General features: G+C 41.6%; 1 protein-coding gene across 1 annotated transcript; it reads left to right on the top strand.

Annotated features, from left to right (window-relative positions):
- The first annotated feature begins 67,903 nt into the window (after positions 1-67,903).
- Positions 67,904-131,715, top strand: LOC106603305 (transmembrane protein FAM155B). The gene is made up of 3 exons (XM_014196819.2): positions 67,904-69,092; positions 119,969-120,140; positions 128,596-131,715. The coding sequence occupies exons 1-3, from the start codon at positions 68,367-68,369 to the stop codon at positions 128,904-128,906; spliced, it is 1,209 nt and encodes a 402-aa protein (XP_014052294.1). The 5' UTR covers positions 67,904-68,366; the 3' UTR covers positions 128,907-131,715.
- Positions 131,716-144,179: the final 12,464 nt, after the last annotated feature.

Genomic DNA, 144,179 nt, shown 5'->3' with positions numbered 1-144,179 from the left:
AGCAGGACTCTAACCCGGAACCTTATGAGAAATCCCGCTTAGCCCTCCGACGAACCATCGAACAGGCAAAGCTTCAACACATGACTAAGAGTGAATCGTAATACACCAGCTCCGACGCTTGTCGGATGTGGCAGGGCTTGCAAACTATTACAGACTACAAAGTGAAGCACAGCCGAGACCTACCCAGTAACTCGAGTCTACCAGACGAGCTAAATAATTTATATGCTCGAGGCAAGTTACACTGAAACATGCATGAGAGCATCAGCTGTTCCGGACGACTGTGTGATCACACTCTCCGCAACCGATGTGAGTAAGACCTTTAAACAGGTCAACATTCACAAGGCCGCAGGGCCAGACGGATTACCAGGACGTGTACTCAGAGCATGTGCTGACCAACTGGTGAGTGTCTACACTGACATTTTCAACCTCACCCTGTCTGAGTCTGTAATACCAACATGTTTCAAGCAGACCACCACAGTCCCTGTGCCCAAGAACACTAAGGTAACCTGATCACGTCTGTAGCCATGAAATGATTTGAAAGGCTGGTCATAGCTCACATCAACACCATTATCCCAGAAACCCTAGACCCACTCCAATTCACATACTGCCCCAACAGATCCACAGATGATGCAATCTCTATTGCACTCCACACTGCCCTTTCACACCTGGACAAAAGGAAAACCTATGTGAGAATGATATTCCTTGACTACAGCTCAGCGTTCAACACCATAGTGCCCTCAAAGCTCACCACTAAGCTAAGGACCCTGGGACTAAACACCTCCCTCTGCAACTGGATCCTGGACTTCCTGACGGGCCGCTCCCTGGTGGTAAGGGTAGGTAACAACACATCTGCCACGCTGATCCTCAACACAGGGGCCCCTCAGGGGTGCTTGCTCAGTCCCCTCCTGTACTCCCTGTTCACTCATGACTGCATGGCCAGCCACAACTCCAACACCATCATTCAATTTGCTGATGACACAACAGTGGTAGGCCTGATCACTGACAACGATGAGAAAGCCTATAGGGATGAGGTCAGAGACTTGACCGTGTGGTACAAGGACAACAACCTCTCCCTCAACGTGATCAAGACAAAGGAGAAGATTGTGGACTACAGGAAAAGGAGGACGGAGCACGCCCCCATTCTCATCGATGGGGCTGTAGTGTAGCAGGTTGAAAGCTTCAAATTACTTGGCGTCCACATCACCAACAAACTAACATGGTCCAAGCACACCAAGACAGTCGTGAAGACGGAACGACAAAACCCCTCAGGAGACTGAACAGATTTGGCATGGGTCCTGAGATCCTCAAAAGGTTTTACAGCTGCACCATCGAGAGCATCCTGATGGGTTGCATCACTGCCGGGTATGGCAACTGCTCGGCCTCCGACCGCAAGGCACTACAGAGGGTAGTGCATACGGCCCAGTACATCACTGCAGCCAAGCTTCCTGCCATCCAGGACCTCTATACCAGGTGGTGTCAGAGGAAGGCCCTAAAAATTGACTGTTCTCTATGCTACCACACGGCAAACGATACTGGAGCGCCAAGTCTAGGTCCACGAGGCTTCTAAATAGCTTCTAATCCCAAGCCATTAGACTCCTGAACAGCTAATCAAATGGCTACCCAGACTATTTGCATTGCCCCCCCCCCCCCCCACCCTCTTCTACGCTGCTGCCACACTCTGTTATTATCTATGCATAGTCACTTTAATAGCTCTACCTACATGTACATGTTACCTCAATTACCTTGACACCGGTGCCCCCGCACATTGACTCTGTACCGGTACCCCCTGCATATACAGGTGAAGTCGGAAGTTTACATACACCTTAGCCAAATACATTTAAACTCAGTTTTTCACAATTCCTGATATTTAATCCTAGTAAAAATGTCCTGTTTTAGGTCAGTTAGGATCACCACTTTATTTTAAGAATGTGAAATGTCAGAATAATATTTGATGTCCTAACCGACTTGCCAAAACTATAGTTTGTTAGCAAGAAATTTGTGGAGTGGTTGAAAAACGAGTTTTAATGACTCCAACCTAAGTGTATGTAAACTTCCAACTTCAACTGTAGCCCCGCTATTGTTATTTACTGCTGTTATTTAATTATTTGTTATTCTTATCTCTTACTTTTTTTGTATTTTATTTAAACTGCATTGTTGGTTAGGGGCTTGTAAGTAAGCATTTCACTGTAAGATCTACACCTGTTGTATTCAGCACATGTGACAAATACGATTTGATTTGATTTGAAGTTGAGCCAATGGTTGAGCTAATGGCAAGTTGAGCAAATGTAAGTGTTTTCTTCTGATGTGTAATGCAAGGCATTATCGCTGGGATGTGAGGTAACAACGGGGCCTTGCCTATGTTAAAAGGGTTTTAAAAAGTACAAAGTGTTTGTTAGGTGTTAAAACTGTGTTAAAAGATGCTTTAAATGATTAAAAGACAGAAAAAGCAATTTTGATTGTGTTTAATTGTGTTTGGGAAATTACGATGGAAATTCAGTACAGAAATTTGTAGAAGGTTTAACTTACTCTGTCCCGTGGCTCTACTTACCCCATACCCCGGGTAAGTTGTGTCTGAAGACCACTTTTTCTGGACAAGCTATGTTTTCAAAATTGTAATGTTTACATGAATTCTGATTATTTCTAGGGATACACAACATCCTGAAATATATGTAGATATCTTTGTTAGAAAGAATACTATATTTCCCTTGACGTAGTAATGCTAAATGTAAAAAATGTCTCAACTTACCCTACTCTCCCCTAATGTGTGCTTCATTCTATATCTAGAAGACTCCTGATATCTCCAGGAGTGATGAGTATAATTTTTGTTTTCTAATACTGTCTATTTGCTAGCTAGGGTGATCTACTTTAAGACCTGCCTGTCTTACCCACATGGTCATGCGCCATCGCAATCTTTGCTCTCCCTCTCCCACTACTCTCTCTTCTATCCCATCGTCTCTCCATTCTGCTAAATCCCTCCTGTCTCCTGATTCTGCCTCTTCAACCCTACTCTCCTCCCTTTCCGCTTCCTATGACCCGCACTGTCCCCTTTCCTCCTGGCCAGCTCGACCCTCCCCTCCTGCTCCATGGCTGGTTGACTCATTGCGATCTTACAGAACAGGGCTGCGGGCAGCTGAGTGAAAATGTAGGAAAACTATACTTCCAGAGGACCTATCATCCTTCCACCCCCTCCTCTCTATCTTCTCTTCCTCTGTATTTGCCACATTCTATCACTCCTCATTCACTCACACAGAACTACCCTACATCTTGACCTCTTTCTCCACTTTCTCCAGATTAAATCCTGTGACTAGTGAGGTCTGGCCGCCCGACAACATGCCCGCTCGACCCCATCCACTCCTCCCTTCTCCAGACCATCTCTGGAGACCTTTTTCCATTCCTCACTTCCTTCATCAACTCATCCCTGACGACTGGGACCCTCTGGCTTCAAAATGGCCCGAGTCGCTCCTCTCCTCAAGAAAAACAACACTTGACTCCTCTGACGACAAAAACTACAGACCGGTATCCCTTCTTTCTTTTCTTTCCAAAACACTTGAGTGTGCTGTCTCTGACCAACTCTCGCTATCTTTCAACCAATCAAAGAACCTTGACTTGACCCTGGACAACACCCTGTCGTTCTCTGCAAACATCAAAGAAGTGACTCGCTCCTGCAGGTTCATGCTCTACAACATCCGTAGAACATTATCCTACCTGACACAGGAAGCTACGCAGGTCCTAATCGAGGCACTTGTCATCTTCCGTCTGGACTACTGTAACTCGCTATTGGCTGGGCTCCATGCTTTTGCCATCAAACTCCTGCAACTAATCCCGAACGCTGCAGCCCACCTGGTGTTCAACCTTCCCAAGTTCTCCCATGTTACTCGGCTCCTCCGAACACTCCATTGGCTTCCAGTCGAAGCTCACATCCACTACAAGAACATGGTATTTGCCTACTGAGCAGCAAGAGAAACTGCCCCTCCCTACCTTCAGGCTACGCTCAAACCCTACATCCTAACCCGAGCACTTCGTTCTGCCACCTCTAGCCTCTTGGCCCTCCCACCCCTATGGAAGGGCAGCTCGCGCTCAGCCCAGTCCAAGCTTTTCTCTGCCCTGGCACCCCAACTGTGGAACCAGCTTCCCCTTGAAGCTAGGACAGCAGAATCCCTGCCCATCTTCCGAAAACATCTGAAACCCAACCTCTTCAAAGAGTATCTTAAATAATCCCACAGCACCCCTCCTCGCACCCCCTTCTCAACCGATCTGACCCACCCCAACCCCCCCCAAAAAAAAGAAAAAGAGAGAAAAGAATTCCTTTCATGAATTAACACTCGCACTTTACCCCTTGTTTTTTTTTATTGTTTTACTTTTTACCCCTTATTTCATGATATCCAATTGGTATTACAGTCTTGTCCCATTGCTGCAACTCCCGTACGGACTAAGGAGAGGCGAAGGACAAGAGCCGTGCGTCCCCAGAAACACAACCCAGCCAAGCCGCACTGCTTTTTGACACAATGCCCACTTAACCCAGAAGCCAGCCGCACCAATGTGTCGGAGGAAACATTATACACCGGGCAATTGTGTCAGCGTCCATTGTGCCGCGCCCACAACAAGAGTCACTAGAGCGCGATGGGACACGAACATACCTGCCGGCCAAACCCTCCACTAAGCCGGACGACACTGGGCCAATTGTGCGCCGCCCCATGGCTGCAACAGAGCCTGGACTCGAACCAGGATCTCTAGGGGCACAGCTAGCAATGCGGTGCAGTGCCTTAGACCACTGTGCCACTCAGGAGGCGAATAGATTGTTTTTTAAGGTCGAAATGTGAAATGAATATGGTTGATTTTTAAGGTTGGGGAAAAGTGCAGTGAATACTGCCACTTTATAGGATGTCAAAATAAATGAATGTACTTATGGTTGTTTGTAATTTTGTCTTGCCTTTTAGTCATTATATGTGTTATTTGTTTTTACCATCAAGGACCACTTTGGAAACAAGCATTTTAATGAGTCATTTTAAGTGATATCCTCTGGGTCCACATTGTACATTTTGATGTATATGTCTGTTACCTAAAGATAAATTAAATTAAAGTATGTGAACCCTTTAGAATTACCTGGATTTCTGCATAAATCATAAAAGTCACAACAATAGACAAACACAGTATGCTTAAACTAATAATACACAAACACATGTAATTGTTCATGTCTTTATTGAACACTGTGTAAACATTCACAGTGCAGATTGGAAAAAGTATGTGAACCCTTGGATTTAATAACAGGTTGACCCACCTTTGGCAGAAATAACCTCAATCAAATGTTTTCTGTAGTTGCGGATCAGACCTGCACAACGATCAGGAGGAATTTTTGATCATTCCTCTTTACAAAACTGTTTCAGTTCCGCAATATTCTTGGGATGTCTGGTGTGAACCGCTCTCTTGAGGTCATGCCACATCATCTCAATCGGGTTGAGGTTAGGACTGACTGGGCCACTCCAGAAGGCATATTTTCTTCTGTTCAAGCCATTCTGTTGTTGATTTACCTCAGTCTTTTGGGTTGTTGTCGTGCTGCATCACCTAAATTCTGTTGAGCTTCAATTGTCAGACATATAGCCTTACATTCTCCTGCAAAATGTCTTGATAAAGTTTGGAATAAGTTTTCCAGCGATCATAGCAAGCTGTCCAGGCCCTGAGGCAGCAAAGCAGCCTCCACCATAGTTTACAGTCGGGATTAGGTTTTGATGTTGGTGTGCTGTGCCTCTTTTTCTCCACACATAGTGTTGTGTGTTCCTTCCAAACAACACAACTTTAGTTTAATTTGTCCACAGAATATTTTGCCAGTACTGCTATGGAACATCCAGGTGCTTTTGCGAACTTCAGACGTGCAGCAATGTTTTTTTTGTTGGATAGCAGTGATTTCTTCCATGGTGTCTTCCCATGAACACAATTCTTGTTTAGTGTTTTACGTACTGTAGACTCGTCAACAGAGATGTTAGCATCTTCCAGAGATTTCTGTAAGTCTTTAGCTGACACTCTAGGATTCTTCTTAACCTCACTGAGCATTCTGCGCTGTGCTCTTGCAGTCATCTTTGCAGGATGGCCACTCCTAGGGAGAGTAGCAACAGTGGTGAATTTTCTCCATTTATAGACAATTTGTCTTATCGTGGACTGACTTTTAGAGATACTTTTGTAACCCTTTCCAGCTTTATGCAAGGCAACAATTATTAAGAGATCTCTATTGTTCGAGGCATGGTTCACATCAGGCAATGCTTCTTGTGAATAGCAAACTCACATTTTGTGAGTGTATTTTATGGGGCAGGCAGCTCTAACCAAAATCTCCAAACTTGTCTCATTGATTCGACTCCGGGTTAGTCGACTCCCGACACCAATTAGCTTTTGGAGAAGTCATTAGCCTTGGCGTTCACATACTCTTTCCAACCTACACTGTGAATTTTTACATGATGTATTCAATATAAACCAGAAAAATACAATACTTTGTGTGTTAGTTTAAGCACACTGTGTTTGTGTATTGTTGGGACTTAGATCAGATCAAATTTTATGTCAAATTTATGCAGAAATCTAGTTAATTCAAAAGGATTCACATACTTTTTCTTGCCACTGTAGGTTGTAATATGGCTTTTTTTCTTGCTTCCTCAGTGATTTTATCCATGCACCGCTACTGTTAATGAAATGTTAGAGAAAGACCCCACTGAACAATTCAGAACATGAATAATCATATTGAATAATGTACTTTCTAACATACGGAAGTTACATTTAATCACTCTGGGCAGTGTGGGTGGGCACCCTACATACTAGAGCGAATGAACGTGACAAGACTGACAGCTTCTCTGAGCCAGGCAAATACATTTATCAGGAACATTAATGGCAATAGACACAAAGGTAAAACAAATAAAAATGCACATAGTTTGCTGTCATTTCAACTCCTTGGTAACCTTTTTTGCTTAGAACTTTGGATAGCAGCCATGCCAATAGAATGGACGACCAGCTCGTTTGGCTAGCAACTTCAGAATCTCAGAATTAACAACAGGCATTTGCCCGGATTATATCGTGAGGGGGAAGGATGAAATAAAATGAATTTACTCATTTAAACAGCCCTTAGTTGGGAGTTATCATACGATAATCCCCAGGTTCTAATGCCTTATTGCTAGCCTAGCCCTGTTTCACTGTAGAGTTTTTATGACTCAAAATATTTCACTCTCACCATTGTGACAGCATAGCTATCACATTGCGCTTTGTTATTTTGTACTTAATGTAATGTTATTTATATCATCTCCGATGCTGCACTCTGCTTTTCATATGAAGGCCAGATTGAATGCATTCATTGTCCTCTGGCAGTACTCTTTTTTCTCCTGTGACAAATCACAAAATATAGTTAAGCTTGAGGAATTTAAATACATTGATTATGTTGCATTAATCGGGGGAAGTCTCGTTCTTTACCATCAGTGAGGGGAGCAACAGTATCCCCTTCTCCTGCCAGCGTTGTTTACTGAGATATAATGGTGCATGCTATGTGCCCGCCCGTACCTGGCTGCTGATGACAGCCTCCTTCCTATACCACCTGGAGCCAGACCATATTTCACAAGTCGGACAGAACCACAATCAATCAGAAACCATCCCCCACTGAGCCTCAGCGCCCTGGAAATATTCCCTAAAAGCTGCAGAAAATTCCTCTTTACTGAACCCCCAATCCCGCTTTGGGCACACATGTTTTCCACTATTGAGAATCTCTCTCCCAATATTCCAGGCTAAACGTAACCCTTGGTAAGGTAACCAAGCCTCTGCTCTGCCTGACAGGAATGCTAAAAGAGATGTGCTTTTCCACGACTAAGATTCCTCCCTCCTGCCACTGCTTTCCCTCGGTACACATATGACTGATCCTTAAATCTTTAAACTGAGACCATCTGTCAAAAGCTGTAAGACTCAATATTCCTGTGCCAGCCAGAATAGCACCATGACGCTCAAAGGCTGGAAAATCCCCTCGAAGGAGCCCCTCGAGTAACAGACAAAGTCTTACCTTTGTGACTAAAAGCCCATACAAGCTAATACCACAACTTTACGGTGTCTCTAAAATCTAAAATCTGTTATTTAAAATCTAACTTGTGGTCGTCTCAGTGACTTTAGCGAATGTATATTTTTCATTTCACTTTTATTTTTCAGTCAAGTTAATTTGGCGGTGATATTTAAAACCAATCACCTTGATTAACATATGGCCCTGGCCTCCACATAATATTACTTAAATTAGATATGCTTTAGGTTGCCTGCCTCCCAGGTGGGTCCATAGAAAGGCAGAGATATTCTCTACTCCTTTTCCAAATACCGGAAATTGTTGTATGCCTAGTGTTGCAGACCAAGTGGTGTTTGCTAATTAGCCGAGCCATTAGTGAATGAAAATAATCATTCCTCAAAGATGTTGGTCAAATTAGACGACATGCTTATGGTCATCTTAAAATCTCTTGCTCAGAGAAACCACACAGAGGGATACAATAAAATGGCTGAGCTGAAATGTCCTGGGGCCTGGAGCCGAAAGCATCTCTGGTGGCAGCCTCGTAAAGCTGGGCATGATTCATCCCTGCCTCAATGCTTCTTTTTTATACAGTACAGTGACACCATGCCAGACAGTGATGCTTATGAAAGCCATGCCGTAGCTAATATGATCATATTGCAGTGTTTTAGTTTCACTGTACAATCTTAAATTTTAAAACATGACAAGCAAGTGTTAAGAGCGTTGTACTTAAAGGTCCTATATTTCTGGGGAAATTAATTCAAGGTCAACCAACGTTTTACTTCACTCCTTTTGTAGTAGGCTTTACTAGTAGGTACAAAGCAATTGACCTCAAACCTTTATAATTGTGTTGTATACAGTAGCTACCATCTATACAGACAGCTCCAACAACCAGAGTGACATAGGCTATTAACCAATTTAGCCAAGATACACAAGCCATAGGCTCCGATGGAGGCATACATCATATCATCTGACAAAATGACATGCTGCTCAGCTCAGCTCAGCCATAGACTGATGTAGCATTCACAGTTAAAACCAACAGGTGGCACTAAAATAACAATATACGGACACCAGTGGCGGTTGGTGACGTTTAAGATGAGGGAGGGTAATCATTATTTTTATGAGCATTGCCTTATTTATATTACAGCATATTGGTTGACTGCCATTCATATTCTATTCACCCAGCTCAATGTATCATCGATAGGTTTAGGGTAATACATACTCAAATTTTCCCTATACCCATCATGAGTTTGCTACAACCTAACTTATGAATAAAAGTTTACAATGTAGGTGCACAGGTCGAGAGAAACATTTGAGTAATCAAGGTTACAGACAGTGACACATTCAATACCGCCTTGCACACACTTGCCTGTATCTAGCTGATCTAGGGTGTAATCATTAGTCCAACAGTTGCAAACGAGAGTTTCTATTGGACAAATTCATGTTTATCCCCGTTTCGTTCAGAGTCGGTGGAATGACTACACCCCTGATCACACACAAACACAGTTCACTTTCATAGCAGCCCCATACAAACGGCATGATCATTTTGCTCATTGTATAATTCCTTCTCGCATCTATGCGCTTTCCTCCTCTCACCTTTTCCCTTTGCATGTGGACTTCAGTGCACAACACATCAGCTCTCTGTGACCAGACAAAAAAACCTTTCCAAGCCATACCTTCATAGCATAATCGCTAACCACTACACACAACCTACATCATAGTCAACATAGCTACTAAACTCAGCAAAAAAATAATCGTCCCTTTTTCAGGACCCTGTCTTTCAAAGATACTTCATAAATATCCAAATAACTTCACAGATCTTCATTGTAAAGTGTTTAAACACTGTTTTCCATGCTGGTTCAATAAACCATAAACAATTTTTATTTATTTTTTATTTCACCTTTATTTAACCAGGAAGGCAACTTGAGAACAAGTTCTCATTTACAATTGTGACCTGGCCAAGATAAAGCAAAGCAGTTCAACACATACAACAACACAGAGTTACACATGGAGTAAAATAAACATACAGTCAATAATACAGTACAAAAATAAGTCTATATACAATGTGAGCAAATGAGGTGAGATGAGGGAGATAAAGGCAAAAAAGGCCATGGTGGCAAAGTAAATACAATATAGCACTGGAATGGTAGATTTGTAGTGGAAGAAAGTGCAAAGTAGAAATAGAAATAATGGGGTGCAAAGGAGCAAAATAAATAAATACAGTAGGGGAAGCGGTAGTTGTTTAGGCTAAATTATAGATGGGCTATGTACAGGTGCAGTGATCTGTAAGCTGCTCTGACAGCTGGTGCTTATAAACACACCCACACAGACATGCACACACACACGCATCGCTTCTAGTTCTTAGGAAATTTTTCCGTATTTAGTTTTTTTATGTATTATTTCATACATTGTTAGCCCAGAAAATGTTATGTGTTATTACATACAGCCGGGAAGAACTATTGGATATCAGAGCGGCGGTACCTCACCAGCACTACCAGCATTACGAACAGGAATAAGACTTTCCCAGGGCAATTGAACTGATTCCAGAGGCCGACCCAAAACAACGCCAGTGAAAAAGGAGCACTCGGAGCGGTCTTCTGGTACGACTTAGGAGGCGCGCACACCACCCACTGCTTCCAAGTATATTACTCGCTAATGTTCAGTCCCTGGATAACAAAGTTGACAAGATCAGGGCAATGATTTCTTTCCAGAGAGACATCAGGGATTGAAACATACTCTGTTTCATGGAAAGCTCTCTTGGGGTATATTGTTGGAGTTGGTCCAGCCATCTGGATTCTCATTTCATCGCGCCAACAGGAATAAACATCTCTCCGGGAAGAAGAAGGGCTGGGTGTATGTTTCATGATTAAACATCATGAGTAATAGTGATAACATACAGGAACTCTGGCCTCCTCCCTGTAGGCTTTCTCGTAATTGCTGTTAATCGGGCCTACTACTGTTGGGTTGTCTGCAAACTTGATGATTGAGTTGGAGGCGTGCGAGGCCACCCGGTCATGGGTGAACAGGGAGTACAGGAGCGGGGCTGAGCACGCACCCTTGTGGGGCCCCAGTGTTGAGGATCAGCGAAGTGGAGGTGTTGTTTCCTACCTTCACCACCTGTGGGTGTCCTGTCAGGAAGTCCAGGACCGAGTTGCACAGGGCGGGGTTCAGACCCAGGGCCCCAAGCTTAATGATAAGCTTGGAGGGTACTATGGGGTTGAAGGCTGAGCTATAGTCAATTAAAATCATTCTTATATAGGTATTCCTCTTGTCCAGATGGGATAGGGAAGTGTGCAGTGCGATAGCGATCGTCTGTGGATCGATTGGGAAGGTAAGCACATTGAAGTGGGTCTAGGGTGTCAGGTAAGATGGAGGTGATATGATCCTTGATTAGTCTCTTAAAGCACTTCATGATGACAGAAGTGAGTGCTATCGGTCGATTGTCATTTAGTTCAGTTAGCTTTCCTTTCTTGGGCACAGGAACAATGGTGGACATCTTGAAGCATATGGGGACAGCAGAGATTGAATATGTCTGTAAACACTCCAGCGAGCAGGTCTGCACATGCTCTGAGGATGTGGCTAGGTATGCCGTCTGGGCCGGCAGCCTTGCGAGGGTTAACACGCTTAAATGTCTTGCTCACGTCGGTCACTGAGAACGAGAGCCCATAGTCCTTGGGAGTGGGCAGCGTCGGTGGCACTGTGTTATCCTCAAAGTGTGCGAAGGAGGTGTTTAGCTTGTCCAGGAGTAAGACGTCGGTGTCCAGGACGTGGCTGGTTTTCCCCTTGTGATCCGTGATTCTGTAGACCCTGCCACAAACATCTGAGCCTTTGAATTGCGACTCCACTTTGCGTTTGTACTGACGTTTTGCTTGTTTGATTGCCTTATGGAGGGAATAACTACACTGTTTGTATTCTGCCATATTCCCAGTCATCTTGCCATAGTTAAATGCGGTTGTTCGCGCTTTCAGTTTTGCGTGAATGCTGCCATCTATCCACAGTTTCTGGTTTGGGTAGGTTTTAATAGTCACCGTGGGAACAACATCCCCTATACACTTCCTGATGAACTCAGTCACCGTGTCCGTGTATACATCAATGTTATTCTCAGGGGCTACCCGGAACATATCCCTGTCAACATTCTTGAAGCATGGATTCTGATTGGACATACCAGCGTTGAATTGATCTTAGCACGGTTACTTCCTGTTTGAGTTTCTGCCTATAGGAAGGGAGGAGAAAAATGGAGTCGTGATCTGATATGCCGAAGGGAGGGCATGGGAGGGCCTTGTAGGCATCTTGAAAGGCAGTGGTCTAGTGTTTTTCCAGAGCGAGTACTACAGTCAATGATGTGTTGATAGAACTTCGGTAGTGTTCTCCTCAAATTTGATTTGTTAAAATCCCCAGCTACAATAAATGCAGCCTCAGGATATGTGGTTTCCAGTTTGCATCGGCTTGAAGGGGAATATACACGGCTGTGACTATAACCGAAGAGAATTCTCTTGGGAGGTAATACAGCCGGCATTTGATTGTGAGGTATTCTAGGTTGGGTGAACAAAAGGACTTGAGTTTCTATATGTTATCACAATCACACCATGAGTAGTTAATCATAAAACATACACCACCGCCTTTCTTCTTCTGCGTGATGAACTGAGAACAAAGCTGGGTGTATGGATGGGGACAGTATATCCTGAGAGAGCCATGATTCTGTGAAACAGAGTATGTTACAGTCCCTGATGTCTCTCTGGAAGGAGATCCTCGCCCTGAGCTTGTCTACTTTATTGTCCAGAGACTGAACATTAGCGAGTAATATACTTGGAAGTGGTGAATGGTGTGCACACCTCCTGAGTCGGACTAGAAGTCCACCCCAAATACCTCTTCTCCGCCGGGGGCGTCTTGGAGCTGCCTCTGGGATAAGTTCAATTGCCCTGGGGGTGCGAACAAAGGATCCAATTCGGGAAAGTCATATTCCTGGTCGTAATGCTGGTGAGTTACTGCCACTCTGATATCCAAAAGTTTTTGTCCGGCTGTATTTAATAACACAAAAAACATTCTGGGATAATAATGTAAGAAATAACACACAAAAAAAGAAATACTGCAAAGTTGCTTAGGAGCTAGAAGCAGAGCTGCTATGCCTGTCAGCGCCATTTTATGACTGTGCCATCCTATGACTGGAGTCAGGAATGGCTGCGCGTGTCAACGATTTGAATGGAAAGGAAGAAATGTTTTATGAAGACACTCTTGAAGTACAGCACAGCACTCATCCAGAGTGTCGGTCTGAGAGGACTGCAATTCCACTCCACGGCTCAGATTTAACAAATTGTCTTTTAACCTACCACTTACTGCAAAGGAGGTTTAGCAGTTTAGGGGCAAGAAGATAAAAATGATGATCATACACCACTATCATAATTTCAAATTTTTTCAATAGCACAGAATTTTGTTTGTATGTTTTATTTATACTTCTCTGAGTGTGCGTGCCAAGAGTCGTTCTACATTTCAGTTCGTTCATAACACCCAATTCTTCATGAAGCATACAGTTTTTCCCTTTAAAAACTAAGTAAACCAATGAGAAGGCAACATTAGGGTTCTGGGTAGGTACAATATGGGGTTTGTTATAAATGATTAAAAGCATGTCACCTGATTATTTATGTGAAGCTAGCACCAACGCAAGTACCAATGCATCAGCATCATATTTACAGTATATCGTGTCTACATTACTTATGACATTCAATTGCAGTTAATGTCCCTTTGTAACATTAGCCCTATCTCTACAAGTGACTATAGATATAGCTAGGAATGTCTGGCCATAGAAAAAGCATACAGTAAGAATTTATGTCAAGGCAAACCTACGTATCTCTTCCTTAGCACAGTCAAACCCCAAAAAAGAAGATACAATTTTTCCCTATTCTTGAAAGGTAATTCTGCTTGCAACTGGTGCTCAATATTTTTGTCAGTCCATTACTCTACCACTGTATTCATTGCTTTCATCAAACTAAAGGATACAAAAGGAGGATGCATTCATCAAGGCTATTGTGGAATTACATTATTGCATCTCTTTCAGTTTGATAGAGTCTGAACCCCTCTCTAAAAGATGATGGGCCTTTTAAAAAGTGTCCTCTTACTCAGAGCAAAATCTTTAAAAACGGTTGTTGTTTGCATGTCAGCTGATGACTGATTCAGTCTGAAAGACAGGAAGGCTTTGCGTGCCCTGTGGCACAAACAAAGCATGCTGTAATGTAAACTTGTACTATCGGATTTCCCAGACTGTACCCGTGGGGCTGTTTTTACCCTCAGCTCGCTTTCCTTGGCTGTGCAGTGGTACGTCAAGAGCACAGGCTAATAATACACTGAGCCATTTCTGTGTGGCAACCCACATGAAAGTGTTTTATAGTTTACTATAGAACACTACAGTACTTACTGTAGTATACTGTATAATACTATTCTACACACTGTAGTATCCCTCAATCATGTGTAGTACTTACTATAAAATGTTGTAGTATTCTGTAGAATACTACATAATACTACAGTATTATCCCCAAACAGAAACATTCCCCTCCTCCATATCACAATTTGCGCCACCCATAAGTGAAAAACCTACATGACTATAGACTATATTGTGTTCCTTACAGTGTATAGAAGAGCAGAAGCATTAACTATCCAGTCAGACTTCAGTCCTACCAACCTCATGGAGAGGTCATTGAGAATTTGCTCTTTTAGTATTTCTCCAGTAGGTTTCCTGAGGGAGATAGCATCCACTTCCATGTCAAAGATAATAAAACAAAAACCCTATAGTTAATACTACAGTAATGTCTCCATAACCACTACAGTAAATAATACAGTATACTACAATCCACAAAAACACTACATTAATTACTCTAGTATACCCTTAATACTACAATTATTTTACTACCGTATTTATACTACAGTTAACTGTAAATACTACAATAGACTACAGTAAATATTACAGTATAGTCCGCAAAAACACTACAGTGAACGTTAAATTAAAGTCAGCAAAAGCATTGCAGAGAATACTGTAGTATTTGTGCCATAGTATACTATGACCCACTGCACACATTTAGCTCCAACACGGAGATCATTCAGGGCAGAACACTGCAGCTGTACTTTGAATTAGATCATGGGTTACTTGTCTTTCCTCTACATTTCCCACTTCCTACAGGGGAGGGCAGTTAGACGTGACAGCTCAGGTCACACTGGTTTCTAAACGTAATGTAATTTGGTCAAGTAATGAGCGTACCACAGGAAGTTGGTGGCACCTTAATTGGGGAGGACGGGTTCATGGTAATGGCTGGAGCGGAAGGAGTGGAATGGTATTAAATACATCAAACACATGGTTTCCATGTGTTTGATGCCATTCCATTTGCTCCGCTCAAGACATTATTATGAGCCGTCCTCCTCTCAGCAGCCTCCACTGGAGAGAACCCACATAAAAAACTACTAGTTTACTATAGAATACTACAGTACTTACTATAGAATTCTGTGGGTAAACTGTAGTATACTGTAGAATATTATACTACACACTGTAGTATCCCTCAATCATGTGTAGTACTTGGTATAGAATTTTGTGGTATACCGTAGAATATTATAGTACATAATTCAGTATTATCCACAATAAAGAAATCATGTTTTTGCAGGTTATTTTTCTACAGTAAATACTACAGTATTTTATTTTCATATACCCTGCTACCCCAACCCCGGCCAACAGCTCCGCACCCCCTGCAACTACTTGCCCAAGCCTCTCCAGCTTCTCCTTCACCTAAATCCAGATAGCAGATGTTCTGAAAGAGCTGCAAAACCTGGACCCGTACAAATCAGCTGGGCTAGACAATCTGGCACCCTCTCTTTCTAAACTTATCCGCCGCCATTGTTGCAACCCCTATTACCAGTCTGTTCAACCTCTCTTTCATATCGTCCGAGATCCCTAAAGATTGGAAAGCTGCCACGGTCATCCCCCTCTTGAAAAGGGGGTGACACTCTAGACCCAAACTGTTATAGACAGTCTATAACTATAACAAAAATACTAACCTTGGTCTATAACAAAACCAAGGTTAGCATTTTTGAGGCTGACTGTAAATCAATGATCCATCCTGCCCTGCCTTTCTAAAGTCTTCGAATGCCAAGTTAACAAACAGATGACTGACCATTTCGAATCCCACTGTACCTTCACCGCTGTGCAATCCGGTTTCTGAGCTGGTCACGGGTGCACCTCAGCCACGCTCAAGGTACTAAACGATATCATAACCGCCGTAAATTAAAGACAGTACTGTGCAGCCGTCTTCATTGACCTGGCCAAGGCTTTCAACTCTGTCAATCACCATATTCTTATCGGCAGACTCATCACCAACTACTTCTCAGATAGAGTTCAGTGTGTGAAATCAGAGGGCCTGTTGTCCGGACCTCTGGCAGTGTCTATGGGGGTACCACAGGGTTCAATTCTTGGGCCGACTCTTTTCTCTGTATATATCAATGATGTCGCTCTTGCTGCGGGTGATTCCTTGATACACCTTTACGCAGACGACACCATTCTGTATACATCTGGTCCTTCTTTGGACACTGTGTTAACAAACCTCCAAACAAGCTTCAATGCCATACAGCACTCCTTCCGTGGCCTCCAACTGCTCTTAAACGCTAAACGTAAACGTAAAACCAAATGCTTTTCAACCGATCGCTGCCCGCACCCGCCCGCCCGACTAGCATCACTGCTCTAGACGGTTCTGACTTAGAATATGTGGACAGCTACAAATACCTAGGTGTCTGGCTAGACTGTAAACTCTCCTTCCAGACTCATATTAAACATCTCCAATCCAAAATTCAATCTAGAATCGGCTTCCTATTTCGCAACAAAGCCTCCTTCACTCACTCTGCCAAACATACCCTCGTAAAACTGACTATCCTACCGATCCTCGACTTCGGCGATGTCATTTACAAAATAGCCTCCAACACTCTACTCAGCAAACTGGATGCAGTCTATCACAGTGCCATCCGTTTTGTCACCAAAGCCCCATATACCACCCACCACTGCAACCTGTATTCTCTCGTCGGCTGGCCCTCGCTACATATTCATCGCCAGACCCACTGGCTCCAGGTCATCTATAAGTCCTTGCTAGGTAAAACTCCGCCTTATCGCAGCTCACTGGTCACCATAACAACACCCACCCGTAGCATGCGTTCCAGCAGGTATAACTCACTGGTCATCCCCAAAGCCAACACCACCTTTGGCCGCCTTTCCTTCCAGTTCTCTGCTGCCAATGACTGGAACGAATTGCAAAAATCGCTGAAGTTGGAGATTTATATCTCCCTCACTAACTTCAAGCATCAGCTATCTGAGCAGCTTACCGATCGCTGCAGCTGTACACAGCCCATCTGTAAATCGCCCATTCAATCTACCTACCTCATCCCCATATTGTTTTTATTTACTTTTTTGCTCTTTTGAACACCAGTATTTCTACTTGCACATCATCATCTGCACATCTATCACTCCAGTGTTAATTTGCTAAATTGTAATTACTTCAGTACTATGGCCTATTAATTGCCTTACCTCCTCACGCCATTTGCACACACTGTATATAGACTTTTTCTATTGTGTTATTGACTGTACGTTTGTTTATTCCATGTGTAACTCTGTTGTTGTTTGTGTCGCACTGCTTTGCTTTATCTTGGCCAGGTCGCAGTTGTAAATGAGAACTTGTTCTCAACTGGCCTACCTGGTTAAATAAAGGTGAAATAATAAATAAATAAAAAATCCCCAAAAAAATCCCCTCCCCCATATCCCAATTTGTGCCACCCGTAAGTGAGAAAACAACATGCCAAGTATAGACCATATATTGTGTTCCCTACAGGTTATAGAAATGAGCAGAAGCGCTGAACTCGCCATTCAGAACCCAGTCATACCTACAGGTTATGACAAATTTGCTTATTGAGTATTTCTCCAGTAGGTTTTATCAAGAAGAAATCCCCTCCCCCCACTTCTGTCAAAGCTAATAAAACAAAAACACTTTAGTAAATGCTACTGTATACTACACTACAGTAATTACTATAATATATATACAATTTTTTTTTACAACAATATTTATACTTTAATAAACTGTAAATACTACTTCAGTAAAGTCCTCAAAATCACTACAGTATTCACTATAGTATTTCTTCATGTGGGTAGGGTTGAATTTTTCAAATTCCTTTTCCAAATTGATTACCTCAGAGCAATCAGAGTGGCGCTCCTGATTCTGATAACTTTGATTTGCAGTACAGAAGCTGTTTTCTCAATCATAATCTGGGGGAATTTATTTTTGGGCAATGCAAATATAAATAAGTTTTAGAACGACACGGGTGTTCAAACCCTTCCCCAACACTTATTTTGATTGGAGTTACTGCATCCCTCATGGCCAGCCATCAAAACAAGATCCTACATATCTGCATATTTAGATATTCATATTCTAACAATTTCAATATTCATGTGGAATTACTTTCATAACTGTTCTCGATGCCAGACTGACAACTCACAAAAGCATTATTTTGGCTACAAATCTGCTATATGAGAACACACGGAATGAAAAGGTTGGAGGATGTCGAGTCAATCGAGAAACTAGCTAAATTATTAATGAATCAAAGCGCCAAACTTCTTTGTTTCCTGAGAGGAGACCCTCCAACAGCCAGACAAAGCCCCTGCTTATGAATGAGCAGTGAGGACTGCCCTATTTTTCCTGGAATGCTGGGGATGGATTTATTGACTTGCTCCCTAAACTGTGAATCACTTCATTAAACTAGACCTTTGGGACTCTGAGGGGGTTCACTTATAAGTCTATTAAGAGAACAGTTCTAATACATATAACTAACAGCATTGACATCTTTATTCTAGCTTTTCGTACTGTATGTGGTGTGTTCCCCTTTTTTTACAGTATGTTTCAGCTGTTTTCATTAAGAAATAGCTATGTATATCCCTGGACACTCAGAATAGCTGTTATGAAGAGCAGAATAAGTACAACACTGCATGGCCTCTCCATCGGAAATGCAACTTCCTTAAACACCCCATAAAATACCCATTCCCCTCCCTTTCTAGCCATGTGTGTGAAACTAACAGACATTTATACAATGATTAAGTAAAGCTCTCTGTCTGCTTAATTAAAAAAAGACATGTTAATAAATATATGTGTGTGGAGAGAATAGAAGCATTATGCATCAAATATCTTTCGTCAAAAGATTCCTCATATATATTCTTTACAAGTAATTGAAGCAGAATGTTTTCCCCTGAGTATACCATTGCAAAACAAACAATTATTGTTATTTGATTCTGCAACATGTTTGAGCCATACATATACTCTACTTTTGAGCCAGAGCCATACATGTACTGTAGTAAGTATTAAGTGTACTGTAGGAAGATATCTTAATTTCACAGTGGGATGTCATGTCGCTATTGACATTTTGCCTTCAATACAGCTTCAATTATATGTTAGAGCAAGTCATTGAGGGGGAACCGTGTTAGATACGTACGTCACTTGAAAAGTAGATAAGTTATGGCATTTTTATTGCAAGGAGAGTGTAAGGGCTGACGTGAGAGAGAGTGGACCAAAACGCAGCAGAGTTAGTGTTCATCATATTTAATTCTTAAACGGAACACTATACAATTACAAAACAAGAAACTGACAGCAAAACAGTCCTGTCAGGTGAAACACAATGACAGAAACAATTACCCACAAAACCCCAACGGAAAAACATGCACTTATGTGTGACTCCCAATCAACAACAACGAACTTCAGCTGTGCCTGATTGGGAGCCACACACGGCCCAAAACAAAGAAATACAAAAACATAGAAAAAGAACATAGAACGCCCACCCAATGTAACACCCTGGCCTAACCAAAATAAAGAACAAAAAACCCCTCTCTAAGGCCAGGGCATTACAGAGAGTGAGTGAGTGAGTGAGTGAGTGAGTGAGTGAGTGAGTGAGTGAGTGAGTGAGTGAGTGAGTGAGTGAGTGAGTGAGTGAGTGAGTGAGTGAGTGAGTGAGTGAGTGAGTGAGTGAGTGAGTGAGTGAGTGAGCCAGTGCATGTAGTGATCTTTCTATTTTAACCACAATCTTATCAGAACTCTGGGTGGGAGAGATATGACGGGGTAAATCCCAGGTGCCAGCATTTCTAGAACAATAGATGATTTGAATGGGAAATGATAACACACTGTGTTGTTTTCTGTTTTAGCCTAAATATGTGCCAACGGGGATTTCCAGAGGCTAGTGATTCAGCATCTAATGCCTTCAGCTGGCACACTGTTTTGCCTACTGTATTGTAAATAACAATGTCACCACATGCATGTGTCACTATCTCTTACACGCACATCAACTACACATAGCACACACACAGAGCCACACAGTTTTGGTATGAAATACCAATCTTGTTTGAATTCATAATACTCGAGGCATTGCTGTGTTGAAATGAAATGTATGATACATCTTTCTTATCCCTTCACATTACTCCAACACGTGTGATGTTAGCATACAAAAGCAAAGAGGGAGCTCAGCCTGTATCCACAACTCCAGGTCTCGTTAAAGCCCCTGCGATAACTCTCCTGCCCTCCACAACGACATAAATCTCTGCTTATCTCAGCCCCTGAACAGCAGGCTTTCTCTAAATATCTGCTTTATATTAAGTCACAGCCTTTAAAAAGGAGAACAAAGACTTGTTCAGGTTATAAATAATGCCCAGGGTGAAGCCTTGAGCAGATTTACACTGCTAGACTGGGGGAAGGGATTACCTCTGCCACTCCTCAGCTAGGCTCTAGCCCAGCACTGACCGGCTCTCTCTGTCCAGTTAGACGGATGTCCTAGGGCCACGTAGGGCCAGGCCTGGATCTGGAATGTCTGAGTTCACAGGGTCATTACAGAACCTTCACCCCACATAATCAGGGTCCAGTGATTAACTTCCATCACTCCCCTTTCCCAACAGACACAGCTCAAAACGTAAAGAAAATATTTTGAGCACAGATTATGGCTGTGCTCTATTAAGATTGAAGCATAGTAGGCCTAGTTATCCATTTGTTTGTTTGAACCAAATATTTTTGTTGATTATCACAACTATTTATAGCAGCAGGCATCTTTAAGGAATGTCTTGGGAATTATGATCAATACCCAGCGTTCAAGCAAAACTAAATATTAAATATTTTGTTTCGTTTTCTACTCAGTTTAAACTTCACATGAAATTCCAACCTAAGCATAAAGATAATAACCAACAGTTAAAAAATTGGTTGCGTTTCACAGTCATCAATTTGTAATTACATGTTTAAAATGTCCAATGCTTTCAGATATTTCTTACAGAATAGTATTGCAATAGCTCATTTAGAAAGAAAACAACCTGTGAATGTTTTTCTTAATTTGGTGGTTTCTTCCAGGGCAGTATTACTTTCATCATTAAGGCCTCAAACATTTGACCGCAGTCTGTATTATTCGGCATAAGTAACCCGTGTGCATAGTTTTTTTATTACACATGCCTATGCAGCATAGGGAGATTGTCATTAACCTATTCCCTCTCATCTTTATGGATCGTGAGAAGGAACCCAACAGCAGTCTTAGTGTAAACATTTGTGATGGTCATCTGAACCTGCACAGCACCTTCTGTTACAGTTGGAGATCAGATTACCGTACATTCAATAACGATTTTGCTCAATAATTCTGCTAGTACAGACTTGTGAAATTTGAGTCAGATGACCTCAGCAGTTTGCAATATTCTGTAAAGAAATGAATAATGATATCCAATTTGTATAAATTAACTACTACATTTAAGGACTTTGGTATTGTCCTTAAACAACCTTAGAGGGTAGGGTGTGTTTTTTTGTGTGTCTACGGTCAGTATTTCCTGTTAACATTTCTATCACACTATATACTTATAACAATCCTAGACCAATGATTGTTTTATATTGAGATCTTGGCTTGTGTTAATATATGTATGTTTTATTAAAAGACAGCAGACTTGGTCTGAAAACATCTGTTTCTAGTATGCGTTACCAAAACCTGTCCCTCCAGGTTAAACATTTGATCTTTCTATCTGGGCTGTTAGTCAAGCCTCTCCTGGGACTAGGGTTAGGGTGAGATTAAAGTAGGTTATAGTTTCTCCACAGCGCTTAGTTTACTGAGTCCATACACTGAGTTAATAATCTGCGTTGGAGAGGAGAGGTCCTCGGTGAATTAATATAGTGGACAGTAACAATATAATCTCAAATCAACACTGAACAAAAATATAAACGCAACATGCAACAATGTCAAAGATTTTACTGAGTTACAGTTCATATAAAGAAAATAAATGAATTAATTCGGCCCTAATCTATGGATTTCTCATGACTGGGTATACAGATAGGCATCAGTTGGTCACAAATATCTTAAAAAATAAGTATGGGAGTGGATCAGAAAACCAGTCAGTATCTGGTATGACCACCATTTGCCTCATGCAGTGCGACACATCTCCTTCGAATAGTTGATCAAGGTGTTGATTGTGTCCTGTCCTCTTAAATGGGTCTGCAAAGTTTCTGGATATTGGCAGGAACTGGAATACGCTGTCGAGTACGTGGATCCAGAGCATCCCATACGTGCTCGATGCGTGACATGTCTGGTGAGTAGGCCACAGAAGAACTGGGACATTTTCAGCTTCCAGGAATTGAGTACAGATCCTTGCAACATGTGCATTATCATGCTGAAATATGAGGTGATGGTGGCAGATGAATGGCATGACAATGGGCCTCACAATGTCGTTACGGTATCTCTGTGCATTGAAATTTTCATCGATAAAATGTAATTATGTTCATTGTCCATAGCTTATACCTGCCTTTACCATAACCCCACCGCCACCATGGGGCACTCTGTTCACAACGTTGACACACACCATCTGTCATCTGCCTGGTACAGTTGAAGCCGGGATTCATCCGTGAAGAGCACACTTCTCCAGCAGGCCAGTGCCCATCGAAGGTGAGTATTTGCCCACTGAAGTCGGTTACGACGCCGAACTGCAGTCAGGTCAAAACCCTGGTGGGGACGACAAGCACACAGATGAGCTTCCCTAAGAAGGTTTCTGACAGTTTGTGCAGAAATTCTTTAGTTGTGTTTCATCAGCTGTCCGGCTGGGTGGCTGGTCTTAGATGATCCCGCAGGTGAATAAGCTGGATGTGGAGGTCCTGGGCTGGTGTGGTTGCACGTGGTCTGCGGATGGGAGGCCGGTTGGACATACTGCCAAATTCTCTAAAACAACATTGGAGTCAGCTTATGGTAGAGAAATTAACATTCAATTCTCTGGCAACAGCTCTGGTGGACATTCCTGCAGTCAACATACCAATTGCATGCTCCCTCAAAACTTGAGACATCTGTCTCATTGTGTTGTGTTACAAAACTGCACCTTTAAAATCTTAATGTTATTTGTCACATGCGCAGAATACAACAAGTTACCGTAAAATGCTTACTTACAAGCCCTAAAGCAACAATGCAGTTCAAGAAATAGAGTTAAGAAAATATTTACTAAATAAACTAAAGTAAAAAAATCTAATCAAAAAGTAACACAAGAAAATTCCATAACAATAACAACCTCTCCCTGACCTAACCATGTAGGTCAGGGAGAGGTTGAAAATGTCAGTGAAGACACTTGCCAGTTGGTCCGTGCAAGCTTTGAGAACACGTCTTGGTAATCCGTCTGGCCGCACGGCGTTGTGAATGTTGACCTGATTAAAGGTCTTATTCACATCAGCTATGGAGAGCTGATCACACAGTCGTCCGGAACAGCTTGTGCTCTCATGCATGCTTCAGTGTTGCTTGCCTCGAAATGAGCATAAAAGGGATCAAAAGCATAAAAGGCATCAAAAGTAACTGTCAGTATCTGGTGTGGCCACCATCTGCATTAAGTACTGCAGTGCATCTCCTCCTCATGGACTGCACCAGATTTGCCAGTTCTTGCTGTGAGATGTTACCACACTCTTCCACCAAGGCACCTGCAAGTTCCCGGACATTTCTGGGGGGAATGGCCCTAGCCCTCACCCTCCGATCCAACAGGTCCCAGACATGCTCAATGGGATAGAGATCCGGGCTCTTCGCTGGCCATGGCAGAACACTGACATTCCTGTCTTGCAGGAAATCTGACCCTCCACCTTCAGATCGATCCCGCTCCAGAGCACAGGCCTCGATGTAACGCTCATTCCTTCAACGATAAATGTGAATCCGACCATCACCCCTGGTGAGACAAAACCGCGACTTGTCAGGGAAGAGCACTTTTTGCCAGTCCTGTCTGTTCCAGCAATAGTGGGTCTGTGCCCATAAGCGACATTGTTGCCGGTGATGTCTGGTGAGGACCTGCCTTACAACAGGCCTACAAGCCCTCAGTCCAGCCTCTCTCAGCCTATTGCGGACAGTCTGAGCACTGATGGGGGGATTGTGCATTCCTGGTGTAACTCGGGCAGTTGTTGTTGCCATACTGTACCTGTCCCACAGGTGTGATGTTCGGATGTACCGATCCTGTGCAGGTGTTGTTACACGTGGTCTGCCACTGCGAGGACGGTCAGCTGTATTTCCTGTCTCCTTGTAGCACTGTCTTAGGCTTCTCACTGTACGGACATTGCAATTTATTGCCCTGGCCACATCTGCAGTCCTCATGCCTCCTTGCAGCATGCCTAAGGCACCTTCACGCAGATGAGCAGGGACCCTGGGCATCTTTCTTTGGTGTTTTTCAGAGTCAGTAGAAAGGCCTCTTTAGTGTCCTAAGTTTTCATAACTGTGACCTTAATTGCCTACCGTCTATAAGCTGTTAGTGTCTTAACGACTGTTCCACAGGTGCATGTTCATTCATTGTTTATGGTTCATTGAACAAGCATGGGAAATAGTGTTTAAACCCTTTACAATGAAGATCTGTGAAGTTATTTGGATTTTTACGAAGTATCATTGAAAGACAGGGTCCTGAAAAAGGGATGTTTTTTCTTTTGCTGAGTTTATGAAATAACACAAATGGAATCATGTAGTATCCAAGAAAATGTTAAATAAACCAAAATATATTTTATATTTGAGATTCTTTAAATAGCCACCCTTTGCCTTGATGACAGCTTTGCACACTGTTTGGCATTCCCTCAACCAAATTCACCTGGAATGCTTTTCCAACAGTCTTGAAGGAGTTCCCACATGTGTTGGGCCATTGTCCTGTTGAAAACAAATGATAGTCCCACTAAGCCCAAACCACATGGGATGGCGTATCGCTGCAAAATGCTGTGGTAGCCGTGCTGTGGTAGCCGTGCCTTGAATTCTAAATAAATCACAGAGTGTCACCAGCAAAGCACCCCCACACCATAACACCTCCTCCTCCATGCTTTACAGGGGAAATACACATGCGGAGATTATCCGTGAGCATTTTCTTGTTTGCTTATGGCATTATACAGCTTGTTGACTATGGTCTTAGTGCCAGCATCGGTTTGTGGTGGTAAATAGACGGCTACAAATAATATAGATGAGAACTCTCTTGGTAGATAATGTGGTCTACTGCTTATATATTATCTGTGTCATCATTTAGCCAGGTCTCAGTGAAACATAAGATTTTACTTTTTTTAATGTCCCATTGGTAGGATAGTCTTAATCATAGATCGACCAGTTTTGTTTTCCAACGAGTGCACGTTGGCCAATAATACGAAGGGTAGGGGTGGTTAACCTACTCGTCTGCAAATTCTTACAAGGCACCCTGCCCTCCCCCCTTTTTTTCTGTTTTTTCTTCATGCAGATGACGGGATTTGGGCCTTGTCTCGACAAAGCAGTATATCCTTCGTGTCGGACTCATTAAAGAAAACATCTTTGTCCAGTTCAAGGTGAGTAATCGCTGTTCTTAAGTCCAAAAGCTCTTTTTGATCATAAGAGACAGTAGCAGCAACATTATGTACACAATGAGTTACAAACAATGCGGGAAAAAAAATAGGACAGTTGGTTAGGAGCCCGTAAATCGGCAGCCATCCTCTCCGGCGTCATTATTAGAGCGACCTTTCATTGTCCCCAACACAAGGTGCACCTGTGTAATGATAATGCTGTTTAATCAGCTTCCTTTTATGCCACATGTCAGGCGGATGGATTATTTTAGCAAAGGAGAGATGCTCACTAACAGGGATCAGACAGAAATAAGCTTTTTGTGCATATGGAACATTTCTGGGATCTTTTATTTCACCTCATGAAACATGGGACCAATACTTTACATGTTGCATTTATACTTTTGTTCAGTATATGTATTTGTAAAATGCATATTTACTCTGTTCCATCTGACTGTGCAATCCACTGTCTCATCAGCCCAGCCAAGCAATTTATAAACTATAAAAAGCATCTAGACATTATCTCACATTTCTTTTAGACTAACATTTAGTTTTCAACAGTGGAGATTTGTAGAAACCTTTCTGTCTGTGTCTCCGGCATTTGTAACATTGTATTAATATTCAAATTCGATCTCCAGCTGTCCCATAGTAATGAACGTGTCGGGAGTCAGGACGAGACAGACAGGCAGGCAGTATTTCTCAGCCAGTCGTATTCATCAATCATTTTTATGGATATATACAAAGAAATGTCAATTGAAAAAAAGTTAAACGAAACAAAAGAGCAGCTAGTTTGCAGTCTTTCCAGCTTATTTTTGAAGTGATTGTGTTAGCTGTGTTGTTGGCTAGCTCCTCTGAACAACAGTCCTGACGAGTGAGCAAATTTTCTATGCCAGGCAAAATCGCGTCTCATTAGCTCATTGTTATGGATGTATCTAAATAAATGTCAGTGGAAAACAAATATAGCAAATGCAAATGCAGCTACTTTGCTGGTATTCTGGCTGCACTTTTTGATGTGACTAAGTTAGCAGTAGTTGGCTAGCTAGCAAGCAAGGGATAAGAACGTTGCCAGGCAGTATGGCAATGGAACATTTAGAATGAACGACAAGGTTGCGTCCATAGATACAGAACAAAAAGACTGAAAGACTAGGTTGCATCTTTAGCAACCGAACCGATAGAACGAACGATCAACCGGCTTGGGTAGCAACCCTAGATGTGTGACGGGACTATATCTTGTGGAAGGATGAAATAGTATGAATAAATACATCAGACATTTTAGATTCTGTATGAGAGGTGGATATATAGTACACTGTCATGGGAATATGGTCAGTAGCTGCCTGTCCAACATGCTGACTCAGATAACGTTCATGTAAAGCATGGCACAGTTCCCTCTAGGGGTGGAACAGAACAGGTTATAACAGGCCAGGACACAGCGCAGGGTAGCAAAGGATTCTCGTATAAACAGCTTTTTGTTTAGACTTATCAGGGATGTGGTGCAAATGTCCTGCAGACATACCACGGGCGTTTCCTGTGTTTCTTCACTGTCAAACTAGCAAGGTCAAATAAGAACCCTAGCGTCTCAGACCGTGTCTCGAGGATAAAGAGGAGGAGAGGCCCATCGTTGCCTCTCTCATGTCAGACTAGTAAATAAAGTAACGTAAACACAAGTTAACCTATGGGAGTGGAGAACTTAAGAGCTCCCACTGTGTGTCCATCCTGGCCTATGGTGCCTAGTGATGAGTGATGGGTGGTTGGGAGGCCTTTTAAAAATATACAGTCCCTTTAGCCAGTTCTGTTGTTCCCTTTACTATCTAAAGATAAACCATAGCCAGCTGCAGACAGGCCAGTCCTGGTCCTAGGGTGCTCTAAGATATTAGACATCAGCTGTGCTAACAACCACACCTCAGAGTGCCGGATGTAATATCCCAGATATCATGTAGAGTTATTTTTAATGGCCAAAGAATACATTTAGGAGGAAATTATGTCCTCACTGAAGGAATGAGAAGGGTTCAGGGATACAGTACAATAGACTCATTTACACTGTGGTAGGAAAACTGAGGGATAAAAACACTCCAACTGTTTTCTTTGTCCCAGTCTCCCTTTAATTCCTGGGGCAGCATATAAAAAGAACACAAAAAACAAATTCACATATGTTTCACACATTCAGTATCAAAGTAGCTGTTATTTTAGTACAGACAATGATAGCAATACAGTGCCTTCAGAAAATATTCAGACCCCTTGACTTTTTCCACTGTTACGTTAGCCTTATTCTAAAATGGATTTAAAAAAAAAATGCGATACACACACAACCCCATAATGACAAAGTGAAAGCAGGTTTAGACATTTTTGCAAATGTATTAAAAATTAAATAACAGATCGCGTATTCAAACCCTTTGCTGTGAGACTTGAAAATGAGCTCAGGTGCAGACTGTCTCCATTAATAATCCTTGAGCTGTTTCTTCAACTTGGAGTCCCCCTGTGGTAAATTCCATTGATTGGACATGATTTGGAAATGTGTACACACACACACACACACACACACACGTCTCACAGTTGACAGTGCATGTCAGAGCAAAAACCAAGCCATGAGGTTGAAAGAATTGTCCGTAGAGCTCCCAGACAGGATTGTGTTGGCACAGATCTAAAGGGTAACAAAAAAAATATAGATATATTCTGCAGCATTGAAGGTCCAAGAACACAGTTGCATCCATCATTCTGAAATGGAAGAAGTTGTAAACACCAATCGAGGGAGAAGGGCCTTGGTCAGGGAAGTGACCAAGAACCAGATGGACACTCTGACAGAGCTCTAGAGTTCCTCTGTAGAGATGGGAGAACCTTCCAAAAGGACAACCATCTCTGCAGCACTCCACCAATCAGGCCTTTATGATAGAGCGGCCAGATGGAAGCAACTTCACAGTAAAAGGCACATGACAGCCCGCCTGGAGTTTGCCAAAAGGCACCTAAAGGACTCAGACCATGAGAAACAAGATTCTCTGGTCTGATGAAACCAAGATGTAACTCTTTGGCCTGAATGCGTCACGTTTAGAGGAAACCTGTCACCCTCCCTACAGTGAACAATGGTGATGGCAGCATCATACTGTGAGGATGTTTTTCAGCAGCAGGGACTGGGAGACTAATCAGGATTGAGGCAAAGATGAACGGAGCAAAGTACAGAGAGTGATCCTTGATGAATACCTGTTCCAGAGTGCTCAGGACCTCAGACTGGGGCAAAGGTTCACCTTCCAACAGGACAACGACCTTAAGCACACAGCCAAGACAAAGCAGGAGTTGCTTCGGGACAAGTCTCTGAATGTCCTTGAGGGGCCTAGCCAGAGCCTGGACTTGGACCTGATCGAATATCTCTGGAGACCTGAAAATAGCTGTGCAGCAGTGCTCCCCATTCCACATAAGAGCTTGAGAGGATCTGCAGAGAGTTATGGGAGTAACTCACCAAATACAGCTTGTAGCGTCATACCCAAGAAGACGAGGCTGTAATCGCTGCCAAAAGGTGCTTCAACAAAGTACTGAGTAAAGGGTCTGAATAGGGTCTGGTAGTTTTCCTTTTTGTACATATGTTTCGTCCCCATCTGAACAAATACTAATCTGCTTGGACTGGACGACCAAGAGGTCAAGAGAGAAAAAGCTGGCCCTGTACCAAGGTAAGGTTGCTGTCTCCCTGCGCACATGTGCATTCAACACGGTCCTGATTTCTAATATAAATGCACACATTCAAGTTATAGACCATGTAAGTAGTTCTAGGACCCCTGTGCAAAGCGAGTGCAACAGTATCCGTAGGGTGGATTGGGGAGTAACTGATTACAAAAAAAAAACGAACTTATCCGTTACCAGCAAAAATATTGTAATCAGATTACAGATACTTTTGAAAAACTAGAAGATTACTTCAAGTATTAATTTTGAATTCAGAAAGGATGTTTACGAAAAGAAATAGGGCATGTGCTGTGGGATTATTTAAAATAGTCTTTGAAGAGGTAGGGTTTCAGATGTTTTCGGAAGATGGGCAGGGACTCTGCTGTCCGAGCTTCAGGGGGAAGCTGGTTCCACCATTTTGGTGCCAGGACATTTAAAAGCTTTGACTGGTCTGAGCGGGAGCTGCCCTGCTGTAGGGGTGGGAGAGCCAAGAGGTGACAGAACTGAGTACTCGGGTTGGGGTGTTAGCATAGCCTGAAGGTAGGGAGGGGCAGTTCCTCTTGCTGCTCTGTAGGCAAGTACCATGGTCTTGTAGTGTATGAGAGCTTTGACTGGAAGCCAGTGGAGTGTGCGGAGGAGTGGGGTGACATAGGACAACTTGCGAAGGTTGAACACCTGACAGGCTGCTGCGTTCTGGATAGGTTGCAAGGGTTTTATGGCACACACTGTGACTCCAGCGAGTTGCAGTAGTCCAGATGGGAGATCACAAGTGCCTGGTGTAGGACCGGCAACACTTCCTGTGTGATGAAGGGTTGTACTCTACGGATGTTGTAGAGCATGAACCTGCAGGACTGAGTCACTGGTTTGATGTTTGCAGAGAACAGGGTGTTGTCCAGGGTCAAGTCAAGGTTCTTTGCACTCTGGGAGTGGGACACCATGGAGTTGTCAACTGTGATGGAGGTTTTGGAGCGGGCAGGTCTTCCTCGGGAGGAAGAGCAGCCCCGCCTTGAGCTTAAGGTGGTGTGCCGACATCCAAGTTGAGATATCTGCCAGGCAAGCAAATATATGTGTTGTCACCTTGATGTCAGAATGGGGAAGGAGAAAAGTAGTTGAGTGTCATCCACATAGCAATGACAGGAGAGACCATGTGATGATATGATGGAGCCAAGTAACTTAGATGTATATTGAGAAGAGGGCCTAGAACCGAGCCCAGAGGACACCAATAGTGAGTGTATGTGGTTTAGAGAGATCCTCACCACGTCACTTGGTAGGAGTGGCCTGCCAGGTAGGAGTGGCCTGCCAGGTAGGATGCAATTCAAGAGTGTGCAGAGCCTAGAACGCCCAGGCCTGAGAGGAGGATCTGATGGTTCACGGTGTCAAAGGCAGAGGATAGATCTAGGAGGATGAGAAGAGGAGAGACAGTCCACTTTGTCAGTGCGGAGAGCCTCGGTGACACAGGACAGCAGTCTTGATTGAGCAACAGTCTTGAAGCCTGACTAGTTAGGGTCAAGAAGATTGTTCTGAGAGAGATAGTGAGAGTTGGTCAGAGACAGCACACTCAAGTGTTTTGGAAAGAAAATAAAGGGACACCAGACTAGTTTTTGACATCAGTGTTAATTTCTTAGGGAGGGGAGCGACTCTGGCCATTTTGAAGTCAGAGGGGATGTGTTGAGGAATGGAAGAAGGTCTCCAGCGATGGTCTGGAAAAGGTAGGAACGGATGAGGTCTAGCGGGCATGTTGTCAGGCGGTAGTTGCAGGATTTTATCTGAAGAGAGGGGAGAAAGGGGTCAAGGTTTAGGGTAGTTCTGAGAGTGGAACCAGAGCTCAATAGGCTGAGTGATTGACAGTCGTCCGCAGAGACGAATGAGGGGTGGAGGATTAAGGAGGGAGAAGGTGAAAAATAATTTCCTTGGGTTAGAGGCAGAAGCTTGAAATTTAGAGTGATTGAAAGAGGCTTTCGCAGCGGATACTGAAGAGAAAGTTAGCGAGGAGGGAGTGAATGGATGATAGGTCCTCCTGAAGTTTAGTTTTCCTCCATTTTCACTCAGCAGCCCACAGCTCTGTTCCGTAAGCTCGCAATGAGTCACTCAGCCACAGAGCAGGGATGAACTGGCTGGGAGGAAAGGGAACAGTGCAAGTCATAGGATGCGGAAAGGGAGGAGAGTAGGGTCGAAGAGGCAGAATCAGGAGACAGGAGGGAGAAGGATTCAGCAGAGTGAAGTGATGATAGAAGAGGAGAGAGTAGTGAGAGAGCACATGACCATCTGGGTAGGGGCTGAGTGGGGAGAGAGAGGGAGAGAGAGAGAGAGAGAAAAGGAAACAAAGTAGTGATCAGAGACCTGGATGGGGGTTGCAATGAGATTAGTAGGTGAACATCCTCTAGTAAAGATGAGGTCAAGCATATTGCCTGCCTTGTGAGTGGGAGGGGTCTGGGAAAGAAAGAAATTAAAATCAAAGGCATTGGGAGGTTGAAGTTGCCCAGTACGTTGAGCAGTGAGCCCTCGTCAGGAAATTAACTTATCAAGGCGTCAAGCTCATTGGGGAACTCTAAGGGCAGCTGGTGGGTGATAGACGACAACAATGTTAAGCTTGAGTGGCCAAGTGACAGGAGTAGCAGTGTTCTCTGGGGTGATCCATGTCTCCGTCAGGGCTGAAAGGTCTAGGGACTGGAGGGCAGCATAAACTAAGATGAACTCGACATTCTTGACCGCAGATCGGCAGTTAGAGATGGTGCTGGAGATCAGGAATTCCACATGGGTTGTGTGCGCAAGGTACACTAAATTAGGAGGGTTGCAGCCAAGGTGTGGGAAGTATCTGTAAAGCCTACAGGGATAGGAGCAAACAGGTATAGAAAACAAATACATTGTTGACATAGCTACAAAAGAGCAAAATGAGATCTGAAAATAACTAGATAAAATAGTCATACGAAAGAGTGGTGTTGCGCTTTCCTCTCTTTCCTTTTCGAACAACTCTGCAGCACAACAGTCTACATTTCTGTGAGGAGACCATCACTTGCACCTGTCACTGAGAATGCAGTACAGGGGGAAACGGAAGTACTAACACTAATTGCTAATTGCCTAGCAGCAGTGAAGAGCACACCTCCCGGTACTAATTGCTGATTGAATAGGAGAGGAGAAACCACTCCCCCTCTAATAAAGCTAATGATTATCAAAACAACAGCAGACAGAAATTGCCCTGCCCCTTAATCCTGGTTGATGTGTAAACAATCCACTGCAAGTTTTGACCAGTCAGCAGTTCACACACCAAGTAAGCTACTGGGAAGACAGACAGTGCTTAAATTAGATTGCCTTAGCTAGCAAAAATACAGTCCTGGACAACAATCAAGACAAAAAAGTATACCTATCCCTCCTGTTTATATCAGCAGTCCTCTAGCTATAGATTAAAGAATGACCAACTTGAATAAATGACCGGAGGTAAGGACAACAGCAGTGGTGCAGCTTACAGACAATACGGATATCACTTAGGCCTATTATTGATACTGTATCTACATAGCATTTACACTATATATAAAATAGTATGTGGACACCCCTTCAAATTAGTGGATTTGGCTATTTCAGCTACACCCGTTGCTGACAGGTGTATAAAATGGAGCACATAGCCATGCAATCTCCATAGACAAACATTGGCAGTAGAATGGCCTTACTGAAGAGCTCAGTGACTTTCAACATGGCACCGTCATAGGATGCCACCTTTCCAACAAGTCAGTTAGTAAAATGTATGCCCTGCTAGAGCTGCCTCGGTCAACTGAAGTGCTGTTATTGTGAAGTGGAAACGTCTAGGAGCAAAAACAGCTCAGCCACGAAGTGATACGCCACACAAACTCACAGAACTGGACCACCGAGTGCTGAAAAAAAATGTATGTCCTCGGTTGCAACACTCACTACCGAGTTCCAAACGGCCTCTGGAAGCAACGTCACTCAGCACAAGAACTGTTCAACGGGAGCTTCATGAAATGGGTTTCCATGGCCGAGCAGCCGCACACACGCCTAAGATCACCATGCGTAATGCCAAGCGACGGCTGGAGTGGTGTAAAGCTCACCGCGATTGGAATCATTCTCTGGAGTGATGAATCAAGCTTCACCATCTGGCAGTCCGACAGACAAATCTAGGTTTGGCGGATGCCAGGAGACCACTACCTGCCCCAATGCATAATGCCAACTAAAGTTTAGTGGAGGAGGAATAATGGTCTGGAGCTGTTTTTCATGGTTCGTGCTAGGCCCCTCAGTTCCAGTGAAGGGAAATCTTACCGCTACAGCATACAATGACATTCTAGACGATTCTGTGCTTTCAACCTTTTGGCAAAAATTTGAGAAAGGCCCATTCCTGTTTCAGCATGGTGATGCCCCCATGCACAAAGTGAAGTCCATACAGAAATGGTTTGTCGAGATTGCCCGACCTCACTAATGCTCTTGTGGCTTAATGGAAGCAAGTCTAGTGGAAAGCCTTCCCAGAAGAGTGGAGGCTGTTATAGCAGCAAAGGGGGGGACCAACTCCATATTAATGCCCATGATTTTTGGGATGAGATGTTCGACGAGCAGGTTGTCCACATAATTTTGATCATGTAGTGTATGTGAATCACACAGCTGCTCTCAATTATTCAAGCCTTAAGGATTGTGGTGGTTGTGGATGGCTATTCACAAATGTATAGGTGTATTTGAACCCAATAATGTTTGAATTAAAGAAGTGTAGGCTAAGCTGCCTATCAATCATGGTTTTTGCAACACGTGGACAGCCAGTTAAAATTGTGCTCTTGCAACAGCTGCATAGGGGGGGATCTCAGCCTATAGAATACAAGTTTGAGGGAGTTCCGTGATGTTGTGCTCCATACGTACTGTCAACTCATTTAATTTAAGAAGACCACAAAGTAGGGCTTTTTGCTAAATCTAATTTGTGCTGATTCACAAAAAATCTAAATGCCTAATGGACAAAATCGTACACTTTTGATAGACAAATGATCAAGATATCATGGTGTCACCCATAGAGATCCCCAAAAATGTATTCATTATTCCAATTCCTTATTCTATGGTGTCATAAACAAAAACTTAAACAATGGGCCTAAATGCAGCATAGGGCATTCATTTTTCACGTTTTGCAAATAGCACTTTTCGGTAATGCTCAAAGCATGCCATTCCATGAGAGCAGAATATTTTTCCAATTATGTTTTCAAGCAATGAGCCCGATCAATCCTCCATGACAACAAAAACATAAACAACAGAGTAGACTAATAAGTTCTTTGTTTTTGAGTTTGTTCAGGTAAAACAATTTGACTAATTTACAGTATATTTCCAGAGTATTTAATTACTTGGAATGACTGGAAATCTGACAGACTTTGGTTTTAATGTAAATATATATATTCATTGTTTTATTATCTAGATGTCGTTCAATTGGTAATATTAATTTTTGTCTTCTTCTAATGACTCTTAATGAGAAAGTAATCTAAAGGTAACTGAGAGAAATCAGATTACGTTACTGAGTTTGGGTAATCCAAAAGTTACGTTACTGAATACAATTTGGGACAGGTACAGTGCCTTGCAAAAGTATTCATCCCCTTGGTGTTTTTCCTATTTTGTTGCATTACAACCTGTAATTTAAATTGATTTTTATTTGGATTTCATGTAACAGACATACACAAAATAGTAAAAATTGGTGAAGTGAAATGAAAAAAATTACTTGTTTCAAAAAATAAAAAAAATAAGTGGTGAGCGCATATGTATTCACCCACTTTGCTATGAAGCCCCTAAATAAGATCTGGTGCAACCAATTACCTTCAGTCACATAATTAGTTAAATAAAGTCCACCTGTGTGCAATCTAAGTGTCACATGATCTGTCACATGATCTCAGTATATGTACACATGTTCTGAAAGGCCCCAGGGTCTGCAACACCACTAAGCAAGGGGCACCACCAAGCAAGCGGCACCATGAAGACCAACGAGCTCTCCAGATAGGTCAGGGGAAAAGTTGTGGAGAAGTGCAGATCACAGTTGGGTTATAAAAAAAATCATAAACATTGAACATCCCACAGAGCACCATTAAATTCATTATTAAAATATGGAAAGAATATGGCACCACAACAAACCTGCCAAGAGAGGGCAGCCCACCAAAACTCACGGACCATGCAAGGAAGGCATTAAACAGAGAGGCAACAAAGATTACCATGAAGGAGACGCAAAGCTCCACAGCGGAGATTGGAGTATCTGTCCATAGGACCACTTTAAGCCATACACTGCACAGAGCTGGGCTTTACGGAAGAGTGGACAGAAAAAAATAAGCAAACACGTTTTGTGTTTGCCAAAAGGCATGTGGGAGACTCCCCAAACATATGGAAGGAGGTACTCTGGTCAGATGAGACTAAAATGTAGCTTTTTGGCCATCAAGGAAAACGCTATGTCTGGCGCCAACCCAACACCTCCCATCACCCCGAGAACAACATCCCACAGTGAAGCATGGGGGTGGCAGCATCATGCTGTGGGGATGTTTTCATCGGGAGGGACTGGGAAACTGGTCAGAATTGAAGGAATGATGGATGGCGCTAAATACAAGGAAATTCTTGAGGGAAACCTGTTTCAGTCTTCCAGAGATTTGAGACTGGAACGGAGGTTCACCTTCCAGTAGGACAATGGCCCTAAGCATACTGCTAAAGCAACACTTGAGTGGTTTAAGGGGGAACATTTAAATGTCTTGGAATGGCCTAGTCAAAGCCCAGACCTCAATCCAATTGAGAATCTGTGTTATGACTTAAAGATTGCTGTACACCAGCGGAACCCATCCATTTTGAAGGAGCTGGAGCAGTTTGCCTTGAAGAATGGGCAATAATCCCAGTGTCTAGATGTGCCAAGCTTATAGACATACCCCAAGAGACTTGCAGCTGTAATTGCTGAAAAGGTGGCACTACAAAGTATTGACTTTGGGGGGCTGAATAGTTATCAAATCAAATCAAATGTATTTATATAGCCCTTCGTACATCAGCTGATATCTCAAAGTGCTGTACAGAAACCCAGCCTAAAACCCCAAACAGCAAGCAATGCATGTGAAAGAAGCACGGTGGCTAGGAAAAACTCCCTAGGAAAAACTCCCTAGAAAGGCCAAAAACCTAGGAAGAAACCTAGAGAGGAACCAGGCTATGAGGGGTGGCCAGTCCTCTTCTGGCTGTGCCGGGTGGATATTATAACAGAACATGGTCAAGATGTTAAAATGTTCATAAATGACCAGCATGGTCAAATAATAAAAATCATAGTAGTTGTCGAGGGTGCAACAAGCACTTCCGGTGAACAGGTCAGGGTTCCATAGCCGCAGGCAGAACAGTTGAAACTGTAGCAGCAGCACGGCCAGGTGGACTGGGGACAGCAAGGAGTCATCATGCCAGGTAGTCCTGAGGCATGGTCCTAGGGCTCAGGTCCTCCGAGAGAAAGAAAGAAAGAGAGAATGAGAATTAGAGAGAGCATAAATACTGGAGGCTGAGACAGGAGGGATCAGGAGACACTGTGGCCCCATCCGATGAAACCCCCGGACAGGGCCAAACAGGCAGGATATAACCCCACCCACTTTGCCAAAGCACAGCCCCCACACCACTAGAGGGATGTCTCCAACCACCAACTTACCGTCCTAAGACAAGGCCGAGTATAGCCCACAAAGATCTCCGCCACGGCACAACCCAAGGGGGGGGCGCCAACCCAGACAGGAAGACCACGTCAGTGACTCAGCCCACTCAAGTGACGCACCCCTCCCATGGACGGCATGGAAGAACACCAGTACGCCAGTGACTCAGCCCCTGTAATAGGGTTAGAGGCAGAGAATCCCAGTGGAGAGAGGGGAACCGGCAAGGCAGAGACAGCAAGGGCGGTTCGTTGCTCCAGCCTTTCCGTTCATCTTCACACTCCTGGGCCAGACTATACTTAATCATAGGACCTACTGAAGAGATAAGTCTTCAGTAAAGACTTAAAGGTTGAGACTGAGTCTTCGTCTCTCACATGGGTAGGCAGACCATTCCATAAAAATGGAGCTCTATAGGAGAAAGCCCTACCTCCAGCCGTTTGCTTAGAAATTCTAGGGACAATTAGGAGGCCTGCGTCTTGTGACCGTAGCGTACGTGTAGGTATGTACGGCAGGACCAAATTGGAAAGATAGGTAGGAGCAAGCCCATGTAATGCTTTGTAGATTAGCAGTAAAACCTTGAAATCAGCCCTTGCCTTAACAGGAAGCCAGTGTAGGGAGGCTAGCACTGGAGTAATATGATCAATTTTTTTGGTTCTAGTCATGGTTCTAGTTATGCACGTTCAAGTTCTGTTTTTTGTCTTATTTCTTGTTTGTTTCACAATAAAAAATATTTAGCATTTTAAAGTGGTAGGCAGTTGTGTAAATCAACTGATACAAATCCTCCAAAAATCTATTTTATTTCCAGGTTGTAAGGCAACAACATAGGATAAATGCCAAGGGGGTGAATACTTTATCAAGCAACTGTAATTAGAAACAGATTACGTAGCCCTCGCTACATATTCGTCGACAAACCCACTGGCTCCAGGTCATCTATAAGTCTTTGCTAGGTAAAGCCCCACCTCATCTCAGCTCACTGGTCTCATTGCAACACCCACCTGTAGCACGCGCTCCAGCAGGTTTATTTCACTGGTCATCCCCAAAGCCAACACCTCCTTTTGGCCTCCTTTCCTTCCAGTTCTCTGCAGCCAATGACTGGAACGAATTGCAAAAATCACTGAAGCTGGAGACTTATATCTCCCTCACTAACTTTAAGCATCAGCTGTCAGAGCAGCTTACCGATCACTGTACCTGTACACAGCCCATCTGTAAATAGCACACCCAACTACCTCATCCCCATATAGTTTTTTTGTTTTTTTTGCTCTTTTGCACCCCAGTATCTCTACTTGCACATCATAATCTGCACATCCATCACTCCAGTGTTAATGCTAAATTGTAATTATTTTGCCACTATGGCCTATTTATTTCCTTATCTCCGTTTGGGTTTTTGAGTGTACGTTTGTTTATCCCATGTGTAACTCTGTGTTGTTGTTTTTGTCGCTTTGCTTTGCTTTATCTTGGCTAGGTCACAGTTGTTCTCAACTGGCCTACCTGGTTAAATAAAGGTGAAATAAAATAACAAAATATATTAAAAAAAAACATTTAGAAAGTAACCTAACCAACACTGTCTGTAGGCTAGTTTTTGGTTTCATAACATCATTATACATTATGTTTATGGATTACTCTACCCTGTTGGTCAAAAACAAAAACAAAGCATGTGTCTATATAACCCCAATTTTCTTTCCCTACCCATGGCAACCAATGTGTCCTATGCAGACTAGAATTGGCAGTGTTAAAAGAGTAGACTGTTTTGGTCATGGAATACGGTGGCAGGGTTGGATTCAAGTTCAGAGATTTCTTTAGGCTGGTTTGTTGTTGTGCCGACATAGTGAGTGTTGATTGCTGTCCTGAAGCATTTTATTTGGTTGAAAGATTGTTGGAAGCTAGGGGGAAAACTTGGAAGATGTGCTTTTTGCTCAGTGGATTAAAAAACAACTTCCTCCACAACATCTGTTGCAGTGCAGAAACACAGGGGTGCTTAGTGCTGGGTGACCGTGCACAACTCCTACCCATAATGATGTCTTTGTATCATTAGAAAGTGCCTTTGGCTTTCTGTCCAAAACTCTGCTAGGACCATTTCAATGCACACACTTCTCCCCAAGCCGAAAGAGAGTATCATTGTGCAAGAGTATGGCAAGAATTGTAGCCCGGGTTAAAATAAACAACTCTATCCCCAAGCTATTAAACAAACACTTGTGAGTCATGACAACATCAAGTTGCTTGTGAGGTTCAGACCAAGTCTCAAACCCCCCCCCCCAATGTTGTTCCTTCTCTAGATATGCGTATAAGGTCTCAAGATTCCCCCAGCCAAAAGTCCAAAGACTAAGGGCCCAAGTGTTGTGCTAGAAATCTAACAGGCAGAAGCAGACCTTTTCTAATTACCCTCCGGTTCCTGACTGCTTACATTACACAAAGTTATTAGTTTGGCCTTAGCAATCAAAGCAAATAAAGAGTCCACACTCTGAAAGACAATCTGTGTTTATTGGCCTTGGTGATGCCGGCATTCCAGCTGGTGGCTCCATCCCGAATCCTGATCCTGCTCCACTGACTTTTAATGACCTCAGCAATGTCATGAGGGCCAACGGTGGAGCCAACGGGCACGCAGACCACTGCAAATGATCCATGAACTAGCCTTATATTCTGGACTAATGTTTCATCAAGCTAAGACACCTCTTTCTACTTTCAAATCAATAAGTCTCATACTGTATATGGGCAGAAAGATGAATAAACAATTAATTGCTGGTGTTTTCACACTCAACATCTGTAAAAACAAAAGGTGTTAAAATATTTTTTTTGGGGGGGTGGCAGTTGCTATGAATCACTCATCGTAGTTGGACCAAATGAAAAATTATACTGGCTTTCATGAGCACCTATTCCCTAGGACTACTCTTTTACATGCGCTAACAGGCCCTGTTGAAGTGAAATGCACTTAAAGTGAACATGTTGGCTAGTGTTACACGTCTCCAAGGTACAGTGGTTTCACAGTGAAGTTGGTTGCGGTGGCCTGGTCATGTTCAGGATTTGGTCTTGGCAAGAAACGAGGCTCCTGGTTTTTAAAGTGCTGGATATCTTACGTGAGAGCATGAGGAGTCGGGTTCAAGAAACCTGCCACAGGGAAAAATCGAACCTGGCAAACGAGGACAAATTATTAAAGGCTCTTTATAAACCAAGCCATGGCCACACACACTCTGACAGCCCAGAAGGAATAGTCCTCTTCTCCTTACAAAGGGCCTGATGTTTAGGTGAGGTCCAACAGGGAAAGGAGAGACATTGAGCATCCGCTCAGCTATGGACACTGAACATGACTCATCCAAATGAAAAAAAACAATGTTCAAGTGTGTCTGCGTGCGCATGTCCGTCCATGGGTGTGTGTGTGGCCGCGCATGCGTGTGAACATATGTGTAGGCAGAGGAGAGAGGAGAGGACACAATGACTTTCAGAGACAGCACCATTGCATGATCCTTCTCTGCCAACGGCCACCCATCATTGGCTGTGACAGGTCCTGACTGTGATGTTGCTGCAGGTGTCTCCTCAGCAGTGCAGCGTCTGGGAGAGGAGCAGGAGGCCTGTCTCCCACAGCCACATCTACAGCATGGAGCTGAGCAGGCCACAGCCTGACTGACTCCGTGCCAGCCAGCACCCCTCCTGTCTGACCTGCCTCCATTACATACAGATGTAGGATCTTAATTTGTTCACCCTATTGCAGGAGAACTGAGGCTTAAAAAGGCTTCTGAAGTTTGTAATTCCCACCGTTAATTATAATCCACATAATAATTCACATTTCCTGTTGCTGCAAGATTATTTTCCTGCTATAGCAAACTGGCTCAAATTAAGATGCTATGTCTATACTGGTAGCAGGCGTTTCCTTCTATGGCAAAACTAAACAGCAGATATGAGAACGTGGACATCCTGAAGGTTGTGAGCTGAGTAATGGAGCCTGGACCAATAGGAGACTGGGAGTGGTTTTAAATTCATGATATGACTGACATGACTAAGATTTACATTGACAACATGACATATAAGTCAAATCTAGTTATGGACTTTGATTTCAGGAAGACTTTGTCACTGTCTGCAAGAGCCTATGGGTGTCCAACTTTACCCTCTCTGAGGCAATATACATATCCACAAACACAAACACCCAGTGCATAGAGAGGGCTGACCTCACCCTAACAAGAAATGCATGCCTCTGGTCTAGTTCTCTTTAAACAGGATGCACGTGGAAACAACGTTTTTTTGCCATTGAGTTTAAATGTCATTGCAAAATGTCCTTAAGCTCAGCTTTCATATTCTTTGGCATTTGCTCTGATACATATGAATAAAGGTATTCCCCACCTGCGGAAATAGTTTGCCTTTTGTTAGTAATATCATTGCACTAAACATCAACAAGAAGCAGTAGTGTCCAATGTGGAAGTAAGCAATTATGAGGCCATAATTAAATGTAAGCACAGTATAATGAGGCCTAGTGTTTGTTTGGTTGCTGTAATCACAAAGACAACCCTCCAGTTCTGCCTACTGGCTCAAAATCCCATGGAGACCAGCCCACTGGCCCTCCCGTTTGTAAGGCTCAAATCAAATAGGCCTGAAATCACCAGTGTCACCACAGAGCCCTCCCTGGAGACTCCAACAGCTCTGAGATCAGTGATAATATCAAACAGAAAAGTGTTCCATTTGGAAAAGGATCTAGGGGAATTCTGCAGTTGCAGGCAGCAGTTTTCTGGGTTCCCTGTATTTTCTAACAAAGCAGTTAACTATCCGAGGTAGTTTTTATTTTTGTTTGTACCTGAACCAGTGGTTGTAAATCTCAATTAACTTACATGCCTGTGCACATGGAGGATAGCAGAAGCAATAATACTACCAACTTGTAATGAAAGTGAGGGTTGGTTTAATCATTTAGCATTTATTCTTACTTAAACAGTTCAATGTACGCATGTGGAGTAACACCTGGGAAAGCATAACGAATAATACAAGGCTTTTTAGAGCATCTCTATACCCATGGATCCTTGCCTGCTAATGAGCAGCTCAGCCCTGAAGCAAGAAGAGTACTAAAAATAGTTTAATGATAGTTTTACTGAAAGATGCTGATTTTACTTTTTACAATATTTATATTGGTTTTGCTTTGTGCAAGTTTAATAGATGAATCGGGCTTTTTCTTCTCAATTATTTTCAAGTTTTGAATGATCCACACTCTTATTGCTGAAAATATTTATCATATTCCACAAGTCTCATGTCTTAAAGGCTCACATTTTACCACGTCCTTATTTGACGAATCAAGTTTGTCACAGGGATGTAATCTGTTTCATCACTAATAAGCTCCATACTCAGATGAAGGCATGAAAGAGGAATGTGTGCTTCTGAGAGAGCCTCATCAAACACAATAGAAGGAAGCCATGCCAGAGAGAGTCTCTCGCGATGTGTGTGTGTCTGTCGCATGTCCCTGGCCAGTCTTGTGTGCGCAGCTCATTAGCATTTCCCATACACTTCCTGGCCCTCAGCTTGGAGAGGCTGCCTGACACATGTAACTGCTGAGGAAGCCACGTTGAGCCCACCCACATGAAAAAATACTACAGTTTACTATAGAATAGTACAGTACTTACTATATAATTCTGTAGTAAACTGTAGTATACTGTAGAATACTATACTACACACTGTAGTATCCCTCAATCATTTGTAGTACTTACTATAGAACAGGGGTCTCTAACAGGTCGATCGCGAGGTACCAGTGGCTTGCAGCACACCTATGACTAGGTCGCCAAACAATTCTGAAAGTACATTCCATTTTCAAGTGTTGCACCGAAAACTGTCATAAACAAATCTCACAAGTATCAAGACACCACAAGCTCCCAGCTACTATCTAATCAACACATTGGGTGTTTCTCAAAATGCATACTACTGGGCTCCAAGCATGCAAATTGGAGCACGGGAGGGTCGGAGTATGAGTCCAAATTAAAGTATGCGAAACGGAGTACGTACGTTTTCAAATGCGTACTCCATTTGTACATATTTTGAAGCATGTATCGATGCAAGCTTCAACGGAAAGTATGCTAAGAAATTTGACACAACCACGTAAAAAATGTCTTGATATCAATGGCGGCCATTATTTGAGCTGAAGCGAGAGAATATACACTTCGACTTAAGAATTAAATTTTGCCCATTCACATCTCATTTGTTGCCTGACTACAATAATTTATCTTGATACATTAATAAATACATGCTGTGTTAATTTTGGCATGGTTACCTGCCTACAATACCCACTGTAGTGTGCATAGGTCGTAAGTCAATAGAGCTAACTGGCTAGCTACTACTGTTAACTAGCCAGATAGCCACAAATAATTTTTAGCTAGCTACCCACGAAGAATTGACATCTACCTTGGATAACATTGGATTTAGGTCATTTTTGCCTGTTATACTATCTGGTTAGCTACATTATTAAGATTCACATATAGTAAGCTGATAGTTATGAAGTAAAACGTTTAGTTTGTGTATATCTTGTTTAGTTTCTATTGTTGCCATTGTCCTGACTGGAAGAAGGTTCAGTGAATGGGAGATGCAGCATAAGGTAATACAGTACGGGGAGTGCAAGTGCTTCTCAAATGAAATGTGTTATGCGTTTTCCACACTCTCATACTCAGAAGAACGTACTCAAGAGAACGTCCTCGGAAAATGCATTTGGAGCATGAGAGTGTGGAGCACGGTAATATGCATATTCGGAAATACCCAATATCTTCAAGTTAATTTCCAGCAATATTGACTTTGTCTGTCTGTGTGGTGTGCGCATTTGTCAATCACACCGTGTGTAACCGTGTGTGATAGCCATCTTATGGGTTGACAGAAATACTTTTCCCAAAACCTTCTCAATTAAATGTTAACTGCCAAGTAGGCTTACCTGGCAGAAGAATATCATGAGTAAGAATATCATTTGTATCTATTATTTCTTATTTGCAAACTTTTCCATGAAATGAGTAGCAGCAGTACAGAACAATCGCTAGACCGGCACATTAGACAGCACATTCCGCACTTGCTAGATGGGCCAGATGCGCAGTTAAAAGGGAATTACACTTACAAATGCAAATTTCTTAGTTTTCTTTCAGACCTAAATATTTTTTCTTCTGATGTGATTTAAGCATTGACATTAACATGGACCAGGAACAATTGACATTTTGAGAGTGAATAACTAAAAACATCTAAAACCAGGAAAATTTCAACTCAGAAACCATCATTTGGGAAAATGTCACTGATTTGGGAAAGAAAATCACAGATTTTAAAGGGGCCCCCTTAGAGTTTTTTTATGAACTATTATTTTACCAGGTATATTGATAGAAAACACAGTGCACTACTTTCTCTTGTACACTAAAGACCCAGGGAAGTGTGGCAGAGGAGAAGAGTAGAATGTGCCTATTTGAAAGACATAAAAAAAATGGAACATGTCGCAAGCTACTAATTTTTTTAAGTAGCTCTCAAGCTAGTAAAGGTTGGAAACCCCTGCTATAGAATGTTGTAGTATATTGTAGAATACTATAGGGAAAAAACACTAGTAAAATTACAGTAAGGTCCGCAAAAACACTACAGTCCCCCAAAACACTACACTTTAACAATAGTAAATAATATAAAGTATTTAATTTGCATATACCCTTCCCACTCCCCTTCCCCATATCGCAATTTGTGCCACCCATACAGTGTATTCGGAAAGTATTCAGACATTATTCCTTATTCCACATTTTCTTTCGTTACAGCCTTATTCTAAAATGTATTACATAACATGTTTTCCTCATCAATCTACACAAAATAACCCATAATGACATAGTGAAAAGTTGTTTTTAGAAACAGTCCACCTGTGGTAAATTAAATTGATTGGACATGATTTGGAAAGGCACACACCGGTCTATATAAGGTCCCACATATGACAATGCATGTCAGAGCAAAAACCAAGCCATGAAGTCCATGGAATTGTCCGTAGACCTCAGAGACCGACCAGATTGTGTTGAGGCACAGATCTGGGGAAGGGTACCAAAAAATGTCTGCAGCATTGAAGGTTCCCAAGAACACAGTGGCATCCATCTTTCTTAAATGGAAGAAGTTTGGAACCACCAAGACTCTTCCTAGAGCTGGCCACCCAACCAAACTGAGGAATCTGGGGAGAAGGGCCTTGGTCAGGGAGGTGACCAAGAACCCAATGGTCACTCTGACAGAGCTCCAGAGTTCCTCTGTGGAGATGGAAGAACCTTCCAGAAGGACATCCATCTCTGCAGCACTCTACTAATCAGGCCTTTATGGTAGAGTGGCCAGACAGGAAGCCACTCGTCAGTAAAAGGCTTTTGACAGCCCGCTTGGAGTTTGCCAAAAGGCACCTAAAGGACTCAGACCATGAGAAACAAGAATATCTGGTCTGATGAAACCAAGATTGAACTCTTTGGCCTGAATGACATGCCTCATGTCTGGAGGAAACCTGACACCATCCCTATGGTGAAGCATGGTGTTGGCAGCATCATGCTGTGGGGATGTTTTTCAACGGCAGGGACTGGGAGACTAGTCAGGATCAAGGGAAAGATGAATGGAGAAAAGTACAGAGAGATCCTTGATGAAAACCTGCTCCAGAGTGCTCAGGACCTCTGACTGGGGCGAAGGTTCACCTTCCATCAGGACAATGACCCTAAGCACACAGCCAAGAAAATGCAGGAGTGGCTTCGGGACAAGTCTCTGAATGTCCTTGAGTGGCCCAGCCAGAGCCCGGACTTGAACCCGATTGAACATCTCTGGAGAGACCTGAAAATAGCTGTGCAGTGACGCTCCCCATCCAACCTGACAGAGCTTGAGAGGATCTGCAGAAATTCCCCAAATACAGGTGTGCCAAGCTTGTAGCGTCATACCCAAGAAGACTCGAGGCTGTAATCGCTGCTAAAGGTGCTTCAACAAATTAGTGAGTAAAGGGTCTGAATACTTATGTTAATGTTATATTACAACTATTTTTGCTTTGTCATTATGTGGTATTGTGTGTAGATTCATGAGGGGGGGGAACTATTTAATCCATTTTAGAATAAGGCTGTAACGTAAAGTATTTCTCCAGTAGGTTTACTCAAGGAGAAGGCCTCCACACAAAAAAACACCATAGTAAATACTACAGTATACTTCAGTCAGCAAAAACATCACAGCATATACTACAGTATACTACAATCTGCAAAAACACTACATTAATTACTATAGTATATACTACAGTTTTGTTTTACTACAGTCGTTATACTATAGTTAACTGTAAATACTACAGTATACTACAGTATTCCACAGTAAATACTGCAGTATTCACTACAGTAATGTCCACAAAAACACTACAGCGAATACTATAGTATTTATACCATTGTATACAGTGGCTTGCGAAAGTATTCACCCCCTATGCATTTTTCCTATTTTGTTGCCTTAAAACTTGGAATGAACATGGATTTTGGGGGGGTATTTGTATCATTTGATTTACACAACATGCCTACCACTTTAAAGATGCAAAATATTTTTATTGTGAAACAATAACAATAATAACACAAAAAAACAGAACTTGAGCATGCATAACTATTCACCCCCCCAAAGTCAATACTTTGTAGAGACACCTTTTGCAGCAATTACAGCTGCAAGTCTCTTGGGGTATGTCTCTATAAACCTGGCACATCTAGACACTGGGATTATTGCCCATTCTTCAAGGCAAAACTGCTCCGGCTCCTTCAAGTTGGATGGGTTCCGTTGGTGTACAGCAATCTACATTTTACATTTTAGTCATTTAGCAGACGCTCTTATCCAGAGCGACTTACAGTAGTGAATGCATACATTTCATTTCATACATTTTTATTTTTTTATTTTTTATTTTTTATTTTTTTGTGCTGGCCCCCCGTGGGAATCGAACCCACAACCCTGGTGTTGCAAACACCATGCTCTACCAACTGAGCTACAGGGAAGGCTAATCTTTCAGTTATAATACAGATTCTCAATTGGATTGAGGTCTGGGCTTTGACTAGGCCATTCCAAGATATTTAAATGTTTCCCCTTAAACCACTCAAGTGTTGTTTTAGCAGTGTGCTTAGGGCTATTGTCCTGCTGGAAGGTGAACCTCCGTCCCAGTCTCAAATCTCTGGAAGACTGAAACAGGTTTCCCTCAAGATTTTCCCTATATTTAGCGCCATCCATCATTCCTTCAATTCTGACCAGTTTCCCAGTCCCTGCCGATGAAAACATCCCCACAGCATGATGCTGCCACCACCATGCTTCACTGTTGGGATGGTGTTCTCAGGGTGATGGGAGGTGTTGGGTTGGCGCCAGATGTAGGGATTTCCTTGATGGCCAAAAAGCTACATTTTAGTCTCATCTGACCAGAGTACCTTCTTCCATATGTTTGGGGAGTCTCCCACATGCCTTTTGGCGAACACCAAACGTGTTTGCTTATTTTGTTCTTTATGCAATGGCTTTTGTCTGTCCACTCTTCCGTAAAGTCCAGCTCTGTGGAGTGTATGGCGTAAAGTGGTCCTATAGACAGATACTATGCAACTCGAAATTGAGCTCAGGTGTGTACTGTTTCCATTGATCATCCTTGAGATGTATCTACAACTTGATTGGAGTCCACCTGAGGTAAATTCAATTGATTGGTCATGATTTGGAAAGGCACCAACCTGTCTATATAAGGTCCCTCAGTTGACAGTGCATGTCAGAGCAAAACCAAGACATGAGGTCTAAGGAATTGTCCGTAGAGCACCGAGACAGTATTGTGTCACAGATCTGGGGAAGGGTACCAAACATTTCTGCAGCATTGAAGGTTCCTCAAGAACACAGTGGCCTCCATCATTCTTAAATGTAAGAAGTTTGGACTCTTCCTAGAGCTGGCTGTCCGACCAAACTGAGCAATTAGGGAAGAAGGGCCTTGGTCAGGGAGGTGACCAAGAATCCGATGGTCACTCTGACAAAGCTCCAGAGTTCCTCTGTGGAGATGGGAGAACCTTTCAGAACGATACTCCAATCTCCGCTGTGGAGCTTTGCAGCTCCTTCAGGGTTATCTTTGTTGCCTCTCTGATTAATGCCCTCTCTTTGCAGGTTTGTTGTGGTGCCATATTCTTTCCATTTTTTATAATGGATTTAATGGTGCTCTGTGGGATGTTCAAAGTTTCTGATATTTATATATATATATCTTTTAATATATTTTTATATTTATATATCTTATTTAGGTGGCTTCATAGCAAAGGGGGTGAATACATATGCACGCACCACTTTTCCGTTTTGAATTCTTTTGAATTTTTTGAAACCTTTTTTAAATTTCACTTCACCAATTTGGACTATTTTGTGTATGTCCATTACATGAAATTCAAATAAAACTCCATTTAAGTTACAGGTTGTAATGCAACAAAATAGGAAAAACGGCAATGGGGATTAATACTTTTGTAAGGCACTGTACTATTGAATTTCTTTCATGTGGGCACCGTTGCACAGTTACATTTCAAAGACCTCAAAGAGGGCGGTGTTTCGTGTGAAACCCCCATGCTATGTTCTTATTGTGTTTCAGAGCCGTGTAATGGAGGCTGCTCTGACTGAGCTAATGGTACAGACTTGGTGCTGTAGCTGCAGGCTTTGCTATTTCAATACTAACTACTCTGCAAAACACTGCCCTGTTTGCCATACACTTAGACTCTCTCTAAAGTGCATTTACTGTATTATGGTGTTATGTGATTTTCACAAGTCTTTTAGGCCATAGATAAGGGCATTATTTTCAGTGAATTGAAAGGAAATTTGCTTTTCTTTTCTTTATTTTGAGCTTGTCGTCCTCCAACCATTGCACTCAAAATGGTAAACGGCTCAGCCTCTGTTTTCCATTTTTCCAGAGAAGGACTGTGTCATTATTCTGTGTTGGCTGGGTGGTGGTGAGACACTGTGAATTTTGTGCTGGCACATTAGTCGTATGAGACAAGAAATGCAGTTTCTCATATTCTGTTGACGTGTCAAATGTACTTGCTTTTTCACATCCAATGAAGCTGAGCTCAAAAAAAGAAATGGATTTATGCTGACATTCTGTTGAAAAACCCACAAACCAATATGACGTGGTGCAGCAGTACATACAGAAGTCCAGAGCCGACCCTGTCAATGAATAAGACGACAGACTAGTTCAGCAAGGAAAGACTGTTACTGCCATCTAAAGGCTCAAAGAGATCAAATCGTTTTTCTTAGCCAATAACTGCTTCAATTAGCTATTTATTTCTGAAGATTTTTATTTTTATGATTAGTTGCCTCTAATTTCACATTTAGCCTTTTAGTTTCCGTAAATGCTTATTTTTATATATCATGGTGTCTCAGGAGTCATTAAGATGGCCTCAAACTTCAGAATGACAGATATTTATTAAGTAGTACTTTAAACTATTTTTACTTTGCACCACTGTATAAAACAATAAGTTACAATGGCCTTACATTAATTAAGAATTGTTGGAAATCATAATATTTTAGAGAAAAAAAAGGTCAGACCTTTTCTCTTTCTTAAGTGTCCACTCTTTCACTTCTGTTATGACTGAAATATGGTCTCTATCATAGGGCCGCTCTTGGAATTTGTACCCTGGCGGTTTATTTAGGGCAGGTTATCTCAGTGTGCAGCGACATAATTCTTAATGGCACAGGGTTGTGTTGCGTGACCCAGGTCACTAGTCCACTACAGACAGTGGGAAGAACTGATAAAATTCTAGGAGGGGTAATGAATTACAGTTTAGGGTAGATGAGTGGCTCCTCTTATGATGTAATTCACCCTAAGTCCCACCTACCTGCCAGGCATTACTCATCATGACCCCTGACCCCTGACCCTTCAACTCTGCTATTCCAAGGCCTGTCAGAGAGAATGTGCTGAGTTGCAAGGAGCCTTATCTGCTAAGCCTGTTGAGTGTTTGTTTAAAGGCATGTCGATGATGATCCGAGAACAGCAAAATGAAAGTAAGAATGTACTGGGATAGTTCTAAAGGTGTTTTTATTTTTCCTCAAACATGCAAATGCTGTGTAGGCCTATACAAGTTCCAATGAATTCATGTTTCAATATGTTAGTAAATTATTTCATTACCATAGACATTTTATTGCACAGTTACTGTAAATTCAAGTATATAATCTAATGTGTTCTAGCTTGACTGTACTGAGTTGTACATTATGTGATACTATTTCCGATTGAGGGAATGAATGTGGATGTTGAGTTAGTTTTTCCTTGCTTCACCACAGCAAAGAAAAGGGTAGCTCTGTTATTCAGCATCCTTTCCCACTTATAGAATGGCACTGGGTGGGGTGCAGCACTGGATAAAAAACTAAAACAATGGCTGCCCATGTTGTGGTTGGCAGGCGGAACACTATCATTATCAAATCATTTATGTGACAACCGCCTGCCATCGACCAACATAGGAAGTATGATGAAAGCTATCATTAATAGAAGACCACAAGATGGTTATTGTTGGCCTTTTTTAGTTACAGAGGAAGTCAGCTTGTCATTGGAGTTGTTTTTTATGAAATGGGATAAATCCTTGTTGGAGATGGAATAAGTCATGTTGTCAGTCATGATGGCTGATACTTCACATAAAATACAATGTATCAGATTGTCTATTTTATAGAATTTGCATTATTACAAAGTGCAAAACAATCCGTTTTGAATTTTGATTAGAGCTTGTCTGCAGTCATACATACAATTTTATAAATCTTCTGTGCACTGGCATCCATCTAACAATTCCCACAACTGTCATTATTGTAATAACTAGATGTTGGCTCCAGGTACTATGGCTGCTGGTCTATCGAGAAACAGCTTGGCAAATGATTCATTTTGCCAAAAGTAAGATAGTTCTGTATTTTTCATGGGGCCGCTCCACACAGCATATTACGAATGTTACGAATGATATATAGGTTTACACTACCACTGTGATTGTATGTATTTGTCCATACATGTTAACTGTTGATAAATATACATCTAGTTTCACAGATACAGTACATTTCTGAGTAGCATATTTCATCGCAGATATTTTAGTGTAGGGTCTTATGTGGATCACACTAGCATTTTCACAGGTGCGGTGTTATCACCTGAGACCTGGAGCCATCACAAATCAAACAGGCAGAGACTGAGAGCTTTGGCCCTCAGAGTATAAGGGCCTGAGGTGATTCACTCCATGGCTCAGCACTCTGGCCTATCACGTTACGCCAGCTCTCCAAACATACCAGGGCCATCTAAGCCTGCCAAAGGAAGTGTTATCTTACCTCACAGTTCAGCAAGTTTGGACTCCTCCACTTTCAGTACCCTCACCATCCCCTTAGCCTTCAGGAGTCTTTAAGGGCTGAATCAGGATCAGCTTCTGAGGGACCTCTGGAAACACAAACCTCTGCGGCAGCTTAGACAGTAATCAGGAGCTGGGCTGAGACTGATACTAGCATTATCCCAGGTAGTGGTGGCTGACCCCTGACCTTGGAGTTTGAGACTGATCATTGGAGCTCTTGGGAGAGGCGTGTATTATTCTAATTGAGAAGCAGAATACTGTTGATCTGCACACACAGGACATTCACGAGTCTTCTTCTCGAGGGATGGATTACTCGGTCCTCACAACTCAGGCAGTCACCCTCTCCATTACACTCAATCCGTGTCCTTCTGACACGCAGAGGGCAAATAACCAATGAATGTCCCCCATGATCTCTCCATCAATGCTCTGCTGTAACCCAAAGCCTATTGACAAACATTAGAGGACTGAATGTTTTCGATATATCTATTGACTGGATGTTCTCAGTGACGTGGGAAAGTTATTGATTGTCCACTGATCTGATTCACTGCTATTGGCATTCTCTATTTTGGTTTCTGTCCATTAGTTACTCAATAAATATTTACTTGTTTGTCCAGTAATTTGGCTATGTGTGGTTGTGTGTGGGCCCGAGGTTTGTTATGAGTGAGACCCTTGAGTCTTTAAGAGCAACTTCCTGAGAGAGGGAGTCGACCACCACACTGACGGCAGGAGGCTGCAACAAAACACCCACAGTCTTCCATCATCACCAACCCACTAACCATGTCGCCACAGAAACCAATGAGCCCTTAGCGACAATCAATGGTAATATGGTGAATCAAAACATAGGCCGTCTTTCATCTGGAGTCGTATGCATAAATAAAGAAGTGTGTTCAACCGCAAGTATTCTCAAGAGAGGTGGTTGGTGGCACCTTAATTGGAGAGAATGTGCTAGTGGTAATGGCTGGAGAGGAATAAGTGGAATGGTATCAAATACAACAAACACATCGTTTCCGTGTTTGATGCCATTCCATTTTCTCCGTTCTGGCCATTATTGAGTCACCCTCCCCTCAGCAGCCTCCTGTGACTCAAGTATGTTTATAATCTGGGTTAGATGACATATCTAATGGTAATGACTTAGCCTTCCCACTGGGCACATGCTGGTTGAATAAACGTTGTTTCCACATCATTTCAATGAAATGACATTGAACCAACATGGAATAGACGTTGAATTGACATCTACGCCCAGTGGGTTTACTCTTTATTCCCCAACAACAAAAGATGTTACACAACACCACATCTGACAATGGTGGAGGCGTAAAACCACTACATCATTGTCGCTGTCATTGTTTGATATGGCAGTCGTCTATAAAGAAATAAAAACAACCACAGTAACCTCTTTATAGAGAAAGCACCTCTAAATCGAATCCACTCAAACATCTTAACTAGCGCAGCTAGAGGGTGCCAGATTGAGTTTCATCTATATTAAGCTTTTACTCAGCAATTTAAATGGAAAGGGGGATACCTATATCTTCCACATTTAACCCAACCCCTAAGCAGATAATTACCATCTCATTATTCTCCTTGTCCCCAGTCCAAGGCTCAGGGATTGATAAGATGCCTAATGATAGTACATCAAATCAAACTTTATTTGTCACATGTGCCGAATACAACAAGTGTAGACTTCACCGTGAAATGCTTACTTACAAGCCCTTAACCAACAGTGCAGTTCATGAAGAAGAAAATATTTAGTAGACTAAAATAAAAAAAAGTAACACAATAAGAATAACAATAACGAGGCTATATACAGGGGGCACCGGTACCGAGTCAGTGTGCAGGGGTACAGGCTAGTTGAGGTAATCTGTACATATAGGTGGGGGCGAAGTGACTATGTGTCACGTCCTGACCAGCAGAGGGCGTAATTGTGTTAGTCTTGGTCAGGATGTGGCAGGGGGTTTGTGTTTCTTAAATGTTGTGTGGGTGATTGGACTCCCAATTGAAGGCAGGTGTGTTGAGTTGCCTTTGATTGGGAGTCCTATATAGGAGTGTGTGTTTTTCTTTGGGGTTGTGGGTAGTTGTTTTTGCACTGCGTTTGATAGCCTGCAAAACTGTTGCTGTCTTGTTTATTGTTTTTTTCCTGTGGATGCCTTACTCTTTTGAATTAAAATATGAGTATCCACATTCCCGCTGCGCCTTGGTCCATTCTTGAAGACAACTGTTACACTATGCATAGGTAACAAACAGTTAACGAGTAGCAGCAGTGTACAAAATAATTAATTGTTCAGCAGTCTTATGGCTTGGGGGTAGAAGCTTGGTCCTAGACTTGGCATTACCATTTTTGTGCCTGTATTGTGGCCTTCTGGGAATGTGATGTGGATTCTGTCTAACTAAAGCACATCTCTATCTTTGAATTTCTTCCCAGTGCATAACCGGAATCCTGACCTCCCTGGCTCTGATGTACGATGCTGGCCCTGAGGTTGAAGCAAGCCCGAACAGAACCCTTTTGTTCTGAGTGCATGGCCCCACACCATGGCCTAGCTGGTCATGAAGCTATCAGTGGTAAATATATACACATCTCTCCGGGATCTAGTCGTGGTCTTCCAGACAGCTGATACCGCTGTGATATATTACGGAGCCCAAAGACATATTTACAGCACTCGGTGTCATAGGGAGGCCTCGATGATCATCAAGGACCTCAGGTAGCCGAGCCACGGAGACGGTACAGGTGTATCAGAGCCGAGACCGAGAAACAACAATCTCCAGGCCATCAGACTGATGAACAGCCATCACTAGTCGGCTACCTGCCCGGTACTCTGCCCTGCACCTTGATACTAATGCCCCATCTACAGTATATAGAGTCATTGAATGCTGGTCACTTCATATTGTGTTTATATACTGTGTATTTACAGTATATACTGTATTCTCGACATAGCTCATCCTAATATACCTACTACTGTACATACCATTGCCTTTCCAAATGATATACTACCTATACACACCACGTATTTGTATTCTGGATACTAACACATGCTCACTCTACTCTAGATTGTAAATTGGACTTGTTCTGTTTTTTCTTGATTTCCTGTTTTGATTATTTGTGTAATTGTATTGTATTTGTGTGACTTCTACTGCACTGTTAGAGCTAGTAACATAAGCATTTCGCTGCAACTGCTATAACACCTGCAAATCTGTGTACGTGACAAATAAACTTTGATTTGATTTGACAAAGGAAACAAAACATGCATTTGTTTTGTGTTTCCACTTCAAACAAACTGTGGTGTTTGAGCTGGAGCGACAAGGGGAGTGAGGAACTGCCCAGCACACTGTGCTTATATCAAAGAAAACTTCCTTCACAACACACCTCCCACCCTGTCACTCATACACACAAACACACACACACACACACACCACAAGAGGTTGGTGACACATTCATTTGAGAGGACAGGCTTCTGATAATGGCTGGAGTGGAATGTGTGGAATGGTATCAAATATATCAAACATGGTTTCCAAGTGTTTAATGCCATCCCATTTGATTCATTCCGGTCATTATAATGAGTCGTACTCCTCTCAGCAGCCTCCTGGGGCACACAGGCATGCACACATGGACGCACACCAACAACAACTTCTGACTTTCTCTTGCCCTCATTGTTTTTAAGAGTGGGGTTGAGTGTCCAAAAAAGCAGCCTTTACAGAGGAGTGAGAGTTCTATTTCATCATGTGGACTAGTGTCAGGAGGATATTGTACAAAGCCATATGCATAAATTACATACTTGAAAAACACAACTAATTCACAAAAAATGCTGTCAGACAACTTTCCCAACCCCCATTAGGTTCTAAAAGGTCAGAGTTGACGTTTCGAGAAGTATTTAGTAGTGTTTTCAAAATATACGCATTACAATGCATATACCGACAGTACTATAACTGTCGTTGTGGCTAAACAGAGAGCAGTTTCATTTTGTCTCATTTGGAATTATTAGAAACTGACAGCATCACCCACTGTAGAATAGGAATGTGTATACTTATTTTGTCATTACAAAATAATAATAGTTGATAACAGGCTTATTGTTACACTCCTTTTAAAAACGTTTTCATAATTGATATGGTTTCTATTGCCCTCTATTGGCTATGAACATGTACATTGTTGTTATAGAATTCCCTTACCAGCAGGGGGAACTGCAAAGCCATTTGTAGACCTCTTCTGTGTTTGCAAACTGCGCATGAGGGCGATGTGTGCAAGTTGGTGGGAGAACAAGGGGGAGTTCTTATAGAACGGCAGCAAAAAAAGCCTCTATTTACATGTTTCTTATGAGTGCATTTCACACTACTTTTGGATTATAATTGGATTTTAAGGCTAATATGAATGTCCTACTTAATATAATGTTTGTGTAATCATTGCAAATCAACTGCATTATAATTAAACACTTCAACTTCAACCAGTAAATTGGCTTTTTGGCTAGCTTTTGCTACAACCTATATCAATGAGCGTTAGCATTGTAGCTAACAATTGCTGCATCCAAAATAGTTATTTTGCAAAGATCAAACCAAATATAATCTTAGCGACTGTTCAAGCAAAAATCAAAACATAATTGTAAGCGTATGAGAACCCTAAAAGGGATTTTGTTTAGAAGTAATAAAAATGTACATCTAGGCTATGTTGAATGGGTGCAGATGGAGATGGCTTTCTTACTGCCGCCAATAGTCGTGCACATCTTTGCGTGACATCAGTGTGTTGTGTACTGGAAAGGTGTCTATAGTACTGGTATGTAGCCTGTCACCATATTGTCTATGGTTCCTTTCCTATGGTTGATTGAAATCATGTAGTATTGCAAGTGGCTTATTAATGGAAGGCAGCATGTGGGATTTCAGTATAGGCAGGCAGAATCCTCATGTGAGATTAACATTTTCCTATAAATCATTGCATTGATGTCAGTTACAGATGTGCACCAATGTTTGGGCAACAGAAGCATATATACTGCCCTGTAGTTCCACTTTCTTTCCACTAATAGAGGTTGAAGCCAGGTGCAGCTATACCATATCTGAATCAGGCATTTCTTGGCCATAGAAATTACAGAGACACCTGGGGCAGCAGGGTAGCCTAGTGGTTAGAGTGTTGGACTAGTAACACGAAAGGTTGCAAGATCAAATCCCTGAGCTGACAAAGTGAGCTGACAAGGTACAAATCTGTTGTTCTGCCCCTGAACAAGGCAGTTAACCCACTGTTCCTAGGCTGTCATTGAAAATAAGAATTTGTTCTTTACTGACTTGCCTAAGAAATGGAAACTGAAGGTTTATAATCATTTATTTTGGTTACCTTCTTAAACTGATTATGTGTGTGTGGTGTGTGTGTGTGTGTGTGTGTGTGTGTGTGTGTGTGTGTGTGTGTGTGTGTGTGTGTGTGTGTGTGTGTGTGTGTGTGTGTGTGTGTGTGTGTGTGTGTGTGTGTGTATTGTAGAAACATGGTAATAATTCCCCTTTGACCTTTGAAACTGGGTAAATGAAAGGGGAACTAGAGTCTCAGATTTCACATGATGCATATGCATCATATTCCACATCCATCACAGGAAAGTTCTGACATCATGGAAGAAGAATTTTCTAATTCCATTTGGGAAATTGACCACAGATGCAGCCTTAAAAAGTACCATATTTCAATGAAGATAAATGTATATCCACTCTTATTATGTTTTTAAGCACAAAATACTGTACTTTCATCTTCTGCTTTCCTTTATAATAACATACATAACCTTTCTGAGCAAGAAGGACTGATTGTGGAATTTACTGCTGGTGTTTTCCAATTGTACAGTAAAATGCAGAATGCATTGGCAGGAATATTAGGATACAACCTATATGTATCTGTTTATTTATTTACCCTTTCAATTTCATATTTACCCTTTTATTTATTTTACCCTTTCAATTATTTGCACATTGTTACAACATTGCCAATAATATAACATTTGAATTTGATTGTTTATTTCCCTTGTTTATTTCCCTTTGGTTTCTTGTCTATTTCACTTGCAAGTGAAATTTGGCAAGTGAAATAGATAATAAACAAAAGTTAAATAAACTATAGAAAAAGAACAGTAAACTTTACACTCACAAAAGTTCCAAAGGAATAGAGACATTTCAAATGTCATATTATGGCTATATATAGTATGGTAACAATGTGCAAATAGTTAAAGTACAAACGGGAAAGTAAATAAACATAAATATGGGTTGTATTTATAATAGTGTTTGTTCTTCTCTGGTTGCCCTTTTCTTGTAGCAACAGGTCACACATCTTGTTGCTGTGATGGCACACTGTGGTATTTCACAGTCCCCAAATCAAAAACAAATTCAAGAAAATGTACAGTATTATATAGAGACATTATTGCATGGAGCTTTGTTCCATCTCAAATTGCTCAAATAAACAGCAAACCTGGTTTCAAAAAACAGACAAAGCAACACCTCACGGCACAACGCCTCACTCGTATTTGACCTAGATAGTTTGTGTGTATGTAGGCTACGTGTGCCTTAAAAAAAAGTGCTGTCCTTGAGCTGTTCTTGTCTATTAATGTTCTGTATTATGTCATGTTTCATGTTTTTTGTGGACCCCAGGAAGAGTAGCTGCTGCTTTTGCAACAGCTGATAGGGATCCTAATAAAATACTAAATACCAAAATAGATATGGGAGTTTATCTCTCTCAATAGCAAGGCTATGCTCACAGAGTCTGTACATAGTCAAAGATTGCCTTAATTTTGGGTCAGTCACAGTAGTCAGGTATTCTGCCACGGTGTACTCTCTGTTTAGAGCCAAAGTAATTATCTTTTTGTTTTCTCATGATTTGGTTGGGTCTAATTGTATTGCTGTCCAGGGGCTCTGTTTGTGTTTGTGAACAGAGCCCCAGGACCAGCTCGCTTAGGGGACTCTTCTCCAGGTTCATCTCTCTGTAGGTGATGGATTTGTTATGGAAGGTTTGGAAATCGCTTCCTTTTAGGTGGTTGTAGAATTTAACTGCTCTTTTCTGGATTTTGATTATCATGTATTGACCTAATTCTAACACTCGGGGCTCCCGAGTGGCGCAGCGGTCTAAGGCACTGCATCTCAGTGTTAGAGGCATTACTACAGACCCTGGTTTGATTCCAGGCTGTATCACAACCGGACGTGATTGGGAGTCCCATAGGGCGGCGCACAATCGGCCCAGCGTTGTCCGGGTTAGGGTTTGGCCGATGTAGGCCGTTATTGTAAATAAGAATTTGTTATTAACTGACTTGCCTAGTTAAATTTAAAGAAATCTGCTCTGCATGCATTATTTGGTATTTTAGGTTGAACACGGTTTCACTCTCAACAACATCTATCTAAAATAATCCCATTGCATTTGTATTGTCTTATTTTGGACCTGCCTTCCTGCCTTTGGGATAACAACTCCCATTGTTAGGGCGGAGACATGAGCATCTTGTCATTATATACAAATCTCCGGATGGATACACAGCCTGCTACTTTAGGTTAGATGCACACATACCACACACAACACAACGATGAGGGACAGAGACAGTTTGTGAAAGTATGCCTTATCTACGTACTTTGAAGAACTAGTAAAATGATTTTGTCAGACAGATCTGCTGCATACTTAGGTAGGCTAGCTAAATAGAATGACTAAAGGCAGTACAGTACAGTAAAGGCAGTACAGTATGGGGAGCACTGTCTGAGTGTAACCGATGTGAAATGGCTAGTTAGTTAGCGGTGGTGCGCGCTAATAGCGTTTCAATCAGTGACGTCACTCGCTCTGAGACTTGAAGTAGGGTTTCCCCTTGCGTTGCAAGGGCCGTGGTTTTTGTGGCGCGATGGGTAACGATGCTTTGTGGGTGTCAGTTGTTGATGTGTGCAAGGGTCCCTGGTTCGAGCCCGGGTTGGGGCGAAGAGAGGGACGGAACCTACACTGTTACATGAGCAGAGATGAGAAAATTACTTTTAAGGAATGAAAAATAATAAAGTCATCACATAAAAACAAAGTAATAAACACAACTGAAATATTGTAATATTTTATAATAATTTCCTATTTTTCTATTGATGTCTACCCAATGTGGACCTGATTGAATGTTCACTATTTTGGCTTTTTAAATTTCCATTAAAAAGCTCTAAAATCGTTGAAATGTCATTATTGCGTAATGCTTTAATGTTGAAAAAAATGATCAAGACCGAAATCGAAAAACCTGGATTATTTTTTTCATAATCTCACCGAAACCGAACCAACCTCAAAAAGCACTAATTGCTCAGCACTACTACATATAGTAGTGCACCACCATCACACTGCATTAAAATGTATTGCACAAGTTTATGCTTTACTGGCATGGGGACGATTCTAGATAACATTCAACAGCCAAATTCATGTATCTTCTTTACACCAGTCATCTGTGGCCGACCAGTTATTTAGAAATCACTACTGTGAAACTACAATGGCAGGAGAGGTATCCTCTGTAAAATTACTATGGCATGGCTTCATATACTCAATCTGTGGCCCAAAAAACTATTCCTGGATTTGTGAGGAATGAAGGCTCTTTCACTAGGGAGGCAGGGGGGGAAATAATGTTTGAAAAAAATCCAGGTTAGCGCACTAAAGAAATGTAATAAAGCACGGGCAATGTTTGAAGCAGCACGCCATGTTAAAATGACTAGGGTCTGTAGCTGGCGGGTTACCAGGGCAGATGGTTCTTATTTAACCTTTGATCTTGATGCCAAGGTCTGTCATAAAGAAAGCCCATTCTCCCCATCTGCTGGTGACAAGGTCTCATCTTTAAAGCCTATTTGACAGAAGAGAGGTGAGCCACATGTTCATGTGCATTACAGGGTTAGCTACACTATACAGTCTGATCTCCCATGGATAACATGGCGTTTATACAATAGGCTGTTTTCTGACTTCAGAGACGTGTTGTAAAATGTCTTTGTCCAAATGGTCTGATTTGCGCAGAGCTTGAACATGCATGTCTGTCTCTCCAATCCAGTGGCGATTTTAGCACGTAAATCTTGGTGCAGCAGACTCCCAACATATATTTTGTGATGCATGCCAGCAAAGCCACTACACAACACAACACTAAATAATACATTAATTGCACTATAACGGTGACAAAAAGTTACCAAACTGTTAGGGCCTACATAAAGCTGTCCCAACAGCAGAGTCCCAACAGCAGTCCCAACAGCTGTCCCAACACCTTACCACTGCTACACCTGGCTATCAGTGGAGCCTTGTCTGGCAGCGAAACAGTTCATTCAGCCTCATTTACTGATATGGTTGACTTGCTTAAACAAATGTGGTTTCTACTGACAATTGAGATGTACAAATTATGGCATAAGTGGACGACGAGCGGATAAGAGGCACTCCGCAATTTGGGTTAAGACATAAATGAGCAAGCTAGGACGGACGTAGTCAATATAACTATTTTTTCAGCACTTTTGAAATGTACAGCGACAGAATTCAGAACATGGGCCGTTCTTACAGTATTCTCCCTGTACACCAAGTCAGAACCGTAGGATAAATAAAGGGGGCAGATAAGTAGACAATGAAAGCTCTTGCAATATTCGATGATTACATTTCTCTAAAATAGGTTATAGGCTACATGTGCACCACCAAGTGAGAACAGTATGCTAAACTCCATACCTTCAGGCTCTGATCAGGCCCTACACCCAAACAAGGGCACTGCGTTCATCCACCTCTGGCCTGCTGGCCCCCCTACCTCTGAGGAAGCACAGTTCCCGCTCAGCCCAGTCAAAACTGTTCGCTGCTCTGGCACCCCAATGGTGGAACAAGCTCCCTCACGACGCCAGGACAGCGGAGTCAATCACCACCTTCCGGAGACACCTGAAACCCCACCTCTTTAAGGAATACCTAGGATAGGATAAAGTAATCCTTCTAACCCCCTCCCCCCCTTAAAAGATTTAGATGCACTATTGTAAAGTGGTTGTTCCACTGGATATCATAAGGTGAATGCACCAATTTGTAAGTCGCTCTGGATAAGAGCGTCTGCTAAATGACTTAAATGTAAATGTAAATGTAAATGTAAATTATGTGGTGGGAAATGGACCTAATTATTAGGGTAAGGCACATGGGCTACTAACAGCTTACTACACAATTTACACTTAGTATTACATTCTTAGCTACCGTATACATGTTACGTTTGTCTGAAGGATGAGACCAAGGTGCAACGTGATAGGCGAACATTTTTCCTTTATTATAATGAACACCGTCAAAACAACAAAATACAAGAACGAACGTAAAGTTCTGCAGGCTACAAAGTAACTAACAAAAACAAGATCCCACAAAAACCCAGTGGGAAAAGGCTGCCTAAATATGTTCCCCAATCAGAGACAACGAATGACAGCTGCCTCTGATTGGCAACCATATCAGGCCAACATAGAAATACGAAACATAGATTATGCCCACCCAAGTCACACCCTGACCTAACAAAATAGTGAATAAAAAAGGCTCTAAGGTCAGGGCGTGACAATACATATCTCCCTGGCATATTACATAATTTATGCAGCAGCACACAATACATTTTTGGACTCACCTTGTTGTGCTGTGCTCACTTGAACAGGAAGGTGGCGCATCAGTCCTTCGTAGGCAAATTTTATCATCAAACTTTGTCATCAAAGAAGGCATTTTCTGGATTTATGGTGCTGGGAACTCTAAAAAAAACAAGGTTGAATCATGAGGACGTCAGTGATCTTCAGGTTAGAGCTCTAGAAAGAGACCAGAGTTCCCGACTTGCAATTCCGAGTTGGATGACTGTTCAAAACGTATTTTCCCAGTCAGAACTCGTTTTTGTCCAAGCTTCCGGTTGTCTTGAACACGGCAGAAGTCATGCTGGATTGACAGCATGGCCAATGTTGAATGTTTATCCTTTTAAGCTTGGAAAAGAGACCCTTAAACCCAGACATAGACCACACACACCCATTGCTTTGCAATGCTTGCAGTTAACCATTGATTCCGTCCAAACCACTCATTGTTAAGTTTGCGATTTCCAACTCGTTGTGTAATGTTTATGTCCAATGGCGGATGAGCACCGATACGTTTTATCTATAATTTCTCTTCATAATTTATTTTCATATGACAAGGATTGAAAGAGATTTGCCAGTAGATTGTTGAGTTGATTCATGATGATGACTGCTAGCTTGCTAGCTAAGATTTTGAAGGTATGATGTTGACATGATCAGTCCAATCAAATCTACTGTAGATATAACGTGATTTGACGTAATTTTATCTGTAGCCAATGACCTTGAGCCTTCTTGGATGGGCACTTCTAATGTAACTCCATGGCAGCACCCAAGGGGCTTGAATTTTCGAGCTATACTCGTAGATTTTGCGGCGACGTAGTGTCCCCATGAGTGACAGAACACTGAGCAAATCATGGCGCAACTAGAGAACATTACCAACCCCTATGCTCCGTATTTTCCGCTGGCTGCCCCACCACCACAGAAAGCACTGAGCTAGACTGAAAGACCTGCATTTTGGAGTTGCCTTACTCAAGAAAGCAAAAAAGAGACCAAGTTTGAATGTGACTTTATTAACTTTATTAACCATTTTTTATATCGTTTGCAAACTGATATGTACTAATGCCAAAATAACATGCAAAATATTTAAAAAAAAATTGGGGTCGCCACTGCTCCAATCAGAATTAGTTCCTATAGGGTAGAGACATGACCATTACAACTGTTTCTGGATGAGGATAGTGCAAACTAAATCAAAATCAGATACAAAACTTTGGGGAGCCTGTGTGAGATTCTGTACTTTTGCTTGAGATACTGTACTGTCAAAATGTCTGCTTGTTACTAGTTAGATATGCCTGCTGAAAACAAAGCAAAAAACTGTTCATACTTCTTATTTTTATTATTCCGCTAACCTCGTCACCAGGATCGAATTGCTGGCGCATATTCTGGTAACACTGTGCAATGAAGTGGCACTCGAAAGGAGTGTGTTTAAAATCGAGGCAGGAGAGGGAGCGAGCCTGCTACGGCTGTATTAGATGAAACCATATGATTTTTTGGAAGCCCAATTGATTCTGAGTTCCGGCATATAAAGTCTTCGAGCATATAAAGTCTGTCAAAACTATTTCTAAGATGCGTACTTTCAGATTTTCCGAACTCATGCCCACTTTCGCTGCTTGTGCTTTGAAGTCCACAATGTAGGGGGGAGGTTATACAGGTTATATTAGATGGCGATGGACTGAGAGATCAGTCAATTAAAACCAGTGCTTGTTTTGTTCGCTCCTGCCATAGACTTCCAGTCAAATCCCGTTCTGAGGCGCTGTGAAACCAGACGGTTCGACAGAGAGAGAGTCGGCTGGTGAACTAGATTATTATTCCACTGGAACTTGTAGCATCAAAATCTTAAAAGCTACCAACACCAAAACAACTTTAAAATGTCCAGACAACCACTGGTAGGTGTGCTTGAAAAAACTTTTTTATACTACTTATACTTTTCACACTACAAACATTAGTTGAATAATTTCCAATGCATTCCAGGTGCCATAGACTTGAATGGGAAAAATTCAGGTCACTGCTAGTCTTCGACCATTTAATCTAGAAACACCATCAAACGTTAAAATGTGCAGACAGGTCTGGAATAGTGTGCTTGTATACAGCTTTTTCATACCATTTTTTTTTTTTTTAATTGCATAAAAGCTACATAGGCTTGAATGGGAAGTATTTGAATTCCCACTGCTCTTGAGCCGTTAAAGATACGAACACCAAACAAATGCTTACATGTGCAGACTGACTCAACTTAAATTGCTTGTCAAAAGATTGTTGATGCTATTTATTCATTTTGAACTATAACCGTCTAAAATTAGCATAAAAGTTCCATAGACTTCAAAGGCACAATTTTATTCAACACAGCTTTGTGCTACCATTCCTACTTCATAAACTATAAAGCTCGTCTTATCCCCACTCATTTCAATTGCGGAATGCAGGCTTCAACATTCTAAGCAGAAATCACTGCCATGAAACTCAGAATGTTCAAACTAAAACATATTGTATGTCTTAGTTTGTGACTCACTCTAACCTACTATACTAGCCACTAACCCACTATCATAACTCCACACTTACAAACCACCCAAAATAGGTCACTATAACTAACACATAGCCTATGAAAAACCTATTACTACCATTACTACTACTACCATTACTACTGCCGACACTACCACTACTATTTCACAACTATAAATACTTCAAGACTTGCAAACACACCACATTTACTGAAGTAAATGTAATTTTCTAGTTGTCTATTTGATCCACTTCAGTAACATTAATACACAGCAAGTTATACAAAACATGTCCCTGTTAATTAGCTATACTGTTATTAAAAGCACTTTGCTAATATTAAGTTCATATATAGTTTATGAGACAGTTCTCTACATCACTGATTTAAAGAGAGTCACTTTCATTATTTTTCCAACAGGTGTCACTGTACGGCAAAAAGAAGTGTGCTGAGTTAGGTCAATGGTTGACAGTTACTGAATACCTGATTCACACTATATATATACTGTACTGTATATATTCACACTGTTTTGCCTTTGTTGGACTATGGTGATATTCCTTTACATGAATATCCCAGACTTACACGTACACACTAGAAACACTTTACCATGCTGCTCTAAGATTTTTAACAAACACAAGACCTCTTACACATCACTGTACCTTCTATCAGTTAGCAGCATGGTCATCCTTAAAAATAATAACTGATACATGTTTGTCTATAAGCCATTTATGGCACTACCAGTCAAAAGTTTGGACACAACTACTCATTCAAGGGTTTTTCTTTATTTTTTACTATTTTCTACATCTGGAGAACAACAGTGAAGACATCAAAACTATGAAATAACAGCTATGGAATCATGAAGTAACCAAAAAACTGTTAAACAAATCAAAATATATTTGTTATTTGAGATTCTTCAAAGTAGCCACCCTTTGCCTTGATGACAGATTTGCACACTCTTGGCACTCTCTCAACCAGTTTCACCTGGAATGCTTTTCCAACAGTCTTGAAAGAGTTCCCACATATGCTGAGCACTTGTTGGCTTCTTTTCCTTTACTCTGCGGTCCAACTCATTGGGTTGAGGTTGGGGGATTGGGAGGCCAGGTCATCTGATGCAGCATTCCATCACTCTCCTTCTTGGTCAAATAGCCCCTACACAGACTGGAGTTGTGTTGGGTCATTGTCCTGTTGAAAAACAAATGATAGTCCCACTAAGCGCAAACCAGATGGGATGATGTATCACTGCAGAATGCTGTGGTAGCCATGCTGGTTAAGTGTGCCTTGAATTCTAAATAAATCACAGACAGTGTCACCAGCAAAGCACCTCCACACCATTCCACCTCCTCCTCCATGCTTCACGATGGGAACCACACATGGGGAGAGCATCCATTCACCTACTCTGCATCTTACAAAGACACGGCGGTTGGAACCAAAAATCTCACATTTGGACTCATCAGACCAAAGGACAGATTTCCACCAGTCTAATGTCCATTTCTCATGTTTCCTGGCTCAAGCAAGTCTCTTCTTATTATTGGTGTCCTTTAGTAGTGGTTTCTTTGCAGCAATTTGACCATTTAGGCCTGATTCACTCAGTCTCCTCTGAACAGTTGATGTTGAGATGTGTCTGTTAACTGAACTCTGTGAAGAATCAATTTGGGCTGCGAATGAACTTATCCTCTGCAGCAGAGGTAACTCTGGGTCTTCCTTTCCTGTGGCGGTCTTCAAGAGAGCCGGTTTCATCATGGCGCTTGATGGTTTTTGTGACTGCACTTGAAGAAACTTTCAAAGTTCTTGAAATGTTCCACATTGACTGACCTTCATGTCTTAAAGTAATGATGGACTGTCATTTCTCTTAGCTTATTTGAGCTGTTCTTGCCATAATATGGACTTGGTCTTTTACTAAATAGGGCTATCTTCTATATACCACCCCTACCTTGTTACAACACAAGTGATTGGCTCAAACGCATTAAGATGGAAAGAAATTCCACAAATTAACTTTTATCAAGGCACACCTGTTAATTGAAATCCAAGAGCATGCAAAGCTGTCATCAAGGCAAAGGGTGGCAACTTTGAATAATCTCAAATACAAAATATATTGACATTTGTTAACACTATTTTGGTTACTTCATGATTCCATACGTGTTATTTCATAGTGTTGATGTATTCACTATTATTCTACAATGTAGAAAATAGTAAAATAAAGAAAATCCTTGAATGAGTGGGTGTGTCCAAACTTTTGACTGGGACTGTATATAAGCACTCTACTCACCCTACAGAGTCATGGACATTACCGTCTGAGATCACAGAGCTGTAAATCTCAATGTGACTTCTCTGGTTAAATAAAGTATAAATAAAAAATCTATAAAAATATAAGACTGAGCCGAACCGGCTCTGACATTTTTTCTTTTAACATTGTCCTTTCCAGCATAGTTCCAGCAGCTAAGGTGGATGCGTAACCAGGCCAGCCTAGGCCAGCACTGTTTGGCTCAGCATGGCTTGGCTCAGTTTGCCCTATAGTGTGAATCAGATTGAAATCTACATGTATTATATGAAATGTAAGCAAATACCTTCTGTTATTGCATGTGACAAATGTATATAGCAGCCTAGGATCAGTCTAACAATGAGTAAAACAGATACTTGATAACTTTGGGACAAGAAATAGACTAAATTATACTTAATTATAGAAACTGGTTGCAAGTAATCTTATTTAATCCATTGATTTAGCTAATGGGAGAGTCATTTTGCTTGCATTATTACAGTATATAGTGAGCAACAATTCTAAAACAATCTAATTTGTGCAGTAAAATTGAACTTACTTTCTTGTGGACCTAAGGATGTCTTTACAATGCAAACCTGCATTGCAGAGAAATTAAATTTTTCCAGTGCCAACATAATTCTGAGTGTCTATAGAGATGATTAGTCCTTCTCAATTTATTCATTTAAATGTCATATACATGTATTTTTTGTTTTCAATACAATATAAGGCTTGATCTACATAGTTGTTATGTGCAGGACCATAGAGGTTAGGATTATTGTGAGGATTGATTATTATTATTATTGTGCTATACATATTATGGTTAGTTTTTTTATTTTGTATTATTATTGTGATAAACTTTAGTACTAGTAGCTTAGCCAGGCAGTAGTAGAAGGACTACAGTAGCAATTGATGACAATCAGTACCACTCTAAAATATGGCGAGGGGGGTTTCTCTGTCGGGGAAACACCATCAAAGAAGTGTAAAATGAAATGAACTAACATTTAATGATCTTCTGACCTCACATTTTTGGGTTTGTAGTATATCACCACACTCAACATCATCTAAATCCGTATACCATGGCATATTCTTTTACAACATACGAATTGTCACATTTATCTATAGTCACATTAAATATTTTCTTGCGAACCAGATGATAACGTGGTGTTTAATCTCTATCCTTAAATGCCTCCTGGGGTAAAGCTGTCCAGCGAAAGGAATGAATGAAAGCTGGGGAATGAATGGAGCTTGCGTTAATGGGGATGTAAGAGATGTGGAACCACAGGGGCGACGAAGAGCGCAGGCGCCCCAACCCCCTTCAATTAAAAAATCTCAAGGTTTTCTGTGCAAAACCGAAGATGGCGACAGACTAAACGAGACTATAAAGGAGGGAGAAGATGAGAGGCAAATTTCGCTTTTTTTTCATCAGAAACGGAAGAAAAAATAAGTAATTGTGTCATGTTTGAGGATGACAGATATAGAATAAAGATTTCGTTTTTGTACATACTATGCGTTTCTTGTGTGATGCTGCACCGGTGCTGGAGGTGTCAGTAAGATTTCGCAATATGTTACAATTTTGGGTGTATAGGGAATATTATGCCGGACGTTATCTATTTGCAATGGATCATTGTAAAAATTAGACGCCAGGGTTTGGAGCTGGATTGATTTCTTGACACAACAACTTGGGGAAAATGCTTCCCATCACCATGTTGCAAACGAGGTAGGTGACATTGTTTGGGGGATAGCCTATATTGCAGAGGTGAAAAACCCATCTGAGATCGCTTTTGTCTCCCCCCTAAAATATGATCAGGGGTGCTTGGATGTTTCGAAGGGAAGATGACGCCGTGTTAAAAATCTGTTGTGCACCCAAACAAAACGACAAACCCTGTGCCGATTCCGAGAGGGTACAGAAATGGCGAATGTCTTTGGCATCCCTATTATTTTTCACTGTCCTTCTCTCTGATCACCTCTGGCTGTGTGCTGGAGTTAAACTGAGGTCCAAGGATAGGAGCAACCGCAAAATCTGGAGTAACGCGACTGACGGGGTCCACCCGGCTCTAAATGAGGAGAAAATTGGTATTTTTCTAAGCAATTTCACCAAATCCGCTGCTCCAAGTCCTCATTGCACTGATTCTCATAGCCACCACACTCACCTGGAGTCAGCCTGCACCACGTTGTATCAGCAAAAAACTGGCTTTGGGTCCTCTTTCTCAACTCCATCAACGTTCTCGTCACAGATGTTACTTGATTATTTTAGGAATTTCAGCCTTTCTTTTTGTGATTCTTACACCATCTCCGACTTACTGTTGGGGATGTCAAGCCCAGACAGTTTGAATTGCAGTCTTCAGAACATGGTTTTGGATTTGTTTAGAGGCGGTGGGGATGACGAGGATGTCTGCAGCATCTGTATCCAGGCGTACATGCGGCTGGACCAACACGCTCAGGAAAAATATGAAGAGTTTGACTTCTTCTTTCTCAAGTATTTATCGGAGGATTATTCCGTCCGATCCCACACAGAAGACTGTAAGGTAAGATCAACTTGTACGTCCTGTCATAAGTGCATTTTACCTTGTAATGGCTGTTTTATTCAGCAGGGAGCTATGGGCTGAACGGTAAAAGCTCCTTCGTCTTCAGGCAACAGAAGACACATTTACACACAATAAAAGATTTCAGGTGTCTCATTACACAGACAAAGTACCGTATGCCAAAACAATGCCTCTTATGAATGTTTTCCATTTGAAACAATTTATTTGCTCATTCATGAACAGGCCTGCTGTATGTAAATATTCATACTGAATTCCTGAATAGCCTATGAATATAATAATACATGTGGTTCATGGTTGTATAATATCTACCTATAGTAGATGTTTGTTTCCTTGTGCTTCTACAACAAAAATCATGTTAATAGTGTTTTGTTTTTCATGCCACTTCTCAGCTCTGGTATCTTGCCACCTGTGTGTCGAGCTGTGATGATGTCACCCCTCTGTGCCCTCTCTGGGTTGTCTGGCAGAGTCTTTGATGTTCCACTACCTCACAGCACAGGGATGTCTGTGGTGAGGGGTATCTATGAGTCATATTGGACCACAGTCAGACTCTTTGCCCTGGTTGGTGTTGATAGAGCCATGATGCCTTAGGTGTTTCCCAAGTCTCTAATGAGAGCTCGGGCAACCAGGATTTCCTAAGGCTTTGAAACTACTCTGTTTCCGGGTGGCACATGTGGAGAGAGGTGTCACTGAGCTGTAGCCTATTGACCCACAGGTGTAGGTTTAAGAACAGCCCTGATGATAAGAGAGACAGTGCTTCCAGCAAACAGAAGATGTACGCTACATAGAGCAAAGGTTATATTATCTGATGGTTGTCATAAGGTTTTGACCTATGAATGTTCTAAAAACTTGGAAGGCTGAACTAACATCCATTTAAAAGATTCCATGCAGAAACAACACAGGCAAAAAGGCCACAGGCGCACTCAGGGATTTTCAATGAGTGATGGATTTACTTGTGTATATTAACCAACCGTTATTAGTATGTTATTACACAGGTATAAGAGAAACACTACATTTAAAATATATCTAGTTGAGATGGTCATATTTTGAAAACTTCAGATAACATCCACCTTTTCTTGCTGGCTGCCAAGCCATCCAACACCTTGCAATTTAACAACTTCATGTAATGTTACCTTGTTATCAAATGAAAATGTTAGAAGTTGTCCAGAGTATAATTGATCCCACACATACAGTTAATTCTGCATATGCACTCCCCAGCGGTAGAAGCCACCCCATCCTAAGGCTACTAATTGGTTCCCAGGTGCTGCATATCAAAAACAAGACTGTCTTGAAATTTTGTCTCAAGGTCACCTTTTGTAGAGCACATCGGTTGCCCTTCAAGTGTCAACTAAGAAACACCTGTCCACACAGCACTGCACTGTGCTGAGGTGACATGTGTCATGAGTTTACTCATGTCCCCTGCCCTGTTGTCCCCACTTACATCCTCCATTATGGCATTTTTTTCACAAATGTCCAAAATGCAGAAAAACTATTTTAAATAGAAAAAACATTTGATGTATTCCTGTATTAAAATACCATGATTAGTATTTCAGGAACGTATGTACAGTAAGCCCATTCACTTAATAGAAAGCCACATGGCTTCTGCATTTTACTAGTTAACAAACAAAAGGGTCTATTTCTATGTGAGTAGGGACATGAACTGAAACATTTTGGGCCGGAAGAGGTTGCTGTCAGTGTCAATTAGTTCTCACATGTCTCATCTCCTTTGCTGTGGATATTCTTGTTTATATGATCATACACTGGGCTTATGTTGGTTGTAGAGCTTAAAATATGGAGACGGATAGAAGGTGACAGCCCATACAGGCTAATTCCTCATCTTTCCTCTTATGTAGGCTAGAGATGCTGTTATTTCAGACAGTCTCTCCAGGCCCTTGTCCAAAAGCCTTCCCCTGTTTGACAGAATTGTTGCTCTTTCCAAGGACAAACATTTTGCTCACAGTGTGACCTTACAGATCAGTCTTCTTTGGTGACGGGACACACAGTGTTCCTTCAGGCGTAACTGTTATTGATGGTGTCAACCTCTTGGTGGGGTCAGCTACAGATCATTTTCAGTTATGTTTTAACACTGCTAGTGCCAAGTCGTAGCTCCTCCCTCTAGGATGTAATGTATCCCCTGGTTACTACTTTACACAAATGAATAGACACATTTCATAGGTGCAGTGGATTAGAGTGGGATTGTCACTGTCTAATGCTTGACTCATACACATTTACTCTTAAAACTGCTTTGTGTTTTGTAAAACTACTCTGTCCATACAACTATGAATTGTATAGTTCACATATCTCCAGTTCAGTTTAACCTGTAGGCCTATCCCAGTTGTTTTCCTATTACCATATCGTTATCAGAGTAGAGTGTAGGGCTTGAAGGAGATGTTTGTTACCTTTGATTCTACATACATATTTGCTAAGACCGGTTCTCACTATTTAAAACATTACATGGTCAATTATTTATGATCCCCTTCTGCTGCTGCTACAAAAATGCAGCCAGTAAATACAGCCTAGTAGTGAACACTGTGTCTAATCATAATCAATGTTTAATCACTGTTAATCTTATGTACCATCAGCTTTCTTGTAGGAATAACAGGAGCAGCACCTGTGCACTCTGCTTTTAGATATGATAGTAGTCTACGCTTGTACATTCACCACACCAAGCTGCTTTTCCAGAAAGTAGGGAAAATATTGTAATCTTGAAGCTGCAATATGCAACTTTTTGGGCAACCCAACCAAATTCGCATAGAAATGTAACTTATAGATCTGTCATTCTCATTGAAAGCAAGTTTAAGAAGCGGTAGATCTGTTATATGTTATTTGTATGCTTCCCGTTCTTAAGTTTTGTTTTTGTGTCTTTTACTTTTGGTTTGTACACCAGCTTAAAACAACTGAAAATACAATATTTTTGGTTATGGAAAATAGATTTGACAGTGGTTTAGATGGTACAAGGATTCTCTAGACTATACTTGTTTGTTTTGTCACATAAACTGAAATTAGGCTAACTATTAGAATTGTAGCAACCAGGAAATGGAGGAGCGATTTCAGCATATTGCATCTTTAATGAGTACTGTTTATATTCAACCCATATTAATCCCTTTAACACATTTTCACACACATTTTCAGCAATTTAATGTTTTCAATTATTGGTGTGAATATGTGTACTTACTTATTGCGTTATCAAATATACATCCTTTACATTGAATTAAAATACTCCGAACAGCCACATGGTAATTTGTGGACCAGAGGGCTGTGTTTTGGAAGTAACATGGCTGGCTCAAAGAGAGTGTCAGAGTATGAACCAGCTGACTCACAGCACGCTAGAATATCAATGAGGCAATGAGCTTCCTGAAGAATTTACAACAGGGTTGTCACGTACCCACACCCCTAGTATTATTCCAGACCATTGGCTGCTGATTGGCATCATCTGACCAATAAAAGGGTGCTAACCTGGACCATCTCTTTCATAAGCTTGCGGTCATCCTTCTTTACCACATTCATTGAGTAACAAGCATACTGCATCACATCTGTGCAGTGGATACCTGCGGTATAAGTAGAAACAACATCTTGCATTGGGATACCATGAAATTCCTCCAAAAAGGAAGTCATATTAACACTAATAGTAACATTGCGAATTATGTGCTGCTACAGTCGTTACCCTGATAGTTTTTTATATCTTCCTGAAAGCAGTGAAGCCTACAGGGCCCTACTGCTGATGAGTGATTATGTGCTTGCCTTCACGGAAAGCCATGCTGTCTGCCTGCTTATCACCCTGGTGAATGGGCTCCATCAGCTTTGTAATGTGGCCTCCCTCCGTTGTCCTGGATGGCAATATTATAAATGTGCTCACAGAGGAAAGTGGCACCACAGGGAGAAAGACCGTTTCTAACGTAAACAAAGGGATATTTTATTTATGCAGTTAATCAATTCCGTGCCTAACGTTTGAGGTTTTCAAGTAATATCTGATCTTGAGATTGTGTGTATTTTTTTATTTTGGCTTTGCATTTATATTATTCATTACATTTCATAGTAAAGGGGTTGAATACATATGCACGCACCACTTTTATGTTTGTAATTTCTTAGAATTTTTTGAAACAAGTAATTTTTTTCCTTTCACTTCACTAATTTGGACTATTTTGTGTATATCCATTACATGAAATCCAAATAAAAATATATTTAAATTACAGGTTGTAATGTAACAAAATAGAAAAACGCCAAGGGGGATGAATACTTTTGCAAGGCACTGTATAAAGCTGACCGCCATTGGACTCTGGAGCAGTGGAAACGCTTACTCTAGAGTGATGAATCACGCTTCACCATCTTGTAGTACGACAGACGAATCCGGGTTTGGCGGATGCCAGAAGAACGCTACCTGCTCCAATGCATAGTGCCAACTGTAAAGTTTGGTGAAGGAGGAATTATGGTCTGGGGCTGTTTTGCATGCTTCGGGCTTGGCCTCATAGTTCCAGTGAAGGGAAATCTTAACGCTACAGCATACAATGACATTCTAGATGATTCTGTGCTTCCAACTTCGTGGCAACAGTTTGGTGAAGGCTCTTTCCTGTTTCAGCATGACAATGCCCCCATGCACAAAGCGAGGTCTATACAGAAATGGTTTGTTGAGATCGGTGTGGAAGAACTTGACTGGCCTGCACAGAGCCCTGACCTCAACCCTATCGAACACCTCTGGGATGAATTGGAACGCCGACTGCAAGCCAGGCCTCATCGCCCAACATCAGTGCCCTACCTCACTAATGCTCTTGTGGCTGAATGGAAGCAAGTCCCTGCAGCAATATTACAACAACTAGTGGAAAGCCTTCCCAGAAGAGTGGAGGCTGTTATAGCAGCAAAGGGTTACCAACTCCATATTAATGCCATGATTTTGGAATGAGATGTTCGACGAGCTGGAGTCCACATACTTTTGGTCATGTAGTGTATTTAATAGTATAGTTTGAGGTGTCTTTCTGAAAAAATATTTGTTGGTGCCAAAGGTCAATATTGCTAGTTATAAAAGTTTTATTACACTTTCATTATGCTTGGGCATCATATAAAATCCCTTGTAAAAAAAAAAATGCAGAATTGGAGCAGTTTTATATTCAAAAACAAAATCTTTCTATGAACCAATTTCAATAATTAAATAAGATGAGTTTCAAACAGTTTTGGCATCAGCACTTCAAGTTGAAACAAACTCCAGAGAACACCTGATGACTAATTTACTGTAGAAAACTGACACCTTGCATTTCAATTTGTTGCGCAAGGGCATTTTATTGAGTGAGATTGTATCCATCTGCGTTTATCTTAAGATTTGGCACAAATAACTTTGTATCAAAGGGTGCGAAGATACTTTGACAAATGGAATTATGTCACATTTTTACATTAGAGTGATTCCTCACGAAACCAGGACAAAACGAGACCATGATTTTTTTCACAAGATTTAATCCATAGAATGGTCTTTTGGAGGAAGGATTGTTGACATATATTTGTATCTAAAAGCACAATTGAGAAATAATTCATCAAAGTTAGTATATTTATGACATTATGGTCTCTTGCTACTTTTAGAGTTATGATCCAATTTGTAAACATTACAAACAGTGAACGTGAAATTGGATTCAAAATGCCCTCTGCTGGTGATTTGCAGAATCAGAATGCAATAAAAATAAATCTAATCAAATCAAATTTTATTGGTCACATACACATGGTTAGCAGATGTTAATGCGAGTGTAGTGAAATGCTTGTGCTTCTAGTTCTGATAGTGCAGTAATATCTAACAAGTAATCTAAGAATTCCCCAACAACTACCTAATACACACAAATCTAAAGGGGTGAATGAGAATATGTACACTGCTCAAAAAAATAAAGGGAACACTTAAACAACACATCCTAGATCTGAATGAAAGAAATAATCTTATTAAATACTTTTTTCTTTACATAGTTGAATGTGCTGACAACAAAATCACACAAAAATAATCAATGGAAATCCAATTTATCAACCCATGGAGGTCTGGATTTGGAGTCACACTCAAAATTAAAGTGGAAAACCACACTACAGGCTGATCCAACTTTGATGTAATGTCCTTAAAACAAGTCAAAATGAGGCTCAGTAGTGTGTGTGGCCTCCACGTGCCTGTATGACCTCCCTACAACGCCTGGTCATGCTCCTGATGAGGTGGCGGATGGTCTCCTGAGGGATCTCCTCCCAGACCTGGACTAAAGCATCTACCAACTCCTGGACAGTCTGTGGTGCAACGTGGCGTTGGTGGATGGAGCGAGACATGATGTCCCAGATGTGCTCAATTGGATTCAGGTTTGGGGAACGGGCGGGCCAGTCCATAGCATCAATGCCTTCCTCTTGCAGGAACTGCTGACACACTCCAGCCACATGAGGTCTAGCATTGTCTTGCATTAGGAGGAAGCCAGGGCCAACCGCACCAGCATATGGTCTCACAAGGGGTCTGAGGATCTCATCTCGGTACCTAATGGCAGTCAGGCTACCTCTGGCGAGCACATGGAGGGCTGTGCGGCCCCCCAAAGAAATGCCACCCCACACCATGACTGACCCACCGCCAAACCGGTCATGCTGGAGGATGTTGCAGGCAGCAGAATGTTCTCCACGGCGTCTCCAGACTCTGTCACGTCTGTCACGTGCTCAGTGTGAACCTGCTTTCATCTGTGAAGAGCACAGGGCGCCAGTGGCGAATATGCCAATCTTGGTGTTCTCTGGCAAATGCCAAACGTCCTGCACGGGGTTGGGCTGTAAGCACAACCCCCACATGTGGACGTCGGGCCCTCATACCACCCTCATGGAGTCTGTTTCTGACCGTTTGAGCAGACACATGCAAATTTGTGGCCTGCTGCAGGTCATTTTGCAGGGCTCTGGCAGTGCTTCTCCTGCTCCTCCTTGCACAAAGACGGAGGTAGCGGTCCAGCTGCTGGGTTCTTGCCCTCCTACGGCCTCCTCCACGGCTCCTGATGTACTGGCCTGTCTCCTGGTAGCGCCTCCATGCTCTGGACACTACGCTGACAGACACAGCAAACCTTCGTGCCACAGCTTGCATTGATGTGCCATCCTGGATGAGCTGCACTACCTGAGCCACTTGTGTGGGTTGTAGACTCCGTCTCATGCTACCACTAGAGTGAAAGCACCACCAGCATTCAAAAGTGACCAAAACATCAGCCAGGAAGCATAGGAACTGAGAAGTGGTCTATGGTCCCCACCTGCAGAACCACTCCTTTATTGGGGGTGTCTTGCTAATTGCCTATAATTTCCATGCGTTGTCTATTCCATTTGCACAACAGCATGTGACATTTATTGTCAATCAGTGTTGCTTCCTAAGTGGACAGTTTGATTTCACAGAAGTGTGATTGACTTGGAGTTACATTGTGTTGTTTAGGTGTTCCCTTTATTTTTTTGAGCAGTGTACATTTAAATATATGGATGAGCGATGGCCGAGCAGCATAGGCAAGGTGCAATAGATGGTATAAAATGCAGTATTTACATATGATATGAGTAATGTAAGATATGCAAACATTATTAAAGTGGCATTATTTAAAGTGGCATTGTTTAAAGTCACTGGTGATCCATTTATTAAAGTGTCCAGCAGTCTCTCTGTGTTAGTGATTGCTGTTTAGCAGTCTGATGGCCTTAAGATAGAAGCTGTTTTTCAGTCTCTCGGTCCCAGCTTTGATGCACCTGTACTGACCTCACCTTCTGGATGGTAGAGGTGTGAACAGGCAGTGGCTCGGGTGGTTGTTGTCCTTGGTGATCTTTTTGGCCTTCCTGTGACATTGGGTGCTGTAGGTGTCATGGAGGGCAGGTAGTTTGCCCCCGGTGATGCATTGTGCAGACCACACCATCATCTGGAGAGCATTGTGGTTGAGGGCGGTGCAGTTGCCATACCAGGCTGTGATACAGCCCGACAGGATGCTCTCGATTGTGGATCTGTAAAAGTTTGTCAGGGTTTTGGGTGACAAGCCAAATTTCTTCAGCCTCCTGAGGTTGAATAGGCGCTGTTGCGCCTTCTTCACCACACTGTCTGTGTGGGTGGGCCATTTCAGTTTTTCTGTGATGTGTACACCGAGGAACTTAACATTTTCCCCTTCTCCACTGCTGTCCCTTCGATGTGGATAGGGGGTTGCTCCCTCTGCTGTTTCCTGAAGTCCACGACCATCTCCTTTGTTTTGTGGACGTTGAATGAGAGGTTGTTTTTCTGACACTACACTCCGAATGTCCTCACCTCCTCCCTGTAGGCTGTCTCGTCGTTGTTGGTAATCAAGCCCACTATTGTTGTGTCGTCTGCAAACTTGATGATTGAGTTGGATGCATGCATGGCCATGCAGTCATGGGTGAACAGGGACTACAGGAGGGGACTGAGCACGCACCGTTGTGGGGCCCCAGTGTTGAGGGTCAGCGAAGTGGAGATGTTGTTTCCTTCCTTCACCACCTGGGGGCGGCCCGTCAGAATGTCCAGGACCCAATTGCACAGGGCAGGGTTGAGAACCAGGGCCTCCAGCTTTATGATGAGCTTGGAGGGTACTATGGTGTTGAATGCTGAGCTGTAGTCAATGAACAGCATTCTTACATAGGTATTCCTCTTGTCCAGATGGGATAGGGCAGTGTGCAGTGTGATTGCATTATCTGTGGAGCGGTATGCAAACTGAAGTGGGTCTTGGCTAGCAGGTAAGGTGGAGGTGATATGATCCTTGACTAGACTCTCAAAGCACTTCATAATGACAGAAGTGAGTGCTACGGGGCGGTAGTCATTTAGTTCAGTTATCTTTGCCGTCTTGGGTACAGAAACAACGGTGGCCATCTTGAAGCATGTGGGGACAGCAGACTGGAATAGAGAGCGATTGAATATGTCTGTAAACACACCAGCCAGCTGGTCTGCGTATGCTCTGAGGACGTGACTAGGGATGCCGTCTGGGCCAGCAGCCTTGCGAGGGTTAACACGTTTAATTGTTTCACTCACGTCGGCCACAGAATAGGAGAGGGGGCGCACTCCATGTTAGCGGGCCATGGTGGTGGCACTGTATTATCCTTAAAGCGGGCAAAGAAGGTGTTTAGTTTGTCTGGAAGCGTGACGTCGGTGTACGTGACGTGGCTGGTTTTCTTTTTGTAGTCCGTGATTTCCTGAAGACCCTGCAACATATGTCTTGTGTCTGAGCCATTGAATTGCGACTCCACTTTGTCCCTGTGCCGGCATTTCGCTTGCTTGATTTCTTGCGGAGGGAATAACTACACTGTTTATATTCAGCCATATTCCCAGACCTCTTTCCATGGTTAAATGCGGTGGTTCACGCTTTCAGTTTTGCGCGAATGCCGCCATCCATCCACGGTTTCTGGTTAGGGTAGGTTTTAATAGTCACAGTGGGTACAACATCTCCAATGTACTTCCTTACTCACTCACCGAGTCAGCATATAGATGTGATTGGTTACATTGTCTACTACAGGGTCCCCCAACTGGCATTTAGGTGATTTTATTTGCCCCCCCCCCCCCCAAGTTTCAGAGAAAAAAAAGTAATAATATATATTTTTATTGTTGGACATAAAATACTGTAAAAACACCAGCAAATCAGCTCCAAGTCATTTTTATTTTGGAAATATGTTCCAAACTATTCCCACGCATAATAGAGAGATACAGTACCAATCAAAAGTATGGACACTCCTACTCATTCAAGGGGTTTTCTTTATTTGTACTATTTTCTACATTGTTGAATAATAGTGAAGACATCACAACTATGAAATAATACATATGGAATCATGTAGTAACATTTTACTAAATTACTCACGATAAACGTTCACAAAAAGCATAACAATTATTTTAAGAATTATAGATACAGACCTCCTCTATGCACTCGATATGTCCGATTTTAAAATAGCTTTTTGGTGAAAGCACATTTTGCAATATTCTAAGTACATAGCCCAGGCATCACGGGCTCGCTATTTAGACACCCGGCAAGTTTAGCACTCACCATAATCATATTTACTATTATAAAAGTTTGATTACCTTTTGTTGTCTTCGTCAGAATGCACACCCAGGACTGCTACTTCAATAACAAATGTTGGTTTGGTCCAAAATAATCCATTGTTATATCCGAATAGCGGCGTTTTGTTCGTGCGTTCCAGACACTATGCGAAATGGTAAAGAAGTGTCGCGCGCATGGCGCAATTCGTGACAATAAAATTCTAAATATTCCATTACCGTACTTCGAAGCATGTCAACCGCTGTTTAAAATCAATTTTTACGCCATTTTTCTCGTAGAAAAGCGATAATATTCCGACAGGGAATCTCCTTTTCGGCAAACAGGAAAAAATCACAAAGGCGGGGGCGGTCGGGTCACGCGCATAAGCCCAGAGTCCCTTGATCGGCCACTTGAGAAAGGCGATAATGTGTTTCAGCCTGGGGCTGGAATGACGACATTCTGTTTTTTCCCGGGCTCTGAGCGCCTATGGACGACGTGGGAAGTGTCACGTTAGAGCAGAGATCCTTAGTAAAAGATAGAGATGGAAAAGAAGTTCAAGAAATGGTCAGACAGGCCACTTCCTGTAAAGGAATCTCTCAGGTTTTGACCTGCCATTTGAGTTCTGTTATACTCACAGACACCATTCAAACAGTTTTAGAAACTTTAGGGTGTTTTCTATCCATATGTAATAAGTATATGCATATTCTAGTTACTGGGTAGGAGTGGTAACCAGATTAAATCGGGTATGTTTTTTATCCAGCCGTGTCAATACTGCCCCCTAGCCCTAACAGGTTAAATAAAGGTGAAATAAAATAAAAATAAAATAAAAAAACTTTGCATGCACAAGATTTTCAGGATCATGACTCTATTAACCATCATCCTCCCTCCAGAGTTGGCGTGTCCTTTATATGCTTTCAGGTAACACAGGGAAGTTCTTAATTCCCCATTCTCCAATTACCTTGTGTATCAGAGATACCTCTGCTGACTAGTTCGTGTGAACATGTTCCTATAGGGGTTCATTACACAGACTTCATAATGTTAAGTGCCCAATCACACACCATTGTCCTTCCTCCAATAGTCTCTAGTTTCAAATTTCATTGTTTCATTAGTTGTATGTACAGGATACACATGGTATACACCATCCAACGCAATGCTTACTTACAGGTTCCTTCTCAACAATGCAACAACAATAAGAAATAATACAAGATAAGAATACAAACATAATGTAAATGGCTCAGTAGAATAAATATAAAACAGGAAGGCACAATTTATAGTCCAATATTTACATGTGTTTTTGGGAAGGGGGGTTTGGGGGGCAAGTGTTTAAATTGTCTGGTAGCAGCAGTTGTGATGTGTGTGTGTGTGTGTGTGTGTGTGTGTGTGTGTGTGTGTGTGTGTGTGTGTGTGTGTGTGTGTGTGTGTGTGTGCGTGCGTGCGTGCGTGCGTGCGTGTGTGTGAGTGTGTGGATGATTGTATAAATGTATAGGTGTGGGTGTGAGTGAGTGTGTGGATGATTGTATAAATGTATAGGTGTGGGTGTGGATGAGTGTGTGGATGATTGTATAAATGTATAGGTGTGGGTGTGAGTGAGTGTGTGGATGATTGTATAAATGTATAGGTGTGAGTGAGTGTGTGGATGATTGTATAAATGTATAGGTGTGGGTGTGAGTGAGTGCATATGTGCTAAGGTGCGGAGAGTCAGTGCAGGTGGTCAGTCCAGTGCAAGTGTTCAGCAGTCTGATGGCTTGTAGGTAGAAACCGTCTCTGAGCCTATTGGCACCATACCTCATGCTCCGATACTGTCTGATTAACAGTAAGGGAGTGAACAGCTCATGGCTGGGGTGTGTGGGGTCCTTGATGATCCTGCGGGCCACCCTCAGGCACCATTTTGAGTAGATGTTCTGAATGGGTGGGAGCACGGTCCCAGTGTTGTACTGGGCCATCTTCACCTCCCGTTGGAGGGCCTTGAGGTCCCAGATGGAGCAATTCCCGTACCAGGCCGTGATGCAACTGGTCAGGACGCTCTCGATGGTGCAGCAGTAGTATTTGGAGAGGACCCGGGGTGTCATGCCGAATTTCTTCAGCCGCCTTAGGAAGTAGAGACGCTGTTGCGCCCTTTTGACAAGAGTGTTAGTGTTGTTGGTCCATGTCAAGTCCTCAGTGATGTGGACACCGAGGAACATAAAATTGCAGACTCTCTACTGCAGTTTCATTGATGTGGATCGGGGCATGTTCCCTCCTCTGCTTCCTGAAGTCAACAATCACGTCCTTTGTTTTGCTGACGTTGAGGGAGAAGTTGTTGTCCTTGCACCACAATGCCAGTTCACTTACCTTCTTCCTATAGGCTGACCACTGCCGACAGTGTGAGACGATCAAACAAATGTTCATGAGGATGTGCTCTGTGATAGGCCACCAGGGATAACATAGTATAGTAATGACCTTCTCTGCCCACAGCTGGTGTAACCCTCACATGGTCTTGGTGTCCTTTCTGATTGGTGCCCACCTGGAAGACCCTGGGGCCTGATTAATAAACTGTGTGTACGTACAAAATATACCCCAAAAATGTGCGTGCGCCAGTTTTCACGCAAATGTTAGCATTTATACAAATTTTACTTGACAAGAGAATGTACTCATCTCCCGCAAACCTTAGACCATGCGGACACACATCTGCTAGTGGTTGAAATATTGTATTGCAAGCTGGCAAGTAAGTGTTTTGTGCAAATGGGCGATATGATGAAAAGCTTATTCATAAAGAATTTGCGAAAAACTGATTTATTTTTAGAATCTAAAATAATTAGACATAGGAATCTTATAATTAGACATACAGTACCAGTCAAAAATGTGGACATACCTACTCATTCAATGGTTTTTCTTTATTTTTACTATTTTCTACATTGTAGAATAATATATTTTATATTTGAGATTCTTCAAAGTACCCACCCTTTGCCTTGATGACAGCTTTGCACACTCTTGGCATTCTCTCAACCAGCTTCATGAGGTAGTCACCTGAAATACATTTCAATTGGCAGCTCTGCCTTGTTAAAGTTTATTTGTGGAATTTCTGTCCTTAAGACGTTTGAACTAATCATTTGTGTTGTGACAAGGTAGAGGTGGTATACAGAAGATAACCCTATTTTTTTAAAGACCAAGTCCATAAAATGGCAAGAACAACTCAAATAAGCAAAGAGAAAAGACAGTCCATCTTTATTTTAAGACAGTGAAGGTCAGTCAATCTGGAAAATATCAAGAACTTTGAAGTTTCTTCAAGTGAAGTCGCAAAAACCATCAAGCCCTATGATGAAACTGGCTCTCATGAGGACCACAACAGGAAAGTAAAATCCAGAGTTACCTCTGCTGCAGAGGATAAGTTCATTGGAGTCACCCGCCTTAGAAATTGCATCCCAAATAAATGCTTCACGGAGTTCAAGTAACAGACACATCTCAACATCAACTGTTCAGAGGAGACTGTGTGAATCAGGCCTTCATGGTCTAATTGCTGCAAAGATACCACTACTAAAGGACACCACTAATAAGAAGAGACTTGCTTTGGCTAAGAAACACGAGCAATGGACATTAGACCTGTGGAAATCTGTCCTTTGGTCTGATGAGTCCAAATTTGAGATTTTTGGTTCCACCATCATGTCTTTATGAGATGCAGAGTAGGTGAACGGATGATCTCTGCATGTGTGGTTCCCACTGTAAAGCATGGAGGAGGAGGTGTGATGGTGTGGGGGTGCTTTGCTTGTGACACTGTCTGTGATTTATTTAGAATTCAAGGCACACTTAACCAGCATGCCTACCACAGCATTCTGCAGCGATACGCCATCCCATCTGGTTTGCGCTTAATGGGACCTCGAGGCTGTGTAAGGGCTATTTGACCAAGAAGGAGAGTGATGGAGTGCTGCATCAGATAACCTGGCCTCCACAATCACCGGTCCTCAACCCAATTGAGATGGTTTGGGATGAGTTGGAACGCAGAGTGAAGGAAATGCAGCCAACAACTGCTCAGCATATGTAGGAAGTCATTCAAGACTGTTGGAAAAGCATTCCAGGTGAAGCTGGTTGAGAGAATGCCAAACGGGTGCAAAGGTATCATCAAGGCAAAGGGTGGCTACTTTGAAGAATATCAAATATAACACTTTTTTGCATTCTACGTTATTCCATGTGTGTTATTTCATAGTTTTGATGTCGTCACTATTGTTCTACTATGTATAAATTAGTAAAAAGTAAAGAAAAGCACTTTAATGAGTAGGCGTGACCTAGTAGCCTCGTAAATAGACAGGCTAAATATATTTCAAGTTTTGCAATATCATAAGCAGCATGGTTTATAATACCGGTATACTGTCGAATTTAACAGCTGATCTATTACATAGAAGTAGGCCTATGTATCAAGTTTCAAGTTTTTATTGTCATGTGCACAAGCACAGTGAACTGTAAGTGCTGTTATTGTGAAGTGGAAACGTCTTGGAGCAACAACATCTCAGGCGCGAAGTGGTAGGTCACACAAGCTCACAGAACGGGACCGCCGAGTGCTAAAGCTCGTAGCGCATAAACGTCTATCCTCGGTTGCAACACTCACTACCGAGTTCCAAACTGCCTCTGGAAGCAACGTCAGCACAAGAACTGTTCGTCGGAAGCTTAATAAAATGGGTTTCCATGGGCGAGCAGCCGCACACAAGCCTAAGATCACCATGCGCAATGCTAAGCGTCAGCTTGATTGGGGTAATGTTTTGCCCCCATTGGACTCTGGAGCAGTGGAAACACGTTCTCTGGAGTGATGAATCACGCTTCACCATCTGGCAGTCCGACGGACCAATCCGGGTTTGGCGGATGCCAGGAGAACGCTACCCGAATGCATAGTGCCAACTGTAAAGTTTGGTGGAGGAGGAATAATGGTCTGGAGCTGTTTTTCATGGTTCAGGCTAGGCCCCTTAGTTCCAGCGAAGGGAAATCTTAACGCTACAGCATACGATGACATTCTAAATGATTCTATACTTCCAACTTTGTGGCAACAGTTTGGGGAAGGCCCTTTCCTGTTTCAGCATGATACAGAGTGAGGTCCATACAGTGTACAAAGCGAGGTCCTTATAGAAAAGATTTGTTGAGATTGGTGTGGAAAATCATGACTGGCCTGCACAGAGTACTGACCTCAACCCTATCGAACACCTTTTGGATGAATTGGAACGTCGATTGCAAGCCAGGTCTAATCGGCCTACATCAATGCCCAACCTCACCTCCAGAAGGCGAGGTCAGTACAGGTGCATCAAAGCTGGGACCGAGAGACTGAAAAACAGCTTCTATCTCAAGGCCATCAAACTGTTAAATAGCCATCACTAGCACATTAGAGGCTGCTGCCTATTACATAGACTTGAAATCACTGGCCACTTTTTTGATTTGGATTTTAATGATCTTGTGGCTGAGTGGAAGTTCCTGCAGCAATGTACCAACATTTAGTGGAAAGCCTTCCCAGAAGAGTGGAGGCTATTATAGCAGCAAAGAGGGGACCAACGCCATATTAATGACCTATATTTTGGAATGAGATGTTCGACATGCAGGTGTCCACACACTTTTAGTCATGTAGTGTATTTGACAGTATGGGTAGGCTACAGTATTGCTGTGCAATAGGAGCGTTTTCTATTTTCTATTTAATCACATAGCCTTTACCAATGCAGGACATATTAACCTAATGCCAATAGTTCCAAATTATACAGCAGATAAAGGGCGTTATTGTCACCATAAAAGGTGATTGGAGGCATTTTCCAGGCAGAGTTTTAATGCTGTTCACTCGCTCACAGTTTTACGACAGGTCTGATTTATAGTAGGAAACATGCATACAGACTGTATGTATGGCGAGTGCCAGGTTTATTAATCTTAATATTTTGTCCGTGCGCAGACTTTTCAGAAATGGCGCAGAAATGTTGTGTAGAATTTACGCAATGGTTACAAATGAGGAACATTTACATTTCACCTTGTCTCCCATGCAGCCCCCCCCTGCTTTAAGGGACATAGTGATCCATCATCTGTCAAGATCATTTTGTTTACTCATAATTTTCTTGCCAAAGCCAATCAGTTTGTTTACAGCTTAAAATCACTTGCAACACTGAATTCTTATGCCCTATTTGTAACTTGAAGCAGTATACTATGACTTCTATGCTGCGACTAATCTGTATGGCAACTAGCGGAATGGACTGAACATGATCCTTTACTATCTCTTTACCATAACCGTTACCAGATTTCATACATTTCATTCTGATTGCAATGACAACTTTTGTCTTCAGCACGTAGTAGAATATTAACACCTGGAGGCTGGATCAACACTTCTGGGGCTCCTGCCCTCTGAACCAGTACTGATAGGAATGTACTGTGGTGGATAACGCACGTCAGGAGAGGACTCACATTTAGCTGATCAATGTAAGCTGTTAATGAATCCAATCACAGGGATGTTTAATGAGATCTATGGGGACTTCAGCATTACAGGTTGACCTGTCACGCTTTAATGTCTTCATATGGCAGCAGTTACATTAGACTGCTTACTCAGATATGAAATGATGTTATATTTTGCCCCAGAGCAGTAACTGTCTGATATTCAGACCACTAGTTCCACCACTGAGGACGTCTGTGTGGGTGCTTGTGTGTGTTTGTCGTTTCTCTGCTACATGGATAGTCCAAAGATCTTGACAATAGTTGTATAACAGTGTAGCTGTGTTAATTTACATGCAAATGTAATTCCCGTTACCATTGTCCAGACACCCCATCTCACATTACTGTGTGGCCTGTGCTCAGCTGCTCCACTCCATGTGAATGGCCCTGGGTAAGTTCTGTCTATGAAACGTCTGCAGTCAGTCAGTGTTGTTATTGTATTCTGTGAGGTGTGGGTGGAAACTGTTTGCATGATCCGTTTCCTCAGTCTTTATTTAGCTGTCCAGGCAGCTGACTGTGTCCAAAGGAAGGGTTGGCAGTTCACAAGCTCCTAGCCTTCCCTCGGGACTCCCGTTCAGGGGAGTCTGCCGTTACCATAGATACGACAGTCCATGACTAGCAACCTTCCTTGTATGATTTAGAGAATAATCACAATTAGAAAGGATTTGTTTAAATTTAAACTAGCCTCTGAAGTGTTTACCGGTAGTGCCCATTTTCAGATATTTAGATACCTCGACTTGGTGCAGATGAGATAAGTGGTGAATGGTGATAGGGATAGGATTGTTCAATTTATTATCAAGAATTGACAGAATTGACATAAATATTACTGTCACATTGATTAGATTGGCACCACTCAATCTGCAATAGTTTTTTTCTGGAAAATGTCTTGGGTGCATTGAGCTTGAAGTTCTATCATGGAGTATAACAGATTTGATTTCCCTCTTTAGAGATAAAGTAGAGTCAATATTAAACATCATCTCACAGTTAAAGGGATACTTCCGGATTTTGGCAATGATGTCCTTTATCTACTTTCCCAGAGTCAGATGAACTACTGGATACCATTTTTATGATTCTGTGTCCAGTATGAAAGAAGTTAGAGGTAGTTTTATGAGCCACTGCTAACTGCCGTTAGCGCAATGACTGGGTATCTGCTAGCATAATAGTCAAATCAAATTGTATTTGTCACATGCTTTGTAAACAAGCAGTGAAATGCTTATGGGCCCTTCCCAACAATGCAAAGAAAAATACAATTGAGAATGAATAGACAAGTAATTAGATGTTATAATATAAGTAATAATAAATACACAATGAGTAATGATAACTTTGCTACATACACGGCATACCAGTACCGAGTCAATATGCAGGTGTACGAGGTAATTGAGGTAGATATATACATATAACTAGGAATAGAGTGACTAGGCAAAAGGATAGATCGTAAACAGTAGCAGCAGCATATGTGATGAGTCAAAAAAGTTAGGTCAAAAAAGGATAAATGCAGATAGTCTAGGTAGCTATTTGGTTAACTTTTTAAAAACGATTGATCAGTCTTTTGGCTTGGGGGTAGAAGCTGTTCAGGGTCCTGTTTGTTCCAGACTTGGTGATCGGTATCGCTTGCCGTGCGGTAACGGAGAGAACAGTATGACTTGGGTGGCTGGAGTCTTTGACCAATTTTTGGGCTTTCCTCTGACACCACCTGGCATAGAGGTCCTGGATGGCAGGGAGCTCGGACCCAGTGATGTACTGGGATGTACACACTACCCTCTGTAGTGCCTTGCGGTCGGATACGAAGCAGTTGCCATACCAAGGGGGTGATGCAGCCAGTCAAGATGCTCTCAATGTTACAATGGTAGAACTTCTTAAGGATCTGAGGGCCCATGCCAAATCTTTTCAGCCTCCTGAGGTGTTCGTGCCCTGGTGTGTTTTGACCATGATAGATCCTTAAGGATGTGGACACCGAGGAACTTGAAACTCTCGACCCGCTCCACTACAGCCCATATTTGCATTTGAGGTTTGGTCCAAAAAAGTTTTGAGGTTGGAGCATAAAAGACACATTTTTATATAAGGAACTGGCAACTTGTAAACATTGAAATTAGGGTAGAACTTCAACTTAAATACATTAACTTAACCTGAGTAACAGGTTCTTACTTGGCCTTCCCTGTGGCTCAGTTGGTAGAGCATGGTGTTTGCAACGCCAGCATGGTGTGTGCAACGCCAGGGTTGTGGGTACGATTCCCACGGGGGGCCAGGACAACAAAATAAATGCATGAAATGAAATGTATGCATTCACTACTGTAAGTCGCTCTGGATAAGAGCGTCTGCTAAATTACTAAAATGTAAAATGTACATCAAACTAATATCATCAAAACTCTGTATACGTTGAAATTGCGTTGATAATTTTACATAGAAACAAACTATCTTTTTCATCCCATGGTTGTAATTATGTTTAATTTTATATTTGATTACAAATATTTGATTTGACCTTGTTTCAATGTTGGTACTAAAATGTTATGTTTGAATCAATGTCATTGTTTCAACGTCATGCCATCAACCTAAATAAAGAGGTACTGTATATTGAAATAAAATGTGAAGCCACAGTCCAACGATTGACTCCTACTGGTATATGAGGGTTAATGCAGTTCAGTAAGAACGAATCCACCATCCAGATGCCTACCTCTATGTACCCTGTTTAGCTTTGGAAACAAGCTGTGTACGTTTCAGCTGAGCAAGTTTCGGCTGAGGTATCATGTCAACACATTTAGACATTGATCAGCTTCCATGCTCATTTGCGAAAACCACCTAAATAACATTGAATAGTTGAGAGTAACTCCTCATTTTTCTTACACAAGCTGTATGTGAAAGTCAATTCTTCTCTCCAATAACCGTGATCCAAATTCCATGACCGTCACAGCCCTACCTGTGCTTATTTTCTATTATGCCTGCTACAAGAAGTTGGTCATTATTAGTGGATGTGAACTTTGCTTGGTTCTGGCTACATGTTTTATGAAAAAGGGCATTTTCATAGAAAGACTTGAAAGCCAGATCAATGACATTTGCAAGCATGTTAAACTATTTTGATCAAATAATTAAATTATTAGTGGGTCTTATGGTTGTGGAAGGCTTATATTTAGCCCTGAATTCATTCGATTATTGCTGACTGTTTGAAATGCAGTGTATTGAGCTTTAATTTGCAACACAGCTTATTTAGAGAAAAACATTTTTTTTAATCGAGATATATATCGTGAATCGCCCATGAATTTGAAAAAAATCTAGATATGATCTTTAGGCCATATCGCCCTGCCCTACATAGAGCCTTCTGGCAGCATTATGGAAAGTCACCCTTCCATCACATTTTTGCCCTTGATGCAATATAGAACATATTATTTTATGCAGCAATGTGCCTTGAGCACGAAGGGAGAATGGTGCTTGTTGTTCACCTCGTGGGCTAATAGCCTACCTATAGCTAGCAAAGTGCGAGCCTGGGGGGTTCTTTCAGTCTGGAAAACTAACAGAAAAGGAGTGAATGCAAAGTGTGTTGAAAAGAGAGGTAAGTTAGCAATTCCACCAAGATTCTATCCACTTCTTCTTTTTGTCCCGTTGTCGCATAGAGATGTACAAAGATCGAAGTTGAATCGGTCTCAATGGCACTGCCCGTGCACTCACAGATGCGATAATGGGATAGACACAATGTTGCGATCTCTATACATGTCTATGCAACAACGGGACAGAATAAGGAACTAAACTTAGATCAAGGGGCAGTGCAGTCAAAACTAGATTTTCCTGTTTTTTTCTATGATATTTCCACTATATGATATCGAAATAACACTGAAATTGTGAAAATGACGATAATGCTCTTTTAGTGTAAAACAGTGGTATTAAAAGTCTGGGTCACGACCCCTAGTTGGGTTGAGGGGGAACTGCAATAGGGTCATACATATACAGTACCAGTCAAAGGGTTGGACACACCTACCCATTCCAGGGTTTTATTTTATTTTTACAATTTTCTACATTGTAGAATAATAGTGAAGACATCAAATCTATGAAATAACATATGGAATCATGTAGTAACCCAAAAAGTGTTAAACAAATCAAAATATATTTTAGATTTTAGATTCTTCAAAGTAACCACCCTTTGCCTTGATGACAGCTTTGCACAGTCTTGGCATTCTCTCAACTAGCTCAGGTGATTGTGGAGGCCAAGTCATCTGATGCAGCACTCCATCACTCTCCTTCTTGGTCAAATAACCCTTACACAGCCTGGAGGGGAATTGGGTCCTTGTCCTGTTGAAAAACAAATGATAGTCCCACAAAGCGCAAACCGGATGCCATGGCGTATAGCTGCAGAATGCTGTGGTAGGCATGCTGGTTAAGCGTACCATAAATTCGAAATAAATCACAGACAGTGTCACCAGCAAAGCACCCCCACACCATCACACCTCCAACTCCATGCTTCACGGTGGGAACCACATATGCAGAGATCATCCATTCACCTACTCTGCGTCTCACAAAGACACGGAGGTTGGAACCAAAAATAACAAATTTGGAATCATCAGACAAAAGGACAGATGTCCACCGGTCTAGTGTCCATTGCTCGTGTTTCTTGGCCAAAGCAAGTCTCCTTTAGTAGTGGTTTCTTTGCAGCGATTCAACCATGAAGGCCTTTGTCACGCAATCTCCTCTGAACAGTTGATGTTGAGATGTGTCTCTTACTTGAACTCTGTGAAGCATTTATTTGGGCTGCAATCTGAGGTGCAGTTAACTCTAATGAACTTATCCTCTGCAGCAGAGGTAACTCTGCGTCTTCCTTTCCTGTGGCGGTCCTCGTGAGAGCCATTTTCATCATTGCTTTTGATGGTTTTTGCGACTGCACTTGAAAAAAAATTCAAAGTTCCTGAAATTTTCCAGATTGACTGACCTTTATATCTTAAAGTAATGATGGACTGTCATTTCTCTTTGCTTATTTAAGTTGTTCTTGCCATAATATGGACTTGGTCTTTTACCAAGTAGGGCTATCTTCTGTATACCACCCCTACCTTGTCACAACACAACTGATCGTCTCAAACGCATTAAGAATGAAAGAAATTCCACAAATTACCTTTTTCCAAGGCACACCTGTTAAATGAAATGTATTCCAGGTAACTACCTCATGAAGCTGGTTGAGAGAATGCCAAGAGTGTGGAAAGCTGTCATCAAGGCAAACGGTGGCTACTTTGAAGAATCTCAAATATAAAATATACTTTATATAACACTTTTTTGGTTACTACATGATTCCATATGTGTTATTTGATAGTTTTGATGTCTTCACTATTATTCTATAATGTAGAACATTTTAAAAATAAAGAAAAACTCTTCAATGAGTAGGTGTGTCCTAACTTTTGACTGGTAGTATATATTGACACACCCTATGTGTTTGAACTTTTACTGAACTTGTCTGATGCTTTAAGTACGCTCTTTGATTAAATAATAAGACACACTAATGACTCGAGGGAGCCAGAGATCAATATAGCCTAACCAGAAGAGCCTCCTTCTCACGCTGCTGCTGGCCTTAGCAGATTCTGCCATTATGCTTCTGAAGTAGCCCGGTAATATGCTACATCAGCGGTCGGCAACCATTTCTATTTGGAGTGCCAATTTATCTTACCATTTCTACCAATCTGCGTGCCAGTTATGATTTTCATATGCATATTTTCATGGAATAGTTTCACTTCATTTAGAATAATATTTGTATTTCAAAATCATTGTGTGTGGTAAATCTACATTCAATCTAAATCTATATGAAAATTATGCAAATCTAAAAGTAACCTATATTGCCATTGCCAAGTATGTAATAATACCCTACATAAATCCAACAAAAAAACATTGCAGCCTACAGGTAGAAAATATCTTGATAAAAATAAATATCCTTTAAATCACATTGGCTACGCATGGCCTGTCTGCAACGATCTTGAAGCATTGTATCAACTATCAACTGAGTCACCCCAAAACTTTCCCAAGCAAACTTCAAACATTGTATAAAATATTCTGGGCCCTCAGTTTCCTGTGCCAGTGAGCTCGAGACAGACACAGGTGTAGGCTATTTGTGGAAGGGATAAGAAGTAATCAGGTATTTTATGACATTTCCACTGGATCAGAGCGTTACATTTTTCTGTTTCATGCCGAGTCGTTATCGAAAGAGAGAGAGCTGGAAATGTTGTTCAAATACTTTGAGGAACTATTGTCATTCTCAATTGATTCTAAAAACAGACTTTGTTTACTTGCTGTTTGAGGTGAAGAAAAATTACTTTGAGAAGCTCCACAGCTCATTAGTGGTGGTGAGTTAAGACAATCAGAAATACTATCAGACATCCCCAAATGGGCACATTCATAGGCCTACAATTGTACGCAGGCCAGGTAGACTAGTCCTACTTCTATATGCGTAATCAGGTGTGAATCCTTACGCAACATAGACAGGAGCGTTTAAAACAAAAGATGATGAATAAACTGACAAAACTCGTAAATGGAATGAAATGAACAAAAACTTGTTTCTCACAAGTGCAGTATAGGTTGTGAGTTCTACAAAACACATGTCCACTCCGACAATGAGAACGGTAAATTACTGTAATAAAAATATATTGAATGTATTAACAGACATGACCATAACCAAACAAACATTGCAGTGTCACGTCCTGACCAGTATAAGGGTTATTTGTTATTGTAGTTTGGTCAGGACGTGGCAGAGGATATTTTGTTTATGTGGTTCGGGGTGGTGTTTTATGTAGTAGGGTGTTTGATTTATTATTTCCGGGTTTTTGGGGTTATGTTCTAGGTTTGTATTTCTATGTGGTCTCTAGTCTTTTGTATTTCTTTGTCTAGTTTAGTGGGGTTGGACTCTCAATTGGAGGCAGGTGTTTTCTAGTTGCCTCTGATTGAGAGTACTATATATGGGTATGTGTTTGGTTAAGTGTTTGTGGGAAATTGTTTCTTGTTTTGCTGAGTGTGCCTGACAAGACTGTTTTGTTGTTCGTGCGGTCTTCATTTTGTTATTTTGGTGTTCTCTTGATTTAAAATAAATTAACAAGATGAGCATCCACATTCCTGCTGCGTTTTGGTCCTCTATCCCCGACAACAACCGTTACATGCAGATTAGAAATTATGTGAATTAATAGGTAAATGTTGGCTACTACTGGTGATGTATCTAATGGGGAATTGATAGACACAGTAAACAATGCACACAATGAAGTTATGAAACAATAAATACCCACAAAATGGCGGGAGAGAGCGCATTCTGGAGAGAGACGTGCCTTATTCATCTGAGCCACAATCCCCATATTCTTGGACCGTGGCCTCCTCAATGGATTAGTTCACTAAGACAGGCACAAATCACACAGGTGTCTCATGTGCCATGACATTTTTTTTTCTATATTGCGGAGTCAAAATGTACTGGTTTGCAGGTTTCATCGTTTGAGGCAAAAATAATACCTAAAGTTAGTGAGCTAGCTAGATAACGATAGCCAACTTTTGGCTAGCTCTAATGGTAGGTACATCAACTGGCGAAAACTAGCCAAGTTAATTTACTTCTGTTGAAACAGGACAAAAAGGCTATAAAACATTTCCATACACACAACAGCACACTCTAATATACTTGTCCTCTTGCTCAGTTGTGCACCGGGGCCTCCCACTCCTCTTTCTATTCTGGTTAGAGACAGTTTGCGCTGTTCTGTGAAGGGAGTAGTACACAGCGTTGTACAAGATCTTCAGTTTCTTGGCAATTTCTCGCATGGAATAGCCTTCTTTTCTCAGAACAAGAATAGACTGACGAGTTTCAGAAGAAAGTCTTTGTTTCTGGCCATTTTGAGCCTGTAATCGAACCCACAAATGCTGATGCTCCAGATACTCAACTAGTCTAAAGAAGGCCAGTTTTATTGCTTCTTTAATCAGAGGAACAGTTTTCAGCTGTGCTAACATAATTGCAGAAGGGTTTTCTAATGATCAATTAGCCTTTTAAAATTATAAACTTGGATTAGCTAACACAACGTGCCATTGGAACACAGGAGTGATGGTTGCTGATAATGGGCCTATGTACACCTATGTAGATATTCCTTAAAAAATCTGCCATTTCCGGCTACAATAGTGATTTAAAACATTAATAATGTCTAGACTGTATTTCTGATCAATTTGTTGTTATTTTAATGGACCAAAAATGTGCTTTTCTTTCAAAAACAAGGACATTTCAAAGCGACCCCAAACTTTTGAATGGTACCGTATGTGAACAGACATTTTCAGTGATGAAATATAGAAAGTCAAGGCACAGATCATCTCTTACTGTTTCTCACCTCTCAGCAATCCTGCGCATAGCGACATCAGAAACTATACCTGACTTCACTGCTCTAGTTAATGCCCATCAGACTTCACTCCTCACACTGAGTAGTTTAAATGTAATGTTGAGCTCTCTCTCTCTTTCTTGTGTTTTTGTGCATACCCGTTAACAAGTGTTCTGTCCGTGGTACTGAATGCACAGTGTACTTTTACCTCCGTGTAGTTCATTGCATGTTTAATAATGAAAATACCTACCAAAAGGATAACATGGATATGGTTTATTTCTGTGCATGTTAAAAAAGTAAAATAAGTAGCATATCTGAATGTGATTTACAGTAGATATATCTGTCAACACAGTCATACACATGATGTATAATCCTGTAATATAATTCTGGCCCGCGATGGCAAAAATATATTCTAATGTGGCCCTCGATGGAAAATAATTGCCCAGGCCTTCTCTAGAGTCTAGATGATCCTATCCACCAATCAGGGCTGTGTATGTATATATATTTACATTTGTATCAACACAATAAAATAAAAAATTAAAGACAGAGATACAAACATTGACATTCATTGTACTGTTGAATGGGATGGCAAACTTAGAGGACAAAACAAAACTTAACTCACACATACAAAAATAATAAATACAAAAATCCTATTAGATGGTACATATTATATGAAGACAGCATATAGTCATTACAAGCAGTGTAGTTAAGCCAAATGTAAATATTGAGTGGAGTACAGCACAGAGTAACAGCAGATCATCAACCCAGTTAAGAAGCTGGACTAGACCATTTATCCAGTATCAGCTGCCATATTTCGTAAAACATTGGACTTCTATTGGAGGTATTGTATCGAATCTTTTCCATATGCATTACATTCCCTACATCCTATAACCACATTTCAAAGGTAGGTACAGTCTCCAATTTCCAAAATTGCAAAATTCGCCTTTTGGCTAATTGAGTACAAAGAGAGACAGCCTTCCCCTCCTGGTTATTCCCATCAACTGTACCAAACAGAGCGATCAATGGGTCTGGGGCTATAATTATATTCAAAGGCTTTAGATAAGTAATAAAAAATGAGAGCCCAGTAAGCATGTAACTTAGGACATGTCTAAAACATGTGGGTCAAAGTCCCCTCCTCCTGCTTGCACCTCTCACACAGTGGTGAGGTGTCCGGGAATATTTTATGCAGTTTAACCTTTGAGTAATGTAACCTGTGTATCACCTTAAACTGTACAAGGTTGTGTCTGGCATTCACTGAACTGTGGTTTATATTCCTGAGAGCTTCTACTGAGGCCTCATCTGAGATTTCTGAACCAAGCTCCTGCTCCCAAGCCATTTTGATAGTGTCTGTGGGTACCTCTATGTGGGCCTGTAGCACATCATACAGTCTAGAGACCGACCCTTTTGAATGGGGTTTGACAAGGATCAGGCTATCTAATGTAGGGTTATTTGACTTAATGCCATACTGTGGATATGTGTCCTTAAGAAATTCCTGATTTGGAGGTATCTGAAAAAATGTGTTGTTGGCATGTTAAACTTACCCTGTAAGTGTTGAAATGAAGCTAAATGACCATCAATGTATAAGTTACCGATTGTTGTGAGCCCCTTCTCCCTCCACTGTGAAAACACCATATCATTCAATGCATGGTGGAATGCATGATTCAGGCAAATTGAGCTGTCAATGTGTTTCCAGATCCTAAGAGTGTGGCAAATGACTGGGTTAGAGTCATAGGTGGCTTTTTTCCACATATGATGGACTATTAACAAGTGCAGGGAGTGAGGAATGTTGACAGGAGGCCTGCTCAATCAAAAGCCATGAAGGCGTATCATTCTGTCGGATCTCAGGTAAACTTTCCCTCCAGAAAGACACAATGTTCAGATTAGCAGCCCAGTAATACCATTTAAAGTGAGGAAGGCCAAAACCCCCCACTAACTTGTACTTGCATAAATTATTCTTTAAAATTCTGGCTGCCTTGTTATCCCATAAGAATGGAATTACTATTGAATCCAGTTTCTTAAAATAGCTTTGTGGTATGACCCGGTGACCCGATCCTGTAGGTTCATGCTCTACAACATTCGCAGAGTACGACCCTGCCTCACACAGGAAGCGGCGCAGGTCCTAATCCAGGCACTTGTCATCTCCCGTCTGGATTACTGCAACTCGTTGTTGGCTGGGCTCCCTGCCTGTGCCATTAAACCCCTACAACTCATCCAGAACGCCGCAGCCCGTCTGGTGTTCAACCTTCCCAAGTTCTCTCACGTCACCCCGCTCCTCCGCTCTCTCCACTGGCTTCCAGTCGAAGCTCGCATCCGCTACAAGACCATGGTGCTTGCCTACGGAGCTGTGAGGGGAACGGCACCTCCGTACCTTCAGGCTCTGATCAGGCCCTACACCCAAACAAGGGCACTGCGTTCATCCACCTCTGGCCTGCTCGCCTCCCTACCTCTGAGGAAGCACAGTTCCCGCTCAGCCCAGTCAAAACTGTTCGCTGCTCTGGCACCCCAATGGTGTAACAAGCTCCCCCACGACGCCAGGACAGCGGAGTCAATCACCACCTTCCGGAGACACCTGAAACCCCACCTCTTTAAGGAATACCTGGGATAGGATAAAGTAATCCTTCTAACCCCCCCTTAAAAGACTTAGATGCACTATTGTAAAGTGGTTGTTCCACTGGATATTATAAGGTGAATGCACCAATTTGTAAGTCGCTCTGGATAAGAGCGTCTGCTAAATGACTTAAATGTAAATGTAATGTATGAAATTGTGTAGACATTGGAAGAGGTAAAGAAACCTGGGTAGGACAACCATTTTAATAGCGTTTATACGACCAACCAAGGAGATCCAAAAATCTATATTATGTTGAAGCTGATCAATTTTCATATCCCAATTCGTTTTCAATAGATGATCAAGTTCTTATCACTACCATGCCAAGGCTTGTGAACTTGTCTATCACTGTTCTAAATGGGGTAGAGTGCAGAAATGTCATATCCACAGGCCGTGATATCGGCATCAATTCGCTTTTTTGCCAGTTTATCTTGTAGCCCGAGAAGGAGCCACATGTATCTATCAAGTTAAGTTGTCGTTGTCTCTAATTGGAGGCCATATTTAAGTGTGTTCGTTTTTCACTTGTGTTTGTAGGTGGTTGTTCCTAGTATAGTCTGTGCACCTTACTGGACTGTTTTCGTCGTTTGTTTGTTTAAGTGTCTTCTCTTTAATAAAGTAAAGAAGATGATCAATATACCCGCTGCATTTTGGTCCACTCCTTACAATGCGAGTGACAACCAGACTGAGTATTTCAATGGCAAAAGGAGGCTCAGGGAAATACATGATAAAATATATTGGAGTTATTTTCATGAAATAAACACACACAGTGATTTATTAGACATACTGTGATGATTTCAAAATACAATTAAAAAGACTGCATGGGGGCTTTAACAAGAACTTCCGACAACAACAGCTGTTTAGTGGACTTGGTGCACCATGTTATTATCAACATCAGGGCTTTTCCTGAAACCTAGCTATCTCCATCTCTAGCTACATGTTGTTGTGTATGGAAATGTCTGATGAATGCCTATTTTCAAATAATGCTGATACTGCTAAAGCACATTAATTACCAGTTCATTACAAACAATACACGTTGAAGAAAATATTATTTTCCTGGAGGCCTGTAAAAAAGAATAGCACTATTGCAAGCAGACATAAGAGAAAGCAGAGAAACGACCCCTGTCTCTGCGCTCATATTTCTGCCCATCGCTCTGAGTGAGTCATCTATTGGCAACTGACAAACCAACAAGGAAGACACAGGGCAAAACTAATCTGTCTCTCTACTCTGGCTGCTGACTGGAAATCTCTCAATAAGGAACTGTAGTATGCTATGGTCTCTCTTCTCAGACCGACACACAGATACCTGTGTGTCACATTAATGTGGATCATGTTTTAATATGCCATTGTGCAAAGCACTGCATTATCCTGTAAGACTGCTCACCCGAGTCATAGACTGTTCTCTCTGCCACCGCACGGCAAGCGGTACCAGAGCGCCAAGTCTAGGTCCAAAAAGGCTTCTTAACAGCTTCTACCCCCAAGCCATAAGACTCCTGAACAGCTAACCAAATGGCTACCCAGACTATTTGCATTGACCCCCCCCCCCCCCCCTATTTTTATGCTGCTGCTACGCTCTGTTTATTATCTATGCGTAGTCACTTTACCTCGACTAACCTGTGCCCCCGAACATTGACTCTGTACCGGTACCCCTATATATACAGTTGAAGTCGGAAGTTTACATACTTCCGACTTCAACATACGAGTCATTAAAACTCGTTCTTCAACCACCACAAATTTCTTGTTAACAAACTATAGTTTTGGCAAGTCGGTTAGGACATCTACTGTGTGCAGGACACAATTCATTTTTCCAACAATTGTTTAGAGACAGATTATTTCACTTATAATTCACTATATCACAATTCCAGCGGGTCAGAAGTTTACATACACTAAGTTGACGGTGCCTTTAAACAGCTTGGAAAATTCCAGAAAATGATGTCATGGCTTTAGAAGCTTCTGATAGGCTAATTGACATCATTTGAGTCAATTGGAGATGTACCTGTGGATGTATTTCAAGACCTACCTTCAAACTCAGTGCCTCTTTGCTTGACATCATGTGAAAATCAAAAGAAATCAGCCAAGACCTCAGAAAACAAATTGTAGACCTCAACAAGTCTGGTTCATCCTTGGGAGCAATTTCCAAATGCCTGAAGGTACCACGTTCATCTGTACAAACAATAGTACGCAAGTATAAACACCATGGGACCATGGAGCCGTCATACTGCTCAGGAAGGAGACGCGTCCTATCTCCTAGAGATGAACGTACTTTGGTGCGAAAAGTGCAAATCAATCCCAGAACAACAGCAAAGGATCTTGTGAAGATGCACTGCATTATATAGAGGAAACACGTACAAAAGTATCTATATCCACAGTAAAACAAGTCCTATATCGACATAACCTGAAAGGCTACTCAGCAAGGAAGAAGCCACTGCTCCAAAACCGGCATAAAAAAGCCAGACTACGGTTTGCAACTGCACATGGCGACAAAGATCGTACTTTTTGGAGAAATGTCCTCTGGTCTGATGAAACAAAAATAGAACTGTTTGGCCATAATGACCATCGTTATGTTTGGAGAAAAAAGGGGGAGTCTTGCAAGCCAAAGAACACTACCCCAACCATGAAGCACGTTGGTGGCAGCATCATGTTGTGGGGGTGCTTTGCCGCAGGAGGGACTAGTGCACTTCACAAAATAGATGGCATCATGAGGCAGGAAAATTATGTGGATATATTGAAGCAACATCTCAAGACATCAGTCAGGAAGTTAAAGCTTGGTCGCAAATGGGTCTTCCAAATGGACAATGACCCCAAGCATACTTCCAAAGTTGTGGCAAAATGGCTTAAGGACAACACAGTCAAGGTATTTGAGTGGCCATCACAAAGCCCTGACCTCAATCCTATAGAACATTTGTGGGCTGAACTAAAAAAGTGTGTGCGAGCAAGGAGGCCTACAAACCTGACTCAGTTACACCAGCTCTGTCAGGAGGAATGGGCCACAATTCACTTAAATTACTGTGGGAAGCTTGTGGAATGCTAACCGAAACGTTTGACCCAAGTTAAACAATTTAAAGGCAATGCTACCATATACTAATTGAGTGTATGTAAACTTCTGACCCACTGGGAATGTGATGAAAGAAATAAAAGCTGAAATAAATCATTTTCTCTACTATTATTCTGACATTTCACATTCTTAAAATAAAGTGGTGATCCTAACTGACCTAAGAGAGGGAATTTTTAATAGGATTAAATCTCAGGAATTGTGAAAAACTTTGAAATGTATTTGTCTAAGGTGTATGTAAACTTCCAACTTCAACTGTAGCCTCGTTACTGTTATTTTATTGTTGCTCTTTAATTTTTGTTCATCTATTTTCTCATTCTTTTCATTTTTATTTATTTATTGTTTCCTTCAGTTTTTTTAATAAATACTTTCTTAACATTTATTTTTTCTTAAAACTGCTTTGTTGGTTAAGGGCTTGTAAGTAAGCATTTCACTGTTGTATTCAGCACGTTTGACAAATAAAATTTGATTTGATTTGAAAATTAGATTTGAGGTAGTATAGTCATACAGGGGGGAAAATTGATCACCTAATGTTATAATGTTCAAGATCATCTCAACGCCGCACAACATGATCTTGTGATCATTTAAAAATCAGAAAAGTTGACCCATCAGAAGGTCCTGATTTTTCTGGCTCATGCCAGTTATTCTCTTTCCAACAATAAGGTGTTCCTTGGTCCAAGTCTCCAGTAAGACTTGGTCTCACTGATTAAGTAGATGTGAAATGTTTAAGACAGCTGTATATTGGCCCATTTCCACCCCATGTATACACAGATAATTGCTTCACCTCACTATTACTCAGAAGGAACCCTGCAGTTGCCGAAGAGCTGCAGGGTAGGCCATTGTCACCTCACCCCTTTAGCTATGAGAATAGATTTGAGAGAGCAAGAGAGAGAGAGCGAGCGATAGAGCTCTTGTAGCAGGACCTTCTATCCCCTTCAGTGATAAGAACCTATATGGGAGAGAGAGAGAGAGAGAGAGCTCTTATAGTCTTCAATAATATATTACTATATCATATAGTATAGCCTTTTGTCCCAAAAGGGACCATATGGGGTAGCTAAGTAGATTCTAGATTGACAATAGGTCATAAATACTGGAAAACAGATCTACTAAAGCTACTGCTGGACAATACTGCGCCATAATATACTTGATAATATCGCTTGTCGATGTCTCAACTGTATTGGACTGAAACTGGACTGTGTTTTGTACCAACTGAGTGTGATCTGAGGTCACATTCGTAGCTGATACTTACTCCAAATGTTTATCTTGGAACAATTGATTTTACTTATCTGTGGTTCAGATAAGTAACCTCCCCTTTGCAACAAGCTATACCTATTGATTAAACAGCAAGCTAGGTGCACCACAGACAAGTGATATGCTTTTTTTCTCATAGCTAAAAGGATAGGAAAAATGCAATTGTAGAAGATTGAATAGGCAATACTATAATAAGCTGTATGTACAGTACATTGAATACAACACACTCACAATACTAGGAATTTCTAAACTTGTTTTGGCAACCTTTGAGGCTTATACTCTTAACTCACTCTCTGCTCACTCTCTGCTGTGCATAATGACAGGTTTTACTGTGTAGTGGCAGGAGTGAAAATCCCATCTGCTCTGAGAGACGTTAAGGCTGTCTGACCGCCTGCTGACTGTATTTATTTGAATTTATTAAGGATCCCCATTAGCTGCTGCCTTGGCAGCAGCTAGTCTTCCTGGGGTCCAGTTATATACAATTTAAAATATTACATGACATTACATTTCATAACACTTTTCACAACACATTGTGTGTACCCTCAGGCCAATACTCTACTATCACATATGTACAATACAAAATGCATTTTATGTGTGTGTAGAGTGTGTGACTTACCATGTGTCTGTGCCTGTGTGTGTCTCTTCACAGTCCCCGCTGTTCCATAGGTGTATTTTTATCTGTTTTAAAAAAAAATCTGATTCTACTGCTTGCATCAGTTACCTGATGTGGAATAGAGTTCCATGTAGCCATGGATCTATGTAGTACTGTGCGCCTCCCATAGTCTGTTCTTGACTTGGGGATTGTGAAGAGACCTTTGGTGGCATGTCTTGTGGGTTATGCATGGGTGTCCGAGCTGTGTGCTAGTAGTTTAAACAGACAGCTCGGTGCATTCAGCATGTCAACACTTCTCACAAATTGTTTTTGTGATGAACTCAATCTCTCCTTAACTTTAAGCAATGATAGATTTACATGCATATTACTAATGTTAGCCCTCCGTGTATATTTAAGGGCCAGCCATGCTGCCCTGTTCTGAGCCAATTGTAATTTTCCTTTTAGGCTGCGTTTACACAGGCAGCCCAATTCTGATCTTTTTTTCAACATTGGTCTTTTGACCAATCAGATCAGCTCTGAAAAAGATCTGATGTGATTTGTCAAAAGACCAATTAGTGGTAAAAACATCAGAATTGGTCTGTCTGTGTAAACGCACCCTAAAAGGTTTGTGATTAGATACCTGCTTAACACCATACTTAACGAGGTGATTAAAATGGTGCAGACATACACTATATATACAAAAGTATGTGGACACCCTTTCAAATGAGTGGATTTAGCTATTTCAGCCACACAAGTTGCTGACAGGTGTATAAAATCAAGCAGACAGCCATGCAATCTCCATAGACAAAAATTGGCATTAAAATGACCTTACTGAATAGCTTAGTGACTTTCAATGTGGCACCGTCATAGGATGCCATCTTTCCAACAAGTCAGTTCGTAACATTTCTGCCCTGCTAGAGCTGCTCCGGTCAACTGTAAGTGCTGTTATTGTAAAGTGGAAACGTCTAGGAGCAACAACGGCTCAGCCGCGAAGTGGTAGGCCACACAAGCTCACAGAACGGTACCGCCAAGTGCTGAAGCGCGTAGCAAATAAAAATTGGCTGTCTTCGGTTACAACACTCACTACAGAGTTCCAAACTGCCTCTGGAAGCAGCCATGGAAACCATGGCTCGAGAGCCACATCGGGATTTTGAAATTCAATGGAGGGCCGCATTTTTTGGGGGACCAATTGTTTGTTAAAATTTTCCGGAGCTTCCAGAGTGGCGCAGCGGTCTAAGGCACTGCATCGCAGTGCTTGAGGCATCACTACAGACCCGGGTTTGATCCCAGGCTATGACACAGATGGCCGTGACTGGGAGACCCATGAGGAGGTGCACAATTGACCCAGCGTTGTCCGGGTTAGGAGAGGGTTTGACAGGCCGAGATTTCCTTGTCCCACTACGCTCTAGCGACTCCTGTGGCGGGCCGGGCGCATGCACGCTGACACGGTCGCCAGGTGTACGGTTTTTAATCCGACACATTGGTGCGGCTGGCTCCCGGGTTAAGGGGGCATTGTGTCAAGAAGCAGTGCTGAGTCGTGTTTCGTAGGACGCACGACTCTCGACCTTCGCCTCTCCCAAGTTCGTACGGGAGTTGCAGCGATGGGACAAGACTGTAACTACCAATTGGATACCACGAAAATGGGTAAAAAAAGTACTTTTATTTAAAAAAATAAAAAATAATGTATGTCTCGGCCGGATTGAAGTGCCCGGCGGGCCGTACTTTGCCGTACTTTGCCCCCCCGTTCTAGATAATTCTGTGCTTCCAACTTTGTTGCAACAGTTTGGGGAAGGCCCTTTCCTGTTTCAGCATGACAATGCCCCTGTGCACAAAGTGAGGTCCATACAGAACTGGTTTGTCTAGATCGGTGTGGAAGAACTTGACTGGCCTGCGCAGAGCCCTGACCTCAACCCCATCGGACACCTTTGGGATGAATTGGAACGCAGACTGTGAGCCAGGCCTAATTGCCCAACATCAGTGCCTGACCTCACTAATGCTCTTGTGGCTGAATGGAAGCAAATCCCCTCAGCTATCTTCCAACATCTAGTGGAAAGCCTTCCATGAAGAGTGGAGGCTGTTATAGCAGCAAAGGGGGTTCCAACTTCTTATGCCCATGATTTTGGAATGAGATGTTCGACGAGGTGGTGTCCACATACTTTTGGTCATGTGGTCATGTGGTGTACTTTGCTTTAATTGAATCTGCTCTGGATGCATTCCTCCAGCACCACTTTCAGTCCTGGCCGAATATAGGACCTGCAGCAAATATGACTCATTACATTCTACCGCCACCTTTACATACTAGAAGCTATCTGTATACACAAGACCACCATGACACATTCTTAATGGGCTAACATTAAACACTATGTACATGTACAGGAAGCACACTATGACAGCATGAGAAGTACTGGATGACTGGTAAAAGGCTTATTTTCCCTGTGTCTCTTATGACTTTCTATTGAGCACTTGAAGCATCAGTGATCTCATGCAGTTGACTGTCTCCAGTATGTTAGAGTAGCCCTGTGCTGTACTGTGCTGTGTGTCTGTCTGCGGGGCTAGGCATGGAGCCAACTCATTGGGCTGTGTAAGGACAGCCAGCCAGGTTAGCAGGCCCACATTCAGAGCCAGGCTAACACTCCTTAGTCTGAGACCCACACAAAGCCAGGTTGTCAGGTTAGCTCACTCTGCTCTCCTTGAGTCTTTCACAGAGCACATTCAAAGCTAAGCTAGCGTTTAGCACATCTAGGAGGCAGGCTATCACCTATATGTAGAACATAATTTAATGATTTGGACTTTGGGTTTGTTGATCATAATGTGCTCAATGTCTATTTGACCAACAATTCAATACATCTGATGCTGTTGCTCGGAAAGCCATCTCAATGAATTACACTGCTCTATAACATTATTGATTGCTTTCTGACTGTTACAACTGCTCACATAAAACTCACTAAGGATGGAGGTTGAAGAATGTTTCATTTAAGGTAATGTATTAAGATTGTAGAAGAAAAAAAATGGATTTGTGATTTTTCCCATTTCTAGGAATTATTTTTAATTATTGGATGGTAAACAGGAAATAATTTTTTATTGTCCTGAGACCGAGCAATTCATTTTTGTCCACTCTTATGGACATTGGTTTTTGGTCTGTATCTTTGAGGCCATTCATGACACTGTGGTAATTCATTCCTGTTGTGCCTTTGAGAGGACATTCTGGGCTTTTCAACGATATCACGTGAGGCTGTGACCTGGATAACTTTCTCTTCCTGGTTTTTCACAATTGCTGCCAAACACAATTAGCACATTTTATGGTATAAGAAAGGTTAGTGTGTGTAATTGTGTAATTATATTTTTGGGGGGTTTGATATTCAAATTGTTTACAGTAAGTAAATATCTCAAGAATAGTTTGGTGAGTTGTCAGATCAGTGTAATATTTGTTTCACATTAAATAAGAGCTTTTTTTATAAATGTCCTCTGTAGTGGACATCAGAATGCGCCAACTATGGTTTTAACCTACTGAACCCATTTATTGTAATGTTAAATGTTTCATATTTATTATCAACCAATTCCTTATGTCCACTACATAAAATAAACAATGTATAAAAATATGTGTTCACATTTTATTTTCTTTGTAAAATGTTTTTTTTCCATCCCAAACACTAATGTGATGTGAAACAAATAAAAATAACTTTTTTGCTGGGTGTCAGGTGGATATGACAACTAACAGACATGCTGAATGTGATTTATGGCACCGTGAAACAGGATTTCAGTGTAGCAGGGAGGACATCTGCTGGTGAAAAGAATACTACAGACAACTTTTGCTTAGACTTAAAGACTACTGCAGTATGTCTAACTACACTACAGTGTGCCCAAAGAAGTCAAATCAAAACACACATTTCATAGAACTTCCCATGTCACGCCGTGTGGTCTCTAACTGTGGAGAGGATAGCTGTGTGGAAGATAGGCTCGGTTTTAACAGTGTGTTGTCGACTGACTAGGGATGCCCAGGGCTGACTTTTTAATAGGCCTCATAAAAGGAAGACAGACCCATGATGTCATGAGAAAATCCATGGAAAGGTCGTTAAAAAGCAGACATTTCCTTTGTCTTCTCTGCATCATTATACCCATATTGCTACAGTAGAGTAAAGAGCCCCCTATTAGCTAGAAAAGTAGACTCCATCCAACTGTGTGCAGCACTTAAAGTTGATTCTGTTGTGTTCTTGTTCTCTATGCAGTTTGCTTGGAGCCCACTGAAAAATGCCCTACAGTATGGTAGATCAGCGCTATAGGTCTATGGCGGCATCAATCAAACTGGCCTAGACACAGTGTTGGCAGTGATCTCAGTGGTGGACATAGGTGGCCTTTAAAGTTTACTGTATGTCTCAGTTCATCATTGTGAAGTCAACTTACCCTTGCTAGATTGAAGTTTTCCAGCTGCATCATCCAACATCTCCAAGTTCTAAAATGCTCCAGACGTTTATCCATGTTGAAAAGATAAACGTGTCTTGCGGTCGGGGAGACAGGCAGGTAAGAGGCTAAGGATAAGAAGAGGAAAAATATGTCATTTCAAATCAAATCAAATTGATGGTAGAGGTGGTTAGAATAAATATAGTGTTGGCAAAATAAGTCAAATCAAATTGTATTGGTCTCGTACACATATTTAGCAGGTGTTATCGCAGGTGGAGTGAAATGCTTGTGTTTCTAGCTCCAACAGTGCATTAATACCTAACAGTACAAAACAATACACACAAATCCAAAAACAATACAAAGAAAGAACTTAAGAAATAAGCTTAAGTACTTATAAAAACAAACTATGAACCACATTTGACAGGTTTCAATATCAAAATCGAATCTAAATTAATCAATACCGATTGATTAATTTTATTCTGGGTAAAAAAAATTGTACAGTTTAAAGGTAGAGTCAGCGAAATGACGTTGCATGAGCAGCACCACAGATATTGTGACGAGTAAGATGCAAGACTTCGCTCTCACACAGTCACATATAGTATCTGCGCATGTGCATGGGTTCGCTTCACGCTCTTGCAATGTGGTAGCCACGGAACCAAAACAGTGGAGAGTTTAGCCACGAGCTCCAACACTCTTAGTTATTGCTGAAATTGACCCTCTATGCTGTTTACTTTTGCATTCACGTTAGGGGTACTCAACTACTATTTGAGAAGGTCCGGCCACACACATTTTCTAGGTGACAAATGTCCGGAGGGATACTGTCATTTATCAGCATAGTACATAGAGTTAGATAGAGGACTCATCCTTGTATCTGTGCCATTATATCGTTTTTGACAGCATGGGCAGTAGTCCATTTTCTTCTTCATGATTAGCTAATCCCTCCTGATGACCCGGTTGGACATGACTCAAACAAGGTCTGTAATGAGGTGCGTACTGGCGGCAGAGAAGTCAGGCGCAGGAGAGCGAAAGCTGATTTACAACGGTGTCGTTTAATAAAACATAAACCACCGTCAACAGAGAAATACATGAAATGGGTCAAACAAAACCCGGTAAGAACCAGCATACCGTGCACAAGCACTACAAGAAACAATGACGGACAAGGACATGGGGGGAACAGAGGGTAAATACACAACATGTAATTGATGGAATTGGAACCAGGTGTGATGGAAGACAAGACAAAACCAATGGAAAATGACAAGTGGATCGGCGATGGCTAGAAGGTCGGTGACGTCGAACGCCGCCCGAACAAGGAGAGGGACCAACTTCGGCGGAAGTCGTGACAGTAACCCCCCCCCCCCTTGACGCGTGGCTACAGCAGAGCATCGACACTGGCCTCGGGGACGACCCAGAGGGCGAGGCGCAGGGCGATCCAGATGAAGACGGTGGAACTCCTGCAGCATTAAAGGGTCCAACACGTCCTTGACCGGAACCCAGCACCTCTCCTCCGGACCATACCCCTCCCACTCCACAAAACACTGAAGGCCCCTCGCCCGACGCCTCGAATCCAGTATGGAGGGAACGGAGTATGCCGGGGCCTCCCCGATGTCCAGAGGGGGCGGAGGAACCTCCTGCACCTCAGACTACTGTAGCGGGCCAGCCACCACTGGCCTGAGGAGAGACACATGGAACGAGGGGTTAATACGGTAATCGGGTGGAAGCTGTAACCTATAACAAACCTCGTTCTCCTCAGGACTTTAAATGGCCCCACAAACCGCGGACCCAGCTTCCGGCACGGCAGGCGGAGGGGCAGGTTTCGGGTCGAGAGCCAGGCCCGATCCCCTGGTGCGAACACCGGGGTCTCACTGCGGTGCCGATCTGCATTCTCCTTTTGTCGCGTCACGGCCTGCTGAAGGTGAACACGGACAGCTTCCCATGTCTCCTCCGCGCGCCTGAACCAGTCGTTCACCGCAGGAACCTCGGTCTGACTCTGATGCCAAGGTGCCAGAACCGGCTGGTACCCCAGTACGCACTAGAAGGGTGAAAGGTTAGTGGAGGAGTGGCGAAGCGAGTTCTGTGCCATCTCGGCACAGGGTACGAACGCCGCCCACTCCCCCGGCCGATCCTGGCAATAGGACCGCAGAAACCTACCCACATCCTGGTTCACTCTCTCCACCTGCCCATTACTCTCGGGGTGAAACCCTGAAGTAAGGCTGATCGAGACCCCCAGACGTTCCATGAACGCCTTCCAGACCCTAGACATGAACTGGGGACCCCGATCAGACACTATAACCTCAGGCACTCCGTAGTGCTGGAAGACGTGTGTAAACAAGGCCTCCGCAGTCTGTAGGGCTGTAGAGAGACCAGGCAGAGGGAGGAGACACCAGGACTTAGAGAAACGATCCACAACGACCAGGATCGCGGTGTTACCCTGTGAGGGAGGAAGATCAGTCAGAAAATCCACCGACAGGTGCGACCAAGGCCGCTGTGGAACGGGTAAGGGGTGTAGCTTACCTCTGGGCAGGTGCCTAGGAGCCTTACACTGGGCGCACACCAAGCAGGAGGAAACATAAACCCTCACATCCTTAGCCAAGGTAGGCCACCAGTACCTCCCGCTCAAGCAGCGCACTGTTCGACCGATCCCAGGATGACCAGAGGAGGGTGACGTGTAGGCCCAATAGATCAACCGGTCACGAACAACAGATGAGACATACAGACGCCCAGCGGGACACTGGACAGGAGCGGGCTCTGCACATAACGTCTGCTCTATGTCCGTGTCCAGAAGTCGTGACAAGGTCACCATGAGGGATCAGCCAATGAAGTTGGAAGTCCCACCCAGTTGACTACACAGGAGACTGCTGAGGAGAGAAAGTCTCATAATAATGGCTGGAACTGAGCAAATGGAATGGCATCAAACATCTGGAAATCTTGTGTTTGATGTATTTGTTACCATTGATGTATTTGTTACCATTCCACTAATTCCGCTACAGTCATTACCACGATCCCTTTCTCCCCAATTAAGGTGCCATCAACCTCCTGTGGTTGACTACAATAAAATGGTGGAAGCACTCAAGGGCGGACAAACTCTATCATTCTTTATGGCGTAGTAACAAATCCCCACCTCGCGACCAACGTTTCCTCTACTTTTCTTCAGCACTGACAAAATTTCAGGTCTGCTGAGTGCAAACTTGAACATTGTGAAAATTCTGTGCAACTATGAGCATTTACTGTGACCACTGAGGCTGTACCCGCTTTAAGTTACAGTTTTAACAGTGGCCAAGTAGGCTGCTGTGGCTATTTGATCATAATGTAGGCCTACCAGGGTGGCCTACCATGAAAACAATGGAGCAAATGCATTCCATAACATTTTAACATGGGAATAGCTGTTCTGTCAGTAGCTGCAAATGTGTGGTGTTCAATGTAGGCCTGCATTCCATAAGACTTTTGGGGGAAAAAACATGCAGGGCTTGATATTAACCTGTTTATCCACTTGTCCTTCAGACAAGGAGGTGACTGAAAATGTTGTTTGATGCAAGAAACCACTTTACAAAATCAAATTAATGTATTTTTTATGTAATATATTTTTTCGGCATATCCAATTGGTAGTTACAGTCTTGTCCCATCAGTGCAACTAAGGTACAGACTCGGGAGAGGCGAAGGTCAAGAGCCGTGCGTCCTCCAAAACACAACCCTGCCAAGTGGCACTGCTTCTTGACACAAAGCCCACTTAACCCGGAAGCCAGCCGCATCAATGTGTCAGAGGAAACACCATACACCTGGCAACCGTGTCAGCATACATGCGCCCGGCCCGCCACAGGAGTCGCTAGAGCGCAATGGGACAAGGACATCCCGGCCGGCCAAACCCTCCCCTAACCCGGATGACGTTGGGCCAATTGTGCATTGCCTCATTGGTCTCCTGGTCACGGCCGGCTGCGATACAGCCCGGTATCAAACCAGGATCTGTAGTAATGCAGCTAGCACTGCAATGCAGTGCCTTAGATTGCTGTGCCACTCGGGAGGCTCACAAAATAAAATTCATTATTATTCCCATACCATAATTAGAGCGAAACAGACAAATGATGCTGCCCTTTGCCTGTTGGCTACTTAGCTTATTCAAGATTGCCTCAAAATACAACACTGCCCCTTTAAGACATTAAAAAAGCTCTTTACCTTACTCGCTTTTCAAAAATGGCAAGAAATGCACACATTTTGTGCTCTTGTAGGAAGCAATCACTACCCCATTGTTGACTAGAGTTAGCAATAACTGGGCTAATAATTCACTAACTAGCAAAGAATATTAACAAATGTGTGCACAGGTGGCTACATGCAGCACTCGCTTTGATATCAAAACAAGCACATCTACTCACGACCGCTCATGCTATAAACATAGTCCAGTTCAAAGTGAATGGCACAGATCCATATATGGCAATAGCTATTTGCATATAGGCCTACTGCAGCTCTGATTGGTTATGGGCACTCTCTCAAAGAACACTTACAGAACACTTGGGTGCGTTCAGTTTGATTAAACGTTTGTACGTTGAGTGACTGTTTATTTCCCCAAAACATTCTTCAACGTTCTTCAACAGACTTTGAGGTATGTTTGCTCTGTTTGGTGGATGTGGCAGGGAGTGGCTTAAAGCAATGAGTAATGTATTTAAAGGGCAGAGGTGCATGTAAAATCCTTATATATGCACAACCCAACCTCTCCCTGTTTTTCAACTGGCTATTCAGAACAGCACCGTTTCTGTTTAATTGAACATTGCACATCATTTTTTTTGTACTGAACGCAGCCCTGGCAGAGCTAGGTAGAAATACATGGGCCATGTTTTGTACGAAAAGTTTTGGAACGTTGAAGATAGAAATGCTATGAATAGAGTCGAGGTGATTCTTTATTCTACATAGCATATCTCTATCTGAACATAACAAAACGTTGTGTCCTGCTGAACACACCCCTGGTGCCACTCTCGGGCTAAACCACAATGAGCAGGGGTGCAACTGGTAACTTATTTTACCCAACACAGAGGCTATACAATGTCTAAACCAGACATAGCACAATTTTCACAGGCCTTTCTCAAACAAACTGTTTTATACACTTTCTATACAATAGATCTCAATAAACTAATAATAAATATGGTATGAAAGTGACTTGTCGTTTTCCAGGAAGTTGCCTTGTAGTTTTTACACTGATATAATTGTAAATATCTAAAATGACCATGTTTTCACAAATTTTGTGAAATAATTGTGACGCCCAAAATTAGGGCAGACGGAAGAGGAAGCGAAAAATCCCACTCCCTCATTTTTTCTGGTTCATATACAGTCAATGAACTAAGCAGACCAGATCTACAGAGAGGGGAAAAAAGTATTTGATTTTTCGCTTCCTCTTCCGTCGCTGCCCTAATTTTGGGCGTGACAATTATTTCACAAAATTTTCAGATTTTGTACGTTTGCCCACTGAAAAAGAAATGATCACTCTATAATTTTAATGGTAGGTTTATTTGAACAGTGAGAGACAGAATAACAACAACAAAAAAATCCAGAAAAACATGTCAAAAATGTTATACAATTATTTGCATTTTAATGAGGGAAATAAGTATTTGACCCCTCTGCAAAACATGACTTAGTACTTGGTGGCAAAACCCTTGTTGGCAATCACAGAGGTCAGATGTTTCTTGTAGTTGGCCACCAGGTTTGCACACATCTCAGGAGGGATTTTGTCCCACTCCTCTTTGCAGATCTTCTCCAAGTCAAAAAGGTTTCGAGGCTGACGTTTGGCAACTCGAACCTTCAGCTCCCTCCACAGATTTTCTATGGGATTAAGATCTGGAGACTGGCTAGCCACTCCAGGACCTTAATGTGCTTCTTCTTGAGCCACTCCTTTGTTGCCTTGGCCGTGTGTTTTGGGTCATTGTCATGCTGGAATACACATTTTCAATGCCCTGGCTGAGGGAAGGAGCTTCTCACCCAAGATTTGACGGTACATGGCCCCATCCATCGTCCCTTTGATGCGGTGAAGTTGTCCTGTCCCCTTAGCAGAAAAACACCCCCAAAGCATAATGTTTCCACCTCCATGTTTGACGGTGGGGATGGTATTCTTGGGGTCATAGGCAGCATATCTCCTCCTCCAAACACGGCGAGTTGAGTTGATGCCAAAGAGCTCCATTTTGGTCTCATCTGACCACAACACTTTCACCCAGTTGTCCTCTGAATCATTCAGATGTTCATTGGCAAACTTCAGACGGGCATGTATATGTGCTTTCTTGAGCAGGGGGACCGCTGCAGGATTTCAGTATTTCACGGCGTAGTGTGTTATCAATTGTTTTCTTGGTGACTATGGTCCCAGCTGCCTTGAGATCATTGACAAGATCCTCCCGTGTAGTTCTGGGCTGATTCCTCACCGTTCTCATGATCATTGTAACTCCACGAGGTGAGATCTTGCATGGAGCCCCAGGCCGAGGGAGATTGACAGTTCTTTTGTGGTTCTTCCATTTGCGAATAATTGCACCAACTGTTGTCACCTTCTCACCAAGCTGCTTGGCGATGGTCTTGTAGTCCATTCCAGCCTTGTGTAGGTCTACAATCTTGTCCCTGACATCCTTTGAGAGCTCTTTGGTCTTGGCCATGGTGGAGAGTTTGGAATCTGATTGATTGATTGCTTCTGTGGACAGATGTCTTTTATACAGGTAACAAACGGAGATTAGGAGCACTCCCTTTAAGAGTGTGCTCCTAATCTCAGCTCATTACCTGTATAAAAGACACCTGGGAGCCAGAAATCCTTCTGATTGAGAGGGGTACAAATACTTATTTCCCTCATTAAAATGCAAATCAATTTATAACATTTTTGACATGCGTTTTTCTTGATTTTGTTGTTGTTATTCTGCCTCTCACTGTTCAAATAAACCTACCATTAAAATTATAGACTGATAATTTCTTTGTCAGTGGGCAAACGTACAAAATCAGCAGGGGATCAAATACTTTTTTTTCCTCACTGTACAGTAGCTGCTATCGCATTGGTGTCTATGGGGACTTTCATAGCGTACTGTGACAATTTTTGTTCAATGGTAAACGGCCTGAGTGGGACATCTTCATTTTTCCATCATCTTTGACTTGAGGACAGGACAAAATGACAGAACCCCTGGGGAAAAGGAGTGTGAGTGTCTCATGCATCCGATGGTGTACAACCACACGTGCGCGGCCGCGTCTCGTATCGAGAGTGAACAAGCGGACCCCAGAGAGGTGGCAACAAACACATGACGAAGTAAGCACTCAAAATAAGTGCACCGATGGCATATTTCCACAAAGCCCAGTATTTTAACCAAAAGGCTCAGACTTTTCTGTTTCCATCTCCGCAGGCCAGCACCGTGTCTCAGTGGGCCATGCTCGTAGCGGACCTGCTCTGACTTAGGGCCAAGCCCAGGCCACTGATACTTTTCAGCGTGTATTTACATAACAGTGGCTAACTGAACATGAGTTAACACCTTCTTCTTCTATGGTATATTGGCGATCGCACAATTTAATGTGCATCCCGCCACCTACTGTGCGGGATGGAAACAAAATTGCCAAAAACGGTAACAAACTACCATAAAACTACCAAACTACAAAAAGAAAAAAATCCAACAATTTTTCTGTTAAAAAAGAAAACTAATCTATCCCTACACAGGCTCAAGGGGAACCTGGAAGGGCGGGTCTTCCAGCACCAGTACCCCTTGCAGGTCTTTAGATGTAAAATCCTTAAGTCCCAAAAACTTTTCTCCCGCCGTCACACTAATCTCCAGTTTCTTAGACTTCGTTGAAACTTGTGCCGTACGGTTTATAACTGTGGCAATGAATGCCACAAAATCCACCAAGGTATCTTTTGACTGGCAGCAAATATTTACTACAGGCTGTGGTGCATTGACTACCATATCTTCACTAGCATCACTTGTTTTCTCAATTATTTTAATAGCCACCGCATAGGAGATTCGATTGACCGCTCTAACTTTTGCCACCTCAATCTTCTTCACCCTTACAGGGAACTCCAGGAACTCGTGATCATGATCCCCACCACAATTGCAACACTCACTGTCATCCTTCTACACATTGTTGTTCCGTATACTCTGTCCATCTGCACACACTGGGAACATGGCCAAATCCTTTACAATTTTTACACTGGAATGGTTTGGGGACAAAAGCTCAAAATCTTACATAACCAAGCTTCACATGTGTAGGCATTTGCTCTTTATCAAAAAACAACAGGACCAACAGACTTTCTTCTTTTTCTCCATTCACCCAGCGGGTCAGGCGCCGGCACCAACCACACCAGCATTCTCTTCAGGGATTCAACCTGAACATCCGATGTCACCCCGAGATGACTCCTTTGACGGGTGCTCTACTCCAAAGTTCATAAGACAAAACTTCTGTTTTCCGGATTCTTTTGAGGCTCAGTGCAATCTTGCTCTGTTCTTCAGCAATACAATTAATCTAACGAAGACCTCTCCTGGTCACTCTGACAGACTTTTCCCAGCGCATACTTTACATTTTTTTTTTAATTTTTTTTTACATTTAACCTTTATTTAACTAGGCAAGTCGGTTAAGAACAAATTCTTATTTACAATGATGGCCTAACCTGGCCAAACCCAGATGACGCTGGGCCAATTGTGCGCTGCCCTATGGGACTTCCAATCACGGCCGGATGTGATACAGCCTGGATTCAAACCAGGGACTGTAGTGACACCTCTTGCACTGAGTGCCTTAGACCTTACTTCACCATGTGACACTTCAAACGGGTCTCCCACATATGCATCCTTACTCAACAAATGCATCCCAACAAGAAGTGATTCATTATCATTCATACACGTATCCTCCACTCCAATTTTAGATAAATGAAGGAAATAACTACAGTCACCTATAGTTGACTACCGATAACTGGTATTTCATAGCCACACACGTGTTTAAAATCAGTAACTAAATTGGGGAACTTCATAATTTACTATAGAGCAAGGGAGAGCAGGGTTTTCATTTGGCCGCGAGTGTTATGCGCGCACAGGCATGCCAGTCGCCATCTTTGATTGCTGTGTGCAGTGAAACTGAATTGTCCCCAATTCAACCGTGTACAAGTGAGTCTTAGTACAGATTGCAGACACTACACTGATGCAATGGCATCGCAAGAGGAGGATGAATTAGCTTTGAATTTAATCCCAGATTAAGATTGAATGAATCAGTGTTCGCTGGAGGTTCATTGATTAAACCTAAAATCAATGTATCCCTACCATCACTGGTTCCTTTCTCTGCCAGCTACCATGCACTAGGCTTATTATACACTGAGTGTACAAAACGTTATGAACACCTTCCTAAAATTTAGTTGCACCCCCCCGGTACACAACTGAGCAAGAGGACAAGTACATTAGAGTGTCTAGTTTGAGAAACCAACGCCTCACAAGTCCTCAACTGGCAGCTTAATGAAATAGTACCCGCAAAACACCAGTCTCAATGTCAACAGTGGAGAGGCGACTCCGGGATGCTGGCGTTCTAGGCAGAGTTGCAAAGAAAAAGCCTCATCTCAGACTGACCAATAAAAATAAAAGATTAAGACGGGCAAAAGAACACAGACACTGGTCAGAGGAACTCTGCCTAGAAGGCCAAAAAACTTGACAGAGCTTGTAGAATTTTAAAAAGAGTAATGTGCAAATATTGTACATTCCAGGTGTGAAAAGTTCTTAGACTTAGCCAGAAAGACTCACAGTTGTAATCACTGCCAAAGGTGATTCTAACATGTAATGACTCAGGGGTTTGAATACTTATGTAAATAAGATATATTAGTGTTTTATTTTTCATACATTTTTTACAAACATTGGAATTTTTCTTCACATAGATTTTTCTTCAATTTTTCCAAAGCAATTTACAGTCATGTGTGCATACATTTTACTTACAGGTGGTCCCAAGGATCAAACCCACTATCCTGGCGTTGCAAGCAAAAATTGTGTAAGAATGGATTAGATATCTTGTGCAGTAGGCTACACCATTATTATTCTATTCACTGGTCTAATCGCCTCATCTCTCGCAAGTATTTAATTTTGTATTGCAGGATTAGTATTGTGTTGCAATAGGTTGTACATACAAAACAGCCTCTAGCTCTTTTTTTTCTTACTCTGCTCAAGTGTCTTGTAAAACATGATGTTTGATAACATCTTATGTTACAGAGTCACCTTCTATGGCGTTAACTTATTTAATCAGATGGGTTCAGTTCTCTGAGCCCCCTTGTTCATGTGGATGTTGATGAGTTCCTTGATGGTCTTTGTCATTCTGGAAACACAATTCCAGTGTACCATCTGTCAGCAACATACTGCAGGTTAATGTGTATGGAAATGTAGTCAGGGAATTCCTCTCTCGTCCCTGTCTCTCTCAGGAGTGAGTGGGGCTTGTAATTGAAAGATGAACCGAGAAAGCATGCAGAGGGAGACACAGAACATTGGACAAAGTTGTAATATACTGTAGTGTTTAATGTATTGTGTCGTAATTGTGCAAGAAAATAATTGAGTATCTGTACTTAGATTTGTGTCGCAGCAGACATCTTCATCCTTTACAATGTTTACTCTTGGTGGGGCTGACTCGTCTTCAGAATTGTATTGTTTTATTTTACCAGGTAAGTTGACTGAGAACACATTCCCATTTACAGCAACGACCTGGGGAATAGTTACAGGGTAGAGGAGGGGGATGAATGAGCCAATTGGAAACTGTTGATGGTTAGGTGACCATGATGGTACGAGGGACAGAAATGTACCACACTTACTCATACGATAAGTGCCATGGGATCTTTAGTGACAACAGAGAGTCAGGACACCCGTTTTAACGTCCCATCCAGAAGACGGCACGCTACACAGGGCAATGTCTCCAATCACTGCCCTGGGGCGTTGGGATATTTGTTTTAGAGCAGAGGAAAGAGTGCCTCCTACTAGCCGTCCAACACCACTTCCAGCAGCATCTAGTCTCCCATCTAGGGACCGACCAGTACCTACCCTTATCCTGTTGTGAATAAAGCAAAGACAGGTTGTAGTGTGTAGTGATGGGAGGCTGACCACATGATCAATAGAATGGCTGTGAAAAGCTCTGGCTCATCCTGCTGCCATGACAGCGGTAGCCCTTGGCTCCACAGCAGAGCGAGGTGAAGAAACTGCTGTGGTCCTCTGTCTACATCACTGCTGCCCTGTTTCCTGTGCCTCTGTCTGTGGAGGGCTGCTGCTGCTGCCTTGCTCATATTAACATCTATATTTATCTCTCTTACTTAATCAAACACAGGGCCTGGTGGAGAGCTTCCTGAGTAGGATGAAGATGTACCCTGGCTTTCCTTAAGCTACATTGTACTGTACTCACTGTAGTTCACTGGCCCTATACAGTGCTTGTCTTACAGTGATTTACAGTGTGCATTACCACAGTGGCTGACCCAGTAAATTTCACTATAGGGTTCCATGACTACAGCCCTGAATAAAATCAAGTTTATTGGTCGCGTTCAAATTTGCAGGTATTATAGCAGCTGCAGTGAAATGCTTGTGTTACTAGCTCCAACAGCGCAGTAGAGTGTCTTGTGTTACTAGCTCCAACAGTGAAGTAAAATGTCTTGTGTTACTAGCTCCAACAGTGCAGTAAAATGTCTTGTGTTACTAGCTCCAACAGTGCAGTAAAATGTCTTGTGTTACTAGCTCCAACAGTACAGTAGAATGTCTTGTGTTACTAGCTCCAACAGTACAGTAGAATGTCTTGTGTTACTAGCTCCAACAGTACAGTAGAATGTCTTGTGTTACTAGCTCCAACAGTACAGTAGAATGTCTTCTGTTACTAGCTCCAACAGTACAATAGAATATATTGTGTTACTAGCTCCAACAGACACTAGTGTCTTGTGTTACTAGCTCCAACAGTGCAGTAGAATGTCTTGTGTTACTAGCTCCAACAGTGCAGTGGAATGTCTTGTGTTACTAGCTCCAACAGTACAGTAGAATGTCTTGTGTTACTAGCTCCAACAGTGCAGTAGAATGTCTTGTGTTACAAGCTCCAACAGTGCAGTAGAATGTCTCACAAATACTCAATAATCAAAACAAGAAATCAAGAAATGACTGAACAAGTCCAAGTAACTATCCAGAGTAGATTGTATTAGTGAGCATGTGTCAGAAAGAACCCAGAATATAAATATGTGGTGTGTATAGACAGTATATCATTTGGAAAGAAAATGGTATGTACAGTAGTACAGTGCCTTGCAAAAGTATTCATCCCCCTTGGCGTTTTTCCTATTTTGTTGCATTACAACCTGTAATTTAAATGGATTTTATTTGGATTTCATGTAATCGACATACACAAAATAGTCCAAATTGGTGAAGTGAAATGAAAAATATAACATGTTTTAAAAAAAAAAAAAGGAAACGTGGTGCGTGCATATGTATTCACCCCTTTGCTATGAAGCCCCTAAATAAGATCTAGTGCAACCAATTACCTTCAGAAGTCACATAATTAGTTAAATACAGTCCACCTGTGTGCAATCTAAGTGTCACATGATCTGTCACATGATCTCAGTATATATATACACCTGTTCTGAAAGGCACCAGAGTGTGCAACACCACTAAGCAAGGGGCACCACCAAGCAACCGGCAAAATGAAGACCAAGGAGCTCTCCAAACAGGTCAGGACAAGTTGTGGAGAAGTACAGATCAGAGTTGGGTTATAAAAAAATATCAGAAACTTTGAACATCCCACGGAGCACCATTAAATCCATTATTAAAAAATGGAAAGAATATGGCACCACAACAAACCTGCCAAGAGAGCACCAGCCACCAAAACTCACAGACCAGGCAAGGAGGGAATTAATCAGAGAGGCAACAAAGAGAACAAGGAGTATCTGTCCATAGGACCACTTTAAGCTATACACTCGACGGAGCTGGACTTTACGGAAAAGTAGCCAGACAAAAGCCATTGCTAAAATACAAAATAAGCAAACACGTTTGGTATTTGCCAAAAGGCATGTGGGAGACTCCCCAAACATATGGAAGAAGGCACTCTGGTTCGATTAGACTAAAATGTAGCTTTTTGGCCATCAAGGAAAACACTATGTCTGGCGCAAATCCAACACCTCTCATCACCCCGAGAACAATATCCCCACAGTGAAGCATGGTGGTGGCAGCATCATGCTGTGGGGATGTTTTTCATCTGCAGGGACTGGGAAACTGATCAGAATTGAAGGAATGATGGATGGTGCTAAATACAGGGAAATTCTTGAGGGAAATCTGTTTCAGTTTTCCAGAGATTTGAGACTGGGATGTAGGTTCACCTTCCGGCAGGACAATGGCCCTAAGCATACTGCTAAAGCAACACTCGAGTGGTTTAAGGGGAAACATTTAAATGTCTTGGAATGGCCTAGTCAAAGCCCAGACCTCAATCCAATTGAGAATCTGTGTTATGACTTAAAGATTTCTGTACACCAGCGGAACCCATCCAACTTGAAGGAGCTGGAGCAGTTTGCCTTGAAGAATGGGCAAAAATCCCAGTGTCTAGATGTGCCAAGTTTATAGAGACATACCCCAAGAGACTTCCAGCTGTAATTGCTGCAAAAGGTGGCTCTACAAAGTATTGACTTTGGGGGGGGTGAATAGTTATGCACGCTCAAGTTCAATTTTTTGTCTTATTTCTTGTTTGTTTCACAATAAAAAATATTTTGCATCTTTAAAGTGGTAGGCATGTTGTGTAAATCAAATGATACAAACCCCCCAAAATTCCATGTTAATTCCAGTTTTTAAGGCAACAAAATAGGAAAAATGCCAAGGGGGGGTAATACTTCCGCAAGCCGCTGTAGGTATATTAGGGTGAGCTATCTCGAGAATAAAGTATATACATACGCACATACGGTGATTAAGCAACATTATATAAACAGAATATGAAGTGACCAGCATTCAATGACTCTATATACATGGGGCATTAATATCAAGGCGCAGGGCAGAGTCCTGGGCAGGTAGCCAACTACTGTAGTGATGGCTGTTCAACAGTCTGATGGCCTGGAGATGGCCTTGACAAAGTGTATACTGGGTTGGCTTTGTTTTGGCAAAGTTTTCTATCGCTGTAGTCAGCCCAATTTGTATCATCTGTCCCCTTATAGAGGATTCACTATAGCTACCCATTGCCACCTCAGCAGAAAATAGATGTTTGTTGTAGCTGCTGCCCTAATACTGTAGAAATGGTTTTAATGTCCATCAATTAGCCTCAATTACACTGCAATGACAAAAACCTGCTGTGTGTGAAAGCTGCCAGGCGCTGTGCTCTTCTCTTGCAGTCAGTCTACAAAGCCTGGTTATGCTCAGAATACTTCAACGCCACCCAGAGCCAGTGTCAACACAGGATTCCCTGCAAGCAATATTGTCTGGAGGTCCAGACCATGTGCCCCTTTGTGTTACCAGACAATGACGACTTGGTCTACGGAGGACTATCCAGTTTCATCTGTACAGGTACAGTATGATTGGTGCCTTGAGTGACATTTAGTCGTTTTTGTTGTTACCGTTTTTCTCTCAAGCTCATGTATTTTCACAGAAACTGTGGGTCGATTCCACACCAGGAAGACCTGAAAATATTTTGGATATCTCAGATTGTTATATAACTAGCTCCTTGTTCTATCTGTGCCCGTAGTTGACAGCAGCTGCCATTACTGCAGCAACGGAAAATCTGTTGTCCGGATCCTTTTGAGGCTCACTGCAATCTTCCTCTGTTTTTCAGAAATGCAATGAATCAAAATAAGACCACTCCTGGTCACTGACAGACTCCACTTTTCCCAGCGCATACTAACCATTTTTGACACCTCAAACAGGTCTCCCACATATGCATCCTTATTCAACAAACGCATCCCAACAAGAAGCGATTCATACACATATCCTCCACTACAATTTTAGAAAATGTACTTTTTGTTCCAGTTTTTGATTCTACTGTTGTCCATTCAGAACATTCGTCTACACCAATTTTTCTCACCAACTTTGCTTGATTCGAACTCATCATCCACTTCCGCCATCTTTCCCAAGCACACCCTACTATAGGCCTTTCTCTCGCATGAGGGGGGAGTCAAGTTATGGAGGACTTTCTGGGACTACTGTTTCTGTTTTTTCGCTGCTGTGGTAATGGCAGCTGCTGTCAACTACGGGCACAGATAGAACAAGGAGCTAGTTCTAAAAACAATTTGCTACGGGTGCATCAAAACGATTTATCCGGTAAAAAATAAATGTTAGTCTTTCTTCTAAATTAAGCTAGAGCCGCAAAAGCCGCAAAAAAACAAAGCATAGCTCATGCCTTTCAAGCAACTTTTTTCAAATCATCACTAGAGTCACATCATGCAATGTATTAAAAATCTAAACATATAGCCCAATGTTTGTAGAACAACTAAAGTTACATTAATAACTCTAAAGCATATAGGAGTACTTGCGTCCCACCTGGCCAACATCCGGTGAAATTGCAGAGCGCGAAATTCAAACTACAGAATTATAAATATTTAACTTTCATAAAATGACAAGTGTAATACATCAAAATAAAGCTTAACTTCTTGTTAATCCAGCCTCTGTGTCAGATTTCAGAAAGGCTTTACGGCGAAAGCACACCATGCGATTATCTGAGGACAAGCATGAAAAACATATTTCAACCAGGCAGGTGCGCCACGCAAGTCAGAAATAGCGATATAATAAATGCCTTACCTTTGATGATCTTCTTCTGTTGGCACTCCAAAAGGTCCCAGATACATCACAAATGGTCCTTTTGTTCGAGAATGTCCTTCTTTATATCCATAAAAACTCAGTTTAGCTGGCGCGCTTCAGTCAATAATTCACCCAGTTTCCCTCCATCAAAATGCATACAAAATGAATCCCAAACGTTACTAATAAACTTTTCCAAACAAGTCAAACAACGTTTATAATCAAACCTTAGGTACCCTAATACATAAATAAACGATAAAATTTAAGATGGAGAATCGTTATTGTCTTTACTCACAGACATACTCACAGACATAATTTTAACAGTTTTAGAAACTTTAGAGTGTTTTCTATCCAAATCTACCAATTATATGCATATCCTAGCTTCTGGGCCTGAGTAACAGGAAGTTTACTTTGGGCATGCTTTTCATCCGGACGTGAAAATACTGCCCCCTACCCAAGAGAGGTTAACCGCTGAACACAGAATTGCCCCATGTGCGCACTCCCTCAAATCATTTGGAGAAAATATCCTTTCTATTTTATTCAGCTTTGTTCAACTGTATTCTTCATACTATAAAATAATGCTGTGTAATTCTAAGCAAATCTTGTCTGCTAAATGAACTAGTGTAACCCAAAGCCATTTGGCATAGCCAGATCAGGACCTAACATAAGGACAACTCAGAGTATGCTATTCTGTTCTTCTGAAATAGACTACATTTTCTTCATATCATGCTTCTTTAGACCTGTCTAAAATAAATAATGGATTTATTGTGAAGGTGTAGGCTATATTTCATGGATTTATTATACTTTTTAAAATCTAGATGTTCCAAAGATCTGCATCAGTGGCTTGTACTGTAGGCTATGTTTGGAAGCCAGGAGATGCCAAATGTGTTTATATTAATTGTCGTTGCACGGAGGAGCAGCGCTCAATCACTTTTTTCAATTTGAGAATACACGGATCTGGTAAAAATATTTAGTTGAAATGTATTCGGATAAATTATCAATAAATTGTATTTAATTACCTCAAAAATTCCAAGAAAAACACAAGTTGGTCCAACTTCTTTAACATCATTTTGCGATCCTGGCGCTGTCCTTTCAGCACCACGAAGGGCGCCTAATAATCTAATAGTCATACTCATCACTTATTATTGTTATTACAAATAGAAGATTATCACTTCTCACAATGGTGCTCATTTAGTAAAGTTAGAACAAAGCGGAATCAATGTCTCACAAGATCACATAACTAACCATTTGCATTTTACATAACAGAACTGAATATAGTACCATAGCATAGTAGGCCTATAACGTTACTGTTAAATCAAAAACACTTCCTAATTTCTAATTACATTTTAGGATGGTTAGCTGGTTAGTAAAAACAAATGATAATGTGCTAAATCTCAACAGAGCTTTGATTGAAACAAAATACAAGAAAAGCTAATAGTTTGTTAACACCATCTGCTCTAATTTGATAACCAAACAGTAATTAAATAAGATCTACATGAATATTCCCATGGAAATGATTCAGATCAATCAAATGATTAGCATGGAGATGCAGTTTGGATGTTTCACCGGTAAAACGTGAAGAATGATGATGAAGAATGATGATGGCCTATTTTGAAATTAGGTAGCCTACTTTTTGAGTTATGATCAATGTTGTGAGCACCACCAACACAATGAATGTAAAAATGGATTCAAAGGGAACTCCCTCTGCTGGTGATTTGCAATACAAGGTTATAACATTTACAGAATTACAGGAAATGATTTACAGAAAAGACAGAAATGCCAGTGGTGGAGGTGTTTCTGTTTTATATTCAGAACCCCATTCCTGTAATGATTACAGAGGATCTCATGTTAAATACTATTGAAGTAATATGGCTACAGGTTAATCTGCCTCACCTAAACCCCATTCTTGTGGGAAGCTACTATAGACCACCAAGTGCTAACAGTCAGTATCTGGATAACATGTGTGAAATGCTTGATAATGTTTGTTATATCAACAGAGAGGTATATTTTCTGGGTGTTTTAATATTGACTGGCTTTCATCAAGCTGCCCACTCAAGAAAAATCTTCACTAGTACCTGCAACCTGGTTCAGGTTATCAGTCAACCTACCAGAGTAGTTACAAACAGCACAGGAATGAAATCATTAACATGTACTGATCACATCTTTACTCATGCTTGAAAGCGGTATCCAGATGCAGTGACCACAATATAATAGCCATATCTAGGAAAACCAAAGTTCCAAAGCCTGTGCCTAATATAGTGTATAAGAGGTCATACAATACGTTTTGTAGTGATTCCTATGTTGTTCATGTAAAGAATATCTGTTGGTCCGTGGTATGTAATGAGGAGCAACCAGACGTTGCACTTGACACATTTATGAAATTGCTCATCCTAGTTACTAATAAGTATGCACCTGTAACAGTGTAGGTTCCGTCCCTCTCTTCGCCCCAGCCTGGGACCCTTGCACACATCAACAACTGACACCCACGAAGCATCGTTACCCATCGCGCCACGGCCCTTGCAACACAAGGGGAAACCCTACTTCAAGTCTCAGAGCGAGTGACGTCACTGATTGAAATGCTATTAGCGCGCACCACCGCTAACTAACTAGCCATTTCACATCGGTTACACTCACCCCCCCTTTGACCTCCTCCTTTTCCGCAGCAACCAATGATCCGGGTCAACAGCATCAATGTAACAGTGTAGGTTCCGTCCCTCTCTTCGCCCTAACCTGGGCTCGAACCAGGGACCCTTGCACACATCAACAACTGACACCCACGAAGCATCGTTACCCATCGCGCCACAAAAGCCCCTTGCAACGCAAGGGGAAACCCTACTTCAAGTCTCAGAGCGAGTGACGTCACTGATTGAAATGCTATTAGCGCGCACCACCACTAACTAACTAGCCATTTCACATCGGTTACACACCCATTAAGAAAATTACTGTAAAAACTGTTCAATCCCCATGGATTGATGAGGAATTGAAAAATTGTATGGTTGAGAGGGATGAGGCATGCCTAATAAAAAAAATATTAGGAATGCCTAATAAGTCTGGCTGCACAACCGATTATTAAATGTACTGCAAATTGAGAAATCATGTGACTAAACTGAATAAAAAGAATAAGAAACTACAGTATCAAACAAAGATAAATGACATAACGAATTATAGTAAAAAGCTTTGGAGCACCTTCAATGAAATTTGGGGAAGTAAGGCAAACTCAGCTCCATCATTCATTGAATCAGATGGCTTATTCATTACAAAACGGACTGATATTGCCAACTACTTTAATTATTTTTTTCATTGGCAAGATTAGCAAACTTAGGCATGACATGCCAGCAACAAACGCTGACACTACACATCCAAGTATTTCTGACCAAATTATGAAACACAAGAATTGTAATTTTGAATTCCGTATTGTTGAGTATAGAAGAGGTGAAAAAATGATTGTTGTCTATCAACAATGACAAGCCACCGGAGTCTGACATCTTGGATGGAAAATGACTGAGGATAATAGCGGACGATATTGCCACATCTTCAATTTAAGCCTACTAGAAAGTGTGTGCCCTCAAATCTGGAGGGAAGTAAAAGTCATTCCGCTACCTAAGAATAGTAAAGCGCCCTTTACTGGCTCAAATAGCAGACCAATCAGCCTGTTACCAACCCTTAGTAAAGTTTTGGAAAAAATAGTGTTTGACCAAGTACAATGCTATTTTACAGTAAACAAATTGACAACAGACTTTCAGCACGCTTATAGGGAAGGACATTCAACAAGCACAGCACTTACACAAATGACTGATGATTGGCTGAGAGAAATTGATAATAAAAAGATTGTGGGGGCTGTTTGTTCAACTTCAGTGCGGCTTTTGCATTATCGATCATAGTCTGCTGGTGGAAAAACATGTGTTACAGCTTTACACCACCAATATATTGTAAATAAAGAGTTACCTGTCTAACAGGACACAGAGGGTGTTCTTTAATGGAAGCCTCTCCAACATAATCCAGGTAGTGATGGTTGCTGATAATGGGCCTCCGTATGCCAATGTAGATATTCCATGAAAAATCAGCTGTTTCCTGCTACAATAGTCATTTACAACATTAACAATGTCTCCACTGTATTTCTGATCAATTTGATGTTATTTTAATGGACAAAAAAATAGCTTTTTGTTCAAAAACAAGGACATTTCTAAGTGACCCCAAACTTTTGAACGGTAGTGTATCAAATCAAAGTTTATTTGTCACGTGCGCCGAATACAACAGGTGTAGACTTTACAGTGAAATTCTTACTTACAGGCTCTAACCAATAGTGCAAAAAAGGTATTAGGTGAACAATAGGTAAGTAAAGAAATAAAACAACCGTAAAAAGACAGTGAAAAATAACAGTAGCGAGGCTATAAAAGTAGCAAGGCTACATACAGACACCGGTTAGTCAGGCTGATTGAGGTAGTATGTACATGTAGATATGGTTAAAGTATGGGTAATGTCTTCAAAAATATTGTATTCCAAATGAAAAATAAGCCAAATCCTTTTGAGATATTCATATTAATATTTTTAATGTTTAATAAATTAATGTGAAAAATTCTATTACAGAATCTAGACCGACTCCATAGTTTAGAAAACAAGATGTTGTCTGTATGTGTCACGCCCTGACCAGGTGAACTCGGGTATATTGGGTCAGGGTGTGTCATGTTAGGTATTTTTCATTGGTTTGTGTTTGGTTTACGTTTTAGCCTTGTGTAGGCTCTAGGTGGGTTATTTCTATGTTGAGTTCTGTCGATTCCCAATCAGAGACAGCTGTCGCTAATTGTCTCTGATTGGGATCACATTTAAGTTGCTGTTTTCCCCACGCTGTTTGTGGGGTGTTGTCTCTTTGTTTGAGCACGTAACGTATCTGCATTTTTCTTGATTTTTGTGTACATGTTTAATTCCAGTGTGTTGAATAAACATGTGTTCGCTCCCAGCTGCGTTTTGGTCCGCTTCCTCGTCACCAGGCGACGAACGTTACAGTATGATGTACGGATCGTAGTACACACCTTCAATTTTTCTACATTTTGTTGTGATACAGCCAGAATTTTAAATGTAGTAATCAAGATTTTTTGTCACTGGGCGCAACACAATAACCCATAATGTCGAAGTGGAATTATGTTTTTCAAAATGTTTACTAATTAAAAAGCTGAAATGTCTTGAGTCGATAAGTATTCAACTCCTTTGTTATGGCAAGCCTATGCAAGTTCCGAAATACAAAAGTCACATAATAAGTTGCATGGACTCACTCTGTGTGCAGTAATAGTGTTTAACATTATTTTTGCATGACTACCCTCCTCTCTGTACCACACACATACAATTATCTGTAAGGTCCCTTAGTCGGGCAGTGAATTTAAAATATAGATTCAACCACTAAGACCAGGGAGGTTTTTCAATGGCTCGCAAAGAAGGGCACCTATTGATAGATGTTTTTTTTTAAGCAGATATTGAATATCCCTTTGAGCATAGTGAAGTTATTCATTACACTTTTGATGGTGTATCAATACGCCGAGTCCCTACAAAGATACAGATGTCCTTCCTAACTCAGTTGACAGAGAGGAAGGATACTGCTCAGGGATTTTACCATAAGACCAATGAGTTAATGGCTGTGATAGTAGAAAACTGAGGATGGATCAACAACATTGTAGTTACTCCACAATACTAACCTAATTGACAGAGTGAAAGAAGAAAACCAGTACAGAATAACAAATATTCCAAACATGCATTCTGTTTGCAATAGGCACTAAAGTAAAACTGAAAAAAATGTGGAAAAGAAATTAACTTTTCGTCCTCAATACAAGGTGTTATGTTTGGGGCAAATTCAATTCAACACATTACTGAGTACCACTCTCCATATTTTCCAGCATAGAGGTGGCTGCATCATATTATGGGCATGCTTGTAATCATTAAGAACTGGGGAGTTTTTCAGGATAGATGTAACGGTTGTCTTCGTGAAGAGAGGACCAAGGCGCAGCGGGTTGCGTGCTCAACATTATAATTTATTAAATGTGAACACCAAAAAAACAATAAACAAAGACACAACGACAAGAAACAGTTTTGCAGGCTACACCAACGCAATGCAAAAACAACTACCCACAATTAACAAACAAAAGCACATCCCTATATATAGGTCTCTCAATCAAAGGCAACTACAAACACCTGCCTTCAATTAAGAGTCCAACACCCAATTACCTAACATAGAAATTACTAAACTAGAAAGAACATAGAAATACAAAAACATAGAACATAACCCAAAACCCGGAAATAATAAATCAAACACCCTTCTAAACAAACCACCACCCCGAACCACATAAAACAAATACCCTCTGCCACGTCCTGACCAAACTACAATCACAAATAACCCCTATACTGGTCAGGACGTGACAATAGAAAAGAAATGGAATGGAGCACATGCAAAATCCCAGAGGAAAACCTGGTTCAGTCTGCTTTCCACCAGACACTGGTATATGAATTTACCTTTCAGCAGGACAATAACGTAAAACACAAGTTGCTTACCAAGAAGGCAGTGAATGTTCCTGAGTGGCCATGTTACAGTTTTTACTTAAATCTACATGACAATCTATGGCAAGACATGAAAAGGGTTTTCTAGCAATGGTCAACAACCAATTTGACAGAGCTTGAAGAATTTTGAAAAAAATAATGGACAAATGTTGCACAGTCCAGGTGTGGAAAGCTTTTAGCCAGAAAGACTCACTGCTGTAACCGCTGCTTCTACAAAGTATTGACTCAAGGGAGTGAATATTTATGTAAATGTCATATTTCTGTATTTCATTTTCAAAAAATGTGCAACAATTTCCAAAAATAAATATTCACTTTGTATTGTTTGTAGATTGGTAAAAAAAAAATGTTTTATTTAATCAGTTTTTAATTCAGGCTGTTAATAAACAACAAAATGTGGAATAAGTCAAGGAGTATGAATACTTTCTGAAGGCACTGTATAGGTCTAGAAAGGGCCTATAATGGCCACTTTCATCATTACTTTCCAAAAAATGTTCATACAAATGTGAAAAGCAGGTCAAACATCATTCCTTCCAGTGAAGTTTCTATGTGAGAATTGCCAGAACATTCTGAGATACCAAAAATATTTTCGGGCTTTCCTGGGGTGGAATCGCCTGGTATCTTGTTGTTTGTTGTCATCTGATAAACTAATCTAGAGCTGAATTATGTTTCTTCTCTGTGTGTGATGCAGGGCTACTAGAAAACCATTTAACCAATGCAGACCCAGAGTGTTGTGATGTCAGATGGAGTGGCTGTGACCCCTCTGTGGGGGCGGCGTGCGCCCTGACACAGCTTCCAGGGTCGTCGTCATGGCAGCGGCGCAGCTCCCCTCCCGTGTCAGCTGCATCGCGGCTGTGCAGCAGCAGACTAAGACTGTGTGTTCTGGTCCTCATCCTGCTGCACACTGTCGTCTCCTTCTCCACTGTCCAGAGCAGTGGCGCTGTGGGCCTGGAGACCATGGTACCCCTACCCCTGGAGGAGAGCTCTGCCCGAGAGGAGTGACTGATTATGAACAAGAGTTTCTACTGTTCCCTGCCTCCAGTCTACAGAGACCCCTTCCTTCACAGTACCTGAGGAGTGAGGCGTTTATAACCCTCTCTCTCCATCCAGTCCCCTCCACAGGACATCAGGAATGAGGAGGTTATACACCGCTCCAGGGCAGGCTACAGGTCGGTATACCTCCTCACCCTCCACCACACTGGAGGAGTGGAGAAGCACGGGCCCTCCCCTACCTCGACACAGAGAGGTATGGAGGTGGATGAGGTTTCGAAACTGAGAACCAGACATGTCTCACATGTAAGGAGGACATGAAAGGGCATAGGGAAAGAGAGGCGGGTCTCCTATCATGCCAGGGCCCAGAGGAAGGGTCGATTTTATAACTGAAAGCTGTATGCTGTTTCTGAGAAGGGTTTGGGTACAAATGGCCTTTTTTAAGTTTTATCACTATATTTAATGAGTTGAGTGATGGTTTTGGGGATTTATGTATGAGGTTGGGTGTTGAGTTTATGTGAACTGCACAGTGGGGAAAAGTATGAGTTGTCGGCTCATATGCTATTTTTTTTTTATCTGGTGTGTGTGTGTGTGTGTGTGTGTGTGTGTGTGTGTGTGTGTGTGTGTGTGTGTGTGTGTGTGTGTGTGTGTGTGTGTGTGAATACAGTGAAGAAGTCAGCAATATAATATATATGACCCAACACAAATCAGATGACCATTACATCTTCCAAGCTAACAGAATACGCACAACAAATACTTTGTTTGGCTCAGAGTAAATATTATTCTTATTCTCAGTACCACTACCCTCATTATCATACACCAAGTAGAATCAGTTCATGCAAGTATTGGATTACAGATCCTAATCAAAGGTAAACCATGTTGTTTTTGATAGATGTCAGAAGTACACTACTAATGCTGTGGAGGAACATGTGTTTATGCAAAGCTGATTGAAACGAGTTGAAACCCCCACTGGGTCTCTAATCGCTTACAGAAGGCACATGATTGTGCCATGGAAGACTGTCTGTATTATAACTACACCAATCATTTCTTACTCATAAAACAGACAATTTACCACATATTACACATAACAAAGACCCAGAGTGATAATTGGAGCAGAATGTTATCATGGCTGAATGTTTAAGAAATGTTCAAGATGTGAATGCATCGCGTCATCAAAAAACTGTAGAGATTGAAGGTGTGTGTCTATGCCCTCAATGTCTTCTTGTGTGTTCATTACATTCATGGTGAAATACAGTGATTGCAGTATTTGGAAAGAACCAAAACTTTATAAATATACTTCTAAATATTAGAGATATAGAAAAAGATCCACCTTGATTTATTCATAGGCAATCTGTTGGAAAAAAAGTGGTTTTGTTATTTGTAAAGACAAGCTAGAGCATGATTATATAAATGGTTCTCATATGTTTCTGATTTCTTGGATTGAATATTTCTGACCTCTCTTTTCCTGGCATAATTTGTGTATTATTCTTACAAATAGTTGGTTAAATTTGGGCTTGTATTTGGGAAGCTGAAATAAAATAACTGTCTTCCAATGTGACAAATTGATTCACAAATAGGAATTGTGAATAATTTTTTATCTTACAAAGTATTCCTGGGTTCACCTCCCAAACAGATACCGTATGTGACCTTGGTCTACCAGAATACAGGCATATTGTTTATGTCCTAACAAAACTATCTCAACTATTTTACTATTGAAAAATTATATCATAGCACAGGTTTTTACAGAGTATAGTATACAGTATGTATATGAATTTAACTTGGATTTGAATATCTGAGCATTTTAGTAATATAAACAAATCAGAGATCTATGAGATTCAGATTATTTATTTATCTAAAATAAAATATATTATAAACTTGGTGGTTCGAGCCCTGAATGCTGATTGGTTGAAAGCCGTGGTATATCAGATTGTATACCACAATATGCCCCCAAAAATATTTGTACCGTTCTAATTACGTTGGTAACCAGTTTATAATAGCAATAAGGCAACTCTGGTGTTTGTGATACATGGCCAATATACCACGGCTAACGGCTTTATCCAGGCCCTAAGAACAGCCCTTAGCCGTGGTATATTGGCTATATACCACACCCCCTCGTGCCTTATTGCTTAATTATATCACTGTAGCCTTTAATGCCCACAATGAATTAGTAAGAACTAATCTCATGTCAGTCAGATGAACTGCTAGTTTCTTTAGTTTCTTTTGCTAAAAGTGCAATATTTAGTTTTCGACAGGCTGTGTTGTTTCATTTAATATCTAACGAACATTGTCAGCATGCTGATTATAAACTGGTTTAAGATGCCAAACACTGTAAAAGAGACAACCATGTTGATAACTGCAACTTGAGATTGGAAATCTTGCCTGCCTTATATGACTAACGTGTGTAACATTGTATGGTCTCTCCATTTCCAAAAAGGTCACTTGTACCCTTCTCTCTCCTATGTCAGTCATGGCTGTTGCTTATCCGTTAGAATGTAAAGGAATGGTACCTCAATCAGAGAAGGGAAAAGGGGTATAAATCTACACTGGTGTCCTAACCCTGTATGCTGTGAGGGGACTACTTCTTATGCCATTTTTTACACTGTGCTTTAATGTTTAGAACTTTTTGCACTAGTTCTAATAACTTTGTTTTCCTGAGATTTGTTTTAAAACTGTACTTACTAATTCCGTTCTAAAACAAGTATTATCCCATATCTGTGTTTCTAGTTGTATATGTAATCTGTTTTCTGTTTCTATTGTACTTTGGGCGAAGCAGTGCCTGCTCACTGTTAAAGCCCAATAAAGTAATACAATCGTTCATTAACAGACTCTCTTTTTGTGAGGGGTTAAATAAAAGATTTAGCTGTTTGTCATTTTACAATCTTATACATCCCGAATGTCTTTTCAGTTAGACACATTTTAAAATGAAGGTTAGCACTACCCTTGTAATCATGCCTCGAAATATATCAGTTGGTAGGTCACATACAGTGGCTTGCGAAAGTATTCCCCTGGGCATTTTTCCTATTTTGTTGCCTTAACACCTGGAATTAAAATGGAGTATTTGTATCATTTGATTTACACCACATGCCTACCATTTTGAAGATGCAAAATATTTTTTATTGTGAAACAAACAAGAAATAACACAAAAAAAACACTTTTTGCAGCAATTACAGCTGCATGTCTTTTGGGGTATGTCTTTATAAGCTTGGCACATCTAGCCACTGGGATTTTTGCCCATTCTTCTATGCAAAACTGCTCCAGCTCCTTCAAGTTGGATGGGTTCCGCTGGTGTACAGCAATCTTTAAGTCATAACACAGATTCTCAATTGGATTGAGGTCTGGGCTTTGACTAGGCCATTCCAAGACATTTAAATGTTTCCCCTCAAACCACTCGAGTGTTGCTTTAGCAGTATGCTTAGGGTCATTGTCCTGCTGGAAGGTGAACCTCCGTCCCAGTCTCAAATCTCTGGAAGACTGAAACAGGTTTCCCTCAAGATTTTCCCTGTATTTAGCGCCATCCATCATTCCTTCAATTCTGACCAGTTTCCCAGTCCCTGCAGATGAAAAACATCCCCACAGCTTGATGCTGCCACCATCATGTTTCACTGTGGGGATGTTCATCGGGGTGATGAGAGGTATCGGGTTTGCACCAGACATAGTGTTTTCCTTGATGTCCAAAAAGCTACATTTTTGTCTCATCTGACCAGAGTACCTTCTTCCATATGTTTGGGGAGTCTCCCACATGCCTTTTGGCAAACACCAAACATGTTTGCTTATTTTTTTCTTTAAGCAATGGCATTTTTCTGTCCACTCTCCTGTAACGCCCAGCTCTGTGGAGTGTAGGGCTTAAAGGGGTCCTATGGACAGATACTCCAATCACCGCTGTGGAGCTTTGCAGCTCCTTCAGGGTTATCTTTGGTCTCTTTGTTGCCTCTCTGATTAATGCCCTCCTTGCCTGGTCCGTGAGTTTTGGTGGGCTGCCCTCTCTTGGCAGGTTTGTTGTGGTGCCATATTCTTTCATTTTTTAATAATGGATTTAATGGTGCTCCGTGGAATGTTCAACGTTTCGGATATTTTTTTATAACCCAACCCTGATCTGTACTTCTCCACAACTTTGTCCCTGACCTGTTTGGAGAGCTCCTTGGTCTTCATGGTGCCCCTTGCTTAGTGGTGTTGCAGACTCTGGGGCCTTTCAGAACAGGTGTATATATCTTGAGATAATGTGACAGATCATGTAACACTTAGATTGCACACAGGTGGACTTTATTTAACTAATTATGTGACTTCTGAAGGTAATTGGTTGCACCAGATCTTATTTAGGGGCTTCATAGCAAAAGGGGTGAATACATGTGCACGCACCACTTTTCCATTTTGTTTTATATTTATTTTTTTAACAATTCATTTTTTAAGTTTCACTTAACCAATTTGGACTATTTTGTGCATGTCCATTACATTGAATCCAAATAAAAATCTATTTAAATTACAGGTTGTAATGCAACAAAATAGGAAAAACACCAAGGGGGATGAATACTTTTTCAAGGCACTGTAACAAGTCATAGAATCTGTGTTACTCCGTAACACCAGTAGGGAGAGCCATTGTTAAGTGAGAATTGTGAGAGAAAGTATGCTGTATATTTGTGAGAACTGTCTGCAGCACCATACTATTTCTGCATCAATATCAGTGAAAAGGTTTTATACTGATTACTGTGAAACAAAATGATTTAACTTCCTACTGACATCTGTTATATCATCAGAGTCCCACATTCCTGGAACAACAACAACATAGACTCCAAATCACATTTCAAATTTGATGTATATCAATATATATACACACGCTAACTGCCTAAGAAAACAAAATCTGTATAAGTATGTGACCTATGTTCTTAACAAAGCAACCTGTTTTAAAATTGATATTTTCATTTCACTTTCAAACACTGGAGTGAGCAACCACATTAGCATGGTCAAGTGTTACATAAATGGTACACCTTTTCAATATTCCTGTCCTTGTGAATGATGCATAAGTAGTCTCCAACATTATTTGGTGATATTGTGTACAGTATATCCACTTTGGCAGCAGTTGTGTCTGATTGATTTCGCAATAATGTTCAATAATTGTTCTATTTCTCTTCAAACAGTACAGTATGTGGGCCTGGTCTCTCCAATACATCTGTTCTGTTGACGTCTGTCAGATGTTGAGAGAATTAATGGATCACAGCAAATGTTCACATCAGAAAGGGTCTCTGTGCTCTGTTGTATTGATGTTCAAATCTCATTCTCAACATTGGATCTAATAAAGTTACTCTAAAAGCATGATCCATTCCCAATGCTGGAAAGTGATGAAAGGCACATTTATATTAATCTTGTTTTAATGCTCTTGGAATGGTGCTGCTGCTACAGAAAGTCCTCTCTAAAGTTAATACTTTCAGGAACAGACATGGCCCATGGATGATATAGGGGTACATCTGTGGGACAGCCCCCTTGGTTCTGGGACAGGGACAAAGGATCCATGATTTAAAGTATGTTCCCCACTGTTTTACTTTGTCACTGTATTACCTATGACCTTCCCAAATCAAATCAAACTTTATTTGTCACATGCGCCGAATACAACAACTGTAGACCTTACCGTGAAATGCTTACTTACAAGCCCTTAACCAACAGTGCAGTTCAAGAAGAGTTAAGAAAAATATTGCTCAAATGAACTAAAGTAAAAAATGTAAAAATAATAAAAAGTAACACAATAACGAGGCTATATACAGGAGGTACCGGTACCGAGTCAGTGTACGGGGGTACAGGTCATGTCTACAAATATGGATCACTACATAGAAACATGAAAACATCTTGTTAACACTGGAGTTATTCTTGGGCACATTGAATAGAAAACAGAAAACCAAAACAGAAACCAGCTAATCCTGAAGCTTTCCTGTGGTTTTCCAGGTTGGCCAACTATATATCAATGGCCACTGTTAATGTGTTGGTCAAATAAAGACACACAACACATAATGTAACTCTATGACCAGAGAGATTACATCAACTAGGAAGCATATTGGTCACAGTCAATGTTTTACACCATTACTGCACATGAGAAGAGATTATTGTGGTTGACAGTCATTTTGCACACTGTCCTTTCCAGTGAGAGGCCAGAGGCGCTATGGCATTCAAATAGAAAGAGACTAGTCAGACGTCAAAAGGCTAATGTTACTCGGAGTATATGAGGTCGTTCATCAAATCCCTGAAACTAACAACAGCTAAAAGAGATCTAGGTACTGTATTAATGTATGCTGAAGGCCTTGACATTGTGTTTGCTTTTCACTAAGAAGTCATTAGATGGGTGAGGGGGTGGGGCTTCAGGGATACTACATTGAACTTTTTAGTGGGCATGAGGAAATTATTACAATCTCCTGTTTAAAGTACGAAAAAGTACCAAAAATAGTACCAAAAAAATGCATTCACTACTGTAAGTCGCTCTGGATAAGAGCGTCTGCTAAATGACTAAAATGTAAAATGTAAATGTAAAGATATACAGTACCAGTCAAAACTTTGAACACACCTGCTCATTCAAAAGTTTTTCTTTATTTTTACTATTTTCTACAACGTAGAATAATAGTGAAGACATCAAAACTATGAAATAACACATATGGAATCATGTATTAACCAAAAAAGTGTTAAACAAATCAAAATATATTTTAGATTTTAGATTCTTCACAGTAGCTACCCTTTGCCTTGATGACAGCTTTGCACACTCTTGCCATTCTCTCAACCAACTTCACCTGGAATGCTTTTCCAACAGTCTTGAAGGAGTTCCCACATATGCTGAGCACCTGTTGGCTGCTTTTCCAACACTCTCTGGTCCAACTCATCCCAAACCATCTCAATTAAGTTGAGGTCAGGTGATTGTGGCCAGGTCAGCTGATTCAGCACTCCATCACTCTCCTTCTTGGTCAAATAGCCCTTACACAGCATGGAAGTGTGTTGGGTCCTTGTCCTGTTGAAAAACAAATGATAGTCCCACTAAGCACAAACCAGATGGGATGGCGTATTGCTGCAGAATGCTGGGTTAGCCATGCTGGTTAAGTGGGCCTTGAATTCTAAGTAAATCACAGACAGAGTCACCAGCAAAGCACCCCCACACCATCACACCTCCTCCTCCATGCTTCACAGTGGGAACCACACATGGGGAGATCATCCGTTCACCTACTCTGTGTCTTACAAAGACACGGTGGTTGGAATCAAAAATCTCAAATTTGGACTCATCAGACCAAAGGACAGATTTCCACCGGTCTAATGTCCGTTGCTCGTGTTTCTTGACCCAAGCAAGTCTCTTCTTCTTCTTGGTGTCCTTTAGTACTGTTTTCTCTGCAGCAATTCGAACATGAAGGCCTGATTCACGCAGTCTCCTCTGAACAGTTGATGTTGAGATGTGTCTGTTACTGGAACTCTGTGAAGCATTTATTTGGGCTGCAATTTCTGAGGTGCAGTTAACTCTAATGAACTTATCTTCTGCAGCAGAGGTAACTCTGGGTCTTCCTTTCGTGAGAGACAGTTTCATCATAGCGCTTGATGGTTTTTGCGATTGCACTTGAAGAAACTTTCAAAGTTCTTCACATTTTCTGGGTTGACTGACCTTCATGTCTTAAAGTTATGATGGAGGGTAATTTCTCTTTGCTTATTTGAGCTGTTCTTGCCATAATATGGACTTGGTATTTTACCAAATAGGGCTATCATCTGTACACCACCCCTAACTTGTCACAACACAACTGATTGGCTCAAACACAAATTCCACAAATTAACTTTTAACAAGGCACAACTGTTAATTGAAATGCATTCCAGGTGACTACCTCATGAAGCTGGTTGAGAGAATGCCAAGAGTGTGCAAAGCTGTCATCAAGGCAAAGGGTGGCTACTTTGAAGAATCTGAAATATAAAATATATTTTGATTTGTTTAACACTTTTTTGGTTACTACATGAATCCATATGTGTTATTTCTTTGTTGTGATGTCTTCACTATTATTCTACAATGTGGAAAATAGTAAAAATAAAGAAAAACCCTTGAATGAGTGGGTGTGTCCAAACTTTTGACTGGTACTGTATATATTATAACCAAACACATTCCATGATATTTGAAGTCTCTCAGCCAACTGTGACAGATGCCTAGAAAGGAGTGAGCTGGGTAGCATACGCTCTCTCTCCCTATGCCAAGAGCTGACGGATCCTGCTGTTTCAAAGGGAGCCTAACACTTTGAGGCTTAGGCACAGCACTGACATGGATGGGGCTCAGTGCTGGAAAGTGTTGGGAGTGGAAAACCAGTCCCAGTTCAATTCCCTTCACCTCCACAGGTCCACTGAGATACTCCTGTTGACCTAAATGTGTGACAGGCATACTGTGTGTGTGTGTGTGTGTGTGTGTGTGTGTGTGTGTGTGTGTGTGTGTGAGAGAGAGAGATTCATTAGACATGTTCTAAATAGTATATAATTATAGCCAAACAGCTTTGAACTTAATTTCAGAGTTGAATTGGAAGAGGGCAGGGTTGGTAAATCCAGTCAGATGATGAAGAAACTGCACTGCATCTGTTTATATTAGGTAACCATGGAAAAAATGGATATGTATTTTACACAAATAACAGTGTTTAGAAGGGGCAATTAATGGGAAACCATCATTGCTTTCCATTGCCATTTTTACATAAATTATCGTCACTACAGTATGTCCAACTGTATCCCACATGAACATAAGCAGTGCCTGGTCATGGAACCAACATGTATACCTCTATCCAATACGTACATACAGTAGATGAATAAGGTCATAGATCTAGTCATAGATCCTCATGGCTGTTCAAATGTATTTGACATATGAATCACACAAGTCTTTTCCTTTTAAGTGGCAGGCTTGAAGGGATGGAAATATATTGCTCTACATATTTACTATTACGCCTTTTTTTTAACACTCTAAAGAGGTCAACTCTATGCTTTGAGAAGGCCTGGTATTTCTTCAGCTGTTGATATTGTAATAATGTTGTGAGTATGATCAGTGAGTAGCAATGGGGCTGTGGGCATATGCCCAGGATAGAGATGTCAATAATATAATTGACATTGCATGACTCCAAGGTTGTTGATACACCAGTAGTGTGACAGGATAAGATCCATAGTTTTTGTCCATATTTCTTAGGGGACCCTAATTAGTGGTGAATATGTGAAAGGTATAAAAGCATCCCTTAGTCATGTTCAGATGAGAGCCTTTGTCCAGAAGGTCCATACTGTACCACAGGAGGTTGGTGGCACCTTAATTTGGGAGAATGGGCTCATGGTAATGACTGGAGCGCAATCATGGAATGGTATCAAATATATGGTTTCCTGGTGTTTGATGCCATTCCATTTGCCGTCGTTCCAGACATTATTATGAGCCGTTCTCCCCTCAGCAGCCTCCACCGTGTACGTAGTGAAACTTGTGATGATGATGCATGGCTATGCATTCAGAATGTGTCTTTCAAATACATGTATTATGTGTGGTCTCAGGTAAGCCATAATCTTGACCTCTAACAGGTTGCATTATATTACAGACATAGCTCTCTCTCGCTCTCCCTTCTCTCTCTCTGTCTCTCTCTGCAGCATGCAAAAAGACACATGTAGGTTGTTTCCACGTAATTTTCATAAGTATTGTGAAGTGTAATCTATGTGGAAAATACATTGCATTTAGAAAATTAATCAACGTAAACTGTTGTTTTGAGGGTGAAATTTCAACCACGGGGTTGTCACCATGGCAAACAATTTTCAACATAGACAAGCCTTGAATTTATACCTTTGAAACAACTTCAGATCTTCAACATTATATCCACTATCAGAAAAAACTATAGGCTGGGCAGCACCTCCTACTGGAGAGCTCATCTATCTACAACTATGCATTTGGTCATCCAGGGTTTTAACTGGCTTTGATATTTGTCACTACCAATGTGCTATCGTGAGAATGATTATTGACTGATCTCTTAACTTTTGCTATTGACGTTATTCTAAGTGGTAGGTTTAACAGAGCAAATGAAATGTAACCATACCACACTGAACAAACATATAAACGCAACATGCAACAATTTCAAAGACTTTACAAAAGTTACAGTTCATATAAGGAAATCAGTCAATTTAAATTAATTAATTAGGCCATGATCTATGGATTTCACATGACTGGGAATACAGATATACACCTGTTGGTCACAGATACCTTAAAAAAAGTAGGGATGTGGATCAGAAAACCGGTCAGTATCTGGTGTGACCACCATTTGCCTCATACATCACAACACATCTCCTTTAAGCCAACAGCATACCACCCTGCATCCCACTGCTGGCTTGCTTCTGAAGGTCCTGAGATGGGAGACCAGACGCTGCTGGAAGTGGTGTTGGAGGGCCAATAGGAGGCACTCTTTCCTCAGATCTAAAAAAAATAGCCCCAGGGCAGTGATTGGGGACACTGACCTGTGTAGGGTGCCGTCTTTCGGATGGGATGTTAAACGGGTGTCCTGACTCTCTGTGGTCACTAAAGATCCTATGGCACTTATTGTAAGAGTAGGGGTGTTAACCCTGGTGTCCTGGCTAAATTCCCAAGCTGTCCCTCATGCCATCATGGTCACCTAATCATCCCCAGCTTACAATTGGCTCATTCATCCCCCTCCTCTCCCCTATAACTATTCCCCAGGTTGTTGCTGTAAATGAGAATGTGTTCTCAGTCAACTTACCTGGTAAAATAAAAGTATTTGATCAGGCTGTTTATTGTGGCCTGAGGAATGTTGTCCCACTCCTCTTCAATGGCTGTTTGAAGTTGCTGGATATTGGTGGGAACTGGAACATGCTGTCATACATGTCAATCCAGAACATCCCAAACACACTGAACAAAAATAAAAACGATATATAGTGCATTTGAAAAGTATTCAGACCCATTGACTTTTTCCACCTTTTGTTACGTTACAGCCTTATTCTAAATTGGATTAAATAAATAAACATTCTCATCAATCTCCACACAATAACCCATAATGACAAAGCGAAAACAGGTTTTTATAATTTTTGAGACATTTATTAAAAATAAAAAACCCAAATACCTTATTTACATAAGTATTCAGACCCTTTGCTATGAGACCCGAAATTGTGTTTAGGTGCATCCTGTTTCCATTAATCATCCTTGACATGTTTCTACAACTTGACTGGAGTCCACCTGTGGAAAATTCAATTGATTGGACAGGATTTGGAAAGGCACACAGCTGTCTACATAAGGTAAAATCAAATGAAATCAAATGTTATTGTTCACATACACGTGTTTAGCAGGTTATTGCGGGTGTAGCGAAATGCTTCAGATTCTAGATCTAACAGTGCAGTAATATCTAACAGTAATATCTAACAATTTCACAAAAATACGCACAAATCTGAAGTAAAGGAACGGAATTAAGAATATATAAATATTGGGCGAGCAATGTTAGAGTGGCATAGACTTAGATACAGTAGAATAGGATATAATACAGTATATACATATGCAATGATTAATGCAAAATATATAAACATTATTAAAGTGACTAGTGTTCCAAGTCTATGTATATAGGGTTGCAGCCTCTAATGTGCTAGTGCTTGCTATTTAACAGAATGTAACAGTCTGATGGCCTTGAGATAGAAGCTGTTTTTCAGTCTCTCGGTCCCAGCTTTGATGTACCTGTACTGACCTCACCTTCTGGATGATGGCGGGGTGAAGAGGCAGTAGTTCGGGTGGTTGTTGTCCCTGATTATCTTTTTGGCCTTCCTGTGACATCGGGTGCTGCAGGTGTCCTAGAGGACAGGTAGTTTTCCTACGGTGATGCATTGGGCAGACCGCACCACCCTCTGGAGAGCCCTGCTGTTGCGGGCGGTGCAGTTGCCATACCAGGCGGTGAAACAGCCCGACAGGATGCTATCAATTGTGCATCTGTAAAAGTTTGTGAGGGTTTTAGGTGCCAGGCCAAATTTATTCAGCCTCCTGAGGTTGAAGAGGCGCTGTTGCGCCTTCTTCACCAGACTGTCTGTGTGGGTGGACCATTTCAATTTATCAGTAATATGTACGCCAAAGAACTTGAAGCTTTCAACCTTCTCCACTTCGGTCCCATCGGTGTGGATAGGAGCGTGCTCCCTCTGTTGTTTCCTGAAGTCAATAATCAACTCCTTTGTTTTGATGACATTGGGTGAGAGGTTATTTTCCTGGCACTACACTCCCAGGGCCCTCACCTCCTCCCTGTAGGCTGTCTCGTCATTGTTGGTAATCAGGCCTATTACTGTTGTGTCGTCTGCAAACTTGATGATTGAGTTGGAGGCATGCAAGGCCACGCAGTCATGGGTGAACAGGGAGTACAGGAGGGGGCTGAGCACGTATCCTTGTGGGGCACCAGTGTTAAGTATCAGCGAAGTGGAGGTGTTTTTTCCTACCTTCACCACCTGGGGGTTCTCAGTTAATTGTGCAGACAGGAATAAATATATCATGATTCCTTATGTGTTATTTCATAGTTTTGATGTCTTCACTATTATTCTACAATGTAGAAAACAGTAAAAATAAAGAAAAACCCTTGAATGTGTAGGTGTTCTAAAACTTTTGGCCGGTAGTGTATATACTGTATTCTATTCTACTGTATCTTAGTCTATGCCGCTCTGACATTACTCGTCCATATATTTATATATTCTTAATTCCTTTCCACTTTACTTAGATTTGTGTGCATTGGGTATATGTTGTGAAATTGTTAGATATTACTTGTTAGATATTACTGCACTATCGGAGCTAGAAACACAAGCATTTCGCTACACCTGCAATACTTATGTAAATTAGATATTTCTGTTTTTGTAATTTTCATACATTTGCAAAGAAAATCTAAAAAACGTTTTTTTGCTTTGTCATTATGGGGTATTGTGTGTAGATTGATGAAAAAAACATTTATTTAATCAATTTTGGAATAAGGCTGTAACGTAAACAAATGTGGAAAAAGTATGAAAACTTTCCGAGTGCACCATACACATATATATATATACAGTTGAAGTCGTAAGTTTACATACACTTTAGCCAAATACATTTAAACTCCGTTTTTCACAATTCCTGACATTTAATCCTAGTAAAAATTCCCTGTATTAGGTCAGTTAGGATCACCACTTTATTTTAAGAATGTGAAGTGTCAAAATAATAATAGAGAGAATGATTTATTTTATTTATTTCATCACATTCCCAGTGGGTCAGAAGTTTACATACACTCAGTTAGTATTTGGTAGCATTGCCTTTAAATTGTTTGACTTGGATCAAACATTTCGGGTAGCCTTCCACAAGCTTCCAACAATAAGTTGGGTGAATTTTGGCCCATTCCTGCTGACAGAGCTGGTGTAACTGAGTCAGGTTTGTAGGCCTCCTTGCTCACACATGCTTTTTCAGTTCTGCCCACAAATGTTCTATAGGATGAGGTCAGGGCTTTGTGATGGCCACTCCAATACCTTGACTTTGCTGTCCTTAAGCCATTTTGCCACAACTTTGGAAGTATACTTGGGGTCATTGTCCATTTGGACGACCCATTTGCGACCAAGCTTTAACTTCCTGATTGAGGTCTTGAGATGTTTATCAGACCAGAGGTCATTTCTCCAAAAAGTACGATATTTGTCCCCATGTGCAGTTGCAAACCGTAGTCTGGCTTTTTTATGCCGGTTTTGGAGCAGTGGCTTCTTCCTTGCTGAGCGGCCTTTCAGGTTATGTCAATATAGGACTCGTTTTACTGTGGATATAAATACTTTTGTACCTGTTTCCTCCAACATCTTCACAAGGTCCTTTGCTGTTGTTCTAGGATTGATTTGCACTTTTTGCACCAAAGTACGTTCATCTCTAGGAGACAGAACGTGTCTCCTTCCTGAGCGGTATGACGGCTGCGTGGTCCCATGGTGTTCATACTTGCGGACTATTGTTTGTACAGATGAACGTGGTACCTTCAGGCGTTTGGAAATTGCTCCCAAGGATGAACCAGACTTGTGGAAGCCTAAAAAAAAATTCTGAGGTCTTGGCTGATGATGTCAAGCAAAGAGGCACTGAGTTTGAAGGTAGGCCTTGAAATACATCCACAGGTACACCTTCAATTGACTCAAATTATGTCAATTGGCCTATCAGAAGCTTCTAAAGCCTTGAATTCATTTTCTGGTATTTTCCAAGCTGTTTAAAGGCACAGTCAACTTAGTGTATGTAAACTTCTGACCCACTGGAATTGTGACACAGTGAATTATAAGTGAAATACTCTGTCTGTGAACAATTGTTGGAAAGATTACTTGTGTCAAACACAAAGTAGATGTCCTAACCGACTTCCCAAAACTATAGTTTGTTAACAAGAAATTTGTGGAGTGGTTGAAAAACGAGTTTTAATGACTCCAACCTAAGTGTATGTAAACTTCCGACTTCAACTGTATATATATTTATATATATGTTTGTTTTGTTTTTTGTAGCTTTTTGTGTTGCTTCTCTAAAAAACTACTAGCAACCTAGCAATTTTATTAAATTGACTTTAGCTCACCCAGATAGGTTCCCAATCTCATAACTAGCTACAAAGACGCCATTTCAGTCTATCAATCAAATTAGAGTAGCTATATTAGCTGGCATGCCTGCTGGCAAGATTGATAGTCTTTAGAAAAGCAAGCAATTACTAAATGTATTGAATAAGACTCCCATTCCTTTTAATATTTATCCCAGATTTTAGAAAAGATGCAGAGAAGCATATTTTGTATAAAAAAAATATAAATAAATAAACAGTCAGGAAGATACCGACAGCTCAAGAGGTATGCTTAGACATGCAAAAAACTGCTTCAGGTGTTTGAAAAATTCTAAATTCTCCAACTTCCAGATGGTGTCCGGAACACCGGAACAGCCATCCTCATGTACTCTGTGTCCCTTCAGATTTTTGGGGTGCATGATGCCCCTGATAACGCATTAAGTGCTCTATTCAATTCATATCGTGGAAGTTCAGCGTTACAGAGTGATTGAAATTTAAAGGCAATGTTCCCTCGTTAGTGCATTCACGGTAAATGTTGCATATGTCGGTACAATCGGAAATGACCTTTACATTTATATTGCGCAATCTGTAACACTTCAGTTATACAGATTGAATAGAGCTCTAAATTGTTGTATAAATACAAAGTATCTGGCATTTTCCCATTTGAACTTTGTTGTGCTTTTAAATGGTTGAATGCCCACTGATAACACATTTAGATGACAACTAAACCAAAAATCTGACATAGTTTTTCCATTGGAATTTTGTTGGACTTTTAGATGGTTGAAGGCAT

Source organism: Salmo salar, chromosome ssa04 (assembly GCF_905237065.1).
Source record: "Salmo salar chromosome ssa04, Ssal_v3.1, whole genome shotgun sequence".
Taxonomy (NCBI): domain Eukaryota; kingdom Metazoa; phylum Chordata; class Actinopteri; order Salmoniformes; family Salmonidae; genus Salmo; species Salmo salar.
The sequence above is the reverse complement of the archived record's forward strand: the minus strand, read 5'-3'. Positions and strand labels throughout refer to the sequence as shown.

Coding starts and splice junctions, on each gene's coding strand:
- LOC106603305 (XM_014196819.2), top strand. CDS start 68,367: ATGATCAGGGGTGCTTGGATGTTTCGAAGGGAAGATGACGCCGTGTTA. Junction 69,093..119,968: donor CCCACACAGAAGACTGTAAG/GTAAGATCAACT, acceptor CTTCTCTTGCAG/TCAGTCTACAAAGCCTGGTT. Junction 120,141..128,595: donor ATCCAGTTTCATCTGTACAG/GTACAGTATGAT, acceptor TGTGTGATGCAG/GGCTACTAGAAAACCATTTA.